A 116,576-nucleotide genomic window follows, 5' to 3' on the forward strand; every position below is an offset into this window, starting at 1 on the left:
AAATCTTCTAATGAACGCACGAAAAATGAGAACAAAGGGTAGAATTTTACAAGTAGCTAAAAACAGGCATCCTAAACTTAACATGTGCAGGAATTCTGTAGTAATACTCCTGCTCAGATTTTATCCTAGTTTTGTGTCCATTTCTTATAAGAGTGGAGAAACAGCACTTCTAGGTTAAACTGCTGTTGTGCTTGTTCACCCCGTCACCTCCCTTCTGGAAGTGCCGTCGGACTGGTTGCTCCTTTTGACTGTTTTATTTCAGGGACTCCCTTTCTACTTTTCTCATATTGCTTTTTTTTTTTTTTACATGGCTTCTCCCACCTCATGTAGCCGCCTGTGTTTCGGGGGAAGGTCTCTGGCATTTGAAACCAGGACAAACAGATCCTCCTTGTTAAGTAAAAGTGCTCAGGAAAGGGAGTTTTGGGGCGGGGGGCGGGCAGACGCGGGAACTCTGAGATGAGACGCGGCCAGGGAAGGACGGGGCTATCCCGGGAGGGGACGGCGGGCCAGCGGCACCCTCTGGCGGCCACCGCACCGCCCGGCCCCGGCTCCGTTGCCCGGGGCTGCCCGCAAACAGGGCGGGCAGACGGCCAGGGCAACCTCGCACCGCTCCCGCTCGCTTAGTTGGCTGCTGCGGACTTCCTCGCCGTGGTTTTTGGTCACTCGGTGTCGCGAACCTGCGCCGGCGCAAAGCTGCATACGCGTCTCGTTGCTTCTTCAGGGTAACAATTTTCGGTTGTCAAACCCGTTTTCCATTTCTTTGTGAAGTGCGGTACTTATCTTGTGTTATATAAGTGGCTTGAAAAAATGTTGGCCGTATTAACAGCCAAATGCCTGACAACAGAATTTAAAGTGCAAAAACGTTTACATGATGCTAGTCTACTATTTCAGCTGACGCTATTTTAAACTTACAAATCCCCGTTTATTGACTGAATATTCTTGCCATAGCACACTTGTTTAGATTTTTACAGGGAGGGGAAGTGCTGAGAGCATCTCTGGCTGAAGCTGTACACAGTGCAACCCAAATTCTGGAAGCTAATTTGAATTTCTTAGGCAGCTCACATGTTTAGAAATTGTTACAAGTTTGTGCTGAGCCAAAACTTGGGATACTGAACACTGAAAATGTTGACCTTGATCTGAATTTTTGCTTCTGAGCTGCTTTGTCTCAAAATATGTCAACATGGGAGTTTTCAGCCTTTTCTGATATGTGGAACCTCTCACTTGCAACTTAAACCCACTGGCAGCAGTCCTGCTTTCCTTAGGGGTCTGTCAATGAACTGCAAGTCTGAACCCCTGCACTTGCTGTGATTAAACTGATCATTTTGTACAGATGAATCTTGTTGCTTCTCCAAGTCATATACTTTGTGAGTTTACAAGTTTTGATATCATAATAGTACACAAAACTATTTCAGTTTCTTCCAAAGCATTATAGGAGAGCTCTTATTTTCCATTCTTGCTGAAGCTTTATTAGCGAGAAATGTCCTCTGCACAGGGCTCTATACAAGGACCTTGTCATAGTTATTTGAATTCATCTCAGGGTTGAACATAAAATATTAGACAGATTCCTTTAGCAGTGTTGAAATAGCATAAGTGGGCATATCTGATGCTGACCATGCATGTGATATTCCCAGCAACTGACTGACATGCCTTCAAAAGATCAAATTCAGCTTTCCTTGCATGTTATAAGATAAAATCTGGCCTAGGATTTAACTGTACCTGGTAATTAAATTTAAAGAACAATAATGCCTCACAAACCTCTCCAGGCCTACAGTAAGCATGCTGGAATCTTGGTTGCCATTTCTGCAAACTGTTTACAATTCACATACCTCTGCAAATTCAATCCTGATCTCAAATTGCTGGTCATAAACAACATAGCAGAGATTTGATGTATGAGGGCATGTTCTGAATTCCCCTTCACTAGCAGTAGCGTGGTGAACTTCTAGCATTAAAAAACCCTCTTATGGCTCTTCTTATTACAAGCAGTGGTCTATTAACTACTTAACTACATCTCTCAGCTAATTTTTTTTTTTTTTTTTTTTTTTTTGTGACTGGAGGCAAGAAGGCAGATGCTTTATTCTCCTGCTAGCTATCTGTAAATGAATATTTTTCACAACTGGAGGCAGGGCAGCCTCTGTTAACCATCCCAGAATTTCTCTGGCAGTCCATCAAAGCCAGATGTTGTTAACCTTCAAAGCATGATACAAAGCTGATCTTTCAGGCTGTGCTCTTGCTTAATCTTAACACATCAGTGTCTACTAGTGAACCTTGGTCGTGCAGTGACAATTAAAAATGAGGTAAACTCTCCTGTTTCGTGAACTGTACTCTTCAGAGAGGGAGGAAGGAATCACAGGACATATTGTTCAAATAAGAAAGAAATAAATTACTTGCCTGCATTCACTTGACTTAACAATACACACAACATTAAGGGCTCTGTCCCCAGTTATTAACTGTTTCGTGAAGACAGGTGAGCATCCTAACACATATGTTACCCTGGGGACCTTGAGAAATTTTGCAGAAGTGAAGTTTAAGCCAGTTCTAAAAGAGCTGTGTTTGAAGAGACATTTAGGGGCAGGAGAACTGGGGGAAGAGAACTGGGATATACAAGATTGAAAGGAGAATTGTACAGGGTCAAGAACAAAATCAGGTCTCCCTCATTTTACCTTGCTCTCATTTACCTGTGTTTAACCTGATGTATGTTTTATGAGCTCACTGAAATATGGCTCCTGTTCTGAGCTGAGATTGTTCCCAGTGGTCATTGATTGAATGTGAAGTTATTTCTAAGAGACAAGGGATGGGGGCCTTAAAAGGACCAGAGATATAAAATACACATTCAGACAGGAATACCCATCTTTAATGTAGCTTAGTCTCAGGGCTGTAGAAGGTGATTGTTGTTGGCCCTTCTATTCGTGAATTGTTACATCTGCCAAAGGTGCATTTGCTCTTGCCTGGGGCAACCACTGGGGATGAGTGATGATACAAAAGAGCGTGACAAAACAGAGAGTGCAGAGGAGCCCAGTCTGGGTTCCATGGCACCACTGCAAAACGGCTTCATGTTATTTCTTCTTCACAAGCATGATGCTGTAAAGGCAGGACTTTTCCACCTTCATTATGTCTCTCATGTTTATGCCAAACTCATTCTAGCATAATGGGCATGAAGCTTAGACTTCCACATGCTAGGGAAATGGGTGATTAACAGCACTTCATGGGATATGTGCATCTGGCATTTAGGAAGCATGTTAGCAGCACAGCACAGGAACCAAGCAGCAACAGACTAGTGAGTCTTAATAAGTCTTATTGGAAAAGTTGGTAGACACTGGGTTAAAAAATTAGATCTGGTAGAGACATGGATTTACATGCCATAGGGGAAAAGAATGGGTGTGACTTTACAGGAAGAAAATAGCACTTCAGGAATGTGTTGGAACCCTTTGAAGAATCTCTTGGTTATGTGAGCATGTGCTCATGTCCAGAAGACTTTTGACAAGATTTCTCAAAGAATCAAAAAAACCCCTAATCTATGACAGAATGAGATTAAAGGTCCTTCATGGATTAATAACTGGTTAAAGGTAGAAATAAAGAGTAGGAATAAAAGTAATTTTTTTCAGTCCTCTGGGCACCTGTCCTAGGACCTGTCCTATTTGACGTATTCATAAATGATGTAGAAAAAGGGAGTGAGAAGGGGATGACAAATTTTGCGTGTGATAATAAAGTACTGTGGGCAGTAAACCCAAGAAACAGCTATGAAGGTTTACTTTCTGTGCAGAAAGATCTCGTGCTGATGGTAGGCTGGAGGATGCAATACCTGGTGAAATCCAGTGCTACCAAACATGAAATGATGGAGAAAAAAACAGGCACGGTGATGGATTCAGCACTAGTTATTATCTCTCAGGAAGGAGATTCATAACGTATCTATGTGAAAATGTCAGCAGAGGCAGTTAAGCATAGAATAGTAGAGGTAGTAGGAAAGAAAAAGTAAGAAAAAAGGAAATACTGTTACACTACTACAGAAATCTGTGGTATGAGTATATCCTGGCCACTGTTTCCAGTTCAGAACTCCTGTTGCTGAGAGGACATAGCAGAAATAAAAAGAAAGATATTTCAAAGGGTTGCAAAGATGAGCAGAGCATCTCTACAAGGATCAACTAAACAGGCAAGCTGCCTGCGAAAAAGATACATTAGAGGTAAGAAAAGAAGAGATGGCTATAAGTCCGTGAGCGACACAGAGAAGGTACATAGAGAGAGAGTCTACTCTTTTTCATAATAATACCAGAACTGGGAGACATTAAATGAAACAAGGTAGTGCCAGGCTTGAAGTCAAAAGGAGGTATTTCATCGCAGGCACTGAAGTGTGGAAAACATTGGTGTATGTTTGTGAATACCAAAAGTTAGCATGGATTAAATAGTATGATTAATTACTTGAATGGAAGAAAATGCTGCTTGACACAAAGGTAACATTTCTGGCAGCAGATTTTCTGTGCCAGAAACTGGTGGATGCTGGGAAAGTACTCTGGGAAGGACTGTACCTCTTCAGGGGCTGTTTCTGGAGAGGAATGCTGAACTGGGTGAATCTACATTCTGACACACCATAGCTTACTTACATCCTTATGGCCCGGTGAAGTAGCAATGGAAACAAAGAGGAAAAGCTGACCAGAGTATGGGCTGTACAAGACTCCAGTAAGATGCTGAAGTTGTCAGCCCATGCTGACATCTGGGCTGCTCTACCATCACCACTGTTTTTACCACATAACAACGTGTGAGATCATAGCAGAGGGAGTGCCCCTCTACGGCACCTGTGCTGCCAGGCTGCAATGAGCAGCAGAAAGAGTTTGTGCTCTGGGAAACACACCCAAAGTAGCAGATGACTTTTCTCTCAGGCACTCAGGTGCAAGTACCCGTGTGTTTCTCACAACAACTTTACATAATATTGTTGTGCTTGTAGGATTATATACCTCCTCGTATTAGTGTGTCTGAGTAACTGAATATGGTTGACAGTAGCCTTTTTTTCCACTAGATGTCTCACAAAGCCAGTGATTGCAGTCATTCTGATCAATTCTTTCACCTATGAGTTTATTGTCTTTAATGTAAAGGGTTTTACTAAATACAAATGCTTTATTCATTTCTATGCTGATGCTTGAGATAGCACTGCATATTAAGCTTAATATTCCAAACCACGTTTATTAATCTAGATTTCAGTGGGAATTTATTGTTACAAGCTGGACTTTCTTCAAGGATCCAAGTTGAGCAAGTTGTAAATCTCTAACTGGACCACAGGGAACATGAGTGAACAAACCAGCGTAGGATCTGGTGCTTCTTGAGCTGTAACACGATTATGCACAGCTTGCAACACAGGGCTTCTTTTCAGAGTTGGTCACAACATCTTGATATTAATGGTGTTTGGGGTTTTTTTTGTTTTTCTTTAGGGGAACTGCCTTTGCAAGGATGCTTTCAAACTTCCAACTCTTCCGTCTCTAAACATATAAAATCTACTACAGAGATCCCCACATGTCTGCAAGTTACTCTGCTTAAGGTGAAAAGATCTGCTTATTAACTCTTCCAGTGAGGATATGGAGATTTAGTTGCCTGAGCATCAGTGTCTTTTTGTTATTCTACCCATAGCCGAGAGCTGCTGCTCCTGCTTCAGCAGAGACGACAATGCTGGATGCATGAGCTAAAAGCTGTTGGAGTTACTGACTCTACAGCTAGCACAGTGCCCTGGAATTCCTTTTCTGTCGTACCTAGGCAGCTAAAGTTGGGAGCCCCTGCTCTATGTTTACAGTGAAAAGATGAATTTTGTTATTTTTGCAGCAGGAATACTGCTCAAGAAATGGCTTCATAAGTTTAGGCGGTTTTTTTTTTTTTGGTTGGGTTTTTATTTATTTATTTATTTAATAAATGCAACAAGCCATAAGAACCTTTTATCTGACGTCCTTTACAGTACAGACCAGAGATACAGGCCATATAGTTGTTAATGCATATATTCAGAAAGGTCTCTAGAGCTGTTGAGTGGAGTGTTTGTTTGCCCAGAGTAGCATAGTTTCTAGAAAAATACCCAACCTTCACTGAAAGACTGCAGAAGCCACTATGATCATAGGTGTGTTGTTCTGACAACTAATTACTCTCATTGATAAAAATGTATGGGTTTCTCCACATTTAATTTGTCCAGGTTTACTTAGATACTGGACCTGATTATGCCTGTCTATGTTAGGCTAAAGACTACCAGAATCAATATTGAGGCCTAGGAACAAGGTTACTGTATGCACTCTACATGGTGATACACTTTAAGACCCATCTACATGGTATTTACATGGTACAAGTTTATAAATAGATGTAGAAAAGAGACTGTGGGAAGCAGATTTAGATTACTGGGAAGAAGCTTATGTTCAAGAGTCTTGACTATTACATCCTTTGGAATGGTTCTCCCTCCAAGTATCTGCTCAGTCAGAACTGGAGAAAATAATATAAAAATTATTTAGAGTAGCACGTTTTAGAAATATGTTTTGCTGGGAGAGGAAACCTCTGTATTTTCACAGCCCTGCCTGGCAGACCTTTTGGTAAAGTACAAATGAAGAGTGAGAGTTGTCTTCTCTAGTTAATGTTTCTCTGAAATCACAGTTTCTTTTTGCAGGATGGGTGGCTGTGTAAACCCAGATAACCAATTAAAACCAGAAGATCCAAAATAACTGCCCAAGAACTTTTATGGCTATTGCAGTGTTAAAATAAGATAGACTAACAAAGCTTGTCTTCCTTGTTGGTAACAAAATTTTTAGTGCTCACTTTTTTCTCTAAGACTATCACAAAGTTGTCTTCCCTCTGGAGAATGAAAATCCTTTCATATTTTCAGCACGTTCTCAGCAGCCACTGCCAAAATCTGGAGTTCTTTGACTTCATACTTCTACTTATGCCATATCTCAGGGGATACTTTCTAGCAGGCCTGCAGTGAGAGAGGCACTACAGACTTTGGCTGCACAACACATACTGAGGGGAGATTTGTTATGTAGTGATAAGAAAACAGCTGAGGAAGTGGTTTAGATACTGACCTTCAACTTAGAAAAGAGCAAAATTTGGGACAGCAGAAGGAAATTTGGGAAATTAAGGGAAGAAAAGATCATGTGAAGGGTGGTTGAGACAGGAAAGAAGATTTTCTTGAAGTTGGGAAGGTTTTGGATAGACCTCAGTGAGCTGGTTAGTTCAGCAGTATTTTAGGAAGGCGGGGCAATGGCTGGAAGGGGCTTTCCTTGCCAGCAGGTCTGGCCTCCTGGGGGACACCATCTCACCTAGACTCAGTCCATCTGGAAACTACTTTATTCTTGCCCCATGATTAGTCCTGTTGGAGGATTTGCTCAGACATTTACTCCTTTGCTGATTACTCATGCTGTGACTTACAGATTAAATTTACTCTGACCCTGTTTGCTGGTATTTCTTTTTTTTTGTCAGCGCTGCCCTTTACATAACTTTTTTCTTTCCCTCGTTTTAACATCAGAATATAATCATAGACAGAAATAATTCTCTCAGCCATCTAGTCCGATCCTGTAAGATAGCCTTTCTCTTTTTTTTATCAAAAATGCTTCTTCCTCAAATGTTTTCTGTTTAAATCTAGTACATTCATAAATGTTTGAAAACCATTATTGATTATCTGTGAAACCAGCATAACACATTTAAAAAGAAATGAGGCTATGTTATTGTAATTTTCTTTTAAGGATCTGTAACCATACCTGTTCTGTCAGATAGAAAACAAAGTTTATCCTGTGCCTCTGTAAAGTAGATTTTGAAGCTGAAATATTTTAGTTTAGGGACAGTATTCTTACTACTTGTTTTTGTTTTGCATTCTGCTCTGGGATCTCTCTGTGCAAGTATTTTGTTTGTTGTTTTCCACCATAACAGATCATTCTTTTCCTATTGTATGGGGAGAACTTGAACTTCTATGTTAAAAAAAAAATAATTGCAATTAGTCAGTTGCCTCAGTTACTTAATTTTGCATTTCGGATGAACCTAATAGTTTATTTTTTTTCCCCACTGATTTTTTTTTACAGTTTGAAAACACATTTTCTTCCATGTTGTCATGGTTTGGGCTGGACTGCGCAATGAAATGAATGACAGGCCAACACCATCCTGGCCTGCATCAGGAATAGTGTGGTGAGCCGGACTAGGGAAGTAATCATCCCCCTGTACTCGGCACTGGTGAGGCCTCACCTCGAGTACTGTGTTCAGTTTTGGGCCCCTCACTACAAGAAGGACATTGAGGTGTTGGAGCGTGTCCAGAGAAGGGCTACAAAGCTGGTGAAGGGTCTGGAGGACAAACCTTATGAGGAACGACTGAGGGATCTGGGGTTGTTTAGCCTGGAGAAGAGGAGGCTGAGGGGAGACCTTATCACCCTCTACAACTACCTGAAAGGAGGTTTTAGAGAGATGGGAGCTGACCTCTTCTCCCTGGCGACAAGTGATAGGACAAGAGGAAATAGGTTCAAGTTATGTCAGGGCAGGTTTAGATTGGATATTAGGAAGCATTTTTTCACTGAAAGGGTTATTAAACATTGGAATAAGCTGCCCAGAGAGGTGGTGGATTCACCATCCATGGAGGTGTTTAAGAAAAGGGTAGATGAGGTGCTTAGGGACATGGTTTAGGAGTGGTGGTGTTTTTATCAGGGTAGGTTAATGGTTGGACTTGATGATCTTAAAGGTCCCTTCCAACCTCACTGATTCTATGATTCTATGATTCTATGACAGATGCTCTCCCCCACCTCTCCCTTCAGGAAGAGGAGGAAGAGAGAGAAAGAGACTTAAGGGTTTAAAAGTAACTAAACTGCTATAATGAAATAGTAATAATAATTAAAAAAAAATATTAAAAAAGAGAAAACAATTAAATATATACAAAACCAGTATCAAGCTCCCAGGATGACGATCATGCCTCTGGCTGGCACTAGGAAAGTTGGACTGGACTCAGTGATGGACAGGAACGGTATTCTGGATCTGGATTCAGGAACACATGGGTTGGGATCAAAGGCAGACGAACAGAGTCCTCCTCGGACACTGGCCATGGAAGAAAGAGGGCTGACCCGTTGAACCCCCAGCTTTTATACTGAGCATGAGGCAGATGGGATGGAATACCCCGTTGGTCAGTTTTGGGTCACCTGTCCTGTCTGGTCGTCCCTGCAGGTGGGACTCCTCTACGCTCTTCTGCTTCCGACCCTCCAATGGGGCAAATAACAAAGTTAACTTGGTCGTTGTAGCAATAAGTATAAGCAAGAGCCTCTGCATACCATTCCTTGGCATAAATTATAAAAAATCAGGTCTTATCACTCTGGAAGCAGATAGTGTCTGAAAAATACACTGTTGATTTCAGAGAGTTCAGTTAGTTAGAAGAGGCTTAGTTAGTCAGAAGAGGCTTAACTGAGAAGCAAAATTACTCAACAGAAAATTGGTTGTGTTTTACCTCAAACCAGGACACAAATATCTCATGAAATAATACCTGAGTAAAAAGTGATAGAAAGACATCAAGTTTGCACAGATAAAACAATCTTTCTCTTCCTTTGGTGATTTGTTGTCATTGTTGAAAAAGGCCGTTAGGGGGTTTGTTCTTCAGATGTAGAGATCTAGATGGAAAAAAAAACAGATGTATATTATTGGTTTAATAAGTACACTCAAGCCTGATCCAATACACAGTGAAAGCAAAAGACTTATATTAGCTTTTATGGGCCTGATTTGTTGCCCTTTAAACATTAGCATATCCTCCAGTGCGGCAGTTGATAAACTGCTGCTGATTGTGGCCTTTGAAAATGGAGTATGCCAGAGTTTTTACCACTTCCAACAGGTTCCCACCAAGTTAATCATTATGCACCGATATGCTTTTACTAAGCTAAGTAAGAAAAACATTTGCTCTATAGTACATAGATTTTTCCCCTTGCCGGTACCTCTTTAATTGCACTCTCCCTTTCCTATTTATTATTTACCACTGTAGTTGTATTCTTTCAGTGTGCATAACCTGTTGGGATATAGTGGGTATGAAAGGCACCATAGGAAATAAAGTTTTATAGCATAAATAATTGTTTTTAAATGTTGGACATATTTGCCATTGATTTCATTTTTATTGTACTTCAAAATCATAGCCACTTCAACAGCAAATTCTCATATCCTTAACAGCAAATAAGCAAGAAATAAATTAATAATGCATTTTATTTATGTTTCTTCCTGCAAGTTCCATCTAAGCCCATCCAGCGAAGATTTAATTTTCATTGCACTGTGTAGGTAGGAGTCGCACATCCATAATCTACCACAAAGTAAATAAGATATTTGTATCGCTGCATTAAAAAAAAGGAAAGGTGAAGAACTCTGCTACCATTGAATAAGGCCCTTCTTTTTGGTTTGGACTTTGGTTTTTACCCAGAGATCCCAGTATGGACAGGTATGACGAGTTATATGTTCAAATAGAGGTGGGTGAAATTAAATTTACTTAGGCATCTAAGGAAATGGTTTTGGATAGCCAGACCATTAGTTTAGGTATCCAAATTACCTAGCTTTGCAATGAGCGTTGGTGTGACTTCTTCACAGATGTCACACAAGTGTTAGAACAGCCTCTTGCTTACTCCTACCACAGTTATCGGACATATGTACCACATAATCCTTAAGAATTCAATTTGAGTGTCTTGTCAGCACTCAGGTGGCTATCTGGTTGTTAGTAAAATGCAGTGTTATTCTCTGGCACACTGCTTTTCCAATCCATCCTTCTTCTCCATGGCTCGTTTCCTCCATTCTTGCTAGCAAAACAACCCAGGGACATTTTCAGCTGTTTTTTTTTTGTTTGTTTGTTTGTTTTTTAACAGATATGGTCCTGTCTAGCCTTTGCTGCCTTTGCTAAAAAGCAGATTTGAGGGGTTATTATCAAAATAGTTACACAGTTTTAAATGAGTAACAAGACAGAAAAAGGAACAGGCATAGGATCAGGATAACTAACTGAAGCATCGTTGTGGCAGCTTTTCAGGCAGTAGAGCCCTTCTACTAAGCTACAGCCAAATGCTTGTATTAACCCAAATGCTTATATTTATGCTTTTCAGTGCCTATTTTGCCTTGAGTTCATCTATGCTAAGGATGGGGAACCCACTGCAACATAAGATACAGAGGTAGCCTTTGCAATGCCTAAAACCACTCCTGTGGCACAAGTAGGGCAGAGGCACCACCCAGACCTAGAAGACCCCAGAGGTCCGGACTCTACTGAGTAGTTCTGACCCTGCATGACCAAGTGACCTTCAGAAAGTCGCTTCTCTATAGCTCAGTTTGCTCATCAGCTATGCGGGTATAACCCCTTCCTAGTAAACACTTTCAGCTTCACTGATGATCGTCTAAGAGCTGGGGATTGTCAGTACAGTAATGCAGCATGAGGGTCTGTCCACCATATTCTAGTGTCATTGAAGGTAAACACTGCACATAGAACAGCTCTGTGAAAATAGCCAAAAAGACATTCACCAGCAGCTTAATGTTGAAACTGATCTGAGGGAGTTTTCTTCTACAGCTCAGTGAGAACAAGTAGAAAGGCTCTTCTAAACACAATATAACGTGTATAACAATTCCCTTTCTTTCAAGGGATTGACTTTGTGTCTGTCATCTCTGGTGCTGGCAAGGCACAGCTGGACTCTGTAGCCAGTCACCCCTGCCACCCAAGGAAGGTTGGTGTCATCACACTGAAGTTTTCTTCCATGGGTGCCTGTAATACCCAGGAAGAACGATGCAGGAGACCTCTCCCAGTCCCATGAGCCTCTACCCTGGGCGTCCTTCTGAAATCTTTTTGTCCTACCAGATCATGCCTGGGATGATCTTTCCTGCTGCACCCAGTGAGCTGAAATAAGGGCTGTCACTGAAATACAAGGGTAGTTCATATGCTTCACTACTAGGATTTCCAGCTATTTGTATCAGTTACTTTCAGTCATGTTTATAAGATTTCCTTCTTACTGCAAAGACTAGGAATTTACTTATTTTCAATGTAAGCTGCACTGCTGGGTTAATCTCATGACTCTGGTACATGGGGATCTCAGTGTGGGATTGTAATGTTTATAGTATGGGTTGAACCAGATACTCTTGAAGGATAAATAAAGATAAGATGAATTGGTAGTTAATTTGGGGGCAAGAAATTTCAGTGATTTCTGGTTTTAATGGTACGAGTCCTCCAACTGTGATCATTCCTTGCTAAGCTTAACTAGTCTTCCAAAGGTCCCTTCTTGTTCACCACAATTAGTAATTTTAAACATCTTATCCCACTTTGAAATAAATTCAAAGCTCAGATCATGCCTCACAGCTCCTCTGTCTTTGTGCTCTGCTGCTCTTCTGACATCCCAATGCCTTCCCCAGCCCATTGCTGCGGACAGGTGCTGTCTTTTCCTCATCTCTTGCAGAAAACAGACTTCTACAGGCTTAATCAGTATTTAACCACACTAGGCGAGTGCCTTCTCAGCACTTGACATGATGTTCACAGAAAAGGAAATTAAAACTCTGAATTCTTTTAAATCTTCCTGTGTATCTTCTCCTTGGAAGGGGGTGAACTTTGCATCTCTTTCAGAACTCTGCCACTCAAGAGTTCTTAAACCATTGGGGATTTACTGCCAGGTTCGCTCGCTCACATATATGCTTCCCTTGAATGTTGTAGCAGAAGTTAGGATACAGCTTTGCCATCCAGCAGTGATATTGAACAACAATAGCACTATACATGATCAGAAGTATTTTTCCAACCAGCAGCTCTTGGCAGCACAATGCCCTCTCTCATCAGGCGATGCCTATGGATGGGCAGAATACAAAGTCAGACTGTGTGCAGGAGCTGTTTAACAGAACAACACTATGCACTTTACCAACTATAGGCGACAGCGGAAAGGGGAGCGGGGCATGGGAAGTCAGACGGAGAACAAAACTTAGTTCTGAGATACAGAGTCCAAATCTCATAACAGCTAAGCTCGTCATGCAAAGACTCGTTCAGTGAGAGCAGTGCCCCCGAAAAGCATTACAGGAAGTGTTCTGACACAGAAAGAGTATATGTCTATCCTATTTACTACATGGTAGATTGGATACAGTACAGCTTTTGAACTTTATGCAGTAGGGAGGCCCTATGCTATAGAAGAAAGGATCATCAAGTAATGCCTGTGCAGAGATTTCTGAGAAATCAGCTCTGGAGTGCTGGAAAGTTGTAGAGCTGCTCAGAAGTGCCTTTCTCAATCCATGGGACGTGCAGGTGTGTAATGTAATGCTCATATTTAAAAACAGGTTTCCACACACACCTCACAGAAATCTCTTTTGTCTTTATACCAGTGCTACATAAACTGTATGAGAAAGCAGATGTATTTGGGAATTTCTTTGTTTTTTCTCTGAGTCTGGTCAGAAGTCTGAGACTGAAGGCCTCAGAGGCACCATAATTTATAACAAATTCTCCTAAATTCCTGTTATTATTTCATGATTCACTTTTCACATGAGAATCAGTCTAGTAGATCCCATGCTCCTCCTGTTTCTCCCAAAGCTGCACTAGTTATTCAAAGGACCAAGGGTGGAAGGTGATGTGCATAGTAATTGTGAGCTATCCTTTGCTGATGATGGCAGCACATCCAGCTGCATGCCACGGGGGTTTCTCTGCCCTGTGGTGTTGCATTGCAGTGATGAGGTGATCAGACATCCACATGTTCTATCTCCTCCACAGGGAGTAAATGAGATGAGCAACCACAGGTGAGCTAATATGAGATAACCAAGATACTGCAATTCCTTCACCAGGCAGTGACCCTCCTGGGCAGACAATCCTTCTTCACAGTGTGATCTTAAACCAGTGCAGTGAAATGTGTGCTTAGGACTGCTTTGCTTTAAACCAGCTGTCTCTGCTGTCCCAGTAAACAAGGACTGCTTTAATTGCTTGTGTGGAACAAGCCTACCCTAGACTGAAATACAGGTGGCCACGGAGAAATTTGCTTGAGCTTGGCTGAAGAAGGTCTGTGCATGGACAAGTCTAGGCAGCAAAAGACCCCTCTTGGGAGTCCTGGTACAGTGTGGCCATGCAGTGTCTTTGCTCAGCTGTTCCAGCTGGGCTCCTCCAGGCAGAGGAGGAAAGAGCCACATCTCCTGTGTATCCAAAACTCCAAGGTGACTCCCAGTCTATGAAAGAAACTTCCATTTCTATATGCTGGGCTTTACATGTGGGTTTTTCTTTGTTGCTTGTAATTACAGTGCAGAAACAGCTGCACACAGCAACGAATTCAACCTCCCAGCCTCTGTGTACAGGAGGGCAGGACCCTTCTGCTGTGGTACAGAGATGCAGCTCCAGGCTCATGCCCTGTATCTTTAGGTGAGCAGCAGCGGGAGGAGAGAGAGATGTTTCCCAAGTACTGAAGCTGCTTTCCCCATACATTTGCCAGTAGTAACATTACCTGTTAGCTTAGTGTATTTAAATGACCAGAAATTCAGAGAATATAACAATGATGCGCTGACAAAGACACTGACCAAAGATACAGTGAGTCAGCTGGAGCTAGTACTGCTAATGCAGGAAAGTACCTTCATCCTTTATTGCTATCATAGGCTGGTGTGTGTGTGTATTTTTAACAGCTTGGAGGTAGAATAAAATTAACTTCAGTCCCTTGCAGAAAAATATTAACCATCTGTGACAACAAGTATACATTCAGCAATTGCATTCCACATCTATTTTCTTTGCTTTTTAAATTATTTATACAATTACGCCACCCACAGCTTCGTGGTCCATCGCACTAAATGAAAAAGTTTCTCTGTGGCTAGGATTCACTCCTCTGTCTCTGTCTCACCTACCGTATGTGGGAATTGGAGGATCTAGTATATAAAATACAGTGCAATAACAAAAGAAATTACAATGGTATGAGAAAGATGAGATTTATATGGCATGAACACCTCAGAGCAAAAAAGAAGAGTTAATTTCTGGGGAAGGGGAGGTAAAACAGAGAAACAAAATATAAATGCTCTAATAAAGTGTGGAAATAGATCATATTCTTAGGCTTGCTTTTCTGACTAATTCCTAGTAAGAATTATTTTGCCTTTGTTCAAACACTCAGCTGAACCACTCTGGTAAGGTGAAGATATAAAGGCCACAAACCTGAGGCTGCACCTTGTCCTTATCAATGCTTACAGCAAATTTCCCACTGGCTTTAATCTAAATCTGTGTTTGTCTGTTAGGTTGGAGAAATGATTATTAACTTAATGCTGTGTAATGGAAATGTTAGAAGGGGAAAAAAAGAAATAACAAGAACACAAATTTTAACATGAAATCTAATCATTTTAGGTTACAGAATCAATAAGTAAGGGTTTGTGAACTGTAAAATATTCCTACAGTTCGCCCTTTAGCAGAGTTATGTTAAACCAAAGATCAAGAAAAGATTTATATTTTCTCTCTGGGAATTTCCTTGTTGAATTAAAGAAAATTAAGCCAAATGAGTAACATGATTTTGAGTCTTGAAAGTTTTCCAGGGTGTGCAACAATATTATCAAATTTTAGACTGTTGCTGATAAATCTGTCCTTTGAAGGGTATGCATTTCCCTAGTTGCTACCAACATTCCTCCAGAAATGCTACTTTGGACTGAAACATTCTACTTTAAATCGATATTTCCTAGCACAATGATATTTAGTCTTAGTTAAAACAGCAATTTGAAACTAAGCATTGAAATTCTGAAATTAAGCACTTCAGTTAGTTTCAAAAGGTTGTTTTGGAAAATGGGAATATTTTCTCAAAATTGATAGTTTCCCAGGGGTGGATGGGACTCTAAATTAGTGAATGCAGGAAAATTTTCTCCTACACTATTTCATCTACTTGACTTAGGAATTTAAGAATGAAGCTGAGGTGGATCTTTGAAAGAAAACTGTCTAGAAAGAAGAATAAGCTTCAGTGTACCCTTCCATCTGCACAATATTATTTCATATCGTGCATTTTCTGTCTTTTGCAAAGCTTTTCAGAGCAGGAACGGAAACAGACTATACATCTGTGCAGTGTTAAGCATAAAGATATCCGGATTTCTGCCACAGTGCAAACAAGGATAAAAATGTTTTTGTCCAGTTCACTTAGCATTTAATGAGTGAATATACAGGGCTTCCATCCATGCCCAGGGGAAGTAGCTTAAAACACTCACTCTAGCCTACCATTTTTTTCTAAATACTTCTTAAGAAAGTACTAGGAGCTTCTGCTGCTCTATAGCATGTTCCAGGCTGCTGCAGTTGTAGCTGTGTCATTCATCGGTCTCAGAGCACTGATGTTTCAGTTCTTTCTTCAAGATCATCACTTCCCTGCACTGAGTCTGATTTTCTGCACATTTTCTTGAGGTGAAAACAACTCATGCTCCAGACAAACTCAACCCCCTTATGCTGGACCCAGAGCTGATACTATTAATCTTGCTAAGCTTAGAAGCTCAGCTTTAATGTCTGATATGATAAGTCAGTCTCATCCTGCTCCGGTTTCATAGCAAAAGATTTGGAATTTAACCTGACATGACGGTTTTCATCCGGAGGAGCCACTTGTTTCAGCTGGATACATTAAGGACAGCTGAGATGAGCAAAAGCAGCGAGACAAGGTTGGTAATGACTGGCAGCCAGACCTATGCTGTGCTTAAACTCACCATCCCAGCCTCAGTGCTCACAGTTAGACACTAGGATTACCCCTGTAGTAAGGGCTGCACAAGGGCTGACTGTTTAAAAAAAAAAAAAAAAAAAAGGCGGACTAACTCTGCCCTTCCCAAACTACACCATCCTGTGTCTCACCTCTTCCTAGTCTTGCCCTAGCAAAGAGACGCAGGTAGCCATCAAACTTGGCTTTCCAGCCTGCTCCAGTGTCCTCCCCACGACACAGCACCGGGACCTGCACCAGGCTTAGCCCACAGCACAAACAACATGTGCTTGTGCTCATTCCTCTGCTCTTTAGCTCCCTGCCCCCTAAACCTGAACGTGCTGATACGAAAGCAGTCTGTCTCCATATGTTACGCTCTGCTGTGCTTCACTGCCCGCTACAGACAAGAACCAGTCCTGACTCTCTGGTGCACAGGAGAACGCAGATTTCCCCCGGGACCCTGTGCCTCTTCCCTTCAGGTGCTTGCCTGCAGGCTTTGCACTATCACAGCAGGAAATCACAAGTCTGGACCTTATTTGGATTTTTCATTAGTAGCTGGTTGACGCTAGGAGTCAAGTAGAAAATAAGACTGTTGTCTGGGAGTACAGTGAAAAGCAGATGGAATTGACAGTTGCTGCAGGTACCCTGAGTCAGCCTCTCATTTTCTCAGGGATTGGGAGAAGGTTCCTTTTCTAGGACTTTGCAGTTGTCTTGGCCCGTGAGCAAAAGCAGGGCTGGTGCAGCCATGTCCAGCTGTACAGGTGCCCGACAGAGCACTCCAGCTCGCAGGGCTCCCTTGCACAAGCTCAGTACAGCACATCCCCTTTCTCCATGGCTAATTCGCTTCCAGTAATTTTGTGATAGCGCAAACACCTCTTTGTGAAGCCATAGAGCCTCATCACTGGTAAGCACTCAGTTGTACCGGATAAGGGAGAACTCAACACTTGTACAACCAGTCACTTTTCCCCAGGGCTTCAAAGTGGCGCGTGGGGGTGTGTGTGTATGGTTTCTATTATGGTACCTCCTCTCCTTTCAATGAAAAAGTGGGGTAACCTCAGGAATGTAAGTTTGTACATGGATGTTATGTTTGAAGAATGGCTTTTTTAGCAGGGCCTGCTGCGATAGGACAAGGGGTAGTGGTTTTAAACTAAAAGAGGGTAGATTTAGACTAGCTATAAGGAAGAAATTTTTTATAATGTGGGTGGTGAAACACTGGCCCAGGTTGCCCAGAGAGGTGGTAGATGCCCCATCCCTGGAAACATTCAAGGTCAGTTTAGACGGGGCTCTGAGCAACCTGATCTAGTTGAAGGTGTCCATGCTCATTGCAGGGGAGGTTGGATGATCTTTAAAGATCCCTTCCAACCCAAACCATTCTGTGATTCTATGATTTTTACCAGGCTAATTCCTTTAAAATATGTATTTTCTGGTTCCAGAGTAAACCACCATAACACTTATCTTTATAACATCAGATGAGACTGCTGCAGCCGTCACTGGGCTGTGAGAGGGTATAAACAGGACTGGAGAAGTTTTTCCTGACTCCCCTGAATGGGTATCCTCAAAGTGGGACTGGGGAGGCAGGGTGACTATTAATGTTCAGAAATAATATTATTGGATTGAAAATCATGTAAAAAATATCAGAAGAATTTGCTTCCCACTGATTGCCTTTTCATAGAATCATAGAATGGCTTCGGTTGGAAGGGACCTTAAAGATCACCTATTTCCAACCCCCCTGCCACGGGCAGAGGGACACCTCCCACTAGACCAGACTATTTGAATATGCCTCTCAAATCTTCCTGTTTGCAGTTACGCTAAACCCATTTCAGGACTGCATCTGTGTGCTTTCATCTTTGCCTTGCAAACAAAGTGGATTTTATCACCTCTGTTAGTTTCTTTTCTCCTTTATTTTGTCCTCTGTATTTGTACAGTTTCTCTGTTTATAAGCAAGGCTGCACTAAACTCTGCTGCACTTCCCTCTGACCAAGCATTTTCTGATTCTCTGGGTGATAAAGCCATATTATTACGTTGCAAGTGCTAGTACCCCTTTCTTGCATGCAACCCTCACTAATATTTTTGGGGGTCTTTCCTCCTAGTGATTCATGTTGGGTATGCAATTACCTTGATTATGCATTGACCATGCACATGGGAAATTAAGCATATTTGCATACACCATTTTGGCAACTGTACAATATTAATTTTGCTTTGAAATTATTTAACTCGCTATTTAACTCATTACACTGGAGATCATGTCATTCAGTCACCAGAAGTTAACAATTTCACATCTTCACCAACTGGAAATATGTCCATTTTTACCAAACAGCAGTTACTGAGCTACACAGACTTCCAAGGGAAGAAATGGAGAGCTGAGTCATCTGGGTGAGGTCAAGGATGTCTCATAGACCTAAGATGCTACAAGCATGGCAAAATTTACAAGAACCTGTGTCTAGTCTGAGTCATGGGTCTCACTTGTTCTGGCGAGAAAGGGAGGAACAATACAGCCGCTGCCGATATAGGGCTTTTCTCCTTAGTGCTTCCTTCAGGTTTAGCTGTGGTATCCTGTCTCTGCCCGGTTGCATGGGAGGAGCAGCAACCATCACAGCGAGTAGTTTTATATCTCAGACTGGGCTGCAGTGCTTCAGGGTGGAGGTTGGGAAGAAGGACAGCATCAGCTATACCTACCAGATGGTGCCAACCATAAGGGAGAGGGAGAACTATAACCTCCCCTTTAGCTTATTTATAAGAGAGTGGAAGGTCTCAGTGCTTTGTTTTTGAGAACTGCTCTTGAAAAGGCAAACGTACCAGTTGCCGGCGGCTGTCCTTCAATTTTGCTGATTACCCATATGCATTTCCCCTTTCTGTGCTAGTCATTTTCTGGGGTTATTTCCTCAGAGTTTTCCAGCCTTTTGATCCTCTCCAACATCTTCCAAGGTAGAGCCTGATGGACCCATCAAATGTAAGAAAAGAGAGCAGTCCCTTAGGGCTGGGTTGCGAATCTCCAACCTAAGCTGAGCTGGACAGGAGGAGCAGCCTCACCTCGGGTGGACATCAAAGAGTAGGCTTTAGCCTCACCTCCTGCCCCCTCCCCTGCTCTGGAAAAGCTCATTTCTCTAGCCTACGTAATTTCCCCCGCTGTGTTTGCCATCAGCCCCCAGCCGTGGCTGGCTTCCACAGGAGCGGGAGTCACTCGTTTTTGCCCACTCTACCGCTGCCCATTTCCTTGTGTAAGTAAGGCACAACTTTACTTTGCCTGGTACAGGGAGGATGAAAGTCTTTTTATTTCCTTTTCCCGCTAAGTTGGAGCAGCGTCAATTTAGTTCTCAGACAGTGTGTCACACCAGCAAATAAATAAATAAACCCCAATGATCCCCTACAGCTTTCACAGGCCTGCACTTCAGGATTTGGTTTCTGAGGCTCCTGCTGTAGCTAATTGAAAAGGTCTGTTTACATTTTCTTTCTAAGTGCTCTGCATGACATACAAACTATCTTGTGTACATACAACATGGGCAGGGAATTTAAATGCTTATAACATGGCCAGGTACTCATAAGTGTTTAAAGCAAAGTAGAGTTCCTGAGCCCAAACCCCCACTGCATGGGTGCATTTCTGAGTGTCATTTTTGCTTGAAATCCTTCTTGTTCATAAGAAGACAATTAGACAATTTTTTTACTCCCTAAAACAATTTTGCTTTTTGTTTTTCTAGAGTCCATGAACAATGGGTTTGCAAATAGCAAGAGAAGCGGTTACAGCATGTGATTATAACCAGCAGCTGAGCACGTCTGGAAGGACTTTCACAGCCATCATGACACCAAGTCTGTTGCACTTGAAGGTGGCAGATCTGCCAGCGGGGTTCGGATGTCCATGATAGCACAAGTGCTTCAAAGCTGGTGGCCTGATTGCAGAACAGTTTACTATTGCGTGCGTGTGTTTGCGTGCAAGCTGTGGATTTTCTGGTGTGGGTTCTGGGCTCTGGCAGCGAGTGGTGCTGCGGCATGGCTGTGAGCCACAGCCTGAAAGCCACAGCGTCCTGGGGAGATCAGAGGAGGCAGGGCACTGCAGACACCCTCCTCCTGCTGCGGCTTTTTGGCTGTGCTGGACAGAGAAAATAGTAATTTACAACATCTGCATCAAGTCAATATCAGTTTAATAGTGAGAGGAAAGGTTACAGTATTGGTTTTCAGCAGTAAATATTGATGTAATACTTCTCAAAATGAAGATGAAACCATTTTAGGCTCTTAATTATGTGCCACACAGGCATCACACAATAGATTTGTTTAATCAAGATCTTGATGAACTGACAGGCTATAGAAGAGGGAAACATATACAGTTTATTGGGCAGGGAGGTTAAAAGAGTGAGCCTAGAATAACTGAAATTTTATTGCATGTAAAGAAGACAGCATTAGACGGATTCAAGTGGCTCTCTTAACAGAAAATAGCATGGCTTACTTCTGGGATTGGTACAGGAATAGAAATAAATCAAAGAATAATTATTCCCAGAAAGCTATTGAACAGTATTCTTCGGGAAAGAGACCTAAATATGACACTGGCAAAACAGGGTTCAATACATTTTAAATTGGCTTAATCCAAGAAGCAGCATGATGTCTCACAGATATGATACAACAGATGCAAGCTTCTATTATTTCTTGTAACAAAGTGCATCTGGAAGCCTGTAAAGATCTGACAAGTTTTTATGGGCTTAAGTTTGTTCTGTACTTCTTTCTTTTGAAAAGAATTCTTTTTTTTTTTCTGAAGGTAGCCAAAGGGAGAATGAACACACATATAGCTTCTCTGTGTAAAATAAAAAGTCAAATAGTTTGTAATGTTAAATCTCATGTTAGAATACTTTTAATTAATAGGAAGACTCGATTATCATCTCTCATCTCACCTGGATGAGGTGAGAAAAAAAACTCTTGAAGATTTTGAGGAAGGGTTTGGAAAACACAAGCAACATCAACACTGGAATCTTATTTCATGAGTAGGCTGTTCGTCTCTACTCTTTATGCTGCTGTAGGGTAATATGCTGGGGCCAGACCCCCGGTTGCTGTAGAATGCTGTGCTTTTCTGAAGCTGATGCTGTCTTCAGGGAGCTGTCCTAATGTAAATCCACGGAGGATCTGACCTAAGGTATTACAAAAGATAATATGGTTGATGTAAAGAGGACATACATTTATATCCTTATTGGCCATCTCTCTGTTTGGCAGCAGTGATGTTGACGTCAGGAAAGGTGGCTGCAAACCAAATGCACTGGTGGCATTTGTTGCTATGGCAGGTCCAGATTAAGCCACTTTAGTTGTTACATAGTAAAAAATGACTTGGTATCTCCTTTTACTAACATCTTTGGATTTTCTGCACCCAGTGGTTATGAGATTTGGCTCTTTTATGTGGAGGGTCCTTTTGTGAAGAAAAATAAATTAAAAAAAAATATAAAAATACTGTCACTTAGTAACTAGAATACTGAAAAATAGCCCAGTTCATTCCACTTAAGATCTAGGTTTTTATATGCCTTTTATCCCTGCTTTGTCTTGAGCCTGATTCAGAACAGAAAAATGGTAGTATAAATCCCGAATAGCTCCACCGATATGGGTAGAGATGGATAGACTACTCCAAGTATCTGTGTAAAGGTCAGCATTTACTTCCTCCTCCAAAGAAGGTCATTTATCTAATTTTTGATATAACTCATCACTTACTAAAACATTAATGTGAGGCAGGCTGCTATTCGATACAGTTAGAGCAACCGTTTGTCTGGGTTTTCTTGTTTTGTCTGGAAATTTTGTTTGGACAGAATTTAAGAACTTCTGCACATTTTCTAGGATTTCTTGGTATCAGCCCTAATGCAGCAGCAGGTCTGATGATGCTGATTGAGTATCCACATCCCATCTAGTACACGCACTCTTCATACAAGCAAGGCGGGCACTACACAGTATACACATAGATGTCTTTCTGAAAGGAAAACCTGGACAAAACCACAGCAGTACTAATAAAGTTATAAAAATACAGTATACTGCAATTCAAACCAGTTTTTAGATGTGGCATATTGTAAGGAAGTCCCTCAAGAATGTGAAGTTTTTTATTCTTATAATACAGAATCTTAAAAAAAATTAACTTATTCTTTTATTTTTCCCCTTAGCTCTTTATTTTCAATATTGCAGCTGATTTTGTTCAGCCTTAACCTTACCCTTCTTGTTGCAATGTATCTGTGCAGATATTAAAACTATATAGGAAAACCTATTAATTGGTAGCACGTGCACCTAAAGAACTGAAGAGAGCAGTCTCTAGGGGCCTGGGTCAATAGCTTCCCCTCTCTCTTGTCTTTGTAAGCCAAAGCATAATTTGTTGCTTCTTAAATTTTTATTGGAAAGTAAATTTGATGGCTTCGTCTTCCAGTGTCCACATGAGATTTCTGGCCTCCCTAAGACTACACAGAGCTTTGCTATTTGCTGAGAGAGCAACTCTTGAGAGCAGTGTGACTCAGAGACCTTCATACTCCGGTAGCTGAACAGAAAGTCCTACGTATGTGCATAGATCAGAATATAGGAAGGGAAGTTTCCCAACTATAGCAGCTGCTTTCTGTTTTGAGTTCAACTGCAATAGGAACAGAGCTGTTGCAGCTCAGCCAAGAGGGACCTGGGGGTGTTGATTGATAGCCGGCTGAACATGAGCCAGCAGTGTGCCCAGATGGCCAAGAAGGCCAACGGCATCCTGGCCTGTATCAGGAATAGTGTAGCCAGTAGGACCATGGAGGTGATTTTACCCCTGTACTTGGCACTGATGGGGCCGCCTCTTGAGTACTGTGTTCAGTTTTGGGCCCCTCACCACAAGAAGGACATTGAGGTGCTGGAGCATGTCCAAAGAAGGGCAACAAAACTGGTGAGGGGTCTGGAGCACGTGTCTTATGAGGAATGGCTGGGGCAATTGGGGTTGTTCAGCCTGGAGAAAAGGAGGCTGAGGGGAGACCTTATTGCTCCCTACTACTACCTGCAAGGAGGTTGCAGAGAGGTGGGAGTCGACCTGTTCTGTCAAGTAACAGTTGATAGAACAAGAGGAGATGGCTTCAAGTTGCGCCAAGGGAAGTTTAGATTGGACATTAGGAAGAATTTCTTTACTGAAAGAGTCATCAGGCATTGGAATGAGTTACCCAGGGCAGTGGTGGAGTCCCCATCCCTGGAGGTATTTAAGGGTCATGTAGATATAGTCCTCAGGGACATGCGTTAGGGGTGGGCTTGTCAGTCTTAGGTTAATGATTGGACTAGAAGATCTTACAGGTCTGTTCCAATCTAGGAGATTCTGTGATTCTGTTATTTGTGTAGCCCCTGGCAGAGAGGAGCTACAAATTATGCTTAAACCCCTCAACATTTGTCTGACGAATGCAAAGTCCACTAAAATCACTATAAGTATTTGTGTTGACTTCACCAGCTTTGCATCAAGTCCAATAAGAAAATTACATTAAAAGGTTTGCAGAACTATGTCCTCCAAGTTACAAACAATGTTTTTTATTCATATCAAGTCAATAGTAACAAATGCTAAGTCAGGTAAAGGAAGAACTCACATCCAAATTACAAACTGAATATACCTTTCTTTTCACTTTCTCTGACAGAAAACAAATCAGTAGGTCGATGGCAAGGGGACAGCTGGCTCATCATCTCTCTCTTCATATCCTCACTAGGCAAGGAGGTCCTCAGCTGCTCTCAGTGGCATCATGCTCTGCTGTGCAGGACAGGGGTGGGCAGCAGGTTGATACTGGGAGGAGACTGCATGGTCTTCTCCAGGAATTTCATAAACTTTGAGTCCTAACCCACTTCCTCACAGTGACTTTACTGCTGCGCTTAGGATGCCATGTTTCTCAGCAGTGGGTAGCAGAGAAGCAAAGGGCAAGATGGTCAGCATTGAAAGTGGGGTGTTAATTTGGGGAAAATGAGCTCAAGATGGATATGGGGGTACCCATAGCATGACAGGAACGTCGAGTGGAAATGCATGCATCAAAACTGATCCTTCGCATCAGACAACTGTGCTGGAAAACAACGGGCCTTGAATTTCAAAGTCAAAGGAAATTGACATGCATGAACAGGCCAGAGGGCAGCACAGCTAAACAATACTTGAGGTAGCTTTAAATACACTATCGTGGATATCACATGTGATGAGTGCGTACAGCTACTCTGCACAGAGACCACCAGCCACCTTCAAAGTTACGATTAAATTGACAGAATGGTACCCTCATCTGCTGAAACTGCATTACAGCACCATTTTCATTGTAGTGTTTTGCAACCTGCCAATACAACAGTTGATACCTGAAACATTAATTCACTACATAGTCATTAGGAATAAAAGCAAAGCTGGATGATGACTTTTCCTAGTCCATAAAATCTGCTGCTCTAGGACTACTCAACGGTTCATTTGGTCTTGTACTTTCTGGGAAACAAAGAGTCCCCCAGCTTCCATATATTAACAGTCTGAGCAGTTTACGTGCCAGCACTTGCCTCCAAACAATCATGCTTGATAACCACAGATGAACTTGTCACTTAAGAACTTGGTGGAACCGTGGTATTATCCTGTGCAGATGAAGCAAAGGGATATTGCTATATTGTGTAAAACATCTTTCAGCCTGGAGAGTAAGAACCATGGTTTTATGATAAAATGAGCACCTCAGTAACCCACTAGTTTCATGGTTAGGCAAGCAGCAGGCTTTTCTGATGTCAAGAAAGAGGCAAGATTATTTCAAGTTAGGCTTATGAAACAAATAATGCAAGTTTCTTGTGTTTTCTTGGCCAAAAATGAAAAAGTTAAAGGTTTCACAATTTCTTCACCATGTAATCCTATCTTGGTGCTGTCAATATCTTAATGATCTATTGATTGGATCTTACTACCTGCTATGTTTAAAGAAGTAATGTTACTCTGTTAGGGCAAACATGAAAAACTGCTTTTAAAGGTCTTTTAAAAGTTTTATGATTTTCCCAAAGCTTCTTAGAAGCTTATTAAGCTCCACAGCAGTTGGAATTAACTCTACAGTATTCTTTCTGCATTTCTGAGACAGTGAATTAATCTGTGGCAAATGACGTTTTCAGTGATCTTTGAAAAGAGAGAGAGGAGGAACTTATTAGATAAATCAGTGCACAACATTAGTTGGAGACCTCTTTTCTTTTACATTCATCCAAATTGGGAGACCATGTGATGCCTACAAGTGCTTTTTTTAATGTCAAGTCCCAGAGGTGAACTGGTATGTGACATAGTGTGTTGTATCCAGGGTGATCTGTTCAAAAACTGAGACTTCAAGAACATGACTGAGCTCCTACAAGGTATATGGTGCTCATTCTGCAGTTTTCTCCTTGATCCTCTGACTTAAAAGAAAAATTCACCTTCTTAAGACTTTAGCTGTTTCCTCCAGTGGTCACATTTCCCTCTGGAAGGAGTAGAAGAGACTGAGTGAACTGGCAGATCATAGAATCATAGGATAGTTAGGGTTGGAAGGCACCTTTAAAGGTCATTTAGTCCAACTTCCCCTGCAATAAACAGGGACGTCTTCAATTAGATAAGGTTGCTCAGAGCCCCATCCAACCTGACCTTGTGGTCTTCCACTTCTACTCCATAGAATCATAGAATGGTTAGAGTTGGAAGGGACTTTAAGATCATCTAGTTCCAGCCCCCCTGCTGTGGGCAGGGACACCCACCATCAACGGCCTTCCCAGAAGTGTCATTCTTTCTGCAAATCCATCCTTTACTGCTCTTTTGTGCAAGTGAGGAGGGTAGTGGGATTCATTCAGAATCAAGTAATTCATGGGGCACAATGAATAGGTATTAGTGATTAAAGAAAATAAAGCTGCATCTGTTCATCCTTCTCCTTGTCACTTACCTCACAGGATTGTCATCAACATCAGGGAGAAGTGATAAAATGGGAGCACTATTTTCCCCTTCAGACTTCACTTTTCCCTAGCAGAGATTGATGAGAATCACATTCCTTCTGCACACAGAGCAGAAGCAGACAATAACAGCGCACTTGCCTCTACTGTAGTCCTTCCAACAGAATGGGAATTAACAGCAAATGCGAAAAAGCCATGAATTGTGGTACTTTTCATGTGTTATTTCTGCAGAATTCATCCCCTCTCCCCCTTATTCACTGTGAATAAACTATGAAAGTCCAAAGATGCATGGAGTTCACTGTAAAATCTGGATGGTTTGTTGTGATCCATCTCTTCTTTCCTTATTCTGATATACTGTTCAGGAAAATGGAGGAAATCCCTGAGGAGATTGTATCATAAGCAGGAGCTATGTCCCAGTCTGTGAGGTTAACAGATTAGAGGATGGGAAAAGCTTACATATTACATTAAATAGAAAAACAATGAAAGTCGGTCTTTGAAGTAATTTTTTTGAGAGCAGCAGAAAGACTGAAATGGGGAAACAAATGTGAAGATGGTGCCCTGAACTCCTCAAAGCACCCTGGGTCATTCTTTTTTCTTTATATCACCATCATAAACTGCAAAGAAAGAAGAAGAGAAGCCTTCATTGGGCAACACATACATCATTTCCCCAACACCTCCCACATCTGTAAATACTGAATATATAATATTTGGTGCAAGCAAGTTTTATAAGTGTCTAAAGCAACAGTTAGGTTTGTAAAAGAGGTCGTTTCTTCCTTCTACTGCTTTTCATTACATTTACCATAGGTCCGAGGTCTGGCAAGAATTGACATGTTAACAAGAAGAGAAGAATGTGCTCCATTGAATCACCAGGAATAAAACTGGCAAATATTGACCTGAGATGAGACGGCGTGAGGTGAGAGAGATGCATAACAATATACTTAGGTGAGATTTCTTGGAAATTGGGTCATTTGCTTCTGTTGTTTCTTTGTGAGCTGAACAAGGGACAATATAAGGAACTCTTTGAGCTCAAAACAATAATTTCTCCACCTTACCAAAACCTAGCCAAAGAGGACAAAAGAAGGAAGACAAGGTTTTTAAAACTGGAGCCTATAAATCCACAAACAATTCTGATAGAAAGAATAACTCAACAGCTTTCACATAAACTACAAGTGTAAGGTTTGGGTTTTACAAGCTTCCACTCATGTTGCTAGCCCTATTTCCAAGTGGCTCCCTGTACTTACGAATCTGCTCCTCCTGAGGTTAAATTTAATCAGATTGAGTGACCTTTGGAGCTTACCTGGGAATTTGTAGCATACTGGCTCCCTAATCCATGACCAAAGTGCTGTAAAATTATTTGCTATACAAGTAAGAAACAGTACTATTTACAAAAGGAATCTTGCAGGGTAAAATTAGGATTTGAACACATAGACTACAACATCCATTTTGGAGTGCTGGCACAAAGGAATGATTGTGCTCACCACTAATCACATTTATTTTAAATTTTAAACCAAGTAATAAATTTGGCTCACAAGTGGAAGAAAAGAACATTAAATGTTTATCCAGTATAATCCCATTGTTTTAACAGAGTAATGCATACTAATTCTTAATTATAAATATAGTGTTGATGCTTGGCAAAGCGTCATCCTGTGAATAATAAAAATTTATAGTGTGTTAGGAAAGAGCACTTTATAACATGATAAGTACTACTATGGCATAAAAAAGTGAAAATGAGTGAGGGCAAAAGAGTGAGACAACAATGAGGAACGTAATGGTTTATACTGGCCAGTTGACCGCAAGGCTATGGCTATTATTTATCCAGTTGCTTATAAGTGTCCCATTCTTCCCTTTTGTTCTCAGCATTTACTTGCTGTACGCTCTGAAGTTTTGGGCAAAACAAAGATTTCTGTGTTATCTATTTGTCTCTGTCTGTAGAACTACCAGTCATGGCTGGGGTTTGTAAGCCCTGATATAGTACAAGTAACTGGTGAAATGTAATTAATAAAAATAGCCTGGAATACAGTAGGAAGCAGGGAGACTGGGGGACAGAGCTGACAGCTTAAAGAAGATTGTGAAGACTCTCATCTGATGCAGATGTGGTCAGTAGAGGCCATTCTTTCCAGCATAGCTGTTGCTTGCAGATGCATGGGCTGCTCACCTGCACTGACTTTCTGGCTATGCCACAGCCAGTCCATATGAGCCACACTGGAGGAGAGACAGACCGTGAGTCCTCTGAAAGTGTAAAACTGTCAGTTTGGTGAATAAATATATGGCAAGTATTCAGTGATGTGACAAGACAGAAAGCTGATGTTGCTTTGTTTGGTTTTGTATTTTCAGCGTTTAATATGTGTAAATGTGTGGTATGTCTCTGATGTGTAGTTGTTTCTATATTAAAATACAAGTAAATGGCAGGCAGACTGTGTTTTGATTTTTTTTCCCCAAATGAATTAAATCTAGGCTCCACAGACTGTCTGACGGAAAACAGGGAGAGGACAAGAGCCTTGAAGGCTCACTTCAGACCCAGATCTAAAATAAGTAGATGGTGTCAGAAGTTAAGAACCTAATAGGATAAACTCATCCCTTCACCATTTCAAGGTAGTTTAAATTTACATTAACCTTTATGTGTTTCCTAATAATATCCTAAAGAAGAAACCCTACCAACTCTGCAAGGAAACTAGAGTTCCCATGACCCTTGCTCCTTGAGTTTGTTGGGTAGCCTGAACTCCCTTTCTGACCTGTTCAGATGTATGCTGGCTGGAGGGCTACTTTTTCATGTAGATAAAGCTGAAATTTGGAGGTGCTCTAAGCATGTGTTGTAGACTTCTCTGGTGCCGTAGGCAACGAAACGCACAATTACCATCCTCTGTGCAAATCAGAAACAGGTCTATCGAAGTCACTCTACTTAGTTAAGCCAAAGGGAAACAGCGTATGCAGAAGAGTTATGACTTTAGACAGCATATTGTAATGTGCACTCTATGCACATCTGTGACATTTTGTAAGTGATAAATGAAATAATATACATAAACAGCTATTACATTGCAAGGTAATTAATTATCTTTTTTTTTACCAGTAGACAATTATTAGTTACAATAATTAGTAGAAGCAACAAATATATATGTTCATTAAACACTGTTGTTTTCTAAGTAAATTATAATAAGATACAAATTACTGTGACGTGTTCGTTATTGCTATAAAACTCAATGTAATGTGGCCTGCTAAAATAAAGTTTGTTGATTTTAAGTGACATTTGCATTTATGAGATTTGTATTTGAAAACCAGTAAGTTAATGGTCCTTCTATTTTCCAATAGTTTATGAAGTTACTAAAGTCAATAAAAAGATCCTCACTTCTATGTAATTCTATATATCACATATATTGGTTGGTATAACCCGTAGTCAGTATTTCATGCTGAAATTAATTAATAAGTTGAATGACCTTGGTATACTAAGAGGACCTTAAAAGGTCAAGAGTTTATGCACTTCTTTCAAAAGGAATCTATGAAAAATTTATGACAAAAATCTACAGTGGGTTATGGATGAATTGACACAATGCCATGTATTCATAATTCCTCTTTTAAAAAATTGCAGATTTTTAAGGAAAAAAAAAAGACAGAGAACAACAAAATTTTTGAGGCTTTAGTTAAAGACATAAAAATCCATTCTTCATAATCTCAAAAATGTACAGATTCCTGTTGTCCTAAACTGAGCCCTACACTGTCGTCATAAAAAGAACTACAAAGGTATAAAATATCGCATTTCATCATAGATACCTCCATTTTCATACTTCTACCTCAAAAGACTTCTTCATTGGTTTTCTGTTATTCTGGACTAAATGTGTCCACATATGGAGCTACTCTGGAAAACGCTATAAATTCACATGCTCCTTTTATCCCAAATATCTTTCAAATGAAGACAAGCCCCAAGGCAAAGATGTGGCTTTTCCCCCCCCATGAATCACAGTGGAAAAGCCTGCTAATCCCACTGCCCAAACTCCTATGCTCTCCAGTCTCTCCATCTTAACTGCCTGCAGAGAAAGTTTTCCTCACTTTTACCAAACTGTTTTGGGGTAAACATCCTATTTTAGTTCCTTTAACAGCAAACTGCCTCCTTGGTGATTTATTGTACAATAGGTGTTGAAAATAATTGTAGGGGTCTATTTTTTACTATGACTGAGTAACAATCTAGATATCTGCTAAAACCACTTTGTTTCATCATGAGACTTGACATCCCAACTTTGAAGTTTACTCAAAAAATGAAGTCATGTTACGTTGGACCTCCAAAACCTGAAAGGGAGGCTATGGCCATGTTCGAACATTTGGTGCCTTACATTCATTCTATTTTTACCTGTTGCTTCTTCAAAGAAAAGGGGCGGCTCTTGACTTCAGTGCTTGCAAATCACGCGTGATGTGCCAGTGTAAAGCAGTTGCAAGCTGAATCAAGTCAACCCTTCTGGATGTAGAGCTTTCAGAGAGGTCTGGGTACACAGAAGTGTAAGAGAGTGTTTCTTCTGCCTGCCCAGGACATCATTCCTTGCATTCCTGTTCCTGTATGTACAGACAGGCCATGTGTTGCCTCTTAGGGAAGAGATATGAGGGGAAAACTCTGTGTTCTGTGTTGTATCCCTTTGCTTCCCAGAGTAACAAACTATGTGGACCAAAGCCCAGTTCCCTCCTATAGCTACAGTATGGGAGAAAGGATGAAATATTTGACTGAACACATATCTAGTGTCTTCGAATTCATGTGCTGGTTTAGAGTCTTCCCTGGTGATGTTCAGCAGATAATGATTGAAAAATGCCCCCCTCCCCACCCACCTCCCCTTCCTGGCACCTGGGCTTGTAGACTTCTGAAAGATTGTGTCTCAGTCCTTATCAACAGCCATATGCAACCACTGGTGAAACAGACACATGATGGATAGTTTACAGATCTGTGTATTCTTGATGGCAAAAAAAATCTCAGCACTGTCGTAGAGATAACTCCAAGGATGGATCCAATCAGAGACCACTGATTAAAGCCGAATCCAGACAAAACAAGTTTCAGGTGAGGACAAGGAGAGGCAACTGGATGAGTATGCAGCCATGGTGTGCCATTAGTAACAACTGTGCCCCTCTGGTACAGCAGAATCCTCCAGGATAAAAGTAATTTTTTTGTCTGTGGGAGGATGATGTATCTCAGAAGCTGGTCTAAAACTGGCAAATGAATCACTCCCAAAACTCAGGACTGTCAGAAGTACGTGGTATACTTCGCTCCTCTTGGCTTTTCCTAGATCAATGAACAGCAAGGAGTACATGTATCTTTTAAACCTAATTCTAAGTTTCAATTCTAGATAATCCACCAAAATGCTTCTCCCTCTGGAGAGAGGTTGCAATAACAAATGTGTGCCAAACATTATTCATGTTAATCAGTACGCTATTGGAAAACAACCAGAGACTATAGCAATGAGGAGAGTGTAAAAACCTTACCAGTGAGAAAGCCACTGGGATTCATTCTGTTATTTAGAGGGGCTTGCGGAGGATTACCTTTGTTTTCAAGAAGAGCACCTGTCCATACACCCAGAACTGAGTATCCCAGTCTATCCTAGCAGAATGAAATTTCCAGCTTGCATGGCTGCAGAGGTAACCTTCCAAAACTGTAATGATAATTACAAAATCTGTCTGAATCTTATAACTGCCTGAAACTCAGCGGTATGAACTTTTGTGTTCCAATTAATTTGGCCTCAATATGTCCAACTACTACTAAACCACAGATTACTTTTGGTAGGTAGGTGTATGTGCGAGAGAAGGCAAACTATGTTGGCCAATATGGGTGCTGCCAGAAAAGAAAGTCAGAGGAAAGAAGACAATGTAGATAGAGGAGTGAAAGAAGGAAGGAAGGAGAAGAAAAGCAGAAGTAGTAATGTATTTGAGGACAGCACACTGTACAAATAACAATTGCTTGGACCATATATAAAGGACAGACTTAGTTTTTCTCCACCCCTTGCCGTGATCTTTCTGTCATCTTTTACCAATGAGTGAGCAGCCCCGTGTGACTTGTGGGCAAATGTGGAGTCCAGAGTTCATTCTCTGCCTTGTGAACTACCGTTTCACAATGCACTGCAGTTCCTGACCCCGCTGGGGATTCCTGCCATGCGCCCTGCACTTCTTGCACATGTACTGCAATTCCTCCAGCTCTGCAAAGGCAGGATGATAAGAGTGTGAGAGAGACCCCACTGGCATCTCAAATACGCTAACAGAACTACTCCTCATCTCTAATTCCTGCAGACTCGAGCTTGCTGTCCTGGTGAGGATCACTCAGGAACTCACATGCTGCCTTTTCTCAAGGGGACCGTGTTTCTGTCTCCTTGCCTTGTTCCTGAGGGGACACAAGGGCTGTCCTCTCCACTGCCTCCTGTGAGGACTTCGATTTCCCCCTCCAACTTCTTCCTGAGGTACTTGCAGTGTTTTTACAGGATATGGGCTCCAACTCCCTTTCTCTGATCTTCTGTCCAAAAGGACTTCATTGCCATTTCCTTGTCTCCTCTTGTACTCCAATGGGGTACAGCTTTCCTTATTTTCCTGTCTCAGAATTGTTCCTGCAGAGAGACAGCTTTTCTTCTGATCTCCTCCTGTTTTTTCCCCACATGTCATAAAATTACAGCCTGGAACTCATTGAACAGAGTATCAGTGTTACGAATTTAATAAAATTCAAAAAGGGATTGTATAAACATACATAATTTATATGGACATCAAACCCACTCAAAGTTATCACAGTGAACAGCAAAACAAACAAATGAAGAAAATTTCCAAAACAAAGCCCACGCAAAACCTCAAGACATAACAACTCTGATGTTTCAGGGCTTAAATTGATCTCTAACTAACCAAGATTAGGATGAGACCTAAAGCAGAGGGTGGATAATCCTGTGTCTGCCTAATGCGAAGTTTCTTGCACTTTCCTCAGTCTATTAAATTTCAAAGACAGGATACTGGACCAAATGGATTTGGTCTTTCATCCCACCACTGCCATATTGCTCTGAAGGGATGCTTTGGGCTCCTTCTTGCTTGTCCCTTCCTGTTTTTTTGGTGGAATCCTTGAACTCTGCAGCTTCCCCTTGCCTGCCTCCCCCACTCTGCACCATCCCCTCTAATCCCCACAGGGGTTTCTATATTAGTCTGAGTGGCTGGATAGGTCTCAGCCTCCATCTGGGGGGATTAAACTTAATTTATCCTCTTAACTCAGCAACAACTTCCTCACCGAATCCTCTCCCTGGCTTTGCCTTCGCCCCAGCGCTTGGCTACCACTTCAGCCCCGTCCCTCCCAGGCAAACCAGGGAAAAAAGGACGAAACCATGATCCCAAGTGTCAATGCCGATACCCCCTGAGGAGAGGGGCAGCCGACTCGGGGCCCCGCAGGACGGGAGGGTCAGAGGACGGGGGTGGGTGGGCAGGCGTGGGCAGGGGGTCCCCGCTGAGGAAGCAGTGACACAGCGCCCCAAGGTGCCCGGCCGGGTCCCGAGTGTCCTACCCGCGGGCAGGGCTGGCCTGCCGAGGGGACATCGCCGGCGGGGGGCGGTGGGAGGGGTGGGTTGCCACCCGACGCGGGGACCATCAGGGCCGGGCCGTGGCGGGGGTCTGCGGCGCGGCGGCAGCGCCCCGCGGGGGAGGTGCCGAGCTGTGCCCAGCGCCGCCGCGGACGCCCCACGGGCGGCGGTAATCCCATCAGGGGGCCGGACCCAGCCTCCTCCCCCCCTTCCCTTCCTTCCCTTCCCTTCCTTTCCTTTCCCTCCCCGTCCCTGCCCGCCGCGGGTACGCGCCCCGCCGCTCCGCTCCTCGCCGCTCTGCACCGTCCCCAGCCCCGCTCCCCGCCCGGCTGCCGTCCAGAGGGGACGCGCGGCGGCGGCGGCGCCCCTCGCCCGCGGCCACCACCGGCCACCCCCCTCACCCCCGCCTCCATCCCCACACCTCCCCGGGCCGGGCGGCGGCGGGGGGAACGCGGCGCACATGGAGGTGCCGGGCCGCTGCCGCCGCCGCTGCCTCGCCTCGCTGCTGCTCCTAGCTTCGTCCATCGGGTGCGCGGCGGCGGCGGCGCCGCCGCGGAGGAGCATCCCCCGCCGGCAAGGTAGGGCGGGCGGCGGGGCCCCGGAGGGGGGGGGGGCGGGGGGTGGGAGATGCCCTCTCAGCGCCCGGCGCTTGCACCCAGCAAAGTTTCGCGTCCCTTTAAAACTGGGCTTTGCCGCAAGGGCGTGTGTGCGTGCGGAACTCCAGCGGGGCCGTGCGGGCGAAATGAACTCGTTCGTGAGCGGACCGAGCCCGCGGCGGGGGCGGACGGGGTGTCCGGCGCTCCCCGCCCTTCCCTGCCAGCCCCTGCTTTGTCCTCCCACCCGCGGGTGGGAGAGGGTGCCCGGGGAGTGTGCCGGTGGAGGCGGTGGAGTTGCGGGACCGGCGTGCCATCCCTTTTCTCTCTGGCGTCGTGCGCGCCGTGCCGGTGGGTTCGCCCAAGTTACAGAACAAGACCCGACTGGTGCTGCTGGGGGAGGACGCAACTGGCACAGATTTTATGCGTTCCCCTCCCTCCCCCCCGGAGCCCGCAACCTGCGGTGCTGCGTGAGCAGAGTTAGGAGCCAGGTGAACCTCCGTGCCAGTCAGGAGTTACCTGCCGGCAAGGCTGTGCTTTGGCTGTGACATTTATGCGTGTGGTAGTGAACAACGTAAGACATAGAGTAGTAAACGTGAAAGAAAAACGGCTAGGGAAGCAATGATTTCATAAAAAAAAAAAAAAAAAAACCAAAAAAAAAACCCAACCCCAAAACTAGTTATTCTGCACCAAGCATGATGTGGGGTGCTTCAGGGTCCTGCTTCTGGCTGAGCATTGCCTGTGACGTGCAGGAGAGTTCCCACGGCTGTCATGGAGTTTTGCACGTTGATGAAGGTGGTGGTACGTGGTCCTTAGTAGCTGAAAGTTAAAAACCTGGACTCTGAGCAGCTAGTACAGCCCTTGCAGGCTGCCGTGTGTGAAACAGTAAGGTAACGTGTAAGCAGTGAGAAGGGACACAGCGCATGGCGAAGTTTGACATTCTGCATGCTAAAAACATTGTGGTGCTTAGAGAAAATATTGATACACAGGACAGTTTCAAACACCGAGAGTGACCTGGAATATTTGAGACCAACACCAATTTTTATCATTAACTTCACCGATGTCGGGTCAATGGAAAATATAACAAGTTTAGTAAATTCTGCCTTAGCTCACAAACTGTTTGCAGGATCAGACTCATTTTGTATATATTCCACAGTGTTAAAAGATTGTATTGATGGTTTTTAGAATCAGTACTGTGCATTTTCTTGCTTTTGTGAGGAAAAAAAAATGCCTGTACAGTTGGAAACTTAATACTTAAGTACAGCCTGAGCTTAAAGCCCTTACTGGACAGACGGCTAATTTTACTGGTCTGACCTTGTCTCTTGGGGATCTAGTCCCATGATCCTTGGTTGTCATAATAGCTACCATTAAGTACTGGAGGAAATTAGATACACAGTAGTTGTGAATGAGATGATTAGTAGTTTGCATTAAAATACTAGATAGTTGAAGTTGAGGATGGAAACGTGTAAATGTTTTTAAAGATTCCTCTACCATACTGGCGTACTTATTTCCCCTAATCACAGCAGAATGACAGACCTAGTGGAAATGTATTTCTATGCGTTGAATTAAAACAATTTAAAACTTGGAAACAAATTGTTTGTAGGACTGCGGAGGAGACGAATGAATTTGATAACATTTTGTGTATCTTAATTTTGTTAGCTACACATTGTATGTTAGGGTTTTTTTTAATAACTTTAATAACCTTGTTTCAGGTTCACTGACTGATTCAGTTTTCCATTTTCTATTTTTTTTTTCTGTATAAGAAGTAGCCAGTTTTATATGGGAACAATTTTTTCATAATCTGTGCAAACATTTGAAAATCCACTTGTAGCAAGACTTGAAGAGGGAAATCAGCCAGTTTGTGTGCAGTAATGTATGATTTAAATCCTATCTGCATTCTGCCAAAGGCTATTGGAATTGTGGGCTTCCAAGAATCCCGTGGCTGCGTCCCTACTGTGAAATGTTGCTGTCAAAACACTGAGAACAGGTACAGTTCCAGGTAGCTCATATCTCTGCCTTGTTCTGCGGCATATCACATGCTGGGCAGTTAAGAGTGAGAGGGAACAGTCATTTACTCGCACATCCAAAAGTAGTGGGTGAACAAGAGATAAGATAGCAGAAAGTTCTTTAAGATTTTCTTTTTTTTTTTGCCTTTCACTTTGCCCTTTTAATAGCAATAGAAGTGAGACTTGTACAGGAATTGTAACTGAGGTGAAAGCAAAAGGTTGTATTGAGAGACAAGTGATAAAACTAGTTCATCTTCAATAATGGGAACTGACTGGGATGTCCTATGGGTGAAAAGAAAGAAAAGATAGTGAAATGTATCTCCATTTTTCCAAGTTTTTCATTCAGGGCTCAGCTTACAAGGACCAATTTTGTAATCCCAAGAAAGCAGCAGAGAAAGAAATCTGCCTGTGAAGTTAAAAATAAAGTATATAGTAAAACAGCCACAAATGCAACTTCTTAAATTAGACTTCAGGGGAAAAAAAGATGTCGTGCTCAAATTTGAAACATCCTGATGACTGCTAAACTCGTTTGAACATTTATTTACAGTTACACGATACATTTGCTGGAGACAAGGAAACGGGATGACAGACGCTTTGGGAAGGGCTTAAAACAAATCCTTAGACACCGTGTGGTGAATAGCGTAGTTGGAAACAGATTAGGCTGGGATTCTCTAAATCTTGTACTCTCAGAAGTTGGCACTTGTGCTGCTGCTTCCACATTGTTTTCTTGCTTTTGCCTTCTGAAAGACATGGGTTTTTGCAGCTTCTGTTTAAAGTTTCAGTCAACTGGTTGAAGGCTGGAAAGCCTGAACCTAGCCCCCAGTGTGTAATACTGCGACTAACATAAACACGATAATACCGAATTTTAATGGTTCTATGATTTTAGAGGATTATAGGCGAAAGAGCCAACGACTTAGCTGATTTCCCATGGATGTTCATGGCATGAACTTATTGCACTATGTTGCATTGTTACTTTTTTAGTTTCAGAGTGTAAAGCTCCAATGCCCTATAAAATAGTAAAACCATTGAGTTGGTCTGCATGGAGAAAATAAAATATTCATATCTGATGCTTAGGAATGCTTTTTTTTTTTTAATATATATTATGCTTGCCAACTAATATAGACAAAGAATTGGGCTTGTATTGTATCTATTTCCCAGATGTCCATAACAGTAGACATCGCTGGCTTTGTGTGTAAATGCTGGAGGAATCAGACCGGATAAGGTCTGAAGACTTTACAAGAGTGTAGCACTCAATATTAGGGCCAGATTTTTGAAAGAGCCCAGCTCCCTGGTCAGCCCTCCAGTAAATGACTTTTTTTTCCAAAGAACTTGGCACTGCAATACTTGAATTCTTTAGAAAATCTGGCTATAATAAGAGCTGCTGGATATGGAACGCTTTTGAAAGTCTAGCCCTATTTAGGTATCAATATAGGTCAAACTACCTTGAAAATGAGGCCTACAGATAGGGAAAATGTAGCAATCTTTGGGAAGGAAGGTGCTTATTTGAGTTTTTTAAATATTACAAATGTTTTTGCAACACCAATAGAGTAAGTTGGAATTCACTGCCATAACAAATCCTGTACGTAAAGTGTGCAAGGGTGGGGTTGAGCTGCTGCTGAATGTGAAGTGTCTGAGGAAAAATATGAGTCCAAAGCTGAATGATTCCTAGCACGAAGGCTGCAGAGCTGGCGGAGACAATGCATATCTGTGAGCTAAAACTAATAAAGAAGATGTGAATAATTTATTCGGGTGAAGATTAATATCATTCTTCTATTGTTTCAGACATAAGCCAAAATGCAGGCTGTCAGACCACGCTGTTCGATGTCTTCAATACCAATAAAATCAACCAAGCACTAATTAGATATATGTTTTTTATCGCATTTGGGTGTAAGTTGTGTCACAACGTTGTGTGACGTTTTCATTTTGCTTGGACTTGCTGTCATACCTTTTGTGCCCATCTCCTGGTCAGCGCTGACCAATCCCTTCACCACCTCGCGCAGATACGAGCGTTCCCCTAATACCTTCTGGGGCAGCAATGGGAATGCACTGATCAATTTCACTTGAGCATGTTGCTTGGTATGTCACTGCTAATCCCTCATTTTGAAGTATGTTTTCTCATTTTAGTTTTATTTGCAGCAAAATGTGTTCTGTCCTTTCTATCCTGAAATCACTATCTTCCTCTCTAAAAGGAAGCTTTCGGGAAATGTTTTTCTTGGGCACCACTTTGCCAATGCCCCTTCTGAAACTACTATACAGACTTCCACCAGTGTTCAGAAAGGTAAAACTAGCCAAGAAATTTTAAAAATCGGTGGTATTATACCTATACCAGATACTGGAGTTCCCAGTGACGCTTTGAAGCGGAGGGGGTTGTTTTAGAGTTAAGGCACTAGAGTGAGCCTTGGGAAATCCTTCTGTCCTAAGGCTGCCATGCTCTTGCTTTGAGGGTTTGCCAGTCCCTTCCCAGGCCGGATTTTCAGTTTTCAAAATGGGGTTAGAGTGGTTTTGTGCTTTTATCCTTTTCCAACCATGCCACATTAGACAGTAATAGGACTTCTGTAGGGTGCTCAGCACAGCTGTCCCCCAGTTTTAGTCAAGGTTGCTAGGCATTACTTTAGTAATAATACACAGGTGAATGCCTCCGTATCTTCCAGCGTAGCTCGCAGAAAAAAAACCACCCTCTTTTTCTCTGGCAGATGCACAGTGACACTGGACTAGATGGGGCACAGCATTTGTACCGTGTGCGGCTCATTAGGAGTGAGCACATCTGACGATCAGATTCACCTTCTTAAACTTAGTGTCAGGGATTCTGAGTGTCAGTCAGCCAAAAGCCATCCTGAGGAGCAGGAGAGTACCCTGTTGTCTTAAAACAGAAAATTTCAGTGGACGAGTTCCCTTTAGTGCCCCACAAACTCATCAATTAGCTGAGAGTATACTTGAGAGTTTCCCATTCCTCAGATCGTGCTTATGTTGGGATTCAATCGTACGCCTGATTCTGCTTGCATCCCTTTAATGTGACTTACTGAAAATAAAAGTTAAAAAATAAGTGGGTGACTAATATTGTTGCTTCATGATGGAGACTCAAAACAAGACTGATAGGACTTTTTCACAGTTTTTCCACCACAGTGAAGTGAAACACTAAAATAAATGGTTATAGAAAGTTTTTCTCATATTAAAAAATTATTAAAATATATCAAAGATGCCTGTAACCTGAGTAAATTACTGTGAAGAAGTCTTTGCAGAATTTATTATTTCATATATTAAAGAGTGTGCAATTTGGTGTCATACTAATCTGTGAATGTTCAACAGTGGTCTGTGATCATGTAATAAAGGACTTTCTAAACCACAGGCACACAGGAGACTATGTGAGCTATGTGATCTTTAATAAAATTTCCTAATGGTTTTCTGTGCAAACAAATGATCTATCTAAAAAATCCTTACAAACCAAACAAAACCTCAAACCTGTTCTTCATAATTCTAACTGAAAGGAAATACTTTTGGGTAAGAATAGGCAAGATTTGATTGCCTTTTATTTTTTATTTGTAGTGAAGATGCTTACACGTGAAAACCAAATTGGTTATTTCAAATAACATGAACATTCAAATCACAGCAAAAGATGAACATTGTTTTTTCAGGCTTTTCAGAGGCACTGAGCTGAGAACAAGCACAGCCAAATTCATATTTGAAAGTACCTGCTTCAGGAGGGTGTAGGCCACTGAAAATTGGAGGCTTAGGGCGAAAGCTCCATCGCAACCAGGTAACTAACTCAAACCTAGGTAATGATACGGTGTGTGATGATCCATAAAACTCTGCAGGTGAGAGGCATATAGTGTGAAATACACAGAATTCACACCAGTTCTGCTGAGCGCAGTGTGGCTACTCCCGGCAGCAAGGCCTACTCATGAAGAAAGCCCCTCAGGATATTGGCCTCCAGTGAAAGAGAAATCCACACAATATTGACCCAGGGAGACCTTTATTCAAAAGGAAGAGGACAGCTATGGGGCTCTGGGAGAAACCTTTTCTTCTGCTAGTGACTTACTGCCCATGTAATTGGTTGGTCAAAATACACCAGCTTTGCTTTCTTAAAAAGTTCTTTCATTCAAGCATTGCCAAAAGTTATCCTGGATAATTTTTAGATCTAGAAGAGAGAACAGTGTGCAGGTGCTAACGTATTCTGCGCCTGGCTTTCTCGGTGTATCACTAAGTGGTGATGGGGTGTCTTTCAATTTTTATATATATATTAACCTTATAGTTAACAAACACTTTTTAAACGACAGTGCAGATATCAGCTATGTTAAAAGTAGTTGTACTGAGAAGGGGACACCATGCATTTCTGAGTTTCCCTGTGTCCTCAGAGGATGGTCAGACTGGTGTAACTCACACAGAAAGATCTCCAAGGCTGGAAGAATCCCAAGCCAAATTATTTTTCACACCTTTCTCGATTTTTAAAGTCATTTAAAATTGCTGGCACCTGTGAAAGTGATGGTACAGTCAAATATCGACACCTGTGTACATTTGGAACTTGCAATTTGAACTGTCTTTCTAAATGAGGGGAAATGAGCACCTTGTTGAGCATGCTGCTTTCAAGTACAGAAATCATTCTGATTCTTCTGATGTGTCAGAGGCATTATTGCACATACAAAGTTTTAAACCAAGACTGGCTTTGTGTTGCTGAGCTCAAAAATCTTCTGAAAAAAAATCCTAAGGGCAAGGATTATAGAGAATTTCACTCAAGTTGAAGTGGTTAAAATGATCTTCAACTAGAAGATCATTTTAGGAAAAAAAAAATGAACAAAACCCATCAAACTGCAAATGATGGAAACTAGGTGTCCAGGACCAGAACTTTTATGGTTTAATTGGAGATAGAAGAAGCCAGAATTTGTTACAGAGAATAGAAATGTTTCATCTCTGTTTCATATTCTGCTTTCTAAATAATCACAGGAGAAGACAACATGTTTCTAAAACTGAGCAGGCTTTTTATGAAGATGACTATTTATAGAGATGGTGGCATTGCAGCTGGTACTCCAGCCATGAAGACAGAGTCCAACGTCTTGCTGGCATTTTTGGTTCCTGTTCCCCTTTTGTGATGTTCCTGTTCCTGCATGAACCTGTTGCGCATGGGTTGCTACTGTTTTCATTTTAATTGAACAGTCATAATGGCAGCACTATGATATGGTGAACTATACAGTCAAGGACTATAGCTCTCTCCAGATATGTGCTAATGGACTTAGTAGGCTGAGATGATGGCGTTCAAGCCATTTACCTCTGCAAAGTCATAAGATGTAGTGATCATGGGGAGGATAGAAGAAGAAACCTGCAGAATATGAGGGGAAGAAAATCACTGCTGGACAATGGACTAGACAGCACCTAAAATGGGCAGAAAGGAGAAAAGAAAGAACCACTTAACCAGCTGATGCCAAAAGAAGGTCATGGCTTGAGTGGTGAGGCAGCCCTAGTAAGGGTTTGGGCCAAACCATTGGACTCTGCAAGCTGGGGTGGAGCAGGGAATGCTTTGAGAGGAGTAGGGAGTGTTAGATGTTAGACTTTGTGGACATTGTGACTGTGCCTGGGTCATTTGCTGTTTGTTCTCTTACATATTTGGTTTTTATATATGCTGAGATGTATTTCCACACCTCATTGTCTCTTGCAGCAGAGAAGGTTTCATCCCTCCCAGTCACTATCCCAGCTTTCACATCCCACTGCTTGTTACTGGCTCTTTGGATACACAGCCCTGTCCCACACTACATTAGTGCGGGGATTCAGGTTGAAAAAACACATCTATTTCTGTCACTTGATAGAGACAAAGAATTTCCTCTGTGGTTTTTTATGAATACTGCTGGTGAATGGAGAGACTTGCTGACTGCAGAAGGTAGTGAAATTATGCCATTTCTTACGAAGGAACTGAGTCGGAGAAGAATTTCCTGCTCCTTGTGAAGATGCCAGGTTTTCTCCCTGACCTGGCCTTCAGCAGCCTGTAATAAAATCACAGTTGCAATCGAGCTGATTTCCCCACTCAGGTTGGGATCGCTGTGCAGTGGCAGTCCTGGTGGATGTGCCCTTGCAGCGAAAAGGCCAGCAGCACCCTGGGCTGCATTAGGAGGAGTGTTGCCAGGAGGGAGGTCATCCTTCCTCTCTACTGAGCACTTGTGAGACACATCTGGAGGATTTGGTCCAGTTCTGGGCTGCCCAGTACAAGAGAGACATGAACATACTGGAGTGAGTACAGCAAAGGGCCACAAAGACAATTAAAGGACTGGAGCATCTCAGGGACAAGGAGGGCTCTAGGTGAACCTGCTTTAGCAGTGGGGTTGGACTAGATGATATTTAGATGTTCCTTCCAACCCCTGCCGTTCTGTGAGAGGCTGAGAAGAACAGTTCAGCTTGGAGAGTAAAAGACTCGGGGATCTTGTCACTGTATATCAATATCTGATGGGGGCAGCAATGGAGATGGAGCCAGGCTTTTCTCAGTGCTGCCCTGTGAGAGGACTGGAGGTAATGGGCACAAACCGACACAGAAGAAATTCCGTTTAAACATAAGAAGAATTTTTTTTACAGTGAGGGTGACTGAGCACTTGCCTGGAGAGGTTGTGTAATATCTCCATCCATAGAGATATTCAAAACCCAACTGGGCAAAGTCCTATGGATTATTGAAGTCTGTTGCACAGAAACATTAGCATGCTGTTACTTGTCTTCAGCTACTTTCTAATACTTATGTTAGACCTTCCAGAGACTTTTTTTTTTTAAATGGTATTTGAAAACTGGTGAAGTAGCTAATGAGAAGGCTGGCATTACCAGGGCAGGCAGGACCATGGCAGAAGGCAGGGCCAGCTGCAGCCCACCGGCTGCTGGACACATCCGCAGGGACAAGTCAGGCCTGAGCCCGGCCAGGATATCCCAAGCCAGGAAAAATGTTGAATTTAGCATTCAAGCAGCCTGTAGACTGGAGCAGGGAGAGGTGAGCCTCAGTGCTTCCCCTTCTCTGGGAAAAGGGACCTGGCTACTATTTTCCTGTGCCAGGCCAAGATGCTGTGGAGACATTAGGGGTTAGGGCAGCCATGCTCCAGCACTGGGTTGTTGACAGCTGAAGCACAAGACTGGTTTTAGGGGCGCGAGATTTTGACTCGGGCTTCCAGGAATGCGCCTGAGGTTATGCAGGTGGAGTGTTTTGGTGGGGATTTTTACAGGCATCTCTACTGCATTTATACTGGAAGTGGAAAGCTCTTCCATCGGGAGAAGTAGTTCACCGAGTTATCTCAGATGCAGGCACAGTGTATGCACTTCTGGTAGTCAGACTGGCCTCTGCTCAATAATTAACAAAAACACGAGCCTGTAAGAATTATCCAGGGATTGCCCTCTCTGTTCCTCTTGACAAAGGCAGGACAGGTATAAACTAGACCTTTGCTCAGAGATAATGGTGTCCCCTGCTTTTAATAACCTTCAGCACCAGGAATTCCCCAAAAGCTGTTCCAGTGCATAACCATCCCCAGCTAGAAGTTTTTTTCTGTATCTAGCTCTATAAAAGAATATTAAAAAAATCAGGTTTTGCTTTTCCTTCTCACATCTGGGAGTCACTGTGCACTGTGCAGCGCTACCCTCATTTCTCCTGCCCTTCTCTGCAGAGTTGGAGCCTTCCTGGGAGCAGGGCCTTGCTCTGGGGAGGAGCGTGGGGAGGGGAATGGGGCTTCCCACCTCTGCCCTTCTCTTCCGTGATCTGCGGGGCCAAGGCAAAGCAGGAAAAGCCATGATAACGTCACCACTGACATGATGCCTGTTCATTTTTAATGGGATTCACTGTGTTGCACTGTAGCTTAAGTTCAGAGCTTTGCCTCCTTCATTCCTCTTCCTGAGGCTATAAATACCCCGATGACTGTCACCTCAGACGTACCTGGGGCAGATAACGGTTGCTATATACTGCATCAGAAAAACATCACGTGGGTCCAATCCTGCTATTATGATGGTGTTGTGGGTTGTTTTTTTCCTTGTGTTTGTTTCACTATTTTTAAATGACTAAGAAAGAGATCATGTTAGTCTTTCCAAAGGTTTGTGCACTGCGGTCTGGGTCAATAACCATGCTGCCTCTATAGGGCCAAACCACGTGCAGTCTCTGCGCGGCTGCTCACTGTGGCAGCGTGCAGGTGGTCCAGTGGATTTCCTCTTGTCAGGATCTAGTGCACTAGCAGTGAGTGGTAGGGGACTCATTCAGAGCAGCACCTATCAAGATTTATCCGTTTTTTGATGTTTTCCATGTTGATGTTACTGCTCAGGGTTCAGGAGCAGGAAAGATCGGCTGAGATTTTTCAGTTTCAAATCATCGTCCTTTGCAGTTGTTGCAGCTGGGAGATTCTTGCTCTCTTACGTACCACTGCTGGGCAGTGGGAGCTGGAAAAAGCTTCAAAGAGATTAAAAGATGGCACATTTTTTTCATTTAGGATTTCCTGACCTTTTTCAGTTTGTCATGCGCTCTTCATTCCACTGTGGTGTTTGCATAACCTCATTTAGTCTGTAAAAAGAAGGAAAACAAGAAAAGACCCTTTTGCTGTTTATTGTTTTACAAATGAAAATTTCACCAATATTTCACTGTGAGAGTGAATGGGCCATAGTACACTTTGTTTTACCTGTAGGAGTGGACAGACTGTTTTATTGAAAATGGCTTTTTCAATGATAAAGTGCTATTTCAATAAAACTCAGATTTTTAAATGAATTAGTGAACAGAACTAAACAATGTCTGAAACAAAAGAAATCTAAAGGAATTTATCTTTCTGGAAAATGTTTTGTTCTAAAAACTTCAATTTAGAATTACTTTGAATTGTTTTTCATGAGGTTTTTTATTCCTAGATCCTTATATTGTGACATGTTAGTAGTTACAGCTGGCATTTCATTAACGCGTTTCTCTTGTGTCATGGGACACAAATAGGACCACATCAACCTGGAAAATAAGGAGTCCTTCGGTCACTACCTCTTAGCTGTTACCCATAGAGTTTTAAAAGTAAAATAATGAAATGGTTATCTCATTTCATTGGCCTATGCCCTATCATTGATAGTAGTACAGAATATGTAGTATAAAGATTTTGATTTTCTAAATCACAAACTGGTAAACATGAAATGAACCATCTGTTTTGCCTTAAATGAATTACCATATTATCACATGTGGATTGTATCAGTGAATTATTTGTATATTATTTCAGGATCTGTAAGTACCTCTGACTACCTGCATGCCTTGAAACAGCATAAACATCTAAAACGGAAGAAGATGAAATGCAAAATATAATTAAAGTTCTAAAATAAAATTTCCCAAGCCCAGTCCTTTCAAGTATTCCATTCATTAATATTTTAAAAAATACTGTTTTCAGTCAGTATTGGTTTAATCTCATTTGAAATTTAAATCAATTTTGAAATTTCCTCTAAAATAGTAGTCCAACTGTGATGATCTTTATCTAAGTCATCCAAAGCGCTTCAGATGTGAAGCTTGTGAACATAAGAGACGTATTTGTTTTGAAGTTGAGTTTTTTTCTCATAAATATTCCTAACTGTAGTAAGATTTTGGGGTCACTCCATGACTGGAAGGAAGGAGGAACTTGCCTGTGTTTGCACGAGCAGTTTTCTTGCAGTAGCTGGAGTAAAGCATCAAGCTGACGTAGTTGCTCCTGAGCTCTGCACGAGGCCAGCATGGTTAGCCTGGGAGCAGTAGGTGGATTCATTTGCAGTGTTCCCATTAAATACCCAAGCTAACTCTTCTGAAAATCGGAAGGGTAGACATGGAAGTGACATCTCTGCTGGTGGATTCAGTGATGGAAAGGAGCATCCCGAGGCTCTGGTGCATCAGTGACTGGCCCAGGCTGCGGGCTGTTCCCAGGAGGCACTTTGCCTGCGGCCACCCTGATGGCAGTCTATGGGTGTTTAATTTATGGGCCGAGGCTGTTGTATGTGGCAGTGGGAGCCACAGTGGAAATGTCACTTGTATCAATGGGATAAGCTTTTTTACGATTTCTGAGTTGCTTTTGTGATGCAAAACTTTAAATAACGGTAATTATTTAAAAATGGTAAAATTAACTCCATCTTAGGGAGAGGGCTCATGTATTCTTCAGCTCTCTTGGAGAGTGTTTGGTGACTTCTCCATTGGTTTAGCAGGTTTTGCATATTTTTAGAAGTACAGAACCAGAGAGATCTAAAAACAAGAAACAAAATAGCTGTAAGCAGAAAAGTAAATACAACGTTGCCAGCTCAACATTGTTTATCTACAGCCGCAGCCTTATTAACTTCTTGCATTTGGTGTAGTTTTACAATGTATAGTCAAAATGCGTGTAAGAGTGCTCCCACTTGATTGATGGTTTCTTTGCACGGGACCAAAGTCATTGCTTCCATTACCACTTTCATCAAAGCGTTTTGGACAATATCAAACTTTCTATGCCTGATGGGCCAGGAATGAGAATGACTGTGTTTCTACAAAATGTGTTTAATGTTATTTTTATATAAATTGATTCCTTTTTCTTTATGATCAGAACTAATCTCCATGCCTTCTTAGCTATTCACCAGGTCCAACTGCAGAGGACATTTGCAGGTGGGATCACCGCTGAGGCAGATCTTCAGAGCATGTACAAATACATGATGTATTGCACCTCCCTCGTCTGCAGGTTCCCACCTGGCAGGCTGCAGAGGGGAATAGACTCTGTTGTAGTTTTACACTATGCATGGTGCTCCCAGATTAACAGATTTCATATTGAATTTTGAGAAGAAGGGTATTTCTGACCTGGATTGCAGGAGGAACTACAAAACCCCAAGTTTTACCCTTGAAAACTATTTTTATTTTTTATAGTCTAAACATGACCTTTGACATACAGACATAAATGTTTAGACCAGTTTTAGTATCCATTTTTGGTGTGCGTAATACATGACGTTCTGTAAAATTTTGCAAAATACCTCAAGCACCCATTTATCTCAAAGCAATTTGTTAGTAAAACCGCACTATGTATTGCAACAGTTGCCATCAGCTGACAAACCGCTTTGATGTAGTGTTGCAGCATGATGGGTTCAAAGCCATGACATCTCCTGCATCTCAGTGTCATAAACATTGCTTGTGTCAGACCATGAAGGCACTTTGTCATGGTTGCAAAGAGAAAGGTCAGTCCAAAAATGGATATTTTTTCCTCTCTGCCGGGTTGTGCAAAACTCAGACTCTGGCAACCAGAAGTGACTCTGAATGCCCAGACACACATCAGTAAGCTGCAAGGTCAGGAGTGGTGGTAGTGGAGGACTGTGGGGACAGCCACACCACATGAGATGCTCCTCTCTGCCTTGCCCGCTCTCCTCCCCAAGAAATTACGCTGTGCATGGGGCAGGGCTGGCCCAGGTTTCCTTTTCCTCTTGGCTACCAGGTTAACCAGGAGGCAGCGTGGTACCCGGGCAGGGCGAGGATCCTGCAAACCCCCCACACCATCGTTTGACTGCTGAGCAGTCTGAGGCTGCTTGCAAAGACAGGACTAGGTGCTGGTGGTGTTTGCCCCTGGTTCCCAAGCATGCCTCCTGCCACCCTCTTCATTGCATGAAGAGAATTCCCCGACTTCTAGGGAGAATTAAACAAGGAAGATGGAAATACAGACCTCTCCTGCTCCTTGCTCTCATTTTCCCTGGCTTAAGTTAGTATTTACTGCTCCAATGACAGTTTATAGGCCGGTGTAACTGAGGTCAGTGTTTGGCTCTCTGTGTCTCTTTCATCATCTGCAAACTGGAGATAGTAGTGTGTAGCAGGGCTGGGTGAATAATTCATGGCGTGGCTCCCTATTAAACAGATGTTGCCTCTCTGTTTGCGTATAGTCTGCAAATGGATTGCATTTTTTTTTTCAAATTTATTTGTTGTTCCAACTTATTCACCAAATACTTTCTGTAAATAATTCTATTGGCCTGTAGTGCATTCAGAACATGAATCTGAAGCCTGCCTTATATGAGTATTTGTCATTCTTGGTTAAAATTTATTTCAGCAACTATGTCTCCCAGCAAACTTGTCTCATAGAGCCTCTATGTAAGTAATACAAGGACAGCATGAATATGTTAAGAGTGAATGTTTAGGGGGTGTTTTTTTTTCTTTACTACTGTTGCATCTGTAACACTAATGTGCCTCACCGGGTGTTGTGAAGATTGGAAAGCTCTTTTCTGAATGGGAAATGCTGCAGCGATACCCCGGCCCTGGCTGCTCTTCTCTGCCTCTCCTTTTGGTAGCAGGTGGTACGTGGTGGTGCGTGGTCCAGCTATTGGTGAATGCAGGGCAGGAGGCGAGCACAAGAGGTGGTATTCCGCTGTGCTCAGAGCCCCTGAACCAAGCCGGGTGTGCAGAAGATACAAACCTCTAGCATGCAACGGGTTGTCCCTTTTTCTGAAGGTGTATTAGGTTTTTTTATCCCCCGCTGTGTTGTTTCAACAATAAAAGGAAAAAAATTAAAAAGTTCTCAGTGAGGAGCCCATCACATGCAGTCCTTGTGCAGCCTTGCCCAGGAAATGGTCTGCTGGCAATTTTTTTAGGTAAGAATGGCTGAAGCTTCAGGCATAGGGCCCGAAAGGTGAGAGAAGTTAGGGTCTCTTAAACAGCATTTATATGTCCAAGATTTCTTCTAGTGTTGCAGAGAAATAAATGGATGAACGGGCCAAGAAAAAAAAGAGTCATCGGTGTTAACTGAGAGGTGTGGATGCCGACTGGCCACTCTTGCTCACTCACATTAAGAAACATAAACCAAAAAAGTTTCCTAGCAGTGAGAAAATGCAGGGTCAGTTTGAAAAAGGACCAGGATATCAGTTCTGCTCTTGTTTTAACTACTCAGGTATCGATGCTGATTGATACTGTACAGAGTTTGTAAGATGTTAAGTTTTTTTATTTAGCCTCAAATCAAATATGTTGGTAGAAGTGACAAGTGTAAATCTGATGTGGGATTGCTTCACATCTGAAAATTACCTTTACAGTAGCTTGGTTTTGCTTGATATTTTGTCAGAGCTAGTAGAAAAAAAAGGGAAAAGAAACAAGTTTCCTTGGCCTTTACTTAAAATTTTCATAGATAAGGGCATGCAAAAAAACAAGTATAGTAAAACCTTGAAAAAAATCAGATTGTTAAAGCATTTAAACAGTTCTCTGTTACAGTTGTTTGTTAGGTGGGTTTGGTTTCAAGAGCATGGACAATGGTGGTTTGGAGAAGTTGTGTTAAAAATCTTGCTTGGGTTACAGAGCAGACACTCTCCTCCACCTGCCCTTTCTCAGACAGTAAATGCAGCTGCTAACACGTTACTAGAGATGTGGAGCTCAGGGTTTCCTTCTTCTCCAGCCTTTATTTTTTGCAGTGGTTGAATTAGCCATTGTAGGTGTTGTGAGAGCAGTATAGCCATATAAAAATACCCTCCTCCTGCTGCAGCTGGTGAGAGATCCCACTGCGGTAACCTGTGTCTGGAGAGGGACAGGCGACACCTGAGGGGTCCTTTGTGCTCTTCTCATCAGGCTAAACTTGCTTCTCACTTAAATCATTGCACTTCCCATCCATAGCTGTCGTGAAGGAATTGAGGTTACAGAGGCTGGTGGTGATCAGGAGATGTCGGTGGCCTGTGAATGGTGTCTCTTGGCCTGTGCCAAAGCAGCAAAGGGCTGAAGAGGAGGCATGTTTTGGTTTTGGTTTGGTTTTCCTCACACCAGGATGTTGCTGTTGGATGTGAAGACTAAGGACGAGGTAGGTAAGGGGGAGGCTGAAGGTGTCCATGAGGTGTCCTGAGTTCATGAACAACTCCTTGCCACAGAGAGAGAGAATGTCACCCCTCGCCCCCTCTCTCCTGGCATCCCCCCGCTGCTTTGGAAGGCAGAGGTGGAGAGGGAAAAGGTGCACCCAAGTCAAATCTGAGCAGTGGGCTGTTTGACAGTTTGGAACGACGGCAGCACAAGTCTATTCTTCTTCAAAGCCTCACCTGCCAGGTGGCTGAAGTCCTGTGGCTTCTCATACAGTGCCATTTTGTTTTGAGCAGATAGACTGGGGCCTCCTCTCGACATACTGCTGGATTCACTGAACTGCACAGCGTTCAGCGTGCAATGGAGGATGCCAAAGCAGCATGCGAGCACCATCACGGGATATACAGTAAGTGATCCTCCGTGCTGCTGGTAGAGGATTGCAATACCCTACGTGGCCTCAGGCTACGCGTGTGCCTGGAGAAGCGAGCAGGAGAGCCCGTTCTCATAACAGATAGCACCACAGCTCAGACAGCGGTCAGGGGGCAGTGCGCTTGAGCAGGCTGAGCTGCGACTTTAAGAAACAAACAGTTCATGTTTTAGAAGCAAGCTACGATGGGAATTTGGGTTGGATGCCAAGGGCTTGCAGTGGATATAGATTGCTTTTCTGTTGTGGTTTTCATGCAAGGATCTCGGCTCTCTCTGCAGCTGGTAAAACAGTAAAGTAGAGCAGAAAATGTCGATATTATGCTGCGCAAATGAAGGGAGATGCGTGATGATTTCAGGGCCATTCAGATCCTTTGACTTGTAATTCCAGCCTGAGCGTTGCTTTCACAGGAATAGCTATTCCTGCTTTTCCAAACTACGCATCTAAACCTTTCCAGAGTGGCAGCAGGTACAGGGGAAGGACGGTTTCATGGTGTCTCTTCCCCTGATAGATACTGTACTGTATAGCATCCCCGGGAGCCCAGCCACAGCCTTAAATATCAAAAGTGGCTTTCTTTTATTCCCCACTATCGCAGTGGTGAATTTCGCTTAAAGAAGTGGAGTGATTTTCCTGGTTTAGCCAGCAATTTTATAGGGGAGGCTCTGAACCACTTCAAACCTCTGCCACGTTACCATCTGACTATTTGGCAAAACAGAATGGCTAGCCAAAACTGGGTACTGTGTTTTAGTGTGCAAGCAGAAAAACAATGAGCACTAATCTGCCATTCATTCATTTTTATTAGGTATCGCTTTATCAGGTATACAATGGCAATGAAACTCAGTCCCAAAATGGAAGTTAGTCAGTGGGGAATGAGCACCAAAGATGTGGGATATTTACTAGAATTTGTTGGTTTCCCCATCAACAAAAAACAAATAGCAGTTGGGTTTGCTGCCATTTTCTGTGGAAGGATTGAAATTTCTAGAAAAAAAGAATCCAAATTCAGTTTTATGTAAAAAGGTGGGAAGGAGAAAACTCGCGACTACCTTTATTATTAACATACACAGAAAGAGTGAGAAAATTCCCTGCAATAGGTGTTTCTGGTACACATGCCCCTGCATCCCACGGTCTTGTAAATTACACGAATGCAGCCCAGCTGCAGGGTTGTTTTTGTTGTTACAAAATCACCTGTAGTCTAGGACACTGAGAAGCACTTGCTGTGGCCAGGACCTGCCTCAGGTGGGCTCTGTGTGTAGTTGTGTCCTGTCTTCTGCGTGAAAACAGAGGTGCAGTGAGTAAGTGGCTTTTCTATAGGCGATGATAATTTTCAAAGAGTTGCAATACTTTATAGTCACAAATCATAAGTAGTTCTCACTGTTCATGCAATAGATCAAGCATCTGAGCCCCAGTTTATTTTTAGGCCTTGAGCTCATGTGCGGCATGATAATAAAACCAATGACAATCAGCACTGATGGTGCTGTACCCAAACCACCTTCACTTCGTCTTACTTTTGACCCTCTGACATCTCAGGGTCTCTGTGCACCACACAGCAGACTCTCCCTGGCTCATTAGTCTCCTGTACATGGCAACAGACATGATGATTTATGATACAGCAATTTTTATGATGACATAGCCATGTGATGTCAATATCTTCCTTATATGAAGTAAAATGCCTAACTTGTGCAGACCAGTTCCACAAGTCTTTAGCTGTCCGTGCTGACTGTGGCCAAATGATGCACGATTAAAGCTGTCAGTTCAAGTCAACCCTAAAAGCTAGGCTGTGTTTCACATCAGTTCAGCGTATACACTGTAAGATGGTGTCCTTTGGTCATGCTGACAACTTCTAGCAAATATGAAGGGAATGTTAAAGGGCGTTAGCTTTCAACACATTTGAAAAGGCAGGGGTTCATAGGCTCAAACAGTGTCCACAATGTGGTAACAATGCACTTGTTTTTAAGTCATCCTGAAGCATTGAGTTATTGCTTTAACTGGCTTGACTCTATCTTCTTCCCAAGGTCTTTTACTCAGAGGTTGAAGATCACAAAGCAGTTAAACAGCTCTCACACGATGTCCCCCTGAGTTTGGATATGCTTAGCATGGTGAGTATTTTTTTTTATCAACAGTCAAAACACTGGAGTGGAACTTGCAAGTGAGAACTTGCAACTGTCTACTTGTTGCTGATTTGTGAATTATGCTGAGGATCCAAGCCCCAGGTCTGCTCTGGGTATTGAGCAAAAGGAAATCAGTGTTTTTCTGTAATCTAGTCAGTGTGATACACTTTTGCTCCTTGTTGTCTAATTTATCATGTAAAGCCATTGGGACTTGCTTGCGTCTTCCTAGTACTGACCTTTGGCATCTACGAAAATAGAACTTTTAATTTTGAATATGCATTTTTTCCAAACGTGCAAGGGGAATTGCTCGACTGTATGCACAGTTAGAGTTGCAATGTCAGTGTATGCGTATTGCAGTGACTGGCACAGGCCAGTGTGAGAGTTAAAGGAGACACAGTTTTCAGTGTATTTTTGTCTCTGTGGCCTCCTGAAATACTGAATTTAAAGTTCAATAGTGTTGCTTTAGTTGAACTTGTGCAAGTCCACCGCTTAGAAGATTCCCTCAACTTCTGGGTTTTTTTTGTTCTTGAAAGCACTACTTTTCCTCCTTGCTTCCCATTTCCCCCTTTCTTTAGTTCTGTTTTTCATTATACCTCTCCTTTGCTTTCTTACTTTGCTTTACTTCACTCCCCTTCTCTTTCCTCCTTCCCTTTTTCTGTCCAATTTCCCCTCCCTTTTCCATTTGTGAATGAACACTCACCATCCTCTTCTGCTGCACGGCTGAGCAATTAGTGCCGCGATGAAAGCAGTTCCTCCGTGCTTCTGGATGGTTTTGATACTGTCAGCTTTTAAAGGGCGTTCTTGAAACATGCCGATGCTTTCTCAGTGCGGAGAAGCTGCTCTTTGAGTTCAGCAAGGCAGGAACAGAGATTTTCCAGCCTCTGCTTGGGCGAAGAGTGAGGGAGTATGGTGGGTTGGGTGCCGCGAGGGGAGCACTTTCGCACCGCGCTCTGCAAAGGGCAGTCTGTCTACGAGACAGCAGCGTTACCAGCACAGGAATCAAAGGCTTATGTGTGCACACAGAGGGGCATTGCAGGCTTTCCAATCTTTATTTGGCGATCTTTCTTCACATTTCAATTTTTCCTCCTTTCTCTTCTGCTCATCTTCATTCTCCTTTATTTCCTCACCCCTCTTCCTTCAGCCTCCGCACCTGATGTTCAGTGAAACGCATTCAGTGGCATTTCCTGATCCCTGCTGGGCAGTGCTCACAAACCTTCCCCGTGAGGAGCGTGAGTGAGGGGGATGCTCAGATTTCCTGTGGTTTTCTGTCATTCTGGTTGTTGGTTCTGACTCCTGAAGGTTTCTGGGATCAAGGCAAATGAAAGAATATTGTTGACATGATATATTATTTCTTTATTTATGCACTGTTTTCTCCCTTCTGATCTTCATCTTCGTATTCCTCACTTGCTTTTTTTTTTTTCCCAAAAAACCCATTCTTGCTGGTAGTGACAACATAGATCAAACAGCCCATTGTTTTTTTGTCTTAATCCTGACAGCAGTGATTCTTACTCACTGGGAGAACAGAGTCTGTATCCCAGTACTCATGCAGATGAATAACAGCCACATAGACTACTATATGCTGCAGCATTGGCCTTTTTAAAATTCCCTGACCTGTTACTTATGTGGTTTTGCCATCACTTTTTAGTATGTTACTTCATTAACAAGTCCTATTTGCTTTTTCTCAGGGTCAACTTGAAGGACAAGCAATTTTTGTAAGTATTGCTTCACATTAAACTTGGTTACGGCTGTGATTTAAAATGAAATTGGATGTTCCTGACCTGGTCTTTCCACAGATTCACACATAAAAGTTGATTGCAAACGTTGATTCTACTTAGCACTTATACAGGATCTTTTGTAGTCAAAATGTGGCAAATAGTAGCTAAAGCTCAAAATCCAGAGATGAAGAAGGTGGACTCGTGTATGTACATCAGCTCCCTTTTTAAGCAATGGATAGACTTTCAGTCATCAAAAGTATTTTTGGATGTCTGGTTTTGCTGGAGTTAATTTGTGTAAAAAGGGAGCTACACCCGGGCAGTGAGAACTTACAGGGGACAGGGACAGCTGGGTAGCCAGACACACAGTGACAGGGAAGAACAATGTCTGGCAGTGGGAGAGGAGATGGAGAGGGAAAAACCTGAGCCAGTCCAGCGAGAGCCGAGGAGGAGGAGCGTGGGAAGAGGCCAGCCACGCAACGCCCAGGAGGAAGGAGTGGGAGACGAACAACTAGTATAAAACAGGTTTGAAAGAAATACCAGCGCTCTTAGTGGCTGTGCAGCTGGTGAATTATTCAGATTAATTATTTCCAGTCCTGAACTCAGTCCAGTCTGCTTCCTATGAGCAGTAAATGGATAGGGTTTATTGTGAGGGGAAGCAAGCGGGAGGTGCTCGGGTTTGGAAGGATAAGGGCAGTGATTCCAGTGTTTAACTGAAATCCCTAACATCAACAACCTCTTGCAAACTTTTTTTTCCTGAGAGCTATTCTAGGAATGGTGAAATCCCGCGAAGTTGGTGGATCTCACGCAGCTTTCATGGTCCGAATTAAGGGAAGTTAGGTTGGACTGTAGGAGGCTGATGTCCAGATGAGACCTCGGGATGTGCTTGAACCAGGACTGTCTGGTTCAATCCCGGCTGAGCTGAGTCTGGATTATGGCATTTCAGAGTTGAGGTTCCATGCTGGGCCCTTTTTTTCTGCTTGATAAAAATAACACTTCTGAGGGGTACTTGTGGAGAAGTATGACTGACTGGGATTAATCAGCTCCCAGCTGTCGTTAATCCTCAGGAAGTGGTGTTCTCGCTGAAATGCTTTCTGTTATATTCATACCAAACTCAACAGAAATCTGCAATAGTTTTGTGGTTAAGTTTGTATAGTTCATGTTTCCATCACTAAGCCTTCTCTCCTGGTGCCGGGTGCGACCCCGTTGCTTTCTCAGAGGCTTCTCTGGACCATGCCAGACTGTCGTAGCAGGAGCTGAACTGAGTCGCCTGTTTCTGTGTGTGCATGTGCCTGCGTGTTACCAAAGCGGATAATGTATTATAGCTGTATTATATCATCTTATAATAGAGAATATGTAAGTGAGAGCAGCCAGGAGAAGTGAAGATGTAGCACAATTTAATAAGGCAGTTATTCTACTGGGCATAATATTCAGGAAGTTGAGCACAAATATTAAAAAAAGCAAGAAAAAAGCAAGAAAAATTAGTAGACTGCAAAGGTGAGAGATTTTAGGTCAGGCCCAGAGCGGTGGAGAGCTATAGTGCTTGCTATCAAATCACCACACACACCAGTACAAACAGTACAAAATGGGGAGTGACCAGCTGAGACCAGTAGTGCAGAGAAGGGGTTGTTTGGGGATCAAGTGTCATTAAACCCAGCTCAGTTTCTGCAGCTGTCCTGTAATCCAGTGTTTGAGGGTTGGTTTTTTTTTTTTTTTTTTATTAAAACAAAACAGAATGAAACAGAAAACAGGTTTTCTTTGGAAAATAATTTGTGATCCTGGTTTCTGTGAGGCGGCTTACTGCACAGCCTTGCAAACGGTTTCAACACGTTTGGCGGGAGGGCAAGCTGTGTGGCAGGGCAGGGAGGGACACACGATTTCTACATACACCTGACTCCTCTACCACAGGAAAAGCATCACTTTGCTTCACCCCATTTAAGAATGTGAGATTGTAATGAAAACAGCAAATGTCGTTTTGCAGGGTTTTAGCAAGAGTGTTGTGTAAGACAAGACGGTGGGGTTGGTGCCTAGTAAAGCCTCATTGGCAATGTAAGGTCCAGTTTGGAGTATCATGCTTCATAATAGAGAGGCAATCTGACCGGAGAGAAAGACTACAAAAATGATGGGGAGCTAACTTTTCCACATACCGCCTAAATTCCGTATCTGTGAGGTCACTGTGTCTCTTCTGGGATGGAGAAAACTTGGATTTAAGACCCTTCTCCTAAATACAAACAAAAAAAGGGATGAAATACGTACTCCCAGGCTCCTGGGCAGTAGGGTACACATGTTGATCTTAAATACACAAGTAGATATTAAGACTTCGATCTTGATTGGCCTTGCAGTCAATGAGATTTGTTCTGTTTAGTTATTGTAGACTTGAGTCTGGAGGTAGTAATATGAGGCAAGTACATCAATAACCCACTCGCTGCAGGGGCCAAGTTCCTGAATAGTGTGAAAGCAATAAGACACATAATGAAGGATTTTTTCTCATAGGAATGAATGTAGTAGAAGAGAGATGCTGTCAGGAACAAATGCACACAGTTTAAATACAGAGAGTGTGTATGGCATAGAGGATGGAATAGCAGGAGCAGGATCATCAGTATTGTCACTGGGAGGAGGTGCTGAGTTTTCAGCAGCTGGCTTTTCAGATCCTGCTTTGAAAGATCTCAGTCACTTCAGCTACGAGACCAAAAGACTCAGATAAATCTTTCGGTGTAAGTGTTCTTGCAGCCTCTCTCTGGGCAGTTACTTTTCCAGCATTGTTATCATCTCTCTCATATGAATCCAAATCATTCAAGCAGATCAAGGGTGAATGATGGAAAAACAGGAAGATGGTCAGGTGGTCCGTGTTAATAGGAAATCAGTGATGGAACTCCAAAACCACGGCTAGAGAAATGACAGATGGCAGGGTGTTGCCGAACAATGTTCTAGTAATAATGTAAGTTCCCCAAAGAATAGAGAGGGAGAGTTTGTCCAAAAGACTGTCACAAGGCAATTTAGCAGTTAATAAAATTTTGAGATTGTTTACTATTTTACTGCAACTGGAAACGCAGATTTGAAGTCTGTTCCAGCATGAAGAGAAAGGACATCTCTGCATTTTCACATGCACTGTGAATAATGTTTTTAATATCAGAGAATGAAAAAACAAAGAAAAATGTCTGTAAACCAGTTTTTTATAAGTGCTTTTTCACACAAAGACAGTCTGTGGTGTAAAACCTGGTATTTCTGCTTACTTGTATATGCCGTCAAAATCCATAAATCTGGGGTTTGCCTGTCTCTACAGGTAGGCTGCAGGTAAAGAATACTGAATCTCTATACACAGGCTTTATTAAAGATGAGGTTTAAATATTGGAAGCTGATCCGTGCTATATGCACCAGCCAGCGATAAAATGTATTTTTTGGTGACATTTGCTAATTTCTGGGAGATTTGGGCAGGCTCCTCTGAACAGTAGTCAGCAGCACAAGCTCTTCACGAGGAGGTTAGCATCGCCTCCCTTGCAGTAGTTGTCTGTGGGTTAATCTCTCTGTGTTTATGGCGGAAGGACAAATAAGGGAAATGCTCGCTTCAGGTCAAGGCTGATAGCTAGGCTAGGAAAATTGTGAGAGGTGATGGGACTGATCTCTGCTTCGTGAGAAACTAAAGATCATCAGTTCACATTGCGGCAACTCGCTTCGTTCTCAGGAGCATCTATGGTCTCTGGATTTAAAAGAAAAACAAAAATAAAAGCAACAACAACAACAACAAAAAAGAAAATGCACCAGACCGATACCGAATGCCAGCAACGGGCTCAAGGGAGGGAATAGTATGTGACTTTGACTTCACCAGCAGAAAAGCCAGACCGCAAATGCAAATGGTCTGCAACCTTGTGAGTTATGTTGAGAAATGGGTCCAGGCCATGCCTGTGGATTCCCCCGGGGTGAAGCTGCAGCTTGAGAGGAAACACGTGGTGCTGTTTGTGTTTGTTGCTTCTGAGCCGGGCTGGGCTGGGGACAATCCTGCTAGGAGGTTACATGGAAAATGTCATGTAAGATCCCCGAGTCCCAGCTCACAGCGCCGTCCCCAGTTATGTGGAAGAGCTTTCGTAATGTTCTTGTCTTGTCTTCTCTTGACTCTGGTAGGAAGTTGTTATCGGTGATCTAAAGCCAGGCACTCCACACCGCGTTAGCGTTGGAGCATACGGCTGGGCAGGGAAAGGACGGCCCAGCATGCCCAGAGATGTGACAACCTTATCCCAAGGTAACCCTCCGCACGTGGCTTTCTGTTGGAAAACTGGCAGGGCACATGTCTGTAACACAGCAGGTCTCTCGCACCTAAATCTCTTGTCATACGCCATATCGTTACATTTTACTATTATTTTTCCACAAGTGTGGGGTTTTAGGGGGGCAACAGGTGAGGGGAGAAGCCTATAAATTTGATTCCCAAATCTGTGGGTGTTGGGTTATTGCGTGTATTAGCCCGTCCGCTTCTCTAATGCTGTTCCTTTGCGTTTCCTCTGGCTTAGATAAGTGCATGCCCCCTGCGCCGCCTTATCAGCCCCAGATCGTGGTGGTTTCTGATTCAGAAGTTGCGTTATCCTGGAAGCCCGGAGTGAGCGAGGGAAGTTCTCCCATCCAGTACTACACGGTGGAGTTTATCAGGCAAGTTTGCCAGTGGAGTCTGAATTTCAGTGTTTGTACACTGCAGGATTTTTTTTTACCCAAACTGCACTACTAACTGCATATAGATTCTTCTTATGATTTATTTACTTACTGTGTACGGTACAGTTAGTTTTCCTCTTGATGTGTGTTGAATTACCATGAAAATTTAAACACAAAACAGAAATAATCTAATTTGTTATAAAATCACCAATAATTCGTACCTTCTGATTGACCAAAATAAGGCCTAATTTGATCTGTTCCCTCTAATGAAGGCCTGGGTGAGTGAAATCTTAAGTTTCTCCTGTGATCAAACACTGTTGAACCATACTGAGAATAGAGTATGTGGCAGAGCAGTTCCCCTGAGTAGGAGTACCCTGGGCTGCTATAGGAAATGATCTGGGCATTGCAAACTCAGTATGTTGGACAGTTTTACTTGACAAAAGTCTTTTGGGTCTTGAGCTTGCAGTACTCGGTCTGCTTTGTTGTCCTAAAGCTAATCAAGTTTACACGAAATGTCAGCCTTTCTGTTTAGATTTTGGGGCGGGGGGGGGGGAGGTGGGATGTTGGTGGTTTTTTTTCTGCTTTTATGTTGAACTCTCGAAAACTTGCAGTAATAGAACCGAACGGTGAAAAGTTGCCAATCAAGTTGGTTTTATAAGATGCATATGAAGGGTCAGGAGGAGGTGGTTGTATCTGTGTGCACAAACAGGTATTCATGCCTGACTGTTCATATGCTTGTGTAAGCTAATATCTGCATACAGAGCTATTTATTTTCATTTGCTTACCCCTATGTTTACCCTTACAGTGAATGCAAAATTCAGCCTTTGGAAGTTTAATCCTTTGGGTGAACACTTGATGACAGGTTTTAGTTGAGGTTCCTGGGTAAGAAGAGAGAATTGCTTCCTTAACTACTCTGAGCTGTAAAGGTCAAAAAATCGTTCTTCAGAAAAACACATTCATTTTTCTAAAAGACTTGTTGTTATTAAAAAGACAGAAAGCACTATTGGTTTTCAGTGCTCAAAGTGTGGTTACAATCTAGAAGATATTGATATAATGAAAAGAATTCCCAGGCTGAAAGCCTTCTGGTGAACTTACGTTGCACTTTGTGTTTGAATGAAAATGCCCCATATTTAGTGGGAAGCCATCCAATATTCATTGCACTGGGAGGCAGGACATGAGGACTGAAGATACGTTAGGGCCATCATCTAGCATGATGTACAGCATCTGCTGTAGCATTACCATGAAATTTCTCCAATATCTGTTTTTCAAACACCATCGTTAGCCAAGCCTTTCTCTCTTTTCCCCATCTCTTCTCTCTCATTTGCTCAATGGATGGGAAAGGGATTTTGTTGGGTTCTGATTGACTGCACTTCTGTCGTGTCGCATCCGTGCTTTTGCCAGACAGTGGAGCCTGCAGGTTTATGTACACCTCTTCATAGCACCAGGGGACTGCTAATGGAAGAAGAAGTGGGCACCATCGTCTCCATCTGATGCACTGAAAGTGCACCCTTGAATGCTTTTGTTCAGCCAGAGAGTGGAAAGCTGCCTTCACTGTTTAAGTTGAAAGATGCGAGTAATTGAAATTTCAGTGTTTCGTTGGTTTTAGACTTTGGGAAAGAATTTGCTAACAACACAATGTTTTGATTACACTGTTTAGTTTGAGGTTTAAAGCTAAGCTGGAAACGTATTTGTTAATTTTGGGATTATGCTCTCTTAGACTTGGAAGCTTAATTATATATTTGGAGAAAGTTCAATGAGCCGTAAACCCTAATAGCAGTTAGAGGTAAAGATTTAACTTTAAGCTTCATTGTCTTTTTCTGCATATAGTTTTAATTACTATAAAATGTATTAACATAAGTTAAAGCTGTTAAATTAAACCAGTGCAAAACCAAAACAAAACAGTGCAAGTGAATTTAGAATTAAGTATTATACAGTATTATCCTGTGCTTTTGGAAAATTAATGACTTTCTTATGCAAATCTGTAATTTCTCATGGGTGCAGCACAAAAGTCTAAAAACTATGACATTGTATAAATCATTTCAGTCCCCTTAGAACTAATTTTATGAATTTAACCCTAGAAAAAACATGCTAGGAGACTGAGATGAGGTAAAAACACTCTTTTCATTTGCTCAACTGTGATATTGGGGATTAAAACCTCATGAAAATTCAATACATTAATTGTTTGCACATACCAGAATCTAATCAGAACCAGAGCTAACTTGCAGTCTGTTTCTACTCGGGGTCTAAATTTGGACCTTTATTTAGGCACTTGCGTGGGTTTCCCTTGGGACCTTTTGGTAGTGGAGGGCTGCAGGAGGTTTCAGATGTATGACGAGCTGGGCTAACTCAGGCTGTGCTCTGCTGTTGACTCTAAGAGGATGCTGAGGAGACCACAATCCCAGCTTGGCTAAATGCTGAAAATCAGTAGGGTAAATGTAGGTCTCACTGCTCACTGTACAGTTCGTAGGAAATGTGTAAAAGAGCATGTTAAACCCAAAATAGCTAATGGTGCCTGTGGAAGCTTTCAGGCTCCGTGTAAATAGTCTGTGGATTTATACTGAGAAATATTTTGTGACAAAAGTCATCCTTATGAAGACCTCTAAAGTGAGACCCTGGACTTAAACAGACTAGTTTGGTTGTTTTTCCTGAAGATACTCTAAAAAATTAATTCTCAAAAATGTCTTGGGTATTCTCACTCTGATACTCCAAATAGTCAGATTTTTAATCTGTTGAATGCCTACCCAATCTTCTAAACTTGGATACTAACTTATCCAATTTTTTATGGTCAGCTAGCATCTACAGAACCACAAGTGTTTCAGCAGCATGTGCCCTAAAAGGATTAGGCCACTTTCTTTTCACGTCTTTGGTAGGTAGGTGGAGTCAAGAGCTTTCAATGGTAATCTTGACAAACGGGGGACATTTTTCAGTATTTTGGTAGTGACATGGAACTTCTGCTGCAATGAACTATGCAGGTTCTGCCGATAGAACTGGGGAGATTTATCAGTATACAGATGTTAGGGTGGAGCAGATCCATCATAGTATTGTGGGCAGATTTCTTGATTAGTTTGAAGCCTTCCCCCCCAAAAAAGGTGTATCCCTGAATCCATTCCGTGTTGAACTATCTGTCCCTGGAGCTGCACTGAGCTGGACAGTCATATTTGGTTTTGTTTCCAAAGAACCCAAACCACCAGATCTGACCAGGGACACACCTCCTAATGCCCAGCAAAAAATACCTTTAATACTTTTCCCCTGATTAACACATGAAACAGATACATCTACCTCAACATTTACCTCACTGTTTGTGAGGGTTAAATCCTTGAAAAGGTAATTAATGATGAAAGAGGAGTGGAAGATGTAGAAACAGGGAGGAAGTGCTTAACAATGTTAGACAGCATCAGAGGAATATTTAACAAAAGAACAAGGTTAGAAACCTGCTTTTCCTTCCCTCAGGGTTGACCTGGAATATCGATTGATATGTTTTGTAGTAAGTGTCACAATAAAGCTAAATAATAATAATTACTAAACCAAATATCCTATAGTGTTTTTTTTTTCTGCAATGAGTATTTTCTATAGCCAGTAAGAATGTGTTGTACTTGTCAGCATATTTATTATTTGTAGGAATATTTAAAAAAAAAATTGCGGAGATGAATTTGCCACTTGAGATGAGGACAAACATGGCACAAAAGAACAATCAAAAACCTTATAAAAATTGGATTGCTAGCAGGTGCCTCACTCTGTTAAATCATTTCCAGGTGATTTTAAGAGGAAGTTCAAGTGAGTATAAAATTGCTGTTCTATGCATCAGAAAGATTTCCTTTCTTAAGCTGAATCAGTCCCCAGACTACAACGTAAAGCAACATCCAAATATTTTGGGTGTGTTTGGGGCAGAATTCTGCCCTTGGTTTATATCCGTCCAGTCCTATTGACTTTACCCATATGTTTATTATCTTAAAAACACTCTGACATTGTCACTAGCCAAATGCGTACTGCATGGCATTTCTGCTTTGGAGATGCACAGCTGTAACCTCAACAGCAGAAGATGCCCATGGAAGTTGTCTGATTTCCCCGTGCGCAGATGCATCATCTGGAACAGCCCTGTGCCAGTCCTGGGAGTATTGTGCTGCAGAAAGATGAGAAAAGTGGCATCAAAATGAGCCATTCTAGTGTAACAGTTGGCACAAACTGAAATTTGACGCAAAAAAGCACCATGAAGACAGTTTTCACAAAATGTTTGCAGCTTAGAAAACACGGGAGCTGGCTGGCCCTGGACACAGTGACCAGCTGAGTTTATTGTGTTCTTCTCCCCATCTGTTTGCCATTTTTTCATCTTGTACCGATTTGTTCGCATGGGGAACATTCTCGAGAAATAGCAAAGGTCAAGTGATAAATCTCCCTCTTTCCCTCTTCTTCAGCTGCAGATACTTACACGTTTGCAGGCATTTCCTTTATTATCCACCTCTGCAGAAGGAAGTCTTGCGAGAGACAGCCGTCAAAGTCTGAGGCTTTGTGTTATCTCCTAAATCTTTGTAGGGTGCAATACTTCCTTTGGGTCCCTTCATCAAGAGGCGTGTGTTTCCATTCGGGCGCAGACATCGGCGGGGTCTGTTGCAGAGAGACTGTGAGGCAGCTTTTCAGCTAGCAGGAATTCCTTGGACTGGAATTAGAGCCAAAAAAATATGTATACAGGAAAATTGAAAACACTGCTAAGTGAGCATGTAGAAGGAAGCGATGTTAACAGCTTTCATTTGGAAATCACTATACATTTTCATTTTGGCCCAGGCATCAAAAGCTCAGAGAAGGGAAACAATGAAAGAGTAGCCAAAATAAATGGCCTCCCGTCTACCAGGAAATGGTGGTGGAGGGTCACTTAAGATGGTCTGTTTTGCTGTCATTACATCTTGTGCATTTGTCTGATTTTATTTTTATATTTGGCGAGTCAGTGAAATATTCTCACCCTGTGTGCCATTGCGCACAGCAGCCAGGCAGCTGTGAGCTGCTGCTTTGTCACTGCATTTGCCCTGCTGGCACAAAGCAATGAAACCTCAGTGATCAATAAATCTTGTATTGACCGGTAAAAGAAAACATACATTAACTTTGGCATTTCCTTCCAGCTGCAAATAAACAAATACAGAATGCCTGCCTTGTGCTATAATTTTCATTGGAAGACTGTTGGAGACATTTGCAGCTAGTCCTATGTAAACATTGGTAGATTCAGGGAGCACTCGGAGGTTATTTCCTGTAATAAATATCACAAGGACATCTTAGAAAAGGCCACTGGAATAATTTTCTCTGAAAGTAATTTCTGTCCCTATTTTACTTTCAGAGCCTTCTGTTTGAGTATTTTGGGTGGCCTACACTTAATGTTTACATTTTTATTTTGTTTGTATTTGTTTACCTTCTCATTCCATTATCTTTGATAACAGACCACTTTTAGAGAGAGTGGAAATGGTGTGAAATCATCAGAATACTCTCTCAAACTATTTGAAGTAGCCCTCCCCTTTCTGATGTCCCTCTGCATATGAACTTAAACATTTGAGACCAAACTGCCGTGTGAATGGTTGTACCAATTTCAGATGGATTATAATGGCACTTAGAGCAAGCATTTATTGGCCACTGGCTTCCAGCATGAATCAGGAGTTAACCAGACATTGGCCAAAGGCAGACATGGGAATTTTGTTTCAAAATCCACAGGTTCTCTGCATTATTGTTCTGGGTTTGTTGTTTTGGGGTTTGTTTGTTTGTTTGTTTGTTTGTTTGTTTGTTTGTTTTTTCTGAAGAGAAGACTTTGAATCCAGATTTTCCAGTGTGGGTGTATTAACCTGATTGCCGGGGAGATCAAATGTTAGATTCTCATCCTGCTAATGCTTGTATATGTTTGAAGAGACGTAGTGGCATTAGAGCACAAACTCTTATAAATAAATCAGGATCTTTCCTTCTGTTGCGAAGTATTGCTTTATACAGTCAAATTGGAGGCTGGGAGCTGCTAGCAATATATGTCCACTTGAAAACTGTGAATCCAAAATCCATGAAAACAGATAAACAGAACCTGATTTGACAAACTGTTCTCTAAACAACCTCCTTGGCTTTATAAGCAAAATCTGAATATTGGTTTTGTATTACTGTATAGTTTTGATATCACAGGCTTAGCAGCTTAGTAATGGTTGCAGAGTCTGGCCCCTTAAAAGTGAAGGATTTCAGTGGTGATTTAACAGGCTTATATCTCATTTATTTTGTGTATTTCCCAGGAAAGTTTAAAGGCAATTAATTTATACAGCCAGCTCTAATTATTTATGATCTTGGCTTTGTTTGATCCTGAAGGCCAGACCTTGACAGCAATTGGACGGTAATAAGAGAGCAGATCCAGATGGAATCCATGGTTCTCAAGGGACTTCTCCCAAACACTAAGTATCAGTTTGCCGTCCGAGCAGCAAACTCCTATGGATCCAGCCCTGCCAGTGCACCGAGCGATGTCATCCGAATGTTCAGTAAGTAGAACCACCTTTTTGGAATTAAAGTTATATAAAAATAAAGTATATCTGTAAGCGTATCTGGGGCATCCTGTGGAGGGCTGCTGGTGGATAGAGTCACTCTCCAAGCACAGGCACCCCCAGTCTGACACGTCTCAGTCTGGTCCTTGGAGCAGAGCAAGCAAAAATTTGAAAAGCTGCAGGCAGAAGTGCTCTCATGCCATTTCCCTGCTCCGGAGGTCATTGCCAGATATTTTTGGATCGTCACTTACTGACTTTTGTGCTGGCTTCATGAAAAACTGATGAGTGAATATCATGGGGAGAAATGAGAGAGACAAGTCTATTGTTCATTTTCTTTTCTGTTCTTTGAAACTGAACTGTATATATTACATTTATAATTTAGACAACTTATAAAGACCAAAGCAAATCTGTACTTTTTTTTGAGGAGTAAGGCTCTTAAACTATTAAGTGCAGTCATGAAAATAATGGTATAAACAAGTAAGCATCCCATTTTGATCAGAAGCTGCATAGCAAAAATATTAGGTGAAAATGCATTCAAACATACTTGAATAATCACAACTTGTTAACAATTATATTCACATTTATGTAGCAATGTAGGGCATGCACATTGCAATAAGGGGTAGGTGCACACATCTCCCGATGACCTTCCTCGGGATATAATCCTCTCTCAATGCTAGTGTCTCTGTGGACTGACTCTGAGGTGCTGTTGCTCCTCATCACCCTCGAAGTCATAGCTGTATGTGAGAATCCCAATCAAGCCAACACAGAGCACATTTGGAATTTTACAAATCACGTACAAATCCCACACAACGAAAACCCCAATGTCACAAAGACAGTTGATGCAGGAAGCAGAGCCAGGGCTGGCAGGGTATGGGGACTAACTGAGCTATATCCTTAATGTCCCAAAATTTTTATTGTGTTCAAAAGGTTTCAGTACTTTTCGGTTACAGTTTTGAAGGCATTTGTAGTGGATAGAATGCCATGCAAGAAAATGCCTGGGTACAATTTTAGTAGATTAATGAACTATGAAAAAGAACAACAAAACTGGCTTTTTTTCTTTTCTCAGCTGCACACTCAAATGCAAATCATCTTTAATTTACTGGTAGAAAATGAGCGGCTGGTATTCAGGTAGGACTGTGACCTCTGCAAGAAGAATTTGCAAGCTGCAGAAACGTGGACCACATCCTTAGTGATCCACCAATTTAACCCGCTAAGGATTTATTTCTAAATTGCCTCCCTATCTTGGAATCCCTTGTTTTCATTGATTCTTATATGGCAGTTTCCATTCTTTTTTCCCCATCTGTCATAAAGTCAATCCCTTAAACACTTTGCTTGAAGTTTGTTATGGCTGCTGAACTCGTAAGTTTAACTTCTGAAGCAAATGTTTCATGAAGGTGCGGCATGCTCTGGGGTTCCTTGGCCCCTGGATCCTCAAGGGTCAGCTCCTACTGCCTCAGGCACGCTTGTGTGCTCCTTGGTATCCTGTTTATCTTTGGATGTGATTGGCTGAATTCTTTGGCCAGAAAAGATAAAGTGTTTAGTTCTGTTAATAAGGGTGGAGTAGTCTTCATGCTGCACTTTTTACTGCAGTACTCCAGGAAAGGCACTTTGCCTTTGGAAACTGCCTGTTCTGCAGAGACCTGTTGAGATGGCTCTAAAACATGGATTCTTGTCAGTAGAGCTTGGAATGAAATTCACGCCCAGTATATATAAAGACTGATTTCTGGAGAGGTTCACAGGGGGCATGAACTTGATTCTCTGTGCCTGGATCGGACCTGAAAAGTGATCGCATTATGCGTGTTGCACTGCTCTCTGAATAGACTCAAAAACTCTGTGCTGGTCCGTGGTAGGCACACGGGTGCCACTGTGGCTGAGAGGTTGGTTGCCCCGCGCCAAGGGGCTTGCAGTGCTTGGGGGAGACCCTTATGAGCAGGCGGAGCTCCTGCAGCCTGGGGCCACGTCGTGTCTGTGGTGTGCTCCTGCCCTGCACCAGGCCACTTCTATTTAGGGCTGCTTTGGCAAACTCTGGGCCCTTTGGCAAATGCAAATGTGGTTCCTTTGCCATTCTGCTGTTGGTTTCCAAGGTGGATTTTGCAAATAGGATTAAAAGCTACATATAGCCACTATGCATGAAAGCCGGTGTTATCTTGTGGGTACCTGTCTTCACAACAACCAGCTTTTTGCAGAGCAAGCAGCGGTGTTCGAAGGCAGCAAAGGATCCATACCTTTAGAAATAAGTTCTGTGGCTTTCTGGAAACAGGAGTGTAACTGAGTATAAGAGCTCTCACTTGGCTTTACTGGTGACGTGTGTGTAAGAAACTAGTTTGATGTTAACCAGATACACAAGTACAATGTGCATTAGTAGAAAAGCTAAACTTCTGTTGTGAAAAAAATTTCTTGATTAAAGCCATGCATGACCTGAATTTTTCCCCAAAACACTAAAAAACCCTAAGAGTGACTTAAACTGTCGACAAGTTTAATGTTACCAAAAAAAAATGCATGCTAAGCTTAAGGGCAACCAAGTAAAACTTACTCCTGGCTCAAATTATGTATCTGCAGGTACCTTCCCCCTTCTAGTAGCCAGAAAGCCAATGGCTACCTTCTTTGGCCAATTGTTCACTTCAGTTGCTCAGGTATAGACATTAGGGGGATTGGAGGTCCCCCAGGTCCTGTGGTATTCAGCTGTCCCTGCAGCAGGATATGTGCCTCCCATGCATCTCCCAGACACCTGACAGTCCTCTGGGGATGTCCCAGGTACAGTAACGTGTCTCAGATGGCACCGGATGCCTGAATCTCTCAAAGTGCCAGCAGATACCTCTTAGTCACCTATGGTTGCTGGAAAGGTGTCAGACAGTTGGCATGTCTGAAAATGATGTGCCTTTGCTCTTCGTGGTGTGTATCATATGAATTACGACCTTCATTATTAAAATGGTATCTTCTCCCAAATAAACAGTGAGACATGCCAAAAATATTTGATGCTATTTTCTGAGTGCCTGTATATTCATTAGGAATAGCTGAAATACCTTAGGAAGCTGGCAGAAGCACATAAAATATCTGGCTCCTTTGCATTACACTTAGTCCACATAGTGCTGGCACTAAGGTCCTTGGTGTGTTTGGATTTTAAAAATTTATAGCTTTATGCTTGTATATCCTGGATTTTTATGCTTGTTTTGAAATAATTAGTGCTTTTCTGATGCTTATTTTAACTGAAGAACCCAGCGTTACCTCAAATGCAGTGGACCTTGAGGGTCCATGTTGCATTGTGTAGAGTCTCTTACAGCTCTTCTAGACAGGCTGAGACAGAGATGAGTCCTGCAGACACTGAGTCCATGCTATTTGGGGATGTTTTCTGCTGGGGTTTGTCTCATTCTTCCATGTAATTCTCTCATTTGGTTTTAAAAGCTGTCTTGCTCTGCAGCAGTCTTGACTACGTTGTTTGAGGTCAGCATAGGAAATCGTCTTTTCTGAAGGGTTGCTGACAGTATCACCTCATGTGACAGACCTCCCAAGGTCTGTGCAAGTAGAACATGTGGCCTTGATTATAAGCAGTTACCCCCATACCTGGTAAAAAAATGCATGCTTGGTTTATGTTACATTGCTCCATTTTCCGGGAGGAAAGAGAGGGCAAGTTTCCCCAAGGGTTCTTATTTATTTGTGATTTGGTTTCTTTTTTTTTTTTTTTTCTACAGGGAAATGATGTATTAAGTCAATTTGTGTTGCCTTTTTTAATTACAGATGCAGGCTGCAGGTATTTCACTTATATGGTTGTTGGGTTTTTGCTATATCAGATCTTTCAATGTGTCATGGACAATTTACTTGAAAAAAAGATTTCACTATCGAGTTCAGTAACAACAAAATAAACTGTCCCAAAGAATCAAACAAAGAAAGTGTCATCACCTGCATCACTTAAATACCCTTCATCTCCTGGGGAAACAGATGGGGTTTGCACTGTGCCTGGAAGGTCAGCAGCCTTGGGCTTTGCCAGACCAACAGAGGAAGCATCTTCTGTTAAAAATACCCTCCTGCTTGTCTCCACAGCAAACGTGACAGAAGTGGCTGCTTAACCTGGGTACGTCCCTTCCTCTGGTCCTGGCTGTCACCAGCAGGCTCATACTGCGCGAGGCACTGGCACAGGTGCTTACATATTCTGCATGGTGCTTGAATGTGTCTGCTGAGGCTCAGGCACAGGAAAAGGGCGGTCCCTCGGGCCCAGACCTTGATGTAAAGGATGGTGATGTGTCTTGGAGATAGCAAACGGAGAAGGTTTTCTGCAGAACTGTTTCCCACAGATCTCCAAAGGCTTTTACAAAGGCAGTGTTCGTATTTATGCAGACAGGGACAAAAAGCAAAAGACAGGCCAAGTGATATTCAGTGCCTCACTGTGAGTCACTGACAAGAATAAAACTCAGATTAAAATGCCCCTGATGCATTTTGAATTTAGACCAGTGAGGGGCTCTGCATGAAGGCAGTCAGTCCGTTAACACCGCCATTCAATCTGCCCGCATTGCAGTGCCCGGTGGTCTACCTCCTACTCTCTCCTGTGTCTCCTGATCAGTGTGATGGTGGCCAACTAAACAACAAAACAGAAGATTGTGTGGCTTTCTGTTTGTTTTGAGAAAGATTTCTTTGGTATAACTTAATCCCTGATTATTTGGAAAGAAGCTGTCCAAAGTTCATGACCCCCCACAGGTTTTCCAATTAATTATAAACCAGGATTATAGGACCTGCTAAAGGGTCTTAAACAGGCTTCATCTCCTTGTACACTGAAACACTGATTTAATGAAATAAAGCACACTTATAATCTCTGTAGTCATTGTTTTGGTTAAGCAGAGTACCACTTTGCTTAATTGTCACTGATTTGCCACCCATTACGAGATGAGCTCTCCCCCAAGCTACACAGTGCTCTTAAGAGATGGGCTCATGTGGGGTTTTCTCTACAAAAGGTTGCGTTAGCTTCTCTGCTTTCTGTTGTTTTGCAGTTTTGTCACATGTGGGTATCGTGTCACATCCAGTGAGGAAACACCAAATGTAAAGCAGAGCAAGGTGACTGAGAAGACAGTGGGCTCTGGTCTCATCACTGGTGTGTGCGCTCACCTGTATAAATTCAGGCATAGGTAGAAAAGAGTCCATCTCCAAGTCTTCATTGCTCCCAGCTGCATTATGCGTTGCCAAAACTGCTCACTGATCAGCAGGTAGAGTAATGTAGTATGTTCTGGCTGAAACTCAGGTGGAGCCAGGGGGAGTGAAAGCAGAGACTTGGGGCCATATTAGAGACCTGTGGATATTAGAATACCTTCCAAAGTCATACTTTTCCTGTTCATGCCAAACTTGTGTCCTGAAGGTCTTTGAAGAAGGGCCTCAAAGCAGTCTTTTCTACCAGCCACAATAAGCCATAACTTTGCTCTCTCCAGGCTCTAAATATTGTACCAGTTCAATAAGGTGAAAGGAATCATTGCCTGGTTTAAAATAATGGGTACATATTGTCTCCCAAGGTCTTCTGTTGGAAGAGCATAGAACATTTTGATCTGCCAGATGAAAGAGGCACAGGTTCTGCTTGGGGAACTGCCTGTCTCTCCTAAGTTACCAGGTCTCATTGCATGCTGGTGGTTATTGATATAGTTTAGTGATAACTTCACTCAGGAGATTTACACTTCTGTAAAAGTGGCGTGGCATTAAAATCATATCTGTATATGTGGGTTGGGGCAATCCCATGCAGAAATACAGACTGGGTGGAGAATGGATTGAGAGCAGCCCTGAGGAGAAGGACTTGGGGATGTTGATTGATAAGCTCAACATGACCTGGCAACGTGCACTTGCAGCCCAGAAAGCAAATTGAATCCTGGGCTGCATCAAAAGAAGTGTGGCCAGCAGGTCGAGGGAGGTGATTTTTACTCTGCTCTCGTGAGACCCCACCTGGAGTACTGCTTCCAGCTCTGGAGACCCCAACATAAGAAGGACATGGACCTGTTGGAGCGGGTCCAAGAGGAGGGCCACAAAGATGATCAGAGGGCTGGAGCACCTCTCCTATGAAGACACGCTGAGAGAGTTGGGATTGTTCAGCATGAAGAAGAGAAGGCTCCAGGGAGACCTTGTAGAGGCTTTCCAGTATCTGAAGGGTGCCTCCAAGAAAGCTGGAGAGAGAGTTTTTACAAGGCATGTAGTGATAGGATGAGGGGTAATGGCTTCAAACTGGAAGAGGGTAGATTTAGATTAGATGTTAGGAAGAAATTCTTTACTGTGAGCGTGGTGAGGCACTGGAACACATTGCCCAGAGAAGTTGTGGATGCCCCATCCCTGGGAGTGTTCAAGGCCAGGTTGGATGGGGCTTTGAGCAACCTGGTCTAGTGGGAGGTGTTCGTGCCCATGGCAGGGGGGTTGGAACTCAATGATCTTTAAGGTCCCTTCCAACCCAAACCATTCTATGATTCTATGAAATTGTATTACTTACAGAGGATTTGGTATACATGTTAGAGTTGAAAGGTTTACACATGTTCTCTCCCAGCCTAGCATGTTGTTTTCGTTGGAAATGTGTATGCCTCATTACCTCTACTCATTTACCTCTAATATTTCTGTATGCTGATGTAACATGTAAAGCCCGTTCATAAGTAACTCCCACAGCGTGTATGGTGGGTGGCCAATTAGCCAGCCAGGGCACGTGTTCGTATCTGGTACACACATGCTTGATTTCATAACTGTCTGCCAGGATTTCTGGGTTGCAGTCACGGCAAAGGAAGAGAGAGTACAATGAAACTTAGACAAGTGCTCTTCTGCCTGAATCAGGTCAGTGAAATATTTTTCCATTATTCTCCACAGAGGTGGAGGGTGGCTGACCCCAGTTAGACTGGCACAAATGCCCCGATAGGACCGTGCCCACACTGCTCCCCCCGGAAGTCTGCTGAGCCTCGTCAGCTGTCACTGGCTCCATTGGATTGTTCAGTCATGGTAGTGAAGCTATCATTACCATCAAGTGGCATTTTCTGGCTTGTCAGGTCTACTTTCCGCAGGCGGCCACTGCCCAGCAAGACTTTGCATGTCTGCCTGTTGCAATGTGAAGGACCTGCCTACTTAAGAGAAAATATGGGCAGCTTGTGGACGTTAAAATGAACAAGCACACATGGTCATCCTGTACAGAGGCTTTGTAGCGCAAGGATTACCTGTGCTGTTTTTAAGTGACTCAAAATATTTTATGGAAAATGCAAATGTATGAAATCCATTACCTTAATGGTTATCAAAGGTCTGTCCTTAACCGTGCTGAAATCTCAAGTAACGATAGTGATGCAGTTGCCTGTATTATCTTTCTTCCCGGCTTCTGGCAAATTTTAATAGCTAAAAAGCATAAACCATTGTTTAAGCAGAATTTGTTATGTAGAGTGCAGAAAAGCACAGATATTTTCTGCGAGGGTCCTCTTACTGCTTAAACTGGCTGTTCCCAACCCGCAGCCCTTCACAGCACAGTTCAGCACTCCAGGGAGAGGCAGAAGCAGATTATGTGTGTGAAAACCTGGTGATATTTATGCAAGTTTCTTTTTTTGAGGTCTGAATTGTGTTTTAAAAAATAGCCTAAAAATGCACTTAGGATGCTAATTTCAGGAGCATCAGAGACAGTGGAGGCAGATGGAGTCCTAAGCAAAGCGTGCCAGAAAAGCCCTACCTAGATGCATCTCTTTTACTGGTCCAGTAATTTTGTCACCAGTAGGGCAGATACGGGACTGTGCATTTATAAAGGGGAAAAGTTTGATCTAAACCCAATACAATTATTAAAATGTCTGCACCGAAAAAGTTCAGAGCCATTCTCCTGGAAGAATGATGGATAAAAGTCTGTTTGCAGTGGGAGAACTGAGCTGTGCCTGCTTTTTTTGAGAATGACAGTCAATGAGTAAGTGAAGGTCTTCACTTTGTTTTAAGTTGCATGTGTGTCGCTTGGACAGTGTCTCCCATCTTCAGGCTGACACTTGCATTGTCTGCACGGGATGGACATTAACACCACTTCAGATTTCAGTGTGGCAAATCAGGGGGTGGTAAGATCTGAGTTGCTATGCGTAAAGAGAAATAAATATATGAACTGAATATGCCAGTTGTGTCTTTTTAGGCTCTGAGGAGTTAGGAAGTGGAAGTTATGGGCATCGGTATATCACGGACACAGTGACTGGTGATGATGATGGATTTGATATCGATGACTCAGACTATGACATTTACATAGAAGAGGTAAATTTAAATATTCCACTTTGGCATTTCTGTTTTCTTTATATTCTCAATACTTTAAAGTGTCTGATCTTGTCAGGAAGTTTAATATCTGATATTATGTGCTCAGATACAATAATGTGGTTGTTTCTTTTTCTTCACTGAGGATGAATTTGTTACCTCAGATTGTATCTTGGAAAGTATTAATTTCATCTCCCCACAGAACTTTATGTTTTACTGAATTTGTGTTTCTTTATTTCGTTTCAGCTCAGACCACTTCCTGCTATCAAAGGAGGCAACAGAAAATTTCTGGTCGAAACTAAGGTCACACCAGGGTCTAGTTCCAGGCTGCTGTCACGGGTCCTTACAACCACTTCTGAACCTACTACTTCCACTCCCACCACCACAGGGCCTTCAACCACAGCGAGGGCGACTACAGCTCAGGCAGCGAGGAGGGGTGTCATGTCTTCTGCAGCACGCCTCTTTGATCTCTCCTGTGATGAGGCCATCTGTTCTGCAGACAGCTTTTGTGTCAATGACTATGACCGGGGCGGCTCACGCTGCCACTGCAACTTGGGAAAAGGAGGAGAGACATGTGCAGAAGGTAGGTTTCTGTGTGCCCGCTGCTGCTGGCTTCTCTTTGTCTGGGGCAAGGAGCAGCTTTCCGATGATCCAACCGAAGTGCACTTTGGGAACAGCCGGCTGGGCGTAATGGATACATAAGGATAGCAGCAGCTTCCACGTCCCAGTTCAGACAGTGGCCCCTTTGCTTCTCTTTCCTCAGCTAGGTGTGAAGAAGTTATTCTTTAATAAAGCTGAATGCAGACCCTGGGTGAAGGTAGGCAGGGGAGGTTAATCCTCCTTCCCCCACGCAGGAGTGGCAGGGTGGTGGGGCCAGGTATGTTGGTAGGCAGCCAGGCCTGACAGGGTCCAGCCATGGCATCCACAGCTTTCAGCAGGGACATTCAGCCCCCTTTGACCCTTGCCTGTTGCCTGCATCTGAAGCCCTGAGCCACCTGCATTTCCAGTGTGGTCCATTGGATGATGCTGATCCTGCAGCAGGGATGTGAGACAGAGGCCCCACTGTAAAACCATCTCCAGAGGAGGCTTTTGCCGTGAAGCGCTGGCCCCAGTGCTCATGCCAGGCAGCCTAGGGCAAGGTAGGAATACACCCTCCTCCCCAGTTCAGAAAGCACAACCTGAAGCCTAGGTCAATGTGAGGATGTGTGGTTGTCCCAGTCAGGACTTGCCACACATCGTCTCACCTCTCTGCAGGGTGGCTGAATCAGAGCAAGATCTTGCTGAGCTGAAGGAGGCTGTCCTGCTTCTCCTTCCCTTGCCACCTTCCTGTCCTCTCCCTCTGCAGACCTAGCCTTGCCCTTTTACTGGGTCTTACGTTGAGCTGATCACCTTGTGAGCTAGTCCAGCTTGCTTACCAAGCTATAAGCAGGTCACTTTCCCCCCCACCCCCCCGAGGTTTTTTTTTTTCTGGTTTGGTGACCATGGGGTCAGATGAATGCCAGAGCTAGTGCAAAGCAAGCATCCCATTGGTTGTAGTGGTGCTGTCCCACCAGCTAATAAAGAGCTGATCCATCCCCCTGCATGCTGATCTGATCTGCCAAGGCCCTGCCAGGCAGCAGAGCATCAGGAACACACGTTTCTTCTGCAAGCTTGTGTTAGACATTCGTGATCCACAGTGTTGTGCATCAGAGTTACAGACACTGAGGGTGTTTGATCTTCTCCTGCCAGTGCTGGAGTAAAGAGAACGTGTTCTGAAAACAATCTGCTGTGACTCAGCCACATGGAACAGCTGCAGATGTGATTTTTGGCCTTGATCAAGTATGAAGAGTTGAGAATTAATTTGAACTGACATAACTGTATACAACTTGTAGAGCGGGTTTGTTAACGTCAGTCCAAAACCACCATTTTTCACAAGGGAATGTGTTATTCCTTGCTAAGCAGTAGCATCACGTACCAATATTCCCTTGTACTGAATTTCTCCACAGCAGCCATTAATCTGAATGAAAACAGACTTTTCTTTGCAGTCAACAGCTGCATGGTGCTCTGGTCCAGTCAGTTCTGGTTGTGATCAGGGCATGAGTTAATTGCTGTCTGCTGCGGTTGCATTCAGGTTTATAGCACCAGTTCTCTTCACCTCAGCCGAATATGTACGCCTTGCAAATAAAAACCAGAGCGCGCTGTATTCAGATCCAAATATGCGAGAAAAACCCACTCAGTATTCAAATAGCAATGAGGAATAGGACTCCTCATCCTTCTTTCATCATTAAACTTAGATCCACGCAAAAGTAAGAATTCAGGCCTGAAACTGTGTCTGTCCTCAGTGCTTCTTAGGAAAACTAGCTGCAAAGGTAGCAGTAAGAACATCGCCCTGATTTTCTTTTTCTGTGCTGAAGCCAGGATGGTCCTCTAACATAAGACAACAAAGGGTGAGGACTGATAAGGCCAGCTGACAAAAGCAATATGAATGGCCACCGTTGCAGCCAGGGATGGAGAGGTGGACTGTCTTCTCCCCATAACTCCCTTTACCTTCTGCCCTGAGCTGACTTGAGGGAAGTGCTGGAAGCTGCTGGGCTCTTATGAGCCATCCAAGGATTCTGTGTATGCTGGATGCGGCAGCTATGGAGCAGCAGTGACTAATGTGTCGTGGAGTCTGGCCACATTTCCTGCATATGTTTTTATAATCCTGCAAAACAGAAAATAACTTCGTTGTCTCTGTGTTAAATGACTTCTTAAAAGGAATAAAGTAGGTGGGTTGTGTCTTCTGTAACAAGGATGAAAATCTGGAGAATGTTCCACTGAAGCCAGCAATTAAACTGTTGAGCAGTATTTAGTCCTCAGTAGCCTGTTTCTTTCCAAGTTCACCAGGTCCTTGGGACTAAAAGTTAGTTGTGGAAGGTGGTGGGAGGACAAGGCAATAGGTTAACTGATTGTTGACTGTTGCTGACTAATGGTTGTCTCTGGAGGAACTCTGCCTTGCATTTTCACCTGATGTTATCTATTGGTATATGCGTATATCAATTGTTATATGGGAGAAGACTGCTAAATAACATGCTTCTGTCTTTGCTTTTCAGATATTATTATCCAGTATCCTCAGTTTTCTGGCTACTCATACATCACCTTTGAACCACTGAAAAACTCCTATCAGACATTTCAAATTACCCTTGAATTCAGGGTAAGTTTAAGCAATTCCAAGCTCATGTAGAAGCTTTAGGTTTTATTTGCTTGTTCTGATGATGTGGGCAATGGAACAATAACTTAGCTTTAGTATGGCTTATAATATAATTGTGGTGAACCCATACATAATCTTCATCTCTAAAGGTCTGGCTTCACCTTCAATGAGTGCAAATGAAGTTGGTAAACCAAGCTAGAATTTTTGCATCCATTATTGGTAGGCAGTGCATGAGAGAATTCCTGGGACTACTAATACTGGCGTTGCAGACTGGCAGGAATGTTCCAGCCATGTGAATGAGCTACAGGCTGAAGTACACCTGGAATTTTTGTGAATTACAGTTTGGAAGTGGTGTGCAGTATCTTCGCGTGTAAAAAGCTGTGATCTTCTTGTACTGAGCAAAATACGGCCCTATATCCAGAGTTCCTTTCCTATCCTGTGGGGTTTAAGTAGGCATCATTTTCCGCCTCTGAAGTTTGGGATACTGGCTACTAATACATGCAAGATACTGGACTACTTAAACTACAGTTTCGAAGCGTACATCCCACAGTGACTTGTGTTAATGCTGTCTGTGTCTTACGGACAGAGCTGCTCGGGCTGACTGTCAGCGAGGGCGTCCGAGCTCTCGGGTGCACCCCTGCTCCCGCTTAAGGCAGACGTGCCACCCTCACAGCCCCGGTGCGAGGCTGCCACTAGAGCAGCGGCAGCGTGTTGCCTCACCTGGTGATCTGGCAATTTGCTCCTCTGGCAATTTGCCAGTTTAAAATGCAGGGTGGCTGCAAAAAGCCACTGTATCAGCTGCTATGCCCCTGTGGAGAAATCCTGCCTGCAGAGGTTGTTTGGCTTGAAAAGCATCAGGCTCATTGAACGTGTGAAGCGAGTTGCGTGTATTCAGGTGTGTCTGATGTGCCTACACTTAATAGGCTTGCTAGGACCTCCTTGCTAGACTTTGTGCTCAGAGGTCTCATATGGGCCAGACCTGACAGTCTTTAATGCTTTTAGGCTTGTTTTTAGATCTGATAGTATCATACTGTAAGTAGAAGAGATGTTCTTCAACCATTTAAGCATTAAGGCAATGTTTTTCTAGGTTCATCAAATGCAGAATTCAAAATTGATCAATAAATTTCTGATTCTGCAAGCTAAAAACTCCATCTGAAAAATGCCGTCCCTTTTCTGGAGAAAAGTCCCCCAGTGGTGCTTGTGTTTGCCTGTCACTGTGAGGCTTAGACTTTGATTTTTTTATGTTGATGTTCTGATTGCAGGCTGAATCAGAAGATGGTTTGCTGCTATACTGTGGAGAAAATGAACACGGTCGTGGTGATTTTATGTCACTAGCAATCATCCGCCGTAGCATCCAGTTCAGGTAAAACTTCCACCCTAAATCTGATGTAAAGAGAGGGGGCCATTGCTGCCTCCTGGGACTCGCTTTATGTGATGAATATCTGTCATGCCTTTGACTTCTACTCCATGCAGTGCACAAAACGGACAGTATTACTTCATTTAACGCTTCTGCAATTTCTTTTTCTCTCATCCTTCTTTATTGTGTGGACACGTGCCCTGTTGAACCCTTTTTACTCAGACCATGGTGTAGAGGCAAAATAATCAGTTCTCTTCAAAGTGTTCATCCAGGGCTCATTGCTGTGTTATCAGAAATGCTAGTGAGCCACTAAGCTTATGCTATATCGAGCTGTGCATAGTCAATGTTTTTGCTTCACAGCAAAAGGACCTGCAGATAACATAGCAAAATAAAGGATTTAATGCCAGCAAGGGGCCTGGAACTTCATCTTCATATGCCTTGTTTAGCTGGGAGTTGCAGGTTTTTTAAGTGAAGATGGAGGGGGTTTCTTGGAGTCCCGTAGATATGAAGCATGTGAAAGAGTATCTCAAGGAGCTCCTTACTTTGAAGGGTGAGTCCTTTGAAAGTGGGGAATAACAAAGTGGGTGATATGCCTTAGTAGTGTTTCTGTTTACCTGCACTGAATGGCAGTCAGAGAAAAAGGCATGTTTTGTGCACATTCAGCTCCACAGAGACTTTCCTGGAGGTCTGCTTGTCAATCAGTACTGAGATTCATACAGAATCGCAGTTATTAATGTAGCACTGCCTTTCACTAGTGAGCTAGAAAAATTCCCAAGAGAAATTACTGTGATAGCAGGAACTCACATTGTAATAACCTGCATCTTGAAAGAGTTTCAGCTGTTGGCAAGCTTTGCGCCACTTGTTATGGCCACTTTTTGGCCACTTTTGGACACTTGTTATGGCCAGAGTACGCAAAACCTTCGCCATGGGAGAAAGACAGATAATGAAGTTTGACACTTAGAACAGACTGTATGTAGACTTGCTGTCTAATTTGCCTGTGGTCTGCTACTACGTGATATGAAACAGAGAGGTTCCCAGGAGCAAAAGGAATATTTGGAGTCTGAGAACAACTTTCAGTTATTTGGTTAATGTAAGCTTGTCATCTCTGTCTCATGCTGCCAGGTTCAACTGTGGCACAGGGGTTGCAGTCATAACGAGTGAAAACAAAATCAAGCTGGGCAACTGGCACAGTGTCACGCTGTTCAGAGATGGGATGAATGGCTGGCTCAGGATGGACAACGATGCTCCCGTGACAGGAAAATCTCAGGTAAGTAGACCTGCACCGATCGTGGGATCTCTCAAGATTATAATGACATTTTTTCTTGCCAGTAAATCAGATTTAAAAGGTACTTTTTTATTTATCAGTGTCGGGGCAATTAGTGAACCAGGATCAGTGTACAGATTACTCTTCCACATACGTAGTCTAGAAATCACATAGATAAATATCCCAGTGCTGAATCCCATCACAGTTTCCCTGTTGTGCTCCGTACTTGCTTTGCTTCACTTCGCTAGCCTCAGATACAGGCTGCTGTTAAAAGTTCGCCAGGTTCTGCAGCTGCTGTCCCTGATTGCTTTCTTTTTCAAGCCTCAGAGAGCTGCTCTGCTTCCTCAGCCAGAAAAATTAGATGCACATGTGTATATGTTTATATATTTATGTATAACATGAGTATAGCCACACAAGGTTTGTATACAGAACTGTAATTACATGTATACCGTGGACATAGATTTAAGCACAGTAATGGAATAGACTTTCTGCCCTGACTTATGTTAACACCAACAATTTTGTATGAGGCCACCAGCATAAAATATAATAGAGGAAGATGTCTTGACTTGCTCATCTGTTGCCAGGCAGGAAAACAGAAGTGAAATTAAGGCACTGAAAAAAAAAGACAATTGCAAATTGTTTCAGATGTCTTTCTTTTTCCCTGTGATAACCACTATTAGCGTGCCATCCCTAGCCCTGAAAAAAAGCAGCGTCAGACATCTTATTACTTTATACTTTCATGTGCAGGCACTGAAGGGAAAAAATGCTGTGCATTGTGTTCTCATCAGCTGGAAATGACAGCGGAAAGGATTTCAATGTCTGTCACATGTTGCTATGTGTTACCAAGGCTATGAGGCCACACAAAAGGCCAGTGTGAATCAGGAAAGATACATCCAATAAAACTAATGCCATTGCACAGCGCTTTGGTAAGACTGTATCTGGCTACACACGGTTATGATCACCCATAGCCAAGAACGATGAAATTGAAGAAGTAAAAGTGCAACAAAGGGCTCGTAGGAGGGTTATGGTCCACAGAATCTATTACAAGAAGAGTTTGACAGTGAACGCACATTCTTCTATCTACCAGAAAAAGAGGTTAATTGCTCTAAGTGCCGATTTCCACAAGAACTTGCTGCTCCTGTAGTATTGTTGCTCCAGCGAGTCCTCCTCAGCCCTTCCTAGTTAGAATGACCTGGATTAGTCTCAGCAGAGCGGTCGTCTTTTCTGACTTGGTTCATTTTGACTTGAACAGTCTTAGAGAGTGTGGAGCTTGACATACCAAGGAGCGCAGGAGAATCAAAGGTGATGGAAGGTGGCAGGCAGTTGGAGACAGGCTGGAGAACTGTGTGCCCACAGCCCTGGCATATGCCCACCGTGAAACCCTGTGGACATCTGAACTCTCTGTAGCCACAGGCTCCACCTGAATTATTTTTCCCTGCTGCAATTGAGATCCATTTGATGTGTTTCTGCAGTGCAGTGTGCAGTGAACACCCGTAGGCTGAATAACCTCAGCTTATTTAGTTTGTCAAAATAGAAGCCGTGGGGATATAATTTATTGTTATACATACCAGGGAGGCAGGGCAGGGGTGGAAATCCAGAGAGCTTTTAGACTAAATGTCAGTGCTGTCGGAAGGACACATTGGTAAAAACTGGCCATGAATAAAGTTGAGAATTTTGGATGTTTTCTTCTAAAGGGCAGTGAGGTTTTGAAACAGCCTTTAAGTAGGAGGGAAAAGACATATCTTTTGATCCATTTATGGAAGGAATTGTGACTCCATTGCCCACAATGACACAAAGTTTGATGCAACGGTCCACAAAGTTCTGGTTATTTTTTGAGTTTTTTTTTTTCGTTCCTTCCTGTACACTATCGCAGTGTTAGTAAACTTGTGTGTGTCCGTTTCTGTAGGCAGGTTAAGGTAAAAAAAAAAGATGGGGAGTAAGTTTAGTGCTGGCAAAGTGAAAGGAACACCACTGAAGTTGTAGTTGTGTTAGTTTATGCCTAGTCTTGTTTTTTACTGTTGGTTTTTGCCAGTTTATTATTTTTCAACGCCAAGCACTTGTAGGGTTCTGTCCAAAAGGCAATATCCCATTGGTCAGTGTCCTGCAGGCCTTAGGGTTTAGAAGACAAACAATTTTGGCAAAAGTAAAGGAAAAAATGGCAGGAAAAGACATATAACAATCACTCCTCAGAACATAGTGTCTTTTAAGCATTTTATTTTGCATTAAATAGTCTATGTTAGCATGATGGATGTGGCTGCAAAAAGTAACATTTAAAGTGATAGACTGAGTAAAGGAATAACTAATGGAAAGGAATTACCAGTGACCAACCTGCACATCCCCTAACACAATTTTTTGCGGTGAGAAAAAAAAAAAAATTGATTATACACAGTGTGGCTTAATTAGTTATCCTGTGTTATATCTGTTCTACATCATGTCATCCTCTGTTTTCCCTCCAGGGCCAGTATAGTAAAATTACGTTCCGGACTCCCTTCTACGTTGGTGGTGCCCCCAGCATGTACTGGCTGGTCAGAGCCGCAGGCACCAACCGTGGGTTTCAGGGCTGCGTTCAGTCGCTGAGCATCAACGGAAAGTTAATTGATATGAGACCCTGGCCATTAGGGAAAGCTCTCAGTGGTGCTGATGTTGGTAAGTGTAATGGCATGGGGTCTTTAATCAGTGATAAACCAGGGGTTACTTTTTTTGCCTGTTGAAAAAAATTGAGCAGCGGTCCAAGTTTGAGAGATGGAATGTGTGGTTTCTATTTTTGGCGTGGTGTTTCTCTGTGCCTTTGCACATTGCTTTTGCTGGGTCTGTAGTAGAAGGGTTTTATCGCAATGTACAAGTAAACATCACTGTAGTATACCAAAACCTCTTGTGGACGCAGTTATGCAGCACAATAGTAAAACCAGTTCTCATGAGCAAACAGGAAACTCAGTGTTGCCGATATTACTACGTCTACCCCAGTATTTCTGCGAACGTCTCTCAGCATGCCTCTTCATGCTCCTGACTTACACAGTCATATCATCAGAAATCAATAGTGTGCACACTGTGTTTGTATTTAAAACACTATGGACACAGCAAAATGTGTTTTGCCTAAAGGCATCGTTGCACTTGTCCAAAGCAATGCGGGGACCTTTCAGACCCAAAGTGGTGCTGTGGCCATTACAAAGGGCTTTTCCCCATGAAACCCCATTACTGCTGAGGCAAATAGGCTTTCCTGTCAACCATCTGTTGTTTTCATTTCCAGTATGTTTTAAAAATACTATGGAATAAATTATTTCAACAGCTTTATGAAGTGGTATTATAACATTATCTCCCCTTCACAGATTGAAAGATGGAGAAGTAGGGAAGTTAATTAACTAGACCTGTCTTATTTATTCATCTCTATTTCATCTATGTAATGGGCACTTGAAAAAGAGACAGGGCAATGAAATCCTTGCTTAAATCACCTCCCAGTCTAAACAGTTGAAGAGTAAGAGTAAACCCAAGTCAGAAAGCAAGTGGTGAATGCAGGAAATAGATCCCATATCACTGAACGCTCCGTGCCATGCTTCAGTCACAAAGTCATCTTTCTTCTTTTCTATAGCTGTGCATTTGGCATCCCAAGAAGGAAGTGATTAACGAGAAACTTCCTAACAATCCCTCTGTATTCTCTAGATAACACGACGAAACTTCTGTGCAATACAGGCGGGGGAACAGAGTGGCCCAAGAAACAGATGCTGAAAAGAATAAGACTTTGGAAGCAGAGAGTAATTTCACGATAGAGTGAGAATCTATGGAATTTAGATAGATAGATGAAAGCCCTGCTGAAGTTCTCTGAGCTCTAATCTCTATTGCCTTTTGGGTTGCAGCTAGCTTCATTCCCATCCATGAATGCTCCACATACTACTGCATTAACAATCAACATCAATGAAAATAAATGCTGGATTCTGCCACGTGTGACCTGAAACTGAGTGATAGAGCCTTACTGTCCTTACGTGGCAGCACACAATTATGAAACTGTACCAGGAGAGACTTACAAACAATACGCCATATAAGTTAAGCTTAAACTAAATAAATTACAAGTGAACTCTACTAGGGTTTAGGAATGGTTTTTGCTAGACAATGTTCTGTTTGTTTCCTATTGGCACAGTGTATAAATGAGGGGTGCTGTGGTATATGGACTGAAGAATTGAGGGCGGGGAGGAGAGGGGTCCATCCTGCCCCTGCGCCATCTCTGCTGGCTGCAGTAGAGGTCCTGCTGGACCCTGAGCTAAGGGGCTGACGGGGGAGGCAGTGCTTGTGGCTCAGAGCAGGCATGGCAGGACCCCATACTGCTGCTGCTGCCTCCTCCTCATCTGCCACTGCACTGAAGCAGATGCAGCCATCAGACCTGTGGTTTGCCTTTTCAGTGTAGTCATCTGTGCTGGCCCGAAGGCTGTGATAACTCATGTCACTGAGACATTGTGAGAGCTGCTCCAGTTCAAGCTGTCCCTCAAACCAGTGAGCCTGCCCTGGTCCCCTTATTATTATCTTCCTTGTCCTTTTCTGTTACTCTAAGACCTTGTTTAATTTTGATCTGTTTGAACATACTGCCAGCATTGACTAACAGCACAACAGATGCAGTAAAGATGAGTGTTGCCTCAGTTTTCTGTTTGTGTCTCACACTCACCACATCTAGATCCTTGTATACCCAAATGTCTTGGCTCTGTTTCCTCGTCTGTAAAACAGAGCTAATGCTAATCATTTCTGTCACTGTCGCGATCACTGATGAGTATTTGAAGGATCTCAGTGGCTAGGTACCTGTCCTGCTCCGCTTCACTGCGGCCACTAGAACGCAGCCCAGACAGGGAAAAGGTGGCTCAGTGAGCACTGAGAGCACCCCTGCTCCCACAGCTGGGCGCAGGGCAGCTGTTTGAAGCGGTAATAGTCCCCTTCCACATAGAAGGAGAATTTTTTCCCTTCCAGGGGAATTGTGTGTTTTGCTTATGCTCCTTGGGTTAGCCCTGGAGCCCTGTGTTATGACTGCTGTACTTGGACCTTCCCTCTCTGCAATGAAAATTGGGCCTTGCAGGAGATATGTAGATGTGCAACATGAGACAAGTCTGGTCTGGCGGGGAGTTGTACCAGATAACTCGAGGGAGTTATTACTGCCTCTGTCCTGAGTTGGTGAGAAAAGGTTATTTTCCAGTGTGGACGGCAGAGTGATCGGGATGAACCAGCACATCAGCTGTTTTACAGCTGCATACTTCTCTGTGCTTTTCTTTCTGGCTCTGGGATGGGAAACCGAACTGTAAAGCTGGTGCTATAACACCAGTACATTATTGAAGATTTGTGGAGTCCTGGTCTGGAAAACATCTTTACAATTGGAGTGCTGTATTTAAACAAAACAAAAAGGGCATATCCCCTTCTTGCAGTAGTTTTGCAAGACTTCTCTCAGTCATCTCAGATAACAAAAGAGTTCTCCAGTGTTTATTACCAGAGATGCCTCACGACACCTGTGTCATCTCAGAGGTGATATTTCAATGTGCCTCAAATAAATGTGCAATTCTTAGTTTTGTCATGAACGCTTTGCTCCTCCAAATGGCATGCTTACACTTTTACACTGCAAATGTCTTATTTGGACTTTCTTAAGGTATAAGATCAGTTTGTCACTATCAATGAGGGGAGAATTATTTAATCAGAAACTAAAATAAAGGAGAAAGTAAACAAAATCAACAAGATCTTCATCAGATGTACATTTGACCATTGCATAATCTAACTTTATAGATATCAGTTTTGAGAAGTAAATGAGTAAATTAATTGTTCTACAACAATTTCAGCTTAATTCCAGCAAGAAGAAATCATGTCCTTGTTATTTTAGTTGGTCTGCCAGCATAGTAGAAATGCTTCTTAAAAAGCTGATGATAGAGATCCCTTTTAGTACAGACAAGAGGGCTGACAACAGCATTTTAGTTAATAAGATTAGTTGATGATGATGATTAACACTGTACATGCTTACCATGGCATGAATTTACAGTGAACAAAGAAGCACATAAGGTAATTAAAATTAAACAAGTCACAGGGCTTGTAAACAATCTGGAGAGATTTCTGTTTTATGAGAAAATAAAGATAGGAACAAGAGCAGAAGAAAAGTAATCCAAAGAATGATTGAAAGATACAACTGTCATGGTTTGTCAGTAAGGGCTAATTTTTGCTATTTTTAAGGTCTCTTTCTGGCCTGGTACTAAAAAAAAGGTGCTAAAAATCAAGTTAACTTGTCTAAATTGCACGGAATTTGACGAATTGGGAAAGAATTTAGGCAGGAAAGCAAATTGTATTGGTTAGTAGCAATGATCAACAGCCAAATAATTCTTCTTTGACAAACTTTTCTGATAAATCAATGTTCTGGCTCTGTATTTAGGTGAGTGCAGCAGTGGCATCTGTGATGAGGCCGCCTGTATCAACAGTGGTACCTGCACTGCGAGCAAAGCGGATTCATACATTTGCCTTTGCCCTCTTGGATTTAGAGGTCATCATTGTGAAGAAGGTGAGAGGATGCTGGGCTGCTTATATTTCTTTGTATCTGTTATTTAGTGTTGAATGTGTTCTCCACATAGTGACATCCAAGGAGGTCTTACGCTATTATGCTGACAGAAACGAGTACTTGTCACTGCATCTTTTTAAAATCACGTAGTGAAACGCTCCCCTACCATTCACTTTGGGGTTACATCCAGCTCCTATATAATCTGTGATTCTCAAACCTCTTTGCTTCTTTAAACTAACTATAATTAAGCATCTCAAACTTACTTTTCAGAAGTTAAAATAATGTACCACTCCACAGCTGCACATTAACTCTAAAAAAATCCCCACTTTTCTCCTAAAACCAGTGTCAGTTGTATATTCTGAAATGTAAAGGACTCAATTTCCTGCTGAAATCACAGAAGTACAAACAAATAGTCAAATAGATACAGCATTATTTTCTGTGCTGCAGAACTTTTCATGCCACCACCCATTGTGTGCATGCTTGCTACTTTGAAAAACACTGTGATGAATTACTAAAGAAGAGGAGCATAAGGCTTTATAATATGAATACATCCCTGGAAGAAGAAGGGATTAAGCAGGGAAACGGTGTTGGCTAGGATAAAAAAAATATTTTTAATTTGGAAGATGAAAATTTTAGGTTGTTTTTCTTAATGTTAGCTTTAAGTACCTAACAAAAGGAACTGACACTGGTTGGTAGGAGTCAATCCCTTACCTTGGAGCCTCAAATGACCTGACTGTGTATTCTGGATTTCCAGCACTCACCTTGGCCATACCTCAGTTCAACGAGTCCTTAAAGTCATTTGCTAGCACACCCTGGCCCTTGGAACCACAGAATTACCTTTCCTTCATGGAGTTTGAGATGACATTTCGTCCAGATTTAGAGACTGGTGTCCTTTTGTACAGCTACGACACAGACAGCAAGGACTTCCTCTCCATTAACATGGTGGCTGGTTACGTGGAGTTCAGGTTCGACTGTGGCTCAGGAACGGCCGTTATCAGGTAAACAGTGTTGCTTGTGTTTCTGTTCCAGGAGTACCATGGTGCTGATCCGGAGAAGAGTGGGCTGGAAAGAGTAATAGCTTATAACGAGGTACAGGAGCCTCTCGGTCTCTAGAGGTGCCTACTCCTTCTAAAGAAGCACAGAAGCACCAGAACTTTATGCAAGGGGACAGGATTTTCTTCCTACATAATGTTATCTTGCAAAGCTTTATTATCAGTGTTACCATGTCATGCCACCGTCTTACTGCAAATGTTACTTTTGTTTCTGTACGGTGTTAAAGAAGTTCCCTTCTTGCCTCCGTCACACGGTGCCATAGCAAATTAGGGGGTCTATAAATATTTTATGCATATACTTTCTAGCCACAGGGTTGCACAATATTGGCACTTTTGTGAGCATCCTCCTCCCTGGTCTCACAGTTTCAGGCAGTAAATACTGGGCTGGAGGTGTCACAATAAGATACATCTCCAGGTTCCCTCATTCCTCATAGTGCTGATTTCTGGGGTTCTGGGGCTAAAGTCCAATTAACATAACCTAAGGAATCTAAAAGAGAAATATATGGTTTAAATGAGTCATCCAGGCTCCCAGACAAAAACAGAACTTCTGAGAATGATTCATTGCATCCTAAAATTAATGTGTAGGACAGGAGCAATGAAATGCCTCAAAAAGGGCTGCTCGCTCACTCTCTCTCTCTGTGTGTGACTGAGTGCCCGGTCTCCGGGCAGCTGTTCCCTGAGCTCTTCTGAAAAGGCAATGGGCACTTAGTACCTTGGATGTGGTCCGAGAGGCTGCCAGTTTGACCGGCCTGACCTAATATTTAGAAATAATCTATATAAAGCTTATGGAAAATGTGTACACTGCCTGCCAGTCTTGCGTACCATGTGGTTGCATTCTGGTGGATGGACATCAGGAATTTCGGCTATAGTATGATTAGGAGAAATGTACTGATTTTCCACTGCAAGAGGACCTAAGCAAATGAACCCATTCAGATGACAAGGTGAGAGATGAAATTTCGAGGGAGCAAATGCAAAATAATGCACAACCCTAACACTGCACAGCTGTGGCAAACAGTTAGTGTCATCAGACACAGAAAGATCCTGGATTCATCATGGATAGTTCTGTGAAAGCAACAGATAACTGCTTAGAGACAAATACAGAAATGGAAGTACAATGCAGAAAATTATTAGGAATGAAATAAGGAGCAATGCCTCTTCAAAAGTCCACAGCGCACCCTGTCTTGAAAACTTGCTGCCATTCTGGTCACTTAATTTCAGAAGAAATTAGCAAAATTAAAAAAGAAGAGTAGTGTTGATATCCAAGGGAGGGAAAGAAACAATTTCCACAAATACAGCAGGACCCTTCAACCTGGAAAAGAAAGAGTTTAGTGGAAGTATGATAAAGGTTTTTAAATTGTGAATGACATGGAGATAAATAAGGAATGATTTCTCTGTACTTTTTCATTACGAAAGAATTAGGAGCTCAGTGAAACTGCAAGCCAAAAAATAGCAAAGAAAGAAAATAAAACCTTTTTTTTTTTTTTTAAGACAGCACATAAGTAAGTTGTGGAAACTAATTGTCACAGCATGCTACAGATGCCAGAACTATAAATAGGTTTAAAAAAAAAACACATTAGACAAATTTAAAGAAAGCTCCATTGAGGGAGATCAAACACAATTGTACGGATGCAGTCTCTGACTCAGGAAATTGCTAAATGACAAGTTGCCAGAAGCCGGGAGGATATATCAAGGGAAGAATAACTCCATACTTGTCCTGTTCTTTTCTCTTGCTGAAAAGAAGCAGAAATAGCTGATGTCGGAGACCTTTGCACCAACCCAGAATGGCCCTTCTTACAACAGCCTTCAATCTTTTTCTGATTACAGCCATCTAATTCCTATTACTGGCAACCATAAGACATCAAAGTACACATCATTTTTTCCCCCCCAAGAATATAGTGGCACTTCAAAACACCTTGGACTAAAGTTTAACCGAGATGTGTGTGGCTTGTAAAACGTGGCAAGAGACACAAGCACGTGCCTGGGAGTGGAAACTGCTCCTTCCTATTGGAAGGGCGAAGAGCGAGCGGGATGCCAGCTAGCGCCTGGGTCATGCGCATGGGGGAAGGACTGTGGTGTGATATAGCTGGGTGATGGGGGAGACTCGTGAGACCGGCAGGCTTTGTTGAAAGTCGTCAGGATGTCCTGTTCAGCTCCTTTTTCTAGATAACTTGTGCAGTTCACACCCTGTCATCATCTCTGTCAGTGATTGAAGAAGACAAATAGATTCACTGTTTTTCATGCTTGCTTAGCCAATATCCACTTAAAAGTCCGCCTTGATCTTCATCATACTGCTTCTTGCCTACCCTTTGTCCTAAACGGGCACATAACTCTGGTCATCCTGACTATCTCTTCCATAGGACCAGGCTGTTAAATATTATCATCAGAGCACAATTATAATGTCTTTATAATTAAGGATGAGGCAAGCTCATTTATGTACGTCAGCAGCAGCAACAGGAAAGCTGACGTTGGTGAAGCCTGGGTTTTGCCTGAGGTCTCCCGGGATGGACGTAGCACGGTGTGGTACAAGGAGATTGGGAGGGGTGCCGAGCAGACAGACAGATGCAGAACCTGAGATGTTTACCAAGATGTCTCAGAGGAGAATTTGTTGTCCCCTGGGATTTCCCTTGGCCAGGCATTCGCAGGATCAAAATCTTCATCATTTGGTGTATTTTTTAAGGTTTGGTTTACACAGGGAAAAATAATCCTTAACCCCATGGCACATTAAGAGCCAAAAGTGTTCAAATGCCTGCAGAAAGCATTAGCAGATTCATATTGGTTTCAAAAAGCCTGTGAATCCAAGAAATATCTTGCAATTCTGAAGTGGTGACTCAGCAAGGCTTTATCATTCCTAATTGTAATTAAATCTGGGAGAGCAGGAGGGTTAGCCTGATGATGACCTAATCAGCAGAGGAGGTAAAACATATGTGTTGCCACTTACTAGGTAGCCTGCTTACTAGGTATCTGCTTCCTTTATATGTATATATTGACTTCTTCAAGGTGATTACATTCTGTTACCTATTGATTTATCTAAGGTAGTTAAACCCTAAATGCTACTACATAGGAAAAAGGACGAGTAAATGGCATTGCTCAATGATATTTTTTTATGGAGCTTTTCTGAACCAAGCAGCAAAGTAATATTGCCAGCATCATCCAAAGACATGAAAATGGGCTTTGAGAAAATTTGGAGGAGCGAAATAGGTACAACAAAAACATTTCAAAGCTCATGTTGATTGTTCAGGAAAAAAAAGAAAAAAAGAACAAAATTGTTATTTCACATTTTCAAAATTATATACCTTTTTAATCAGCATTTGAATCACTATTTCAAATCACATTTTTTTCAGTTCTTTCATTTTGAAATGTATCTTTTTTTCATTCTTAAATGTAAGTAGCCTTAAAATGCAAAGCATTATTTCATCCAAAAAAATTTTGTGTTTTTTCATCGAAAACTAGAAAGTCTTCAAGTGTCTTAGATAAAATGGTTTCTGCTTTTTCCAGCTTGACCAGTGAATCACACACAAATTTCATTGCTCATGGAGGAAAGGCTGCAAGATAACATTTAGATATAAAATGCTTTAACCAGTGTAGTAAAATGACATCTGAAAACAAGATACAAAGTTCTGTAGGGCTTCTAAAGGGGAATGTGCTTTTGCTCTTTATACAGGCTGCTATTCATACGAGTGCTGAACTAATAAAGACTGTAAGAGCAGTTTAAAAATGCTTTCTGTGAGACTCGTGAATACTTTGCACAACTGGGGATTATTGTTCCTAGCCAGGATCTCATCATATCATTAGCATCATATTTTAGTTACTTCCCCTTAAAGTACAGCAGCCGGACTGCATGCGTGTGTGTAATAGGCTGCATAAATAGAGCTGATAAGTCGACACAAAGTAGTTCTGTTTTAAAAGAGGATGAAGAATGTAGGAGTAGACCGACTCTAGTGGGATAAAGGGGGAAGCTTTATCTCCAGGCTTATGTCATTGTGAAATGACGATGTACAGCTGAGACAAAAATTTGTCTTTATGCGCTACAAATGACTAAGCAAAAAAATTAGCTCAGAGGTAAATGAAATGCATGCTGATTATAGAATTGTTTCACTTATAAATAAAAGTAGAGTGGTTGTTATTTGCTGTAGGAACATAGTCTTATCTTCCTTTGCTGATGGGGCTCATAAATTGTTACTTCCTTATGAAGATGTATGAAGTGATTTTATTTTTTATTTAGAAAATAATCCCAGAGGACCTGACTTTTTAACATCACAAGAGTATTTGAAAATATCAGAAAGGCAAAAGAGTAAAATACTTGAAAGTTTTCTTTCCTTAAAACAGGAGTGAAGAACCTGTCAGTTTGGGTCAATGGCATGAGCTGCGAGTGTCTCGCACAGCGAAGAATGGTATCCTACAAGTGGACAAACAAAAGCCAGTGGAAGGGATGGCAGAGGTGAGCATATGGCATGACTTGTTATGAATATGACTGTTGGACTACAAAATGATTGCCTGGTAAACTACACAGGCTGCTCCCAAAGCTCTTATAAACTCAAAAAAGTGCACGTGTTAGGGCAACATTTTCTGAAGCCCAAAATTGGAAATTTGCATGTGAAGTCTTCCGTCTGAGGACAGGGATCCTTGCAAAGGCAGCTGAAATCACAGCCTTACCTGCTCTTGCCGTGTAACTGGACTCACATTTTTGTGTTTCGTTCATAAGTGTTCTTGAGGTTCTTTTCTTGGTACTTACTGGTTGTGCCTAAGACTGTTGAACAATGTGTGCACTATGAAATGTGTCATCTGGAGAAGGATGATATTGGCATTGATGTGCACAAAGTCCTGTTTTTACCACTCTCTGAACATTGTGCTGGAAAGGTAGGCCAAAAGAGAATTGTTTCTTTGCCTTCTCCTTGCAAAAGTGATTTTCAGGACAGAGTAAGGGCTGGAATACTCAGACAGTTGATCACTTGCATTTTATTCTTCCCTCACCAAGAGGTCATACTGAGTCACAGTTTGTAATAAGGCGAAATTTTGATTGTACCGAGCAGGGTATTCACTGTAAGCACTCAAATGCATACACAGAGATACTTTTTAATCCCAAGAACCTGAGGCTAGTACTGCTCGGAAAATGTCTTTTATTCTTTCCTAGTGGAAAGTGTGGCCAGAAAACCAGACTCCAGATCCTGTTAGCGGAAGAATCTGCAGGTTTTTCTACAAACTGGGAAACTATTTAAAGCTTAGGATTTTCTTGAAAAATGCAAATAAATTGGAATTCCAGTTGTCTGTCAAGAAACAAATTGAGTGGGAAACATTCAAATGGGGCAGCTGAGAGTTCTTTACATATATGGGTCAAGATGAAGAGTCCCCTTTTTTTTCTCTAAGTGATGCAGTCCAGCTGCAGAAGTAGGTTGGCAGGGAGCTGCCAAGAAAGAAAACACAGGAGTTTCTGCAGGACTGGAATTACACAGTTATTCTGTCCTTAGCCGTTAAACATCTTTCACCCTGACTGGTCCCATCAAGTATCCTGAGCACCTGCTTCTGGTAACTAATGCAACCTCAATGTTTCTGTCATTTAGCCCTGTAACTTGCTATAGGTTATCTTTTTAGATAATAGAGACATTAAATGAGTCTCTGTTGTATGGACTTTGCTCTGAGTTTTAGTTTATGAACCTCATTCTGGCTTTAGATTTACATCAATGTACCTGAAGTCATTACAATTAGAGCTAGGTGTGCAGTCAGGAGTCACAAGTCAGTCTCCTTTCTTTCTTCCTTCAATATTCCTATTTTGAATTACTTGAGATTTTCCAGCTAGTTCTGATTAGGATAAAGCACAGTCAGTAGCTATTGTCCTACAGTGGCTTTCTTGAGAGAATTGTACAAAGAAATGCAATTAACAGAAGAGGCATTAAAGTAAGCTATAACATCTAATGTAGGCTGATCTGAAGATACAAGCATGGTTCCAGCTACTCTAACAAGATATTGTTCTTATGTTTCTCGCAGGGGGCTTTCACTCAGATTAAGTGCAACTCTGAAATATTTATTGGCGGAGTCCCTAGTTACGACGCTGTGAAGAAGAACTCTGGGATCCTCAGACCCTTTAGCGGGAGCATCCAGAAGGTATGTGCCCAGAGAAACACACTGGAGGCATTATTTCCATCTCATCTAGTGCATGCTCTAGGTGGAAATGTGCCCTTGTACCGCTGGCAATATTGAAAATAACCCAAGATTTCACCTCAGGAGCCCACCACAAAGTGCTTAGACACATATTTCACAGTGAAAAGTCATTCTGACTTTAGTAGCCAGTAAGTATTACTACCGCCAGTCTCCCTGTTAACTTCCATACTGTACTAATAAGTGAGCAGAAGCCATATGGTATCAAATTCAGAATGATGCACAAAGCTATGTCAAGATTAGAGTCCTTGGAGTGCCCTGTAGCATCATATATAAATAAATGAACGGAAGAAATGCTCAAATACTTCCATGTATGCACACTGAGGCAGCTAAATGTCTGATGTAAACAATACAATAACAAGAGAAAAAGAAGGTGCAAATTTAAGTGTATCCCAAGCCAGCTAGCCTATTGTTTTACCACATAGCAGTTGCATGCCTCACTGCCTTCTCCTCTTACGATTTTATACACATGAATGGAAGAGATCTTTTTCATTGTTGGCAGACATTAGAGGTGATGTTCCAGTGGGGTCAGCTGTGCATGGTGCAGTTTTCTTCTGGAGAATAAATCTGTACATTCATAATAAGTCTTAATAAGTAATCCAAAGAAAGTTCAAACTGAACTAACATTTTCTGTCCCTAGGCATACTTAAAATAATTCAGATAAAGCTGAAAGATTGGCCCTGATTCCCCAGAGTTTTAAATGACTAAATTATTGCATCAGATTTACTTAACAAATAAAAAACTCTAATAGTGCATCTCATAACAACCGATCAAGGGCAGAAAGGTAGTTGCAATTCACTGTAAAGGGTTTCATCACCTGGTCCAACATTTTTTTGCCACCTTTGTCAGCTGTCTAGCAGAAAACGTGAAATTCAGGAAAACTGGGGGAACATGTCGTAGTGATGGGAACAGGTCAGTCACACAAACATCATTGGAAAGGTAGGCTTGACCAAATACAGTGCATTTTGGAGTACAGGATGGGTAGCCTAGGAGAAATTAACATTTGTCACACTTGCAAGGTGAGGGGTTGTACCCTAGAGTACCGAGGCACTGATAAGGATTGGGAAATGCTGAGTATGAGACCTTGCTTCTGAGATTTAGTTAAGAAGGTGGATTTGCCTTCTCAGAGGCCTGAATGGGATGTCAGGGAAGAGTATCGCCTGCCTTTTGGGTACTGGGACACTGTTAGTTGACTGCTGTTTACACATGGTAGAGAATTTTTTTGAGAATTTTATAGAAATAAAGCTACAAACATCACCAAGTACTGGAAAACATGTTATGTATAGAAAGACCTAAGATCTCAATCTGTTTAGTTTACTCAGATAAAGTTAAGAATAGACTTTATTGTGGTCTGCTAGTTCCTACATGAGGGTGAGATTTCTTTGGGTACCTGGCTCTGAAATTATGCAGAAAAAGGCATGATAAGAAACAATGGCTGGAAGCTGAAGATAAGTTTAAGGGCAGAAATAAGAGACAGGTTTTTAAGAGTGGGGTCTTGTTAACCTCTGGAACAATGTAGCCAGAAGTTAGAAGGGAGCTGAGAAGGCAGTGAAATCTTCACTGGTCTGTCTTTACAACAGGACTGGATGTTTTTCTGCTGTTGGGGTTGTTTAGTCCTGTTTGAGTACGTATGCTTGATGCAACCCTTTCTCCCAGTAGGACCCCCCTAATGTGCATTGTCTGAGTTTTGCAAGAGACAGAGTAACTATTACTGTCCTCACTTTGGCCTTAAAATCTATTTGTACGTGAAAATGGGCTTCTTATTTTGGTGTAGCTGAGATCAGAAGCCGTACCCACATGTAATCTCTCTGCCAAGGTATCAGCTGAGATTATACAAATGTCAGTTTATATTGGAGAACATATGTTGCTGACACATTGGAAAAATCCCAATATTTAACAATTCTCTTCAGTTTATATACAGTTTTGTGAAGTCATTATGTTTTTCATCTATCTTAACTCTAGCTTCTTTCGGGCAAGATGAGATACTAGAAAGCAATAGAAAATGTGAAAAACAAGCCGTTTTGCTTAGTCTGTCTGTTGTCAACGCTTGTCTCCTGGGGGGTTTTCTGATTTCAGAAATGCTTTTCCTCAGCCACGCTCATCTAATTTTACTGTCCTAGCTCATGGCTCAGCTACAAAGCATGGCATGGGTGTTCAGACGCAAGGCTGGTAAATCCCACACAGCTTCACCCCATGTGGGTGTTGCCTAAGTCTGTGTCACAAAACACAAAAGAAATTAATCTCCAGTGGGTCAGGGTGAGCAACAGAATGAGTTGGACCTCTGTGACTGGAAAACACACATTGCAAGAAATAGGTTTTTGGCCAAGTTTTGAGGGTTGCATTTCTCTGAAGTCTTTAGAGAAGTCTTCTGACTAGCAGTACAATGTTGGGAATTTGGAAGTTTTTAGCATGTGTTTTCCTCCCTTTCTTTTTTTTTTTTCTTTTTGACACATAGATTATCTTGAATGACCGGACAATTGATGTCAAACGGGATTTCACTTTTGGAATCAACCTAGCGAATGCTGCCCACCCCTGTGTGAGCTCACCATGTGCAAATGGAGGCACCTGTGTTCCCAAGAAGGACAGCTATGAATGTGATTGTCCCCTGGGCTTCGATGGGCAACATTGCCAAAAAGGTAACAATGGCTGCATCTCAATCCAGAGATCCGGAGTTGATCACAAAAAGAAGAGAGATTTAGCACCTACAACTGCTGTTGTATGCATGTCTCAAAATAGAAACCCCGGAGGCCAGAACTCCCTTTGCATCCAAGCATGTTCCATGTACCCAGGAAAGAATTCATTTTGTTATTTAGGAATGTGGTAATGGTTATCCAAGCACAGGACTATGATCCGTAGATAGCAGCCTGGTATCTGGTTGATTGTATGTGGCCAACACTGAACACTTCACGCACCTTCCTAATCATGCAGTGCTGTACAGAGAGGGAAATCCTCCCAACTTCCTCCAGCCAGTGATTATGTTATATCCTGAAGCCTGAACATTGATAAACCTTGTAATTTTATCCTTCCTAGGGCTCACGACAAATGCTGTTCTTATACATAGAAAGGTCTATGTCCTTTTCTAGACAGTCTGATGGTAATTTCATCATCTGCACAAACCCTACCTTGTTATGGCAATGGAGACGACCAAGGAGGAAAACCTGCCCAGATGCGCGTTATTCTTTCCTTAGAGGGACTGTAATAGTTCAAACCTTAGAGTCAGGAAAGTGTTCAGATTGCATGAAGTGTTAAAAAAACTGTGCTTTGGGTTATTCCACTAGATGGAGATGTTTCCCCTCTGTGAGGCTTGATCTTGAAAAATTCCTCAGGGAAGGTTTTGTAATGTAACAGCGAACTCAGTACAAAAGAGCTGACTGACATTATGGTCTTCACCCACTCCTTCATTTCTCACAGGCATGAACTTCAAAGTCAAAAGTAGTGGTTTGGGTTAAATCGTGATTAATAGATTGGCCTTTTCTTCCAAAAAGACAGTATCTTAGAATAGAACCATCTTATTGAAATACAATGCAAGAAACCCCTTCGCTTACGTTGTTGTGGTCTAACTAATAGCTGGAGTAACGTCATTTACCCCGGCTTCACTGTGGGGAGGAGGGAGAATTGTGATTTTGGCTTTCTAGGTATGTGCAGGGTGCTAAACTCCTGACTTCAAGATGGGATCTGCAGCAGTACCGAGGTCTCCGGGGGGGAGGGGGGTGTCAAGGCAAGTGAGTGCTTTGTAGCTTGGGTGTGTGACTGCCTGCCCGTTCAGTGAGCTCCTGTGCACTGCTGGGGACAGAGTTCCTCACTTGTCTACATCTGACCTAAGCCCCAGGAGCAGTGTCCTGAGCTGCCCGCTGCTGCTCCTGCCTTGTGGCACTGGCAGTGCTGCCACCCAGCTGGTGTGATGTGCTGCTCTCCTCCCTGTCATAACCTGAGTGGGTGTCCAGGCTTTCAGAGACAGTCTGAAGTGCCTTCCACCTTTGGCTTAGGCTGGACCATAGGTGTCAGTCTAGCTGTTGTGGCTTAACCCCAGTCCGCAACTAGGACCACGCAGCTGCTTGCTCACCCCCTCTTCCCCTCCCGAGAAGGGTAGGGAGAAGAGAAGGAGGGGAAAGGAAAAAAAAACCATCACAGGCTGAGATAAAAACAGTTTAATAGAACAATAATGGAAAAGGATAATAATAAAAATAATAAGAAGAATAATAAGAATGGTAAAAGAATATATAAGACACAAGTCACTCTCACTGCCCAACTAGCCCAACCCGACCAGAGATTGCAGATTCCTTCCCCTCCGGCCAACCCCTGAGCATGACTCTATAGTATGGAATATTCCAGTGGCCATTCCATCGTTCTGTCTATGCTCCTTTTCAGCTTCTATGGGAAGCTGAAAAAAATCCTTGACTGGTATAAACATCACTTAGCAACAACTAAAACAATATGCATTATTGACATTCCTTTCATACCAAGTCTGAAAACACAGCAACCACTACAGAGAAAATTAACTCTGTCTCAGCTGAAACTGGGACACCAACCTTAATTCATTTTTAAGAGTGTCCAAAATGGCGTACAAGTATCTAAAGGGCGGGTTGAAGGAGGATGGAGCCAGGCTCTTTTCAATGGTTCCCAGTGACAGGACGAGGGGCAATGGGCACAAGTTAGTACACAGGAAGTTCCGTTCAAATACACGGAAAAACTTCTTTACAGTGAGGGTGACAGAGCACTGGCACAGGCTGCCCAGGGAGGTTGTGGAGTCCCCTTCCCTGGAGATTTTCAAGACCCGCCTGGATGCAGTCCTGAGTAATGTGCTCTGGGCAATCCTGCTTTAGCAGGGGAGTGGGACTAGAGGATCTCTAGAGGTCCCTTCCAACTCTGATGATTCTGTGATTCTGTGAAAATCACGAGTCACCTGTCTTCTGTTTCTGCTGCCTGTGGCTGCTGTTCAGGTGCCTCTTAACCCCCCTGCACTTGTGCAGCCTCAACTACCACTGAAGATCCACATTTTTGCTGAAGGGTGTGCAGACAGCATGGAGGTCCCTCCTGACCCTCAGTCCATGATAGCCTTGATGAACCTGGAGCAGATTTTTCAAAACAATCTTTACTTGTGTCTCTTTGGTAGGGTGTAGACAGGGCTAAGGCGGGATGTACATGTGTGTCCACTTCTGATTCATAATGGGATTTTGGTTAGTGAACTCAGCCGGTGTGTGAGAGGCTGAAAGGGCAGTCTCCATCCTGTTGCACGGCCCAAAAAACCAAACTGCTAGTGAGGGACTACGCCTCATTCTCCAAAATTATACACACTAATTACAGAACTCAAATGATGCTGGTATGAGGTATATGAGATATTGATTCATATCATAATGGATCCCTGGCTGAGGATTCAATAGAGTTTCTGCTGGCATTGCTGGGTTTTATATCTTTTGTCCAAGCTGTGGGGTGTGTTAAAGGTATTTTTATAATTAATTGTAAGATGGAGTAGAACAGCAAACTGTTGTCTTCCCCTGATTAGAGCTGATCCTGAGTAAACTACGGTGAATCACTGGGATTTGAAAACTAGGACTAGCAGAGGGGCTTGGTGCTGGTCCTACCTGTCTGCACCTTTGTGTATTTTGAGTAAGCAAATATAAATACTTGGGGCAAAACAATAATAAAAGAGTGCTACCATTGTAGGTGGTTATAGTTGCTTATGCAAATGGAAAGCGGGGATCACAGAAAGGCGGGCATGAAACTGGACGAAGGGAGATTTTTATGCTATAGAAAAATAAAATGAGACTGTTCTTGTTTTGTTTTGTGCTGACTCACTGCAGAGTGTGGAAGTTACTGCCTAAACGGTAAGTATTGCAAATGATGTGAAAAATGCTCTGTCATTGTGCGTCTGTGTCTGCTCGAGCAAGCTGGATGCTGGATTTCCATTAAGCCTGGCAAGCTTCTGTCAATAAGCCAACATATTTTCTGGGGTTAGATAGTGCTTCCTTAAACCTCATCCTGTTGATATTTTAAACTGCATCCAGAGCACCTGGCAAGCGCGGAGCAGGGGCTGTGGAGCTGGTCCCTGTATTCTCCAGGCAGCGGGGTCAGGCAGCCAGCTGAGTGCTTTATAGCTGTAGGTGCTACTTCAGGCTGCCCTCCCCGCTTGTCGTGACAGCTTTGGTGCCTCTCTGCCAAACCACCACGAGCAGCGAGTGAAGGTGTTTAGTCCTAGATCTCCTTAGTGGCCCTGTTCCCTTCCAGTTCCAAAGATCCTGCATGCATCAAGGGTGCTGCTGAAATTTACTTGGTTTTCTGCTGTCAAATTCGGTGCAGTGAGTGAAGGGCATACAGAAGAGCAACCAGAGATAAATGCCCATCAAAATCCACAGAGGAAATGAGAGTGCTAGAGCAAGGACAAGGGCTGCTGCTTGGCACAGGCACCTTCCCCTGCTGAAGGCGGGAGCAGTGGGGCTCTAGTGCCCATGTGGGATGTGATGGGGGAAGAAGGGCTCCTTTCACGCTCTGCTGCCGTCCACCATGGTCAGAGACTGTCCAGTGCAGAAAGTGTCAGACCTGGCGAGGGTTGTCTGGCCAAGCGTAGCGCATCTTTTGCGATCTTCCGACAATGCTGGCAGGCTGCAGGCTGTGGACCGCTGGAGGTGGTTTCTTTAGACACATTAGGCAGCTTTCCTGATTTCACTACAGGTGAAAACAGGCGTTTGACACTGTGCGAAATTCTCAGTCTTGGCACTTAGAGCTAAATTTCATATTGCTGCTGATGGCTGCCAGACTACACCAATTGTTGCATATCTGTGTTACAGCGAGCTCCTAAAGTGCAGCCAGCTTCTGCATTGCATAAAGAAAGCAAGCATCCATGCCCCGAAAAGCTTGAAATTTATACAGATGGGATTAACTGTGGGTTGAAGGGATTAGTTCTCAGGAAGAAAATAGGATGAAGGCAGCTATTTTAAGGAATTTATAAAACTGGTTTATATTAATGCAGCAGTCAGTTATGAGAGATCAGCAGCAAACTGTAGGATGTTCACTCGGAAGAAAACCTGTTCAGGCCAGTGCTCATAGCCTGCTGAAGGCTGTGTATTCGGGGTATTCAGTGATTTATAGCAGATATCTGAGTTATTTTGCCAAAGTTTTCTCCATGGGCAGCGGTACACTAGCTCCAGGTCTGGTTGCAATGTGTGCTGCCATCCCAGCAGCTGTACACCACAGCTGTCCCTAGAGAAATGGGAGATGCTGTGCGTGGGACAGTGCTGAGGTCTGAGCAAAACGCCCTCCAAGGCAGCACTGCAGCACGTGGAACGCAGGCACCGAGAGGCTTTGCAGCCTCTGTCATGCAGCCTTTAACGTAGTCTCAGTTGCTTTCAATAGATCTGAAGTGATTAGGGGCACCTGGTATGCCCTCCTCGGAGATAGCCTCCCCCGACGCTGCACCCCGGAGGTGACCCCTGTGTGGGCAGCAGCCGCTCTGCACAAAGCCACACACACACACAAGGAGAAAATGGGGAGCTCGCAGGTTGCCCGTGCTGCCTCTGGGCCTCGCTTTGCGGGCATGAGAGGTGCCGGCACGTGCTGCGCACAGGGTGCTCCATCAGGAGCTGGGGAGGAGTTTCTCAGACTAAGAACAAAGGGTGGTTAATGCATGAGCTTTGGCGGGATGGTGGCTTGAACCACACTGAGAATCAAGGAATGCGGAAAGGGGGATAGAAACGAAATTTGCAATGTTTTCCCAATGCTTCGTGTTTTCCTGCGCTAACATTTACGGTGGAACAATACATTAGGCCCAAGACATGAAGGCTGTAGGTAGAGGGACTGTCAGCGGTTTAAACTACCTCAGCTACTGCCCCTGCATTCAGGTACAAACTGTCTGTGCCTTTTTGCAAACCAAAGTGAGCTCAGCTCAGTTCTGTGCGAACAGCAGGTACCTGCCAATGCAGGAGTAAATCGGTAAAACAGTCTTGTCTCTGTTTTTCCTTCCACTTCCATGTCAGCTAGCTGACACTCATCTTCATACTTGTATTTACTTTTCAGCCATTACAGAAGCAATTGAAATCCCACAGTTTATTGGTCGCAGTTACCTCACATATGATAATCCAGATATCCTGAAAAGGTAACGTATCTCCTGTGAACGTAAATATTCTATTTGTTAACCATTATAGTGCTAGGAGACTCAGGTGGGAGGATGTTGTATATTTAAGTGTTTTAAGCTGTATTTGCTGTATTTCTAAATTTCAGGAGAAAAATACGTTTTCTATGCCTATGCTTATGGCCCAATTTGTTATAATGTCAGAGCATCTTGCAACCTCTAAAGAAATGGTATGCACAGTGTGTGTCTGGCATGGAGAAAGACTGGTACGCACTTTCTGAGAGCGAAGAACAGACGTACAGAGGCTGTAAGAGATTAAGGATTTTAACTCCTGAGTTAGCCTAAAATTTAAGTCCTCAAGCTTCTTTTTGACGGCTCTGTACCCTAGAAGATGCCCAAATTCCAGCAAATTGTGGGTTGTTTCAACAAATTCCTCTGTCTGCCTGTATTTCAGCCACTGGCTGGAGGAGACTTCACAAATGTCCTCACCTGCATGTGGCTACCTCTCACCTACCCAGACTTTCTGATTTGCCCTTCTTATGCTTCTTCCACTGACTTCTAAGGGCACCAAATCTACTGGACATTCTCAAAACTTTCTTGTTGGACTGGATTTCACACTAGGCTTGGGTAGAAAAAGGATTTTCTCTGTTTAGTGTGGAGTAGCCGAGTAGCTATTGTGTTTGGGATTCTGGAGGGACAAGTTCAATTCCCCCACTCCAAAATGCTGGAAATGAGGTTGTGAGCCAGAGTCCCTCCCACATCAGCGTCTAGATAGATTGCAAGACAGTAACCCGCAAGACAAGCAGAGAAGAATTACTGCATCATCTTTTATGGTTTTTTTGAAAGAAGACTGTCCCAGTTCAATATTTTACTATTATTCCCTTCTTCTACATTAAACAGGGTATCGGGATCAAGAACGAACGTGTTCATGAGGTTTAAAACCACAATGAAGGATGGTCTTTTGATGTGGAGAGGAGAAAGTCCCATGCGACCTAACAGTGATTTCATTTCTCTAGGCCTTCAAGAAGGAGCATTAATATTCAGGTAAACTTTCTCTCCCTTATTTGTGTTGCACAAAGTACACTCAGAGCTCGAAGGAATTGCCACAACACAACCAGTGCACTTGTCCTTTGGTATAGTGTGAGACAATTACATCCTCAAGGTTTTGTTCAGTGATGGGTCCCACTATTGTCTGGGAAAGGATGTGGGTTGAAGAGGTAGCGTGCTATAAGCTTTGCATCTTTCCTCCTCCCTCCCTCCCTCCTTCCCTCCCTCCCTCCCTCCCAATTTTTAAAACATCCATCTTTTAATGGGATTTTCTAAAATTCACCTTATGGGGGGTACGACTACTGACAGTAACTCTCCCCATGCCTCTTGAAGCACTTGCCATCTCAGTGAAGCAGAGTAGGTGTAGGGTTTGCAGAGAGCACAGGGGTCAAGGAAAAACTCTGGTGAGGCTGATGCTCGCTGCAGGTTCACCGTTCGCCAGAGAGTGCCCGTGGGAGCAGGGCTCCCACCTTCTCAGACCCCCAAGTATCCAACCCCGTGACACAAACCATGCTGTCACCAAGCTTTGTTACTGCCAAAAAGCTGAAACTGGGGAGCGTTGGGAAATGTTGGGCTGAACTCGTGTTCTCTCTCCGGAACTGCTTTCTCCCTTGCAGACACTTAGGCAGACTCCATCCAACTTTTTGCATGGTGCTTTTTTTGGGGACTCCTGCCTTTTGAAAGCCCTGTCTTTCCTCATGATCGCCTTTTAGGTTGTGTAAGAGAAAAATTGAAGCAGCATACTACAAATGGCATCATTATTATGGATTGTTGTGGGACACTTGATGAAATGACAAAGATTTTTTTAATCATTTAAGCTAATTTGAAGCTGTCTTTTGCTTGACTTACCTGGTTGTTGTTTGCTACCATGGACGCATAGACAAGTTGCGCATTTCTATTTAAATTCATTTATTTTAAGCTTTTTTTTTCATGTGATCTTCTGTGGTTAATTTTGCAAAAACTCTTGGTTTCCTCATTATTTTATAAACAAGGAACTGACCACAGAAATGGTGCATTTTTTAAATGTCTTTGGGGGACCCTGTCTTCCCAAGGTGTGTGGTAGTAAGTGGCCACTCTATTCTGTCTGTTTTCTATCATGGTGCATTTTTATTAGGGTTGTTGCTATCCCCCAGAGATGAAGGTACACAAAGGTTTTAGACCAAAACAGCTGAATTTTATTGAAATACCTATACCTTCCACATGCATTTAGGAAGGTGAAAAATTAAGATCCCAAATTAAAACTCTCATAAAGAATCACTACATACTGAAAGGGAGCACCAAAGGAGATGGTGAAAGGACAAATGCAGAAAAAAGAAGTATCATCTTCTTTCAGAAAGGGTGATCCTCATGCTATTTTTCCACCCTTTGAGAGGTGAGGTCAGGAGAATATCAGGACTGTGAATTGGTCAGAACTATTCTTCTGCAGCCCCAAAATTAGATATCTGTGTTCTGGTCCAGTTTGAAATTCAAAACGTACGTTTTCTTTCCCTTTTTCACAGAATTTTTCTGTGGCCTAGCAAAATAGGTTCCCTGTGCAGTGTAACTGCTGCTGTAAATCCTTTCTGTTGCTCCCTGCTTCTGTAGAAGGCTATATTGCTATTGCTATTGTAAGGGATCCCCGTTCATTAGGGCTATGAATCTCATTTTTGTAACCAAAGGTCTAATGCTTAGATACAATCCTGAACACCCAAATACTTCTGCAGTTCTCAATCTAGACTGGTATCTGCATCCTGGGGGAAAGCAGACACTGTTTGAGACCCACTTAAGCCTCTGGGCAGGAGTCAAATTTAGGACAACCCTTTTGCTTTGGGCAGCTCATGACTTAACATGGTGTTCTCAAGCACCTAACCCTGGCCATGAACTTAATTCCAGGTTCAGCCTGTTTTGAAGAGACCATGATGTTGGCTTTAACCTCTCTAGCTTGGTACAGGCTGAAGGCCAGCAAGCTGAAAGCTCAGGCTACTTCATCCTCCTGATTTAGGCAGCTGAGCACCCAATAGCTCACCGTGTTGTGGCGTGTACTTCCCTTCCTGAAGGTTGGCCCAAATTTCTGGGGCCCAGAAATTAAGTGTAAACATGATGGGGACATTATGTCTGCTGAATAATTTTAGTAGCAGCAAAAACAAAGAAATAATAAGTGCTGCAACTGAAGCAGAGAACTTAATTATTATCTCTGCATTTATTTATTAGGCTTCATCCTTTCTAACACCACAGGTCTCAACCTTCCCTATAGTTCAGATGATTTGTAGATCTGTTAGAGGTCGCATGCTTACTTGCTGTTATAATAATTTATTTATTAACAGTGTTTGCAACATCCCACTGCTGTCTCCCATTAGGTCAAAGGTCTGTAGGTCACTGACCTTCATAAACTACTGTTTCGGGGAGGAACTGCCATGCAGAGGGCCCCTTCTTGCTACCATGGGATGGTGGTGATAGTACCCACTCTGACCTGGGCAGGAAGGAGTTTTTCTTGATGTGTGACTTTGATGAGCGTGACTTTGCAAAATAAGTGCATTACTGCAGGTCTGCCAAAGAACTGCACCAGTCACCCCAGAATCTGAGCCATAAGGAGAGCTCTGGGGGCTGAGCAGGTGGGGCACAGAGTAAGGACATCTGAGCAAATTTGGCAGGCAGCTGGTCTTTGCAAGGGAGGCAGTAACATTTTATTTTTTTTTAATTGTAGCTACAATTTGGGCAGTGGCATTGCTTCCATCATGGTGAATGGCTCTTTCAGCGATGGCCGGTGGCACAGAGTCAAGGCTGTTCGGTAAGTGGCCACGCTTCATCTGGTAGGCATTTTGGAGCCGCCCTGACATTAAAGGTGCTGGCTGACGTGTATGGATGCTGGTCAGGTGTGAATCACTGCCACTCCACGCTCTCACGTCGCTTAGGAGTTGAACTGTTAGCAACTTGGCTGTTTCAGGACGATGTACACAAAGATTATTGTATTAGAGGTGACAGTGCCAGCTCAGTACAGCTCAAGGCAGGCTGCCAAAGTCACGCAGGGCTATTCTGAGGCTGTGACAGGCATTCTATTAAACCCATACCAGTTGGGTTAAGAGTGTTTTTCTTTAATGTCTGCATTTTGAAAATCCCTAGTGAGCATTTTGCGGGCTGGCAGGAGCACTGGAGCATGGACAGTGTATGCCTACTTTTTCTATTTGGAGGAGGTGCAGACATCTTGCAGTGTATATATAACTCATATTTATAACGCATTACCTCATGTGAAGCAAGTGTGCCCAGCAGGGAAAGCGCACATCTCTCTCTTCATGAGATGTTGGTTCCCTGAAATTGCAGGCTGACAGCGCAACTCGTTACCAAATTCAGTGAAAAGAGGAGCCCATAAAGTGGCTCTTCTGTCAATGTGGTTATTGACCATATACAAAATGGAAGCGGGCTAAAAGCTCTAGTAAGAAGCAAATCTGTTTATAAGTATGTTTTGCCTTAGCTTGCCTGTTTCTTCCCTTCTGTTGAAGCTTCTGCTGTTTACTTTTTTTATTACATCTGATTTTTAACAACACGTCAGAACCTGTCCATCCACGCTTCTCCTCCAGCTGTGTGATTTAATTCTTTCCCAGTTTTGTCTCCTCTGAAAATGTGTCCCACACCCATTGTAGGTCTCTGACATCTTAGTCCCCAGAAAAAGAAAAGCACCCTGAAAGGTCTGGAATGCTGTAGCGCACTGCTGTCTGTGGGGCTCCCCAACATCAGTCCCATGCCTTCACCGTGAACCTCGCCGAGCACTGAGTCATGCTGGTGTCCTGGCTAGGGGGAGATGCTGCTGCTCCTCCTCCCACCTGGTTGTAGGCTGGGTGCATGAGAGCAGTTTGGTTTTCCTTTCAGGGACGGACAGTCTGGCAAAGTAACCGTGGATGATTACGGTGCCAGGACCGGTAAATCCCCTGGGAAGATGAGGCAGTTAAACATTAATGGAGATCTCTATGTAGGTGAGTGCTCACTGTTCACATTCAGGACCCAGAAGCATTTCTGTGTTTGCCAGGTCGGCTGCACGGCAGGGCATCCCAGCTCCATCCAAGTTAAGGTGAAGGTTTCATGTGGCAGCCTCTGGTCCTCCACAGCCTGTTTTTTGTGGGGAGGCCTCTGTGGGTGGGATGTGGGGGACTGGTACGAGAAGGGACCAGCGCCATGGGGTGCTCTGTGGTACCCCCAGCAGGCACATAGAGAAAGAGCGAGTGTCAGCTGCAAACCCCACACCTTAGTGGGAATCTGGGCGCAAGCTTATTCCGCTCTTACTGGTGCTACAATTTCTGCAATGAATAATTAGCATCCTAGTTTATTATCTCCTGCTTATCTCCTCTGTTCTTTCAAGTGCTTAAAAGCTGTATTTAAAAAGAAAAAAAGCACAGAGCAACCTGTAAATTAAAATTCACTCCTGAGATGTGGTAGGAAGGCTAATGGCACTGCTGGCCGTGCAGTCTGCCAAGCAGGAGCAGACGTCCATGTTGGTGAAGAGTTTCTCATCGCTGCCTTTCCCCCAGGTGGCATGAAGGAAATAGCCCTGCACACGAACAGGCAGTACATGCGGGGCCTGGTGGGGTGCATCTCCCACCTCACGCTTTCAACCGATTACCACATCTCGCTGGTGGAGGATGCTGCCGATGGGAAGAACATCAACACGTGTGGGACCAAGTGACAAGAGAGGAAACCTGGTGCCGAGGACCCGTCATGTGCTTGCGTGTGTGGCTGAGCGTGAGCTGGCTGCCACAGCCCTCTATGGCTGGCCCATGTTCACCATGTGGAAGGTGACAGCACCAAAGGAAACCCCCCAAAAATAAAAGAACACTTTCCCTCTCCTTTCCTCTCCTTTCCTGACAAAACCAAACCGAGTATTTTGTGTAGGAACTGTCCCCTCTACCCAAATAAGTGTTTAGTGAACGCTAAAGGTTGTGCATTGGTGCAAATGGCAAAGAAGTGTGTGATGTTATGAGTAGTTCAACGACTGTGTTGTGGTCCTTAGGTTATCTTTTGTAATATCAGAGAAAGCAGTCTTGAAACACCTGCGTTCATCCCATCCCACAGTGGTACAATGACTGTGCTGTTCAACAAATACACCATCAGGCAGTGCATCTATGCATTCAAATGTATGTCCCGGAACAGGCAGTTCTCCTTACCACTCTCTGATTTAGCTAAATTATGTTTCATCCTGTGTAAATAACAGCTACAGTGACTGGTTTCAAAATATTGTTGTTTGTTGAGGAGGAAAGTTCTTAAAGTCTACTTTTTTATTGCAAGCAACAAAATCAATCAACCAATTTTGTAGAAGTAATTTTATACTTGTATATTTTTTATAGCAGCAGCAGACCTGCTTACATGGTATAACTTTTAACATTTAGGTGTACTATACAATTAGCTCTTTGCACACTTTCTTAAAAATAGCAAAGTGACCTGTGGTTTAAATTTGTTGTATGGGAGGCTTAATGTCTCTATTATACATACAGTTCTGATGGGGATATTTCTGACTTACGACCAGTTATCTGACTTTTTTTGTTTTGTAAATTTTGACAGTTTAAAATTGTACATTATGAAGCTTTCCTGGCTTAAACAGATTAAAAGATTAGAAAAAAAAAAAGAGAAAATGCTTGCTACTGTGGTATTATAAATCTTTTCTTTTTTTTCTTTTTTTTTGCTGAAAAACGAGAAAAGGGATGTGCAAGAGACCTTGGTGGGTCACACTCCTCTTAAAATAAAATGTTTTCTAGGCACTGGACCAACACTTATGCAACCTTGATTGCCAAACTGTAATTTAAGCAGGCGAACAGAGTGCTGTCGAGACACTAAGGAAATGGTCCAGAATTTCATAGTTTGGAGATTTTTCTTCTTTAACTCTTTGTTGAAAGCAGACCAGTGAGCCATCGGGGGTGGGGGGTGGGGAGGGAAGAGAGACCCACCCTGCAGTGGGACACCCCATGGCTCACCATGTGCCGGCAGTGGGAGAAGCACAAGCCTCCTGAGGGGCGCAGGAGCATCTGAATGCCTGTGAGTTAAAAGGATCTGATGTGGCAAAAAAAAAAAAAAAAAAAAAAAAAAAATATATCAGGAGGTTTCTGCTGCATTTTTACTGTGCCCAGGGTGCTCCCAGCTCCCTGGGAGCTAAAACACGTTCCCGAGTCTTGTCTCACCTACAGCTGACTGGGAGCAGCTGCAAGGCTCGAGTGGAAAAAATAGTAGCTGGTACTAGATAGTGGCACATGCACATCACTGCCAAGGAGATGCCAGCGCCTCTCGTGCATGCTGAAAGGCACCCGCTGATCACTTAGGTGAAAGATCTTGTGCTCCTTGTAGATACAGCAGCAGTGGTCAAAAACGAATACAGGCACTTGTTAGAAATAGAAAGGAATAGAAAAATACATGATGGTGCCAGCGTGTAATGTGCACCTGTGCTCTGGCCCCTGTTCAAATCACGCTTCAGAAAAACTGTCTGTAGAAGACATGGACAGCTTGCAGAGGAGCTGGAGACACTCGTGGCCCTCCTCCCAGGAGAAGCAAAGTTCCGTTTGGCTTGGAGCGCTCCACGGGGAGAGAGAAACCTGTGCATGGTTGGGAAAAAGCAGGGTAAAATATATATATGATCAAGAAGTGACTTTAAAATGAAAGTAAATGGAATTCGATGCCATGGGATGTAAAGGGGAAATGTGCAGAGTTTGAAAAGGGATAAAAACTAAAACCTCTGGAGGCTGAAGGTCGTTGGCTGCTGGCTGCAGCCCTCGGCGGTGGCCGGACATGGCCTGCGCTCGGGCTGTGTCTCAACTGCTGGCTGCTAGAGAGGGAAGGCTCACGTTTTACAAACTCGAAGGGTTTCCCAGATGGCAGTGACCTGGCCTGGCCTGGCACAGGGTAGGGACATCTGGCTGGCTGTACCCCTAGTCCTGGGGACCTGCCATGCTGCCAGTGACGGGGGACAATGCCGGTCCAGAAACGGCATCAGCCTGTGTTCTGTGACATGTGCCTCGCCTTTCCCACCCTTTCATTTCTGTTGCAGGGTTTGGAGAGCAGCTCAAAGGCAAACATCTGGCAGAAGAGGTCTCTATTTTAAGATAATTTACTGAAGAGTAACAGGCGTTTTGGTACAAGGCGATACTTCTCCAGAACAAAAGCTGCTCTTTGAAATGTAGAGTGGGGGGGTGGGGGGGGAAGCGGGTAGGAAATACCTCTGTTGTTGTTGTGGAAAAAGAAGAGCAACAAACGGCAGCTCCCTAAATGCCTCTTTCCAACTGTCCATATCACCGCACGGGAATTTGGAGCTGGCAGCATCACTCTGCTGCGGCATAGAGTGAGCACGAGCAGCACAGCTGTGTGGTGCCGGCCAGGCGGGGGGGATAGCAAAGATGCTTCAGGGTTTGAATCTTTTAAAGAGAAAAAAAAAAAAAGTCCTTTCTGCATCCTTTTAAACATAGTCTGAGAAACATCCGAAGAGGGGAGCATCCTGCATCCACATCTCCAGCCTCCCTGGTGAAGCTTGGTCCTGGCGAGAGGCAGGGGTTTCCACTTGAGGAGCTGAGCAGGAAATAGGTGCCAGAAACTCAGGAACATCTGTCCAGATGTGGAGGCTCGGCCACCCCGCCACCCCGCTGATGCTGGGCCGGGGAAGGAGAGGGGAAAGGCGGACAGCGCGTGGCAGAGTGCTTAGTCATTTTCCCAGGAACTGGCCTGGATGTGCTGCTCACTGTCCCTGAGGCCATTTATTAATCACGTTATTTATCAGACGCTCAGCATGACCCGGGGGCTGCCACAGGATGAGCTCTTGCCAGTTTACAGAACTGTGCCCTTCTTGCTGCAGGTACCTGTGCAAACCAGCAGAGAAGCCAGCAGTCCCAGGTGCTGCTGACTCTCTCTGCAATTTAATCCCCTTTGTAAAATTGCAGTTCTTAGCTTTCTTCCCAATTTTCCACATTAATACCTAAAGCACATCCACTTCCTAGGCCTAAACACACCCCCTCCCCAGGGTGCCAGCCTTGGATGGGCCAGGGCAGGCTTTGTGCTGGCCACTGGCTGTTGGGCAGATCTGCTCCCTGCTTGCCCCTCGCCCGGCCCAGGGCACTGCGTATCTCCCTGCTCTCCACCGCTCCTCCACCGCCCTGGGAACCAGCCACGTGGGAATCCACAGTTAGCTTTGCTCCGGTCATCCTAAAGCAAGGTAAGGAAGGGGAGGGAGGGGGAAGAAACAAAAGAAAGCAAAAAAAAATAAAAAGCAAGTAGAAAGATACGGTAGGGGGAACTAAAGCCAGACGAGATTTAGCAGTGGTTGCTACGGTAGGCAAATTCTTGTTGCACTGCTGTGTCCTGACTGGTCAAAGGTGAGGGGTCAGGAGCTCTTTTCCATCCCAGTCCTCCTAGGCTGGCCCCAGGGAGAGGAGAGGCAAAGAGAAAGGAGGGGCTGCCATGGCTGGGAAGGTGCCGATGCCCCGCCGGCACGTTAGCCTGCCGTAGGTGCCTGTTCAAAGTTAGTTACCCTTTTGTCAGCCAGGCTTTGCTTGTGAGAAAATGTTTTCGGCCTGCTGACAAAGCAAAATAATCCAGGGTGGGAAACGCATCATTCCAGCTCTGCACGTGCAGCTCCTTCCACGGCTGCACGACACCATAAGGGGCAAATCTCCTCTCTTTAAAGGAGTAGAGAAAATGCAGCTGTGGCTTACTTGTGGTGAGCAGCAGCCGCATCCTGTTAGCCAGATCTGTCTTTGTATCAGCATTTTATTTCTTGGGGTGAGGTGTGAGAGCACATGGTGGGTTTTTCCCTTCTCCAAAGCAACACTTTTCTCTGATGTCCAAGTCAGGGCATCGCCTGCTCCAGCGAGCGCATCCCTCCCTCCCACTCCATTTTTCTGTGGGTTTGAGTCACTGCGGGTACCCCCGGTCCCCTCATTGGGTGATGATGCCTCTCTGCCCCTGTGCTCAGGGGTCTCACACATGAATAACAGCCCAGGGCTGGCACCTGCAGTCACCACAGCTCTGCGACGTCCTGGCTTTCCGCCCCCACGGACAGGACCCGACTCATGTGTGAGTGCCTTCTTCCCAACGCCCCACGACGGAGACTGCCTGGCAGCGCTGCGACCGACTGCCCTTACTTCTCTCAAATATCCGTTCACTGACAGAGCATTTTTCTTTGTTTATTGTGCACAGGACAAAGACGATGTTGTTCCTCTCCCCCCGCTATTTCTTTTTTAAGCTTCCCTCAGTCTTCCTTACTAGGAAAACGGTGCCGGTTCTTTCAACACCCGACCCCACAGATTGTGTTTTCCAGCACCAGACGTTACCATAATGGATGGGGACAGCGTGGAAGAAATGGGGCTGCTGAGCATGGACACCCCTTGTTCAGGCTCACAAACCAGAGGCTTTCAAACCTTTTTTTTTTTTTGTTTTGCAGACCCTTAAATAGTTTCTAGTGGAAATAGCAGCAGCGTATGTGGTCACTTTTTGTGGACATGGTGGAATTTTCCTGTCTTTTTCTGTCTTTTGAAGATGCCAGAGGGGCAATATTTAGTATTTTCTTCACAATTTCTCTTGCTTCCATTTTTTTTCCTTGCTAAAACTTTCTATGTTGGTGTCAGCAAAGCAGAATTAAAAAAATGAAATCACCAATTTATCATCATGTTTAGGCAGTTTTCATTTGAACTGATTGCTTTTACCAAAACACAGATTTATTTTTTTTTAAGAACTAACAAATGCTTTGTACACAGGGAACCTGTAACCATTATTTATGTGTTGAGAATAACTTTTTGCAGTTCCAAAGGCGAGGAAGTGCTGGATGCTAATGCTACAGCTGGTGCCACGGTAGGAGCAGCCAGCGTTGACAGCCCAGAGGGCCTCAAGCAGAAGGTAAGGGTATGTGCTGGAACCGGGCCAGGAAACATGGACGGTTCAATTCCCTCTCCCCACACTTGTCCTGATGGTGAAAAATGGGGCAGTCCATGTGCTCCATCGTTACCCAACCTTTGAACTTAGTTGCTGTGATTTTGTAGCACAACTTGCTTCCTTGGAACAGCCACAATGCTACATGAAACTCTGACTCTGTGGTTTTAATTACTTTCTAGAAGTGCCTGTATCTGTAGTTCCCAGGTACCTCATAAATGCACCCAAAATAAACAGCTTCAGCTTCAGCTCACAAATGGCTTGGGGTATTTCGCCTGCAGTGTCTCTGCATTGTAAACGTGACACAGCAGGGTATTTTCTGTGATTGATTTCTGCGCTGGCTTTGTGACCAGCCACCCCCCCCACTCCCTGCACTCCCGATTTGCCCCAGGGGTAAATCAGCACAGGTGCGGGGCCACTGCCGCAGCCGAGTGTCCTGCACCAGCGCAGGGACGGTGCCCATGGAGGGGGCAGACCCACCTCGCCTCTCCCAGGGACAGAGCTCTCGGCTGCTCTCGCATGTTTGCTCTGCAGTGGCAGAGCTCAGCCCAGCCTAACTGGTCTGTACCTGCTGTGGATGCGGCACAGCTCCGTCCCTGTGAAGAAACCCACTATTTCCATGTTCCTCTGGTGCTGCCCTTGCATGTGTACCTCTGTGCTAAAGCACGGGGAGCCCCAGCTGTCCCTGAGCTGTCTCAAATACCAAACCCAACAGGACTAGTCTGGTTTTGCCCAGGTTTGAACGAGCTGTACCTCAACAACTGCTAAGCTCTTCAGAAGATAGTGCAAAACCATCATGCTTCCACTCCTTCTAAACCTGAGGCCCAGACAATGGAGTGAGACCTGTCTTGAACTCCTCCCTGGTGTTCCTACGCTGGCCAAAGCAGTTGCAGGGCTTGAGAGTGCAGCTGTAGAATTTCACTTTTGGAACAATTGAATCCATTCCTCTTTTCCACAGCTCTACCTGTTGCAGTCTTTGTACTGCTTAAAGGACTTGGTCCCTTTGATCCCACACCTCCCCAGGGCCCAGTGGAGCTCACACATCCTGGCCAGCTGGTGTCACCCCAATAAGCTGCACCAACCTGCTATTGTGAGACAAGGAATAGACTCTCCCACATTTGAGATCACCTCCAAAGAGATGGAGAGAGCCCAGTGCCACCGTGCAACGATGGCTTTTCATGACATGCTGTGGTATGGCACTTGTTTGTCTGCACACTGCTAAGGCCATGGGTCACTCCCTTGTTCAGATGCTGTGGTCAGCTGAGCCACAAAATTCCTTGCCTGTCACTGGGATAATTGCGTGCTGTGACTTAAATGGCCTCAGGCATAAGGCCCATGTTACTGCCACCATAGAAGCTGATTGTCTCCATTCCACTAAAACACACTGAGAAAGTGTCCTACGCCACCCAAACTAACCCCACAGTGCACAGCCTGGGCTCCTTGTTCCTGCCACTATGTCCTTCATCCTGGAATAGGGATGTCCACCACATAGACCTGTCCACCACGGAGACCCTCTGGCTGCTCATCTCTCTGCAAGCCTTCAGCCAAAGCCTGCAGGGAAATCACATCTCAAAACCCCAGCTGTCTTAGATCGATAGGTTGGGGAGGGCATGGGTAAGTCAACTGGCCTTCTTCCTATCATCACATGGCATGGCAGGAACAGGATGGTTTCAGTGAACCACATATGTCCACGCTGTGGCATGCTGTGTTTAGGAGAAGCGGCTCAGAGGATATCTGCATTACTACCCGCTCTGCCGATCAAGAAGCCAAGGCTGTGCTTGCCAGATCCTGTGGTTATTTATTCTGGCACAAAATTAAAATAACTCTGTTTGTACTGGAGCATGAGCAGAATTTAACTTTGACTTAAAAATAAACATGCAAGCAAGGAATATGAAAACATGTAAGAGTGTAAGAAAATATATTTATTAAATTCCATGGCAATACTATGGTAAAATTGTTAAATACATGCGTATTTTTAGACACACAAGCAATACAACAGGAGTTACAACAGCCAAGCAAACTAGGTTTAAAACGTATGCAAAGTTGGTATCTTAGCGTTAGGTTAGTGTTAAATGTCATCTGCCACACGGGAATATTATTTCCCCAACATGATCCCACGCTTCCTTTTTCAAGCATGCATTTGTTTAATGGCTTAGCTAATAAATTTTCATGTTGATACACTTTGTTGAATCGGTATTTTACTTAGTACGCTACAACTTCATTAAAGTGCCTTGTGATGATTTTGCTTAAATTGTGAAAGAAATACTTTTTCAATAGCTGATTTGGAAGCTGGAAAACTTCAGTATCACTTAGCAACAGAAATATGTTAAATGACTGATTAGATTTAGTGTGTTAGGAAGACTATTTCGTCAGCTTGATTTATTGATTTATTCTCAGAATTAATTTTTATAGATGACTATTTCAAATTGGCAAACAATATTTTCACTAGTATTAAACAAAAGTCCATTAAAATCTCTGTAAAAACAGAACATAAAAACATCTCTAAACAAATTATTTACGCTGTAAAAAATATGGTATAAAAAGAGCTAAAAAAACATTGAACCTATTCACAGTACGTATTTTAAAAGTTACAGCATTATAGTACAACATTTTTATTTTTTTTTCAGGTGGCCTGTATGACTCCACTAGCCAGTTTTGTGCGCCACAACAGGATCAAAGTTCAAATTACTGTTACCTTCGGGTAGTATTTCAGACATGAGTTGATTCAGTTATCTTCTTCTTTTGCTATCCCCTGCTTCACATGCTATGAAGCATAAAATGTTGTTCATCCTAAGCCATTCTTGAATTACATTAAGGAAACATTGTCAAAGTGATGTCCAAGGATTCTTTTTTTTATTTTATTACTAATAAAAAGTGGGAGCACTTGCCAGTTTCTATTTCACTTTGCCCTGCTTGAGCTATTTCTGTGTTTTTTTTCACAGTCCGAATGAAATGAAAATGAGAACATTTCATTTTTTGCTTTTCCCTGGTTAAGTAAGTTTTACTTACTACATTTTGCACAATATGAGGCCAAACAAATTGCAAAGGCATTGAACTTTGTGTGGAAGTTGCGCATACGCTTCCACTGGAGCTTGCTTTCGTGTAGCAACAGTCAAAAGGCAGATTTGGCACCATCCAAAAACCTACCTAGAGATTCTTCTGGGTATCACATTAAAAAGTAAGGATGCCATCTGCTCTGGCGCACCACAAAGTCACCCGAGCAGTGCTGGCACAAGGAACAGGGTTAACCCCATCCTCTCATGCAGCGCCCTGCCACTACACCAGCTCACCTGCCTGCGGATGCTGAGCCCCTGGCCTCTGGAACACAAAAGTTCTCTGGAAATCTTTTTGTTGCAGCAGCAGAGGAATCAATAGACGTTTTTGTGGGGAAAAAGTATTGTCATGCACTCTGGGACAACTTGTAAAGTTACAAAAACCCCTGCCAATATCATCTGAGGTTTGTTTGCATAACATGCAAAAAGGAAACAAACACTGGCGATCTTAGAAACACTGGGGAAAATCCAGAGTTATATAAAGGGGGGAGGAGAAGAAAGAAAATTGTTATGGAAGAAACTGTTTTCCAGCTTCTAAGGGGATACTTAAAAATTTAAGACAGGCCTAAGCACGAGGAAATTAGTTTTTAAACACTCCAACATTTCTGAACCCGTGTCTGGCATTTGGGGTCTGGGACTGTGTTTCCAGGCTTGCTAAAGAAAAGGCAAAGAAAAAGCCAACAACAAATCTTGCCAACTGCCTGTCCGAGCATCAGCCACACAGGGCACGGCTTAACGCGCAGCAGCACAAACTCCGTGCAGTGTGTCGGGAGGAGCGCAGGCGGCAGCTGTTTCCTCTAGACGAAACCGCATCTCGGAAGGCATCTATTCAAGTACAGGGCTCCGAAAAAAAATCACTTTGGGAACTGCAGGCCAACTTCCTCTGCAATATGCACCTAGGTACAAAATGATGTAAGCACATTATGTGCATATGGGGTTAGGACTTTCTTAGTGTTAAAAATATTAATGCCATTTGCACTGAAGTCTTCATCAAAGTCTGTGGTGGGACAGAAGATTATATTTACATGGGAAGCTCTTGATAGGTTTATGGTACATGGAGCCTTGTTAGCAATCTGATTCTTTAAATGTTACATTTTTCCTATGTATTTCAAATTCTTTTACTATATTTCTATCTACTTGTAGGTATACAAATATTCTATTTACAAAGCGATATTTGTCTAAAAATAGAGCACACGAATTCTCATTGCCTTTTCAGAGTGAACACCTTCTCCCTCCAACGCATCCAATTGCCTTCGTTTTT

The 116,576-nt window shown here is 43.1% G+C and overlaps 1 protein-coding gene across 4 annotated transcripts; it reads left to right on the plus strand.

The window, feature by feature from the left end:
* Positions 1-34,382: 34,382 nt before the first annotated feature.
* On the plus strand, positions 34,383-108,086 carry EGFLAM (EGF like, fibronectin type III and laminin G domains; the record flags this gene model as incomplete). Of its 4 annotated transcripts, none has more annotated exons than XM_082497261.1 (24): positions 34,383-34,500; positions 50,505-50,617; positions 52,648-52,731; positions 54,429-54,455; positions 58,575-58,692; positions 58,958-59,105; positions 65,412-65,578; positions 73,671-73,786; positions 74,030-74,366; positions 76,855-76,955; positions 78,215-78,315; positions 79,432-79,576; positions 82,030-82,219; positions 85,956-86,081; positions 86,833-87,076; positions 91,457-91,568; positions 93,113-93,229; positions 95,739-95,919; positions 99,085-99,108; positions 101,294-101,372; positions 102,249-102,392; positions 105,079-105,162; positions 106,239-106,342; positions 106,895-108,086. In XM_082497261.1, the coding sequence occupies 24 exons, from the start codon at positions 34,383-34,385 to the stop codon at positions 107,047-107,049; spliced, it is 3,135 nt and encodes a 1,044-aa protein (XP_082353387.1). In that variant the 3' UTR covers positions 107,050-108,086. The 4 variants fall into 4 exon arrangements, with proteins under 4 accessions (XP_082353387.1, XP_082353388.1, XP_082353385.1 ...); XM_082497262.1 differs by having other exon boundaries at positions 50,508-50,617; XM_082497259.1 differs by lacking the exon at positions 99,085-99,108.
* Positions 108,087-116,576: the final 8,490 nt, after the last annotated feature.

This window comes from Vanellus vanellus (genome assembly GCF_965231255.1).
Source record: "Vanellus vanellus genome assembly, chromosome: Z".
NCBI lineage: Eukaryota > Metazoa > Chordata > Aves > Charadriiformes > Charadriidae > Vanellus > Vanellus vanellus.